At 47.0% G+C, this 102,047-nt stretch overlaps 4 protein-coding genes across 13 annotated transcripts; 3 read left to right on the top strand and 1 right to left on the bottom strand.

Annotated features, from left to right (window-relative positions):
- Positions 1-1,570: 1,570 nt before the first annotated feature.
- LOC125447964 (zinc finger MIZ domain-containing protein 1-like) lies at positions 1,571-14,911 on the top strand. The gene is made up of 5 exons (XM_048522789.2): positions 1,571-1,707; positions 8,961-9,144; positions 10,083-10,196; positions 11,526-11,631; positions 14,778-14,911. The coding sequence occupies exons 2-5, from the start codon at positions 9,076-9,078 to the stop codon at positions 14,909-14,911; spliced, it is 423 nt and encodes a 140-aa protein (XP_048378746.2). The 5' UTR covers positions 1,571-1,707; positions 8,961-9,075.
- Positions 14,912-14,993: 82 nt separating this feature from the next.
- LOC125448156 (zinc finger MIZ domain-containing protein 1-like) lies at positions 14,994-66,647 on the top strand. Its single transcript, XM_048523229.2, has 22 exons — positions 14,994-15,057; positions 15,181-15,290; positions 15,473-15,569; positions 16,484-16,564; positions 19,167-19,305; positions 21,877-21,940; positions 22,576-22,763; positions 24,993-25,176; positions 25,918-26,163; positions 27,206-27,343; positions 28,578-28,658; positions 31,857-32,028; positions 38,375-38,516; positions 40,673-40,883; positions 42,116-42,221; positions 42,507-42,673; positions 44,642-44,709; positions 46,797-46,865; positions 48,685-48,932; positions 53,415-53,575; positions 61,742-61,978; positions 63,775-66,647. The coding sequence occupies exons 1-22, from the start codon at positions 14,994-14,996 to the stop codon at positions 63,880-63,882; spliced, it is 3,081 nt and encodes a 1,026-aa protein (XP_048379186.2). The 3' UTR covers positions 63,883-66,647.
- A 581-nt stretch (positions 66,648-67,228) lies between these two features.
- Positions 67,229-88,107, bottom strand: LOC132206645 (uncharacterized). Of its 9 annotated transcripts, XR_009443075.1 has the most exons (7): positions 86,114-87,325; positions 84,247-84,415; positions 81,304-81,502; positions 77,703-77,764; positions 75,670-75,696; positions 72,335-72,355; positions 67,229-68,197 (listed from the first exon to the last, which is right to left on the bottom strand). XR_009443075.1 is itself a non-coding variant. In XM_059641130.1 (6 exons), the coding sequence occupies exons 1-6, from the start codon at positions 88,054-88,056 to the stop codon at positions 68,123-68,125; spliced, it is 522 nt and encodes a 173-aa protein (XP_059497113.1). In that variant the 5' UTR covers positions 88,057-88,107; the 3' UTR covers positions 67,229-68,122. The 9 variants fall into 9 exon arrangements, 4 of the variants coding, with proteins under 4 accessions (XP_059497113.1, XP_059497116.1, XP_059497114.1 ...); XR_009443074.1 differs by lacking the exon at positions 77,703-77,764; XM_059641130.1 differs by lacking the exons at positions 81,304-81,502; positions 86,114-87,325 and adding an exon at positions 87,889-88,107.
- Positions 87,886-94,716, top strand: LOC125448125 (uncharacterized). Of its 2 annotated transcripts, none has more exons than XM_048523178.1 (6): positions 87,886-87,930; positions 89,549-89,612; positions 91,690-91,778; positions 92,943-93,039; positions 93,531-93,606; positions 94,286-94,716. In XM_048523178.1, the coding sequence occupies exons 1-6, from the start codon at positions 87,901-87,903 to the stop codon at positions 94,419-94,421; spliced, it is 492 nt and encodes a 163-aa protein (XP_048379135.1). In that variant the 5' UTR covers positions 87,886-87,900; the 3' UTR covers positions 94,422-94,716. The 2 variants fall into 2 exon arrangements, with proteins under 2 accessions (XP_048379135.1, XP_048379134.1); XM_048523177.2 differs by lacking the exon at positions 87,886-87,930 and adding an exon at positions 88,489-88,622 and having other exon boundaries at positions 89,582-89,612.
- The last annotated feature ends 7,331 nt before the right edge of the window (positions 94,717-102,047 follow it).

Raw genomic sequence — 102,047 nt, forward strand, 5'->3', positions numbered from 1 at the left:
GTACTATTTCTGTAGAAGGCCAACACTGGGAGAATTCACTCTGTTGTTATCTTTCCCCTAAACTTCCAAACCCCTCCCCTCCTCACGTACTTTGATAATGTTGAATCTCCATGGGTGTGAAGCCTGTTCTAATTGAACAGCAGAGATAATGGGAACTGCAGATGCTGGAGAATTCCAAGATAATAAAATGTGAGGCTGGATGAACACAACAGGCCAAGCAGCATCTCAGGAGCGCAAAAGCTGATGTTTCGGGCCTGGACCCTTCATCCCACAAAAGCTGACGTTTAATTGAACAGCAGGTGTCCAGGAAGCTTCCTGACTCCCGTTCCAGTCTGCCTGGGGACTCCTGTCAGGGGCTTTCCCCAGAGAATAGCCATCTGCCCAGCTGCACTTTGCTGTTTTGGTAACAGAACAGCTGGTGTACCCTAACACAACTCGGGACTGTGTGTTTGTTATTTTGTGTGTGCAGGTTTCTTTGTCTGTGTGTGTTTGCCTGAGTATTTGTGTTTCGCTTTGTGTGTAGTTGAGTATTTTTCCATGTGTATGTGTGCGCATGTTGTTTGTGTTAGAGTGTTTCGGTGTGTACATGTGTGTCTGTGCACGTGTTAGGGTGTTTCTGTGTGTGTGTGTTAGAGTATTTCTCTATGTGTGTGTGCATTAGAGTGTTTGTGTATGTGTGTGTCTGTGCATGTGTTAGGGTGTTTCTGCATGTGTGTGTTAGAGTGTTTCTGTGTGTACATGTGTGTCTGTGTGTGTGTTAGAGTGTTTCTCTGTGTATATGTGTGTCTGTGCGTGTGTTAGGGTGTTTCTGTTTGTGTGTTTGAGTGTTTCTCTGTGTGTGTGTTAGGGTGTTTCTGTGTGTATGTGTGTGTCTGTGCGTGTGTTAGGGTGTTTCTGTTTGTGTGTGTGTGTATGTCTGCGTGTGTTAGGGTGTTTCTGTTTGAGTGTTTCTCTCTGTGTGTGTGTTAGGGTGTTTCTGTGTGTATGTGTGTGTCTATGCGTGTGTTAGGGTGTTTCTTTGTGTGTGTGTTAGAGTGTTTCTCTATGTGTGTTAGGAGTGTGTGTGTCTGTGCGTGTGTTAGGGTGTTTCTGTGTATGTGTGTGTGCATGTGTTAGGATGTATCTCTGTGTTTCTGTGTGTATGTTAGAGTGTTTCTGAATATGTTAGAGTTTTTTTGTGTGTGTGTGTGTTTCTCTGTGCACATGTGAGTGTGTTAGTGTGTTTCTGTGTGTGTTTGTGTGATAGTGTGTTTCTCTCTGAGTGTTAGTGTTTGTGTGTGTGTTAGAGTGTTTCTGTGTGTTTGTGTCTGTGCATGTGTTAGAGTGTTGTGTGTGTGTATATATCTGTGTGTTTCTCTGTGTGTTCATGTGTCTGTGTTTGTATGTCTGATAGAATGTATCTGTGTGTGTTAGAGTGTTTCTGTGTGTATGTGTGTGTGTGTGTGAGAGAGATAGATGTGAGACCCAGTCCGCCCACCTCACCAGCAGTCAGTCTCCACCTCTCTCTTTCTCTGTCCGTCTCTCTCTCTCTCTCTCTCTCTCTCTCTCTCTCTCTCCTGTACACCTCCTCCCCCAAGTCCCTTTCTTGCCTCTCTCTGAGCAGAGACAGGAAAAGCGAGAAGGGGCTGGTGCTGGAGAGGTTGTGAGTGCCCTGCTGAAGGGCAGCTTAGTGCGGGGAACTGAGCACTTTTCTCCTCCATACACAAGGTAGGACATTTATAGATGTCTGACTGTATTTTGGGGCTGGATGGTCGGTTCCTGCTGTCTCCCCACCCCGTGCTTTGTGACGGGGGGAGGGATTTGGAAACGGTGTGACTGCCCACAAACAATGAAGGAGAGGGGTATGGCTCTCACACCAGGACATACAGCAGTTTTCAGTGGCGGGGGAGCATGTCGGTGTTCTGTCAGGGTTTAGGAGACTGTCTTGGTTCATGCAACTATTGCCACACTCCCACCCCAACAGGGAGAGGTGAGGGGTAGTGCTGTCAATCCCAAGAGTTCGACCAATATGGGCTAAGAGCCCTCAACAAGAGCAGGTTCGGAGATGGGTTGTTATGGAAGCTGTGTCTGTGTGTGTATCAGTGTATTGATGTCTATGTGTGTGTGTTGATGTGTGTCTCTAGGTCTGTGGATGTGTCTGCGTGTTTACATGTGTTTGTATGTCAGGGGTGTGTTGATATGTTGGTGTGTGTTGGTGTGCATAAGTGAGAGTGTGTATTTGTGTGTGTGAATCTGTATGTGAGACAGTGTATATGTGTGAATCTGTGTGTGTGTATCTCTGTGTGAGAGTGTGTATGTGAGTATGGTGTGAATCTGAGAGTGTGCATGTGAGTGTGGTGTGAGTCTTTGTGTGTATCTGTGTGTGTGAGTGTGTGTGGTGAGAGAGTGTGTGTGGTGAGAGTGTGCGAGTGTGTACGTATGTGTGTGTATCTCTGTCTCTGTGCGTGTATGCCTGCCTGTTTGTCTGGACGGTGTCTTTCGCCTCTGAAGGTCATTTCATTACCAGTTGTGACCCCACGTGTATGTAGCTGTATATGCTGGAGGCAGCTGAAAGGTAAATGTGCTGAGTGCAGTTTCTTTCTGAATCTGACCAGCTGAACACCTTACAGCTGGGGAAGCAGGCGAAGCAGGATATATAGAGACTGGAACCTCTCTACTCTCTCTGTCTTTACCTGAACCCCCTCCCAGTCCAAACACAGAACCCTGGCATCTCCAAAGTCGATGTGACATTGGAGCAGAACACAACGAAGTTGAAATGATTGCCGGGCTCTTTTGGAGTTCCAGGTAAGGGTGGGAGAGCTAGTGCCTTGCGTATTGACCCTGCACCCTAAAATAAGCAAACAGAAATCATTTAGAAAGTGCCCGTCTCAACCCCCAGCGCCTCCCTACTTTTCTCCAGGGTGTGCGTGAAATCCCTTAGCAGGCCAGAGATGAGCTTTCTGAAATCTAAAATTTCCTGACTGGACTGATTCCACGAGAGGGCATGGACTGACAGATGGGGAGAGACCGGATTGGGTTAGGAGTACATTTGCTAGAGTTATGAAGAATGAGGGGGGAATCTCATAGAAACCTTTCAAATTCTAACAGGGACTAGACAGGGTAAAGGATGCTCCCAGTGTCCCAGCGGGGAGCCCAGAATCAGGGGGTCACAACCTAACATATGGGGTAAGAGTGAGATGAGGAGAGATGTCTTCACCCAGAGAGTATGGAATTTGCTGCCACAGAAAGTGGTTGAGGACAAAACAGTGAATGTTTTCAAGAAAGAGTTGGATGTAGTTCTTAGGGCTAAAGGGATCGAAGAGAGAAAGTTGGGAATAGGGGGCTGAGTTGGACAATCGGCCCCCGGTTGTATTGAACAGCAGAGCAGACCCGAGGAGCAGGGAGGGAAGGCGGTGCGCACAGTGGGGAGGGGTGCAGGTTTTCTCGGTGGAGTTTGACGGCACAGACAAAAGGTCGAGGCAACTCATTCCTGGGATTAACAGGAAGACATTAGGTGCGCTGCAGGCGTGAGGGTGGGCAATACCTGGGCAGGTTGTGGAGCATGCAACTGTTTTGGTAATTCAGGAGGGCGTGTGCAGTCAGGATGTGGGTTTCACTCTAACAACAGATTACTCAGGCCTGATTTTAACTGGCAGAAAAATTTACGGAGGGACGCGCTCGAATAGACTTCCGCCTGTGTGAATCGCAGTTTTGAAAGTGCAGGCCTGGTACTGGGAAGTGCCTGATGAACAATATTGTCTTCACTTGGTATCTCAAGTTGGGGCGGGGGGAGATATCGACACTCAACAGGACACTTTGCAAGAATGCCAGGCTGTTGTGAGCCTTTGGAATTTGGCATTCTTGCGTAGATTTTTTATCGACCTACAATATCTTTCGGCAGTATGCTTAGTAGAGGGGGATAGAGTGCAAGAGTGGGGAGGTGATGTTGACCTGGTACAAGACACCTGTTAGACCCCAGCTGGAGTACTGCACACAGTTCTGGGTGCCACATTACAGGAAGGATGTGAATGCGTTGGAGAGAGGGTGCAGGAGTGATTTACGAGAACGGTTCCCAGGATGAGAAACATCAGCGACGGGGTTAGATTGAAGAGGTTGGGACTGGTCTCGGAGAGAAGACGGGCATCTGATGGAGGTTTTTCAAAATCAGGAGCAGGGCCTGGTCAGAGAAAGGGAGAAGCTGTTCCTGTTTGCAGAAGGTACAAGGCCGAGAGAGGAATAGGTTTAAAGTGACACCAAACAGAGCAAGAATGATGTGAGAAGTTGGTTTCTCGCCCAGAGAGAGGTTATGATGTGGAAGGTGCTGCCTTGCAGTGTGTGGGCGAGGCAGGTTCAATTGGTGAGGGGCATTGGATGATGTGGGGAAGGGGAAATGCAGGATATCAAGCGCTGGAGAGGGGGGCGTAGTGCAGTCACGAATGGCCGAATGTCTCTGTGGAATCTGCCTTCCTCCGAACTGACCCATGAGCTGGCCTTTGGGGTCGGCGTAAATTGAGTACCAGGCCCGCGGCCTTGTCCGTTTTCCCACAGGCCATTGTCAGCACACGGTCGGGGCTGTGAGAGTAGTTCTGAGCGGGTGAGACTGGTCCCTGGCTGCCACAGGCAGTGTGCAGTGGGTGCTTGGCCCAGAGGGTAGTGCCCCTTGGTTTAGGTGGCATGTCTCCAGCTTCCCAGGAACACAGGGACTGCTGACTCTAGAAGGCAGTCTCAGAGTTATATGGCACTGAAACAGGCCTTTCGGCCCAACCAGTCCGTGCCGACCATAATCCCAAACTCAACTAGTCCCCACCTGCCTGCTCCTTACCCATATCCCTCCAAACCTTTCCTATTCATGTACTTATCCAAATGTCTTTTATATGTTGTAACTGTACCCCATCCACCGCTTCCTCTGGAAACTCATTCCACTCACAAACCACCTCCTCTGTGTAAAAGGTTTGCCCTATGTGTCCTTTTTAAATCTCTCTCCTCCCACTTCAAAAACGTATCCCCTGGTCTTGAAACTTACACCTGCCATTCACCTTATCTGTGCCCCTCATGATTTTAAAAACCTCTAGGTTGAGGGCCACCCCTCAACCTTCTACGCTCCAGTGAAAAAAGTCCCAGCCTCTCCTAAGAACTCAAACCCTCCCATTCCTGGCAACATCCCGGTAAATCTCTTATGAACCCTCTCCTGTTTAATGATATCTTTCCTATAACAGGGTGACCAGAACTGGGCACAGTGCTCCAGAAGACACCTCACCAACGCCCCTGTACGACCTCAACATGACGTCCCCAACTCCTGTACTCAAAGGTCTGAGCAATGAAGGCAAGCATGCTAAAGGCCTTCTTAAACCCCCCCGTCTCCACGTGATGCAAACTTCAAAGAATTATGCACTTGAACCCCTGGGTCCCTCTGTTCTACAGCACTACCCAGGGCCCCAACATTAATTGTATAAGCCCTGCTCTTGTTTGTTTCACCAAAGTGCAACACCTTGCATTTATCCAGATTGAACTCCATCTGCCATGTTTCAGCCCATTCACCCATTTGATCGAGATCTCTTTGTAATCTTGGATGACATTCTGCAGTATCCACTTTGCCACCGATTTTGGGGACATCCTCAAACCTACTAACCACAGCTCCTATATTCTCATTCAAATCTTTTATACAAATGACAGACAAAAATGAGAGAGGGAAGAGTGAGAGAAAGACAGCCTGATTGAATCGTTTGTGGATCTTTGCTATAATGTGCTTACCTGCCACATAGGACAGAATTTGTGCTCCAGCTGGAATATTGAAGGCAGTTCTGGTCCCCACGCTATAGGAAGGTCATGATTGTACAGGAGAGGGTGCAAAGGAGATTCACCAGGATGTTGCCTGGAATGGAGCAGTTCAGCGATAAAAAGAGGCTGGATAAGCTCAGGTTGTTTTCGTTGGTACAGATTGGGACTGACAAAAAAATTTGAGAGGTGCTGGCTGAGTGGATAGTGAGAAACCCACCCATTAGAGGATGCACTGACAAAGTCCTACAGATTTAAGGCAAGGGGGCAGGAGGTTTAGAGGGGGAACGTGAGGAAAAATGGTTTGCACGCAGAGGGCTAGTGGGGAACCTGGAACTCACTGCCTGTAAGGGTGGGAGAGGCAGGAACCCCCATCCCATTGAAGACGGATGTAGATGGCCAGGAGACTTGGATTGGAATAGATAGACGCTTGACGACCGGCACAGACATGATGGAACGAATGGCCTCTTCCCGAGCCTTAAGGGACTCCCACAGCTCGGAAACTGTTAAGGCACGGAAGAAGGCTGCTGGGCCCATCGCTGGTCCTATCACCTGAGGGCCCAATCTCTCGCCACCACTCCGCCCGCCATTACTTTCCAAAAACAACACCCTTCCAGTGCCATGTCTCAGTGTTTGATTGGGGGGGAGGGGGTTGAGCAAAATGATTTAAAAAGACCGAGATAACGGGGGAAACAATTCTCCCTCGGAAAGTCTCCAATGTTCCCCCGACAGGGACTGAGGCAAATTGGAACTTTATGAGAAATTGGCTGGATCCATTGGCATGGAAAAGTCAAGAATCTCTTGTTGCGGGGAGGGAAGGTGTGGGTATGGAGGGGGCATAGGGGTGGGTATGGAGGGGGTGCAGGGGAGGGGTGGGTAGGTATGGAGGGGGCGCATTGGAGGGGAGGGTAGTTGTGGAGGGGGTGCATGGGAGGGGTAGGTAGGCATGGCGGTGCACAGGGGAGGGGTGGGTAGGTATGGAGGGAGTGCAGGGGAGGGAGGGATAGGTATGGAGGGAGCGCAGGGGAGGTGTAGGTATTTAGGGGGTGCAGGGATGGGTATGGAAGAGGGGGCACAGGGGAGGGCAGCGTAGGGTATGGAGCAGGAAGCAGGGGCGGAGAGGGTTTAGGTATGGAGGGGTCGCAGGGGAGGGGTAAGTATGGAGGGGGCACAGGGAAGGGGAGGGTATGGAGTAGGAAGCAGGGGAGGAGAGGGGTTGAGTATGGAGGGGTCGCAGGGGACGGGAGGGGTAAGTATGGAGGGGGCACAGGGGAGGGGTGGGGTAGGTATGGTGGGGGCGCAGGGGAGGTTTGGGGTAGGTACGGAGGGGGAGGAGGAGAGGGGTGGGGAAGTCTGCCTCCTTCTCACTGACCCCCGACAGCTTAGTAAGGGGGTTGGGGGGGTGTTGATAAGCTGAACAACGAGGTGGTCATCCCACATTGGGCTCGTTTCAGTTGGGATGGGGAGGGGATGAGGGAAATGAAAACTTCTCGGGCTGCAGAGTGCAGGGGAACCATGCTGTCGATGCTGCAGTGCCGAGAGAGAGAGGTGCATTTGTTCTTTACATTTCACATTATTCAGCTCCAACACAAAAGGGTTTAATGACTGCAGCAGCAGCGTGAACTGCAGAGACCCTGCTCTCCCCTCCCTCTTTATCGTTTCTACAGCAACATGGCTGAGGTACAGTCATCAATCCTGGAGAAGGCATGGAATGGCTCATTCTGCTCGAGTGGAGGTGTTGGGAGGGGACACAGGCTTCCGGGGGGTGGGAGGGGGGAGTGCGGAGGAGGGTACCATGTGTGCTGGTGGTAGCAGCAACAGAGGAGGAAAGAGAGCTAGCCCCTGGGCAAGCACAGTATACCACCTTTTTGTCTCTCAGGCGCTGCAATAATTGTCCAGCTCTCCTGGGCTGTGTTAGCAATGGTGGGTGTGTGTCCGTGCACGTTGTATCCTTCCTGTGTGTGTTTGTCTGCGTACGTGCTGGTGAGTGTGTCTCTGTGCACATATATTGGTGTGGGTTCGTGTGCATGCTGTTTATTTGTTTGTATGTGCCCACGCGTATGCCGCTGGGTGTGCATGTACTTCACAAGTGTGTGTGTTTATGTACTTGGGTTTGTGTGTGAATGTTTGTGTGTTTTCACGTGTGGATGTGGTCAGAAGTATGCCCACGCCCATGTGCCTTCACATATAATCGTGCATGTGTGTGTGTTTGCATGAGAGTCTTTATGTGTGCGTGAGAGCATGTGTGTATGCATGAGTGTGTGTGTGTGTGTGTGAGTGTGTATGTGTGCAAGAGTGTGTGCACGAGTTGCATGTGCGTGAGAGAGTGTATGCGTGAGATTATGTGCATGCGCGCGAGAGTGTGTGTGTGAGAGAGAGAGAGACAAAGAGAGTGTGCGTCTGTGCGCATTCATGTTTGTGTGTGTTGGTGCACACGTGTTCCTGCAGGGCATTTTCTGAATATCTCTGGCCAGAGAGAGAAAAAAACAAGGTAACCAGGCAGCCCAGGCTGAAACAAGACATGAAGAGAACATCTCTGGTCTGGGCTGGAGTTACACTGTAGTTGGTTGTACTGCTGTCCAGTTAATGAATGGGCAAACAAACCCAAAACCTAACATCCCTTCCTCCGTTCAAAAAGGATCCCACTCTTCCACTCCCAAGAGTAAGGTGGGGGGGGGCGATCTCGTAGAAACCTGCCAAATTCCCGCAGGAATCAGACAGGTCAAAGGATGCTCCCAATGACCGTGGTGCAGGTGGGGATGCAGAACCCGGAGGGTAACAGCCTAAAGGAGATGGGGTCGGACTGAGATGAGGGGAGAGCCTGTGGAATTCTCTGCCACAGAAAGCGTTTGGGGACAAAGCATCAAATGGTTTCAAGATGCTGCTTGGCCTGCTGTGTTCATCCAGCTCCACATTTTATTGTCTCGGTTTCAAGAAGGATTTGGATTTGGTTCTTGGCACTAAAGGGAGAATGTGGGGAAAAGGGGATTTTCATGATTGCATTGAATAGCAGGCTCAGGCAACTTTCCAGGTTGTTATAAGTCTCCATTTGAACCTGCTGCACCAGACACTGGGTGTTGACTTTTGAGCTTAATTGAAGTATCAGACGAGACTATGTTCCACAAATGAAGGCTGAGATACTGCGGTAATGACATACAGCTTTGAGTTTGAAAGAAATCTCTTTGTCTCTCTCTGTCTCTGTTTAGGTGAAATGTACTCCATGACAGACTGTGCCTGGGCGGTGCAGGCGGGGAGGGCCCGTGGCAATGAATCCAGCCATTTTGATGACACGAGACCAGAAGTCAGTGATGGTGTGTCAGGATGAACATGCTGGCCTCCGTGCACAGGCATTTCCAACAGACGAGCGATTGTTTGCAATGCATTAGGCAGGTGAAGAGATCTCGCCACAATCCCACACTGTGTGTCGCTGAAGGTGTCGGGGAGCGGGGGGTAGTGCCGGCCTACACATGACTTCACGCCTGCCCAGGTGACTCTTAACTGACCCACCAGAGCGGCTGAGTCGTAGAGCTATATGGCAATGGAAACTTCGGTCTGACCCCTCCATGTTAACCAGGCAATCCAAAATAAATCATGTACGGTTTGCCAGCATTTGTCCCATATCCATGTGAGCCCACATCCCACTTGATGCCGCTGCCTCTCCCCACTTACCGCTTCTTCAGTCTGCTCCGGTCAACATAAAGGATCCCACAAAGCGATGATCTGCTCTGTGCCCTTGAACAGTGTCTACCCCATGAGCCATGTCTGGCCAATCCAGATTCAGTCATGCCCCAGGACAGGAGGAGATAAAACACGTCTGCTGCGCTTTCCGAGGTTATGTCACAGATGCTCCCTTGCGGAAGCCTACGATAGCATAGGGGCTGTGGGAATTCGGTCTTCCACAGCATTTAAGATTGAAATTGGTAGATTCCTGATGATCCGACAGGGGCCGGGGGTGGGGATAAAAGGCTTTCAACTGTGGGATCAGGCCGTGCTGGTAGAGGATGGTGGAACGAGCTGAACGGCCTCTAGCGGGTCCTTCTGTGCCCCGTTTTGGACGCTGAAGGAAGAGGAGGCAAGGCAGAAAAAGGCCAGCCGGTTGGAAAGACAGTCGAGTGGGCTCGAGTCCGACCCGGGGAAGCGAAATAACAGTGGGATAGACGGGGAGAGTGGGGTAGCCGTCGGGAGGGGTGTCTCTTATCCCTTTGCAGCGACTTGGTCAATTTGGATGACGCACCGATGGCTTTCGGATGTTGACAGCGCATGGACGTCCTCCAGAAGCCACGTTCCCTTGGTTGCACTGAAAATGCCTCTTTTTCGTTCTCCTGCAGCATCCACAGATCCCGGAAATCTTCCAGGCGGCTGTCCTGGAGCTGCGTAACCGGTGCACAATCCTCCCGGCGTTCCTGAGAGCCGCCCAGCAGAGTCTTATGGGCCGGTCGACGGTACGTTCCCACATCCACCGGCCAGCTCAGTCACAGGGCCTCCACATTGCGCGCCCTCATGGCCGTTTCGAAGAAACGCAGAAGGGATGCGCCCCCGGCATCCTGCTCACCGTTCGGCCCTCTGCCCTCGGAAACAGGTGCAGCTGATAGGAGCGGGCGCAGGCAGTTTGGCCCCTCCACGCTGCCCCACCCATCCAATTGGACTGTGGTTAATCCAACCCATCCCCATAACCCTGTACGTCACTGGGAAACAGCAATCTACCAATCTGTACCTTAAATCTACTCAAATGCTGAGCCTCTAAAACCCCATTAACCCCCAACCCTGGGCTGAGTTAAGGCTGGAGATGGCAGACAAATTGATGGGCTATTTTACATCAGCCTTTGCCGTCAAGGATACAGGCCACATCCTACAAACAGCGATAAATAAGTCAATGGAAGGGAGGGCAAATTACATTAATGAGAGAGGCACTTCTTTGCAAACTGTTGGATTTATGAGTTGACAAGTCTCCAGGGTCCAGTGGATTTCATCCTCGGCCCTTCAAAGGAGTGGTGGGTGAAATAGTTGATGGATTGGTTTCAATTTTCCCCAGCTCTCTTGATTCAGACATGGTTCCATTAGGTTGAAAGACAGCCAATGTAACTCCTTTTAATTTATTAACTCATGGAATGTAGGCATCACTGGCTGGGTCCAGCATTTATTGCCCCATTCCCCCCTAGTTGCCCCCCCTTGAGAAGGCAGGGTGAGCCACTGCAGTCCTGTATGGAGTAGAGACCCCCACACAATGCCCTCAGGGAAGGAGTCCCAGGATTCTGACCCAGCGACGCTGAAGGAACGGCTGATATGTTTCCCAGGTCGGGGACAGTGGGAGCTCGGAGGGTGAGCTTGCGGGGGGTAGTGTTCCCATGTACCTGCTGCCCCTTGTCCTTCTGGATGGAAGTGGGTGGTGGGTTTGGAAGGTGCTGCCTGAGGGGCCTCGGTGAGTCGCTGCAGTGCATCTTGTAGACAGTACACACTGCTGCGACTGAGCGTCAGTGGTGGGGGTGGGGGAGTGGGATGGTTTTGGATGTGGGGCCAGTCAAGTGGGTGGGGGGAGGTGTTGCTTTGTCTCTGAATGGTGGCAAGCTTCTGGTGTGTCGTTGGAGCTGCCCCCATCCGGGGCAAGTGGGGGGTATTCCATCACCCTCCTGACTTGTCGATGGTGGACTTTAGGGAGTCAGGAGGGGAGTTACGCGCTGCAGGATTCCAGCCTCCGACCTACAGTTGTAGTTGCTGTGGGTATATGGTCAGTGTCCAATTAAATATGAATTTGTTCTGGCTCTTTGTTACAGGTTGTCAATTGTGTATCAACCCAACCAGGGTTCAACTTGGAGCTGGGCTGTCTGCCTTTAGGCGCTTACACTACCCATAAAGAGAAGTTAATTCTGAAATCAGTGGGTAAGCGTGATTACTCATTCCATGGTTCAAGCAAGACCACCAGCGGCTAAGTTCAGTGAGTAACGGGGAAGGCAAAAGCGGAAGTTTCTGGAAAAGCTCGGCAGGTCTGGCAGCACCTGTGAAACGTAAATCGGAGTCACCGTTTCAGGTCTGGGGTCCCTTCCTCAGACCTTGCTGAGCTTTTTCAGCTTGCATTTCCGAGTTACAACTGTTCTTTCGGTTTTCATGAGGCAAACAAAACGTCGGCCTTTATTTCAGAGGGAGTGGAGTGCAAAGTAGGGGAGGTTTCGCTAAAACTGCACAAGGCACCTGTCCGACCGTAGCTTGAAATTTTGTGAATGGTTTCAGGGTCCTGTATCCAAGCAGAGATGGGCTGATCTTAGGTACGGAGGGACTGTCTTACGAGGAGAGTTTGAGTAGGTCAGGACCTGTCCCCATTTAGAGATGACCTTATTGAAACAAACAAGATTATCAGAGGGACTTGACAGGAGGAGATGTGGAGAGGTTGTTTCCCCTTTTAGGAGAAGGTATAATCTCAGAATAAAGGGTCGCTGATTTAAGAGGAATTTCTTCTCTCTGTGGGGAGTGAATCTGTGGATTTCTTTACCATGGAGGGCTACAGAAATATAGTGAGGGGGGGATCGTTTGGGTAAGGATGGAGGAAATATTTCTCCTTAAACGGAGTTGGATCCTGTATGTGGAAGGTGTTGCGTCTTTCGTTCTATGTGGTGCTAGGAGGCAGGACTGTAGTGTCCGTGTTGCAGTCTGTTGTGTTAGGAGCCGCTGTAAGTGATAGCACAGCAGTAGAGAGACAGAACCCTTAGATCTGCGAGAGCTGACCTGCACAGGTGAACAGGATTCTACACCATGGTCCCTCCCTTCGAAAACTCCGACAGGGACACCCCCTCCCCCTCAACACTCCCAATGTGCCAGTTGGTCCCCAGACTCATTGGGCAAGGAGTTGCAACTGTTCAGTCCCAACTGATAGCCTTTCACGGGAGAGCCATCAGCTCCTGTGCCTGCTCTGATCCTTGTTTGGCCTGCCAATCTCCCTTCACTCCATTGCAAACGAGCAGCCCCTTTTTATCTTCGCCTCCACGTGTCCGTTCTGCAAGTATCTCGGCGGAAAACCTTTGACAATCCATCGCTTCTGCTGTGCTGTTGAATTTACGTCACAGAGAACCAGGAGTAGGCCATTCAGCCCCTCAAGCCTGTTCCGGCATTCAGTGCGGCCTAACTCCGTACAATTACCTTTGACCCGAGTTCCACATCATCTTTCACTTCCTGAAAATCTATCCCTCTCGGGATTTCAAACTAACAAACCTCTCCCACCCTTTGGGTTTCGAAGTGCTTCCTAATATCTGTCCTGAACGCTTTGGCCCTGCTTCTTGGACTGTGCCTGTAGTTATAGAATCCCCGATGAGTGGAAATAGTTTATTGCGGAATCACAGAGTTACGCGGCACGGAAACAGACCCTTCGGCCCAGACAGTCCGTGCTGACCATAATCCCAAACCAAATTAGTTCCACCTGCCTGCTCCTGGCCCATATCGCTCTAAACCTTTTCTATTCACGTACTTATCCAAATGTCTTTTATACGTTGTAACTTTGCCCACATCCACCACTTCCTCTGGACATGTATTCCATACACGGACCACTCTCCGTGTTAAATAAAGTGCCCCTGCCCTCGGCTTTATTAATTGGCGCACAGAGTACAAGAGCAGGGAGGCGATGTTGAAATTGTACGAGACACATGTTAGACCTCAGCTGGAGTATTGTGTACAGTTGTGGGTGCCTTTAACAATAAGATGGCTTTAGGAGGTGTATTCTATCCCTTTCTTTTGAAGTGAGGTTCGAAGTTGGGAGTGAAGAGCTGTCTATTGAAAGGCAACAGAGCCTGTGAGGCCTTGGGGATATTTTAAAAAGCTGGAACAATAAAAGCAGACAACAGGTGAGGCCAAGCTTGCAGGGAACCAGGATCTTTAGTTTTATTTTCTTCAGTTGCAGTTGCTGGGGTCTTAAGGCTGGATGTGGAGGCTCTTATTTGTCGCTCTGTTACAGCTTCCTGTTGCTAGCAACGCATGTGAGACAATCTGTTTTACTGAATTTGCCTTTGCCAAGGGTGTGTCTATGAGATGTTACTATATTGGAACAGTTATCGCTCGGAGAAATAATCTATTAATCTGTTAAATTTTCCAATAGAGTTAAGTTAGTTCAATTTCTTTTTTCCTTTTTTGTTGTATTTTAACAATAGTTTATGAATAAAGTGCGTTTTGACTTCAATCTGGTAGGTTGACCAGTAGAATTGTATATGGAATGCTACACCCAGCACTTGTCTTTCTAACAAGAAAACAGTGGTGGTGGGGAGGCTACCATCTTGGTATATTTTGAAGGGGTTTGGCCTGGTTCGTAACAAATGGGGTGCTCTTGAAGAGATCAAATCTCTTGTTCAGGATTGTTGGACTCAAAGGCAGTGAGGTGGTGAGTGTTGCACAGGGTGTGCCTGGGGCTGGAAGAAGTCGCTTCTGGAGTTATGCCCAATGTGAACAAAGCAAAGCTTTTGCAATCGACAACACGCTGCAGTGTGGCGTTTGCTCTGGTCCATAACGTCAGGGGAAAGATGTGAGCGCGTTGGAGAGAGAGACCGCGCGGAAGCGACTTACAAGCATGATTCCCAGGGATGAGAAACTTCAGCGATGAGGATAGATTGAAGAAGCTAGAACTGATCTCCTCGGAGAGAAGGGGGGGTGGTGGATTCTGGTAGAGATTTTTCAAATCCAGGAGCAGGGGCTGGACCGTGTGGAAAGGGAGAAGCTGTTCCTGTTTGTAGAAGACACAAGAGCAAGAGGGGGATAGATTTAAAGTGACGGCAAACGAAGAAAGGGTGACGTCAGAAAATCTGCTTTCACCTGGTGTGGATCACGCAGCCTGGAAATGTGGCGAAGGTAGCAACTGAGGCATTGGAGAGGGGCATCTGAGGGGTGTGTGGAAAGGAATGGTCGGCCGGGGTGTGGGGGAAGAGTCAGGAGCATGGGCACTTGGTATGGGGGAGGGATAGAATCAAGGCGCAGGCATGACGGGCCTGCGCCATAACAGTCGTGCGAACCTGCGTTTTCTGAGCTTCCCGATCCTGTCTTTGCGCCTGCAGCGATTCGGCGCACTGTCTCGGGGCAAATCTCTTCCCCGGGATGGGAGAAGCCTGAAGAAATGACTTGGAAGGGCTGGACGCCTCCCGAACAGTCGAGTGGGAAGCACAGGCAGCGTCAATCAGGACACAGTTAGCCCTGTTCTCTTCGAAGGCCGGGGTTGTCAGATTCCTGGGCATTCACTCTCCTTCAGGACGTCTGAATTATACTGGCACGCAATGGAGATTTCTTTACAACTGAGCCTCTACCACCAAGCTACTGGTAATCGATCAGACAAGGCTGGTATTCCCTGGGGTTGAGAAGAGTGAGAGGCAATCGTAGGAAAAACATTAGAAGCTTGGTGAAGTAGTTTTGGGGTGAGGGGCAGCGTCGTCATCATCACTGATCGCTGACGGTCCCTCACAGACGAAGATGACTCTCAGGATGAGTCTGTTGTTGGCCACATGGATCAATATGGCTACCGCAGGCTCTGTTACACGTTGGGTGGGGGTGCAGAAGGTGGTGATGGGAAAGAGGTGGGCGGGGCTTACACTCCCCCCCCCCCCCCCCCCCCCCGACCCTCCCAAGATGACAAGTCTCCAGGTGCTCAACGCCTTCCCAGATCCTCTACTTTAGAAATTCCTGGCCTAGCGATTTGCGAGTGAGGGTGGGAATGTCTCGTTTCGCCTGGTGAGGGCGTTCCCCTCCCTGACCCCAGCCTGTAGCCATTTCAGAGCTGGGAGGAGAGCGCCCCCCTGGGGAGCCTCGCGTCGGTCACCCGGATGATGGTCCTGGCCCATTGCGGCCGACTGAGGGTTGGCCAGTGATGGGGGCAGTTGGGGAGGGAACGTCGGCCCAGTCGAGGGACGCTAGCGTCGGTGCATCCGTCTTCCCCATGGGACTTGCGAGATCGTGAGCGGGCAATGTCAGTGTTAAGCCCCCTGGTGCCCTAAATAGCCCACACCTCAGAGCCCTGCAGGAGGGTAGGAAGCACCGCAATGCTGTATATCATGAGCCCATCATCAGGTCTGGCATTGCTGTCAAGTAGGGGAAGTGGGGGGACACTGGACAACAAAGCCTTGCCAGCCTTCTCCACCCCAGACATGGAGAACGGCCCAGCAATTGCGAGTCTTCAAAATTCTCTCATCTGGGAACCCCTCCGATGTCAGCAATCCCTGAGCTTTTGTTGTCCAAAAAGGAGGATGTGGAGTTGTATACTCAGATGCATTATTTAAGTGGGAAAGACCATCATGGGGAGCTGAAGAGTTTGCAGTTAAAAAACAGGGAACAAATAAGAAATGAGAAAGAGTTCGTAGTTCAAGTGCAGAGACGGTTAGCAGTTGTATGGAGCTTTTATGCGTGACTAACTAATGTTGTACTTTGTAGAGCATGATAGTAAATAATACAGAACTGCTTTTGAAATAGCAGGGGACACATTGATTGCTTAACAGAATACTGCTGGTGTTTAATCTTTCGACAAGATGTAGAGGAATTTCAAAAGGCGCTCCACAATCTGGCCACATTCTCCACAAACAGTTGTAAAGTGTCCTAACCCTGCCCACCTCTATTTTTGCTTTGAATTCTCCAGGACCCTGCGGTTCCCTGCTGCTTTCTTGACGGCAGCTCCTCAGCCAATTGTCTCTCTGACGGATCTGCTCCCTTTTTCTCCGTGAATTGTCATGATGGTTTGCAATTTGGCACTCTTGCGTACGTGTCCTGATCGCTGCAGGGATGAAAAATCTCCCTTTGCAGAGAGGTTCCACTTCGGGGCCACTGGGGGTGACACCATTCTGCGTTCAGATCTTGCAATGTAAATTAAGATCATTGATCAGCTGGGCCAATGGATTTGAGGAGCAGTCTAATTTAGATAAATGTGAAGTATCACATTTGGTAAGGCTAACCAGGGCAGACCTTAATGTTCGGGGAGTGTTGTCAAACTGAGAGACCTGGAGGTGCAGCTACATAGTTCCTTGAAAGTGGAGTTGCAGGTAGACAGGGCGGTGAGGAAGGTGTTCAGTACGCTCGCCTTTATTGGTCAGTGCATTGAGTAAGGGAGTTGGGAGGGTCATGTTGTGGCTGTACAGGGCATTGGTTAGGGCCACTTTTGGAATACTGCATTGAATTCCAGTCTCCCTGCCATAGGAAGGATGGTGTGAAACTTGAAATGATTCAGAAAAGATTTACAAAGATATAGCCGATGGTTTGAGCTATCAGGAGAGGCCGTATAGGCTATTTTCCCTGGAGTGTCGGAGGCTGAGGGGTGACCTTATAGAGGTTTCTAAAATCATGAGGGGCATGGATAGGGTGAATAGTCAAGCTCATCCCCGCCTCCCTAATCTGTTCTTCCTCTCATCTATCCCCTCCTCCCACCTCAAGCCGCACCCCATCTCCTCCCTACTGACCACATCCCACCCCCTTGACCTGTCTGTCCTCCTCGGACTGACCAAATCTCATCCCAACCTTCCCACCTACACTCACCTTTACTGGCTCCATCCCTGCCTCCTTAACTTGTCTGTCTCCACCTATCTTCTCTTCTGTTCATCTTTGATCCGCCTCCCCCTCTCTCCCTATTTATTTCAGAACCGTCTTCCCCTCCCCCTTTTCTGATGAAGGATCTAGCCTCAAAACATCAAACTTTCCTGCTCATACGACTTATACACTTAATGGTAAGGTCCTGGAGAGTGTTGCTGAATAAAGAGACCTCGGAGGGCAGGTACATAGTTCCTTGAAAGTGGAGTTGCAGGTGGACAGGGCGGTGAGGAAGCTGTTCCGTACGCTTGCCTTTATTGGTCAGTGCGTTGAGTATAGGGAGTTGGGAGGGTCATGTTGCGGCTGTACAGGACATTAGTTAGGGCCACTTTTGGAATACTGCGCTCAATCCCGGTCTCCCTGCTACAGGAAGGATGTTGTTAAACGTGAAAGGGTTCAGAAAAGATTTACAGGGATGTTGCCAGGATTGGAGGGTCTTTTCCCTAGGGTAGGGGAGTCCAAAACCCGAGGGCATAGGTTTAAGATGAGAGGGGAAAGATTTAAAAGGGATCTTAGGGGCAATATTTTCATACAAGAGGGTGGTATGCGTATGGAATGAGCCACCAGAGTAAGTGGTGGAGGCTGGTACAATGACAACATTTAATAAGCATCTGGATGGGGACATGAATAGGAAGAGTTCAGAGGGATAGGGGCCACAAACCAGCAAATGGGACTAAATTAATGGACGAGTTGGACTTTAGACTCTGTTTCCATGCCGTTCAGCTCGATGAGTCTGTAACTGGCTAAAGACCAGAAGAAAAGATATTGATAAATTAAGGGAGTGGGCAAAAGTTGGCAAATGGGAATTTGAGAGGCTGTTCATTTTGGAAGGGAGAGCAAAAGAGCAGCGTATAATTTCAATGGAGAAAGACTGCAGAAAGCTGTAATGCCAAGGGGATGTGACTGAGGGGGTACTTGTACATGAAACACAAAAAGCTCACACACAGGGACAGCAAAGAATCGGGAACAGCCAATGGAATGTTGGGCCTCATTCCAAGGGGGTTTGGAGGATAAGAGTAGGGAATTCTTGCTGCAACTGGACCAGGTGCTGGGGGGGACCACATCTGGAGAACTGTGAGCAGGTTTGGTTCCCCCCCCATATTTAAGGAAAGATATCATTTCACTGGAGGCAGCTTGGGGAGTCACGGGGGGAGAAAGGGGCAGGAAAGCGGGCATGAAGAATGTGGGTTCAGCCATGATCCTATTGAGTGGGGTAGCAGGATATTAGAGTGAGGTCCAGTCCTCGGCTTTAGCACTGACCAATAAAGGCAAGCGTACGGAACAGCTTCCTCACTGCCTGTCCACCTGCAACTCCACTTTCAAGGAACTGGGACGATCCCTGGGGATGGAGGGATTGTCTTGTGGGAAAAGGCTTGACAGGTCGGGACTCTAACTGCCTGGAGTTTAGGAGGATGAGAAGCGATCCCATTGAAACATAGCGACAGGGTCAGTGCTGAGAGGGTCCTCCCCCTCACGGGAGAGTCTAGAACCAGAGGGCACAGCCTCAGAGTAAAGGGGGCACCAACTGAAGACTGAGATGGGGAGGAATTTCTTCTCTCGGGGGGGATTGTGAGACTTTGGGATCCTTGCCACAGAGAGCTGTGTGGGTGGGGGGGAAGAGTCCTTGTATATATTTAAGGCAGAGATCAATAGGTTCTTAATCAGTTGGGGAGTCACAGGGGGAGAAAGGGGCAGGAAAGCGGACATGAAGAATGTGGGATCAGCCATGATCCTATTGAGTGGGGTAGCAGGATATTGGAGCGAGGTCCAGTGCATCGGCTTTAGCGGGGGGAGGGAGGGGGGTGGTGGGAGGGGTTGGGGGGATTTTAGTTTTGAATCTCAGCCTGTGGCCCTGACCGTTTCATTCTCCTTCATCCCCGCAGCCCTTCTGCCATCGCGGCGTGAGGAGCCGGGGAGGCTGCTACTTCCGCGACATCCCACCGCCTGTGCGAGTGACACCGTGGTCGAGGCGCCGCTACCCGTGAGCTTCATGAAGCCTTTGCTCCTGCCCACGCCTGACAGGTACATTGAAAAGCCCCGCGCGGCATGCCGTAGTCACCCGCACTGTAGGAGTCTCCGCGTTGGCGGAGGCTAAAGGTCGCGGCCATACCCCCACCACCACCCACCCAAACCAGGTCACTCGTGTATCTGGTGTACAAACTCCCTCCGGGAAGGGGAAGGCTCATCTCAGCGGTGGGCTATTCAATGGCTCGGTCCCTCGGCAAAACAACACAGGTCGCCCTCCAGCCTAGCACTTTCTGATGACTGGAACATAGGGCATCAGTGATATATCTCAAAGTCAGGTGAAATCCATTTGCCTTCCAAACTTGCCCCCACCTCATTACTCGCAACCCCACCCCCACCCAATTCAATTTACAGAGCCATCTTCCATTATCATTCGCTTTTGAGGCCCCTGACTCCCCAGGAGCTGCAAGAAATCCACCGAAAACAGGGGAGAGAATGGTTGCGTGGTGACGTTTCTGTCAGCCAGGGGTCCACAATTGGACCAGATTAACAGTTCCCAGTCTCGGACTCAGTGTGACCCACTTGGCCAACATCGTCCCACTTGCTGAAATACTTCCGTCTCACTGTTCTCGCCTTCTTTCCCTGCTTCTACCTCCTCCTCCTTCCCCCCCCCATGTCAAAATTCAGCTCCTGCTCGAACAAATCCCTCCCCGGTGATATTGTCGGCCCACACTCCTGCATCTGACACCAGGAAGGTGGTGGGGAAGGTGCGGTTAGTGGGTTAGGCCCAAAGACCAGTTAAATCCCAACGTGATGCACAGCGAAACAGCTAAGGGTCGACTCAGGGCCATAATTAGCCAAGGGGGTCTCGACTGATCGCCAATCCCAAATCCTGAATTTCCGAAGGAATTTGCCTGACACTTCCTGCCACTGACTTGCGTATTGAGGCCTTGCATTTTGCTAAAACAAACGAGGCTAGGACTTATACAATTAATGGTGGGGTAGTGCTGGAGAACAGAGAGACCTAGGGGCTCAGGTACATGATTTTTTGAAGTTTGCATCAGGTGTAGACAGGGGGGTTAAGAAGGTGTTTATCCTTCATTGCTCAGCCCTTTGAGTAGAGGAGTTGGGGATGTCATGTTGAGGTTGTACAGGATGTTACTGAGGCCTCTTTTGGAGCGCTGTGTCCAGTTCTGGTCTCCCTGTTATAGGAAGGATGTTATTAAACTGGAGAGGGTTCAGAAGAGATTTACCGGGATGTTGCCGGGAATGGAGGGTTTGTGTTATAGTGAGAGCTGGGACTTTTTTCACAGGAGCATAGGAGGTTGAGAAGCAACCCGATAGAAGTTTATAAAATAATGAGGCGTATTGATAGGGTTAATGGCAGGTGTCTTTCCCCTAGGGTGGGGGATTTTAAGACAAGGCACATTTTTAAGGTGAGGGGAGAAAGATTTTAAAAAGACATGAAGAGCAACTTTTTTTACACAGGGAGTGGTCCGTGTGTGGAATGAGCTTCCAGAGGAAATGGTGGACGGGTGTACAGTTACAACATATAAAAGACATTTGGATAAGTATGTGAATAGGAAAGGTTTCGGGGGATATGGGCCAGGAGCAGGCAGGTGGGACTAGATTAGTTTTGGATAATGGTTGGCATGGGCTGGTTGGGCCGAAGGGCCTGTTTCCGTGCCATGTGATGCTATGACTCAAAAGGTATCCTCAAGACCTTGAAGGTTCACCTTTGGAATGGAAAGGGAAGTCAATTTTGTCTGAGCTTCCTGTTAGCTCTTCTGGGAAAATGTTTTATGCCTCCCCGATGTGAATTCAAGAATTATTCCATCCCCACGAGTTGTATTTCCTGGAATGGCATGAGCTGACAGATGAGAAGAGACCAGATTGGGTTAGGATTATAGTCACCAGAGTTTAGAAGAATGAGGGGGTTGGGAGCTCACAGAAACTTAGTGAATTCTAACAGGGACTTGACAGGGTAATGGATGTTCCTGGTGACCCAGGGGGTAGCCCAGAACCTTGACGGGGGGGGGGGAGGCGGGGTTGGTCACAGTCTTATGGTAACGGGGATAGGGCTGAGATGGGGACAAATGTTTTCACCCAGAGAGTGGGGGGAGAGCTTGTGGGATTCTCTGCCACAGAAAGTGGCTGGGGGAGCAAAGCATTGAATGTTTTCAGGAAGAAGTTGGGTGTAGTTCTTAGGGATCAAAGGGTGAAAGGGGAGAGCAGGGGACAGAGTTGGATGATCAGCCCATGATCAAGTTGAATGGCGGGTGCAGGCTCGAAGGGCCAAATGGTCTCCCCCCGCCACCCCCCCACCCAACCCTGCTCCGATTTTTGACCTTTCTAAAGTAGCTTTGTTCCCTGAGCATTGCTGCCATTATTTTTGAGGGAAGGATTGTTTCTAGCTGGGCTCTGCTTATTCTGGTCTTGACATCTACTTCAAACTGGTCCGCTCACATTTCAGTTTTGTGAGAGAACAGACATGTTTCTCCTTCTCCGCCCAACTTGGAACTGACTGCTTCCTTCAGCAGCTGTTTTCTCATGTTGTAACCTGGATGTATTTGTCCCGATCAGACAGATTCCCAAATTGTGGATTGTCCTTCTCGCCTTCTGCTGAACTGTGCCCTCCTGTGGGATCGGAATTGCTAACTCTGTGGAGGCCCCCCTGCCCCTCTTCACACTGGTACGGATACTCATCCCTCTGGTCTGGGAGGTAACTCTTCCTCGAGAAAGTCTTACGAATTGGGAACCGGGTGGTTCTCTCTCCCTGTTTCCCCCCAGCATCCTCTGGCCAGCCTTTAAAGGACGGGACTGATACCGGATTAAGGCGTTGCCTATCCTGTTGCTGTTGGCTGGAACCTGCAAATAGCTGCCCATGCTTCCCTGTCACTCTGCTGCTGTAAATCCCAGGCTCAGTCTGTGTGAGTGTCTGCGTGTGCGTACGTCTGTGTGTGTGAGAGTGTCTCTGTCTGTCTGTATGAGCGAGCGTGGGTGTGTGCATGTGTGTCTGTCTGTGTGAACAAGATTTTGTGCATGTGTGAGGGCGATGGAGAGAGTGTGTTTCATTGTGAGCCTGTGCATGTCTGTGTGTTTGCGCAAGTGTGTGCCTGTGTGTGTGTGCGCGAGTGGGTGCTTGCGTGTAAGAGAGTATGTGCCTGTGTGTGTGTGTGTGTGTGTGTGTGTGTGTGTGTGTGTGTGTGTGTGTGTGTGTGTGTGAAACAAGGGTGAGCTGCTATTTTTATGTCATTCCAAAGAACAGTGCCTGCCCCAGCCATGCCTCGCTGACCCCCCCACTGTTCACTCTATCCTTTTCCACAGGTTCTGGGAAGTTCGGCAGTGCCCGGCACGGTCCACGTTTTGTCTGCAGGCGGGGCGGGAATGAATTCTCTGCAGTTCATGGGACAGCAGCTGTTTGCAACCGCAGATACCAGTTCCAGTAAGGGATACATGCAGCCAAGCCTGTACAGACGGCCTGGCCATCCTGGAGGAATGGGCTACTCAGGAAGGTAACAGCAACGTCAGGACAGTCTTCGCATGAGCCGCACCGAGTCTCGGTATCCTCTTGAGCTAGCACACCAACGAAGCTGGTATTTTCCTATCACTTTTACCATTTGGTTGAATCTAGATTTCCCCAAGCTGTGATGACGAGTTGGGACGTCATGTTGGCGTTGTACGGGACGTTGGTGAGGCCTCTCCTGGAGCACTGTGTCCAGTTCTGTTCGCCCTGTTATAGGAAGAATGTTATTAAGCTGGAGAGGGTTCAGAAGAGATTTACCAGGATGAAGCAAGGAATAGACGGTTTGAGTTATAAGGAGAGGCTGGGACTTTTATCACTGGAGCGTAGGAGTTTGAGGGGTGACCTTATAGAGGTTTATAAAATCAAGAAGTGTACAGATAAGATTAATAATATCTTTTCCCTAGGGTGAGGGATTTCAAGACTGGAGGGTGTATTTTTAAGGTGAGAGGAGAGAGATTTTAAAAAGCCTTGAGGGGCAACTTTTTTACACAGAGAGTGGTATGTGTGTGGAATGAACTTCCAGAGAAAGTGATGGATGTGGGTACAGTTAGAATATATAAAAGACATTTGGATACATACCTTATTAGGAAAAGTTATGAGAGATATGGACCAAGTGCAGGCAGGTGGGACTAGTTGAGTTTGGGATTACGGTCAGCATGGACTGGTTGGGCCGAAGGGTCTGTTTCCATGCTGTATGGCTCTATGGCGCGTTCAGTTACAATATCAACACAGTTTCTCTCTGTCCGGGCCGGCATACACCTGCTGAGTTTCTCCGGAACTTCACGGGGATTTTTTTTTCCCAGGACCCTGGCATCTGCTGCCTTTTTGGCTTCTATTGCTGCCCAGATCGGCTCGGCCGTTGACACAGAGAGGAAACTGGAAGCTGCATCTCTGCAACAGAATGTGTGATACAGCGCTAAAACTCTTTCTGAAAAGTTGCTGTACAGCTGACTTACTCTGTTTCCAACAGTCCCCTTGATCAATGAGGCAGGGGAGAGATTGTCTCTGTGCTCAAGTGTAGAAAGTACTGTTTTGAGATTCTTACAAGAGCCCAGTGAGAATCAAAGCAATGATGCAACTATAAATATTTTAAAAAGCCTCAACGTGGTGATGGACCTGGGCAGGACCAGCACAATGAGGGAATACCGGATGAACCCTGGGAAACACCGGGGGTCAAAGGGATCTTGATGTGCATGTGTCCAGGTCCCTTAAGGTAGCGGGACAGGGCGATAGAGTGGTTCAGAAGGATTATGGGATACTTACCTTCATTAACCGAGGTGTAGAGCTTAGGAGCAGGGAGGGTCTGGCTGGGAACTGTACGTAAAATGTTGGTTAGGCCACACAGCGAGAGTATTGTGTACAAGTTCTGGAATCCACATTATAGGAGGGATGTGATAGCACTGGGAGAAGGGGCAAAGGGAGGTTTACCAGGATGTTGCCTTGTGGGCACTGGAGAGTTTCAGTTCTTGAAGAGGGATTGGGACAGACGGCGAGGGGTGTGTTTTCCTTAGAGCAGGAGATTGAGAGGAAGGGGGCGTGATTGAGATGGATAAGATGATGAGGGGTATCAATAGGGTAGACAGGAAGGAACTTTTCCCCTCAGTGGGGGATGAATGCTGGGGGGGCCACAGATTTTAAGGGAAGGGGCAGGAGGTTTAGAGGGGGAACGTGAGGAAAAATCTTTTCCCCCAGAGGCTGCTGAGGGGGAACGAGAGGAAAAATCTTTTCCCCCAGAGGCTGCTGGGGAATCTGGAACTCACTGCCTGTAAAGGTGGGAGAGGCAGGAACCCCCATCCCGTTGAAGAAGGATGTAGATGGGTACTCGCCATGTTGTGGGCCAAGTGCTGGGAGATGGGGATTGGAATAGCGAGGTGGTTGGCACAGGCTGGATGGGCCGAAGGGCCTCATGCTAGGCAGCAAACCTGAATTCCTGGTGAAAGTTGACCAAAAATTGCCTTTGAAAGGCCATGGGCCTGCGAAGGTTGCTTTGACCAGAATGTTAGGGATTGTGTGGATTCTGGGAGAAAAGAGAAGGAAAGATGGCTGACAGGAGGAAACTGGGCAGCCCATGCATGCACAACAAGATCCCGCACGCTGCTGCGTATTGAGGGTACACAGGGTGCGCCTCGGTTGGAAGACACACTTGAAAACATGGCTACGCTTCCCTGTAACGCTCTCATCTCTCTCTCTCTCTCTCCCTCGCCATCCTTGCCCGTAGCTACACGGGTAGCCTGGCACCATCCGAGGGGATGGGCCTTTTGTCGCACTCCAGGCCTCCGGCACACTTTGCCCAGCCCACGGCCGTTGCTGTCGCAGCCGCCACAGCAACCGTCGCTGCCACAGCAACCGTTGCCGCATTGCAGGAAAAGCAGAGCCAGGAGCCCTTGGGACCGTACAGATTGGTAAGAGAGGCGCCTCTATTCCACACCTTCACCCCACAACCCCTAACCCCAACCCCCCCAACCCCAATCCACCCTAACCTGCACATCCCTGGGCACTTTGGGTAATTTAGCACAGCCAATCCACCCTAACCTGCACATCCCTGGGCACTTTGGGTAATTTAGCACAGCCAATCCACCCTAACCTGCACATCCCTGGGCACTATGGGTAATTTAGCACCGCCAATCCACTGTTTATGTCACTGTCGGAGGATGAACGCCTGGGCCTTGCATGTTGATCCTGACCCAGTTACTTTTGGGGGGAGAATTCGGGAATCTCAGTGCTCCCCCCTGCACTTGTCTTTCTTCTGCCCTTTTTAGTCTCCTCTTCATGGCTGAAACAAAGCTCCTCAGAAATTTGCCTTTCACTCTTGATCAGGACACCCACGCAAGAGTGCCAAATCTCAAAGTTTGGGGCGGAGGGTGCATGGACAACAATTTCCACTGCACGAGAGAAAGACAAACCGATTGGTTGGCCAGGGGGCTCGGACTGGTCATGGTATTGTCACAGAAATGGCAACGGCAGGGGAATGATTGGTTGGCGTTTGAGGAAAACTGCATGGCCGTGTTTCCCGTGACTTGGTGAGACCGAAATCCCTGTCACCCTTCAGCCTGTCCGAAAGCCACAAACGGCCCGTCCCTCTACATTCTGTATAACCGAGCAGCGTTTCACCCGTGATCCCTCCGCCTCGTCTTGTTTTGCAGATCAGCGCGGCGCAGCCTTCCAGCAGCCCGTACTTGACCCACTCGGGAGCCAGGGGCCTGGCCCAGACGCCCACAGGAGTGGGCCCCCCCGGGGGTTTGGCAGGAGTGATGGGGCAACCGGGCATCTCTGCGAACCACCCGCGCCCGCCCCCGGTCAACGCCCAAAGCCAGCGCGTGCCGCAGCACGGCTACCTGGGGAGCCAGCAGATGCCCGGCCCAGGGCTGAAGAGGCCGTATGTCAGTGAGGTGAGCCTGTCCGACTGGTTCTCAGCCTTCTTGTCGCCGCATGGGTGCCACCTTTTACCAGCTGCCATGTTGCGGGACACGGATGAGGGCCACTTTTGGGATACTGTGTGCAGTTCTGGTCTCCCTGCCGTAGGAAAGATGTTATTAAACTTGAAAGGGGTTTTGCAAAGGAGTTTGCCAGGGTTGCAGTTATGAGAGAGAGGCTGGATGTGCTGGAGTGTCGGAGGTTGAACTTATAGAGGTTTATAAAATCATCAGGGGCATGGAAAGGGTGAATAGACAAGGCTTCTTGCCCCAGGGTACGGGAGTCCAAAACTAGAGGGGCATAGGCCAAAAAAAAAGTGTCCGGCCAGTTTGTACACCGCAGGCTCTCACCTCGCACCGCAGGCTCCCACCTCGCAGCAAGGACAGGAGAGTGGGGATGGCATGGGGTGCGGAGAGCTGGCATAGTTAGGAGGGGCTGAACGGCCTACTTCCACCTCTGTAAGAGATGGCCCACCCTGGGCCTGTCTATTTATTTTTAATCGCTAAGTAACAAGCGGAAAGCGATTCATTTTCTTTTCCTACAGGATTTTATTCAGTTTTTAGGCTGACTGGGGTGACTGCAGATGTTGCCAGAACGTCCTTCCTCACAGAAGGAGACCCCAAACCTCCCACACACAATATGCCAGGATCCCTTTCAGAATGCTGCAAGCAATTGGTTCTGTTATTAGATTAACAGAGATTTTGATTAATACCCTCAAGGCATGAGCTTGATCCTTGACCCAGCACATCTGGGGGCGAAATTAATTCAGTAATTGTTCTCCTTTTAAACAACTAAACGTGGAATCAAATGTCGGCCTTTATGAACAATCTTCCGGAAGCTCCCCTCTTCATAGCGCCGGTGTGGACATGATGGGCTGAATGGCCCGCTCCCATGCACAGTGTGGGGTGTTGTGTGTTTCTCAGGGTGTGTGCTGGGGCCTAGTGCAGGCTTGCTGAGTAGGGACCCTTCCGACATTGCTAACTGGCACCTCCGTCCTCTCCCCATCCCCTGATGCAGGGCTACTTGGGCGAAAACTACCCTCCTGTCAACCCCCAGCAATCACTCCCTTCTCCCAGCTACCCTGCCAGGATGCCAAGCCAGCAGAATGCCGGGCGGTACCCCATGCCCCCCAGCGCCATGGGGCAGTATTTTAAGGTAAGAGCGCATTGTGGTGGGGGGGGGGTGGCTGCGGCCGACGTCCCTGGGATTGCCTTTGCATCCTCCGCGAGTTACCCCTGAAGGCAAACAGCAGCAATGGCATGGTGCCACCTGCACAGAAGTGTGCCAGTTGGATGAGCGAGGAGTTGGCAAAAGAGCGTAACCTGACCAAGCTTTTGTTGACTTTGTAGGCAGGTATCTGTACTCAGCTCGCTTATAATCACATCCAAATGTTTCACTGCGGTTTGGCAGATTGACTCACTCTGGAAGTGCATCTGCCCTCCAGCACGTTTGCCTTTCTATCAAAAGCGAGCCCTGAGTGTGAATTTGATTAATCTGCTTGCGGGGTTATCTCAGAGGCATTGCCTCCTTCTGTAGCAACTGGCTACTGACTTGAAATAGCATGAGGCAATTATTGGAAAATTAACTCCAGTTCCCAAAAGCGTTCAGTTTCACTTGAATGCGGCTTCCCCTCAAGGATGTGAAAGAGCAGCAAATTAATCCGTTGCCATCCTTCACCTGATAGGAGGGGATCGCTGGTGCTCAACGCATGTTGCGCAAGTGGCCTCTCGCCATTTCTGATGAAGGGTCTAGGCCCGAAACGCCAGCCTTCCTGCTCCTCTGATGCTGCTTGGCCTGCTGTGTTCATCCAGCTCTACACCTTGTTGTCTCTCGCTCCAAGCTGAGTGCTGTGGCTATCCACTCGGTAAGGAGAGATGTGGTTGCGTTTCTCGTGGTTGCTGGGCGACCCACACCTTTGCGCCCTTTTTGCAAACTGCCCGGTGACCGGCACCTGGCACCGGACCGAACGGCCCTGCCTGGTTGTCCCAGGGCCCGGCTCAGAGTGCGCTCTATCGCAGTTGATGGGACTGGAGTCACGTGGAGTGGGGGCGGAGGATTTCCTTCCCGCCCTTCCCCCCGGAAGCACGTCAGTGGGCCTGAAGGACCCTCACCATGTTCGATGCCAACCGCTGTGGCACACCCATCCCTCGCCCCCCCACTCTCCATACTGAGCTCCAGACTTCCGACCAATCGAATTCCCATTCCGCGATGGGGTTGGAAGCCCCGCGGCATGGGGACCGGCCTTGGCTGGGGGTGGCTGTTGAGAGGAAGGGGGCGACAAGATGGCGGCCTCTCCTCCCCAACTGCCCCAGTGATAAATGACCCCCCGCTTCTCCCCGCCATGCTGTTCGGATCTGTCGATGGGTGACCCCGCTTTCTTCTCCCACAGCCCTCGGAGCAGTACAGTGGACAGAGCAACAGCTTTGCGGTTGGGAGTTACAGTAACTACACTCAGGCCAACATGAATGGGGTATGTATAGATACTGCACCCCACCTCTGGTCTGGGTAGTGAAGGTGGCAAGGGACGGCACGAGGTGGATAGGGGGTTAGGGTGGTGGTGGTTGGGTAGAGGGATATAAAGTGCAGGGTGCTCTTAACTCGGTGGGGGGGCGGGCCTCCCACTTTCCATCAGGGACCTGGGCTATAGGTGGGTGGATCTAACACCTTTTTCCCACGGTTAATCAGATATCTATCAATCTCTACCTTCAATGTGCTCAAAGACTGAACTTCCACAGCCCTGTACTGTAGAGAATTCCAACTCTCGCAGCGAACAATTTTCCAACCTCCGATTGAAGCACCCCCTTTATTTTGAAACTTTGCCCCTGATTTTCGTCCCCCCCTCCCGATTGTGTCGGGTGGCAGTGGGGAGATCTGCATCGCTCCCTAGAAGCATTTGGTAAATTTCCACAAGATCACCTCTCATTCCTTGAAACTTTAGAGAAACATGGCCCCCGGTCTGGCCCATCTCTCTTCATAGGACAGTCTCATCAGCCCAGGAACACATCTGGTGAATCTATGGTACAGCTTTGGTCTCCTTCCTTGAGAAAGGACGCACTGGCACTGGAGGGGGTGCAGAGGAGAGTCGCTGGGTCGATTCCGCAGTTGAGAGAGTTGGTTTATGAGGAGAGAGTGAGTTGTCTGGGACGACATTTGTTAGAATTTAGAAGAATGAGAGGGATGAATCTTATAGAAACTTATAAAATGGTGAAGGGAATAGATTAGATAGAAGCAGGGAGATTTTTTCCACTGGTGGGTGAAACTAGAACAAGGGGGCTTGGCCTTAGAATAACGGGGAGCAGATCTAGGACTGAGCTCAGGAGGAATGTCTTCCCCAAAGGGGTTGTGAATCTGTGGAATTCCCTGCCCAGTGAAGCAGGTGAGGCTGCCTCCTTGAGTGCTTTTAAGGCAATGACAAATTTTCGAACAGCGGAGGGATTGCGGGTTATGGTGAGAGGGCCAGAGCTGAGTCCATGAAAAGATCAACCATGATCTTATTGAATGGCAGAGCAGACATGAGGGGCCGAATGGCCTTCTCCCGCTGCAGTTTCTCACATTGTACTCCGTCAGTGGCAGTAATGTCCTTCCTGAGTCAAGGATATCAAATCTGCACACTGTACTCCAGGTGAGGCCTAACCAAGCTCCTATACAATTGAAACCAAACTTCCTGACTCCTGTACTGCTGTACCAGTGAAAGCCAACGTTGCATGAGCCTTCCTAATAACTTGCTGCACCTGCATATTAGCATTCAGTGACCTGTTGAGGAGGATGCCTAACTCCCTTTGTACCTCCTCACTTTGCCACTATTTTAGGAGCACTCTTGCGAGTCCCCAGTCCTCACTTTCATCTGCCCTCTTCCGGCCCCAACCACCGACTCTGTCCGAATCCCTCTCGCTTCGTGTTGTATCATTTGCAGATTTGGAAATACTCAAATCCTGGATCTGCGCTGTGGACGAGCAGTGACCCTTGCAGTACCCAGGCTAGCCTGCCAGACTGATTAATTCCTGCTTTCCATTTTGTGTCTGTTAATTCACGCTAGTACATTATCTTGTATCCCATGTACTTTGAGTTAGAACAAAGAACATTACAGCACGGGAACAGGCCCTTCGGCCCTCCAAGCCTGTACAGACATGCTGTCTGTCACAACTAAAACCCCGCTACCCTTCCGGGAACCCTCTTCCCATCCTATTTGTAAAAATACCTTTTAAAAGTCACTTTAGTATCTGCTCCCACTACCTCCCCTGGCACCCACAACCCTCTGCATAAAAAACCTGCCTCGTACATCACCTTTAAACATTGCCCCTCGCGCCTTCACCCTGTGCCCCCGAGTATCTAACACTTCTGACTGTCCACTCTGCTCATGCCATCCATAATCTTATAGACCTCTATCGGGTCGCCCCTCTCAACCTCCATTGTCCCAGTGAGAACAACCCAAGTTTCTCCAACCTCTCCTCATAGCTAATGCTCTCCATACCAGGTAATGTCCTGGGGAATCTTTTCTGTACCCCTACCAAAGCCACCACATCCTTCTGGTAGTGCGGTAACCAGAATTGAACACAATATTCCAAATGCAGCCTAACTAAGATTCTATAAAGCTGCAGCATTACCTGGCAATGTTTAAACGCAATGGCCCAGCTGATGAAGACAAGCATGCCATACACCTTGTCGACCTCATGTTGTAAATTGATCGCCTGTGGGCTCCTTACCAAAAGCCATCTGAAAACCCCAAGTACGCTACACCCATCGAATCATGGTCTACAGCGCAGCCCATCCAGTCTGCACTGGTCAAAAACACCCACCTCAGGTTTATTATCCAGAATGAGGCCCTTCAGCCCATCTGGTCTGTGCTGGTCAGAAACAAACGGCTTCACTATTCCAATCCCTGTCTCCCAGCACTTGGCCCACAGCCTTGGCATGGTGATTGCCCATCTAAATCCTTCTTCAATGGGATGGGGGTTCCTGCCTCTCCCACCCTTAGATGAGATTAGATTCCCTACAGTGTGGAAACAGGGCCTTTTGCCCAACAAGTCCACACCACCCCTTGAAGCATCCCACCCAGATCCATTCCCCTATAATTCACACACCCCTGAACACTATAGGCAATTTAGCATGGCCAATCCACCTAGCCTGCACATCTTTGGACTGTGGGAGGAAACCGGAGCACCCGGAGGAAACCCATGCAGACACGGGGAGAATGTGCAAACTCCACACAGACAGTCGCCCGAGGTTAGAATTGAACCCAGCTGCCTGGCGCTGTGAGGCTGCAGTGCTAAGCACTGAGCCCACCGTGCTGCCCCCATACAGGCAGTGAGTTCCAGAATCCTCACGAGCCCACTGCGTGCAAACCATTTCTCCTCACGTTCCCCCACTAATCCTCCTGCCCCTTCCCTTAAATCTATGCCCCCTCCCCCGGGTCATTGATTCCCTAAACTTACAACCCATTTTCATATGCCCCTTAAATCTCTGAGCAGTCCTGGTATGCCCTTGTTTGGCTCTATGCTGCATAACAATGTGAAGTCTATTGGTGTGGCATGGACAGGTTAAACCTGACACAACACAGCGCTGCCCCAACTGACACTGACCTCTTTGTCCCTTCCTAAATGCCCCCGGGGGTGGGGTCCGCGAGCGAGATTCAAAACGGGAGTTAATTGACCAGTGCTTCATTCTACAGCTTGCGAGGTCGTTGGCCGGTTACTCCAACTCTCCGATCATGGGAAATCCCACGCTCCCGCTGACTCTGGGAAACAGTAGCCCCCCGTACCTGTCTCCGAGCCAGGAAGTCACGTCAGCCTTCCACCCGGACATAAAGCCCAGCCTGAATAATCTCCCCCCACCCACCTCAGGTAGGTTCCTCGTGGGGAGGTGGGGGTTGTGATTGAGTCAACGAGATGAGTTAGCGATCATTGTGGGGGTGCGAGGGGAAGAAAGAGAGCTGGAGGAGAGAAGGAGGAGGTCCCTGTAACATGGGGGTGAGGGAGCAGGCTTGGAAATGGGGGCTTCATGAGCAGCTCAGTTTTGATGTTACACCACTGGCCTCGTCCTTGCATTAATATATCTCTGTCAGTCACCTCGTTATCTCTCTTCCCCATCATCTCCTTTCCATCCCTTTCTCAATTATCTCTCTCTTTTCCTCCTATCGTGTCTCTCCCATCCCTCCCTCAGTCGCCTCCCACTCTCTGTCTCCCGTCATCTCTCTTCTATCCCTCTCTCCGAACTCTCTCTCTCGCTGGCTTCAAAGCTCACTCACTCCTTCTCGATGATCCTGTTCCCGTCCTTGCCTGTATTCTCATTTTTCAGCAAATAGATGTGCTCTCCCCGTCAGCTTGTTCAATGGCAAAACATTCACATAAATAGTTTAAATGGATAATTCTGTTCTGGATGAGAACTGATTATACTTTGGAAATCCTTCAGGAATGGACTGTAGATAAACGATATTTCAACTCTGTCCCATCAAAGAAAACCTAGCAGATGCTAACTCAAGTTTGTATGTTAGTTCCAATGCGCGAATCTGGTTTTGTTCGTTGTTGCTCTGCTGAGAATGAGCAATTCCCAACAGGGCATCTCACCCGTCGGCCCAGGTAGTCGGCTGGGAGTGTGAGTCTGAAAAGAATAAAAGAGTGATGTTAGTGTTGTAACAGAGAATGCCGAGCAGGAGAAAGAATAATGTGCGATGGGTGGAAGAGAGATGATGGTGCAGGAGAAGGAGAGAGAGAGATGACTGAGAGAGGAATGGAAGGGAGATGACCGGGGGGCGGGGGAGAGAGAGAGAGAGAGATGACTGAGAGAGAAATGGAAGGGAGATGACGGGGGGGGAGAGAGAGAGAGAGATGACTGAGAGAGGAATGGAAGGGAGATGACGGGGGGAGAGAGAGAGGAATGGAAGGGAGATGACGGGGGGAGAGAGAGAGAGAGATGACTGAGAGAGGCATGGAAGGGAGATGACGGGGGGAGAAAGAGAGATGACTGAGAGAGGAATGGAAGGGAGATGACGGAGGGAGAGAGAGATGACTGAGAGAGGAATGGAAGGGAGATGACCGGGGGGCGGGGGAGAGAGAGAGAGAGAGATGACTGAGAGAGAAATGGAAGGGAGATGACGGGGGGGGAGAGAGAGAGAGAGATGACTGAGAGAGGAATGGAAGGGAGATGACGGGGGGAGAGAGAGAGGAATGGAAGGGAGATGACGGGGGGAGAGAGAGAGAGAGATGACTGAGAGAGGCATGGAAGGGAGATGACGGGGGGAGAAAGAGAGATGACTGAGAGAGGAATGGAAGGGAGATGACGGAGGGAGAGAGAGATGACTGAGAAAGGAATGGAAGGGAGATGACCGGGGGTGGGGGGGGGGCGGTGGTGGAGCGAGAGAGAGATGACTGAGAGAGGAATGGAAGGGAGTTTACGGGGGGAGAAAGAGAGATGACTGAGAGAGGAATGGAAGGGAGATGATGGGGCGGCGCGACAGAGAGATGAGTGAGAGAGGAATGGAAGGGAGGTGATGGGGGTGCAGAGAGGGAGAGATGACTGAGAGAGGAATGGATGGAAGATGTCCGGCGGGGTGGGGGGAAGAGAGAGGGATGAGTGAGAGAGGAATGGAAGGGAGATGATGGGGGTGCAGGGAGAAAGAGATGACAGAGGAATGGAAGGGAGATGACGGGGGGAGCGAGAGAGAGAGATGACAGAGAGGAATGGATGGGAGATGTCCGGGGGGGTGGGGGGAAGAGAGAGAGATGACTGAGAGAGGAATGGAAGCGAGGTGATGGGGGTGCAGAGAGAGAGAGATGACTGAGAGAGAAATGGATTGGAGATGACGGGGTGGGGGGAAGAGAGAGAGATGACAGAGAGGAATGGATGGGAGATGACGGGTTGGGGGGGCAAGAGAGAGAGATGACTGAGAGAGAAATGGATGGGAGATGTCCGGGGGGGTGGGGGGAAGAGAGAGAGATGACTGAGAGAGGAATGGAAGGGAGATGATGGGGGGGCAGAGAGAGAGAGAGATGACTGAGAGAAGAATGGAAGGGAGATGATGGGCAGAGCGAGAGAGATGACTGAGAGAGGAATGGAAGGGAGGTGATGGGGGTGCAGAGAGAGAGAGAGATGACTGAGAGAAGAATGGAAGGGAGATGATGGGCAGAGCGAGAGAGATGACTGAGAGAGGAATGGAAGGGAGATGATGGGCAGAGCGAGAGAGATGACTGAGAGAGGAATTGAAGGGAGATGATGGGCAGAGCGAGAGAGATGACTGAGAGAGGAATGGAAGGGAGTTGATGGGGGTGCAAAGAGAGAGATGACTGAGAGAGGAATGTATGGGAGATGATGGGGGTGCAGAGAGAAAGATGTAACTGAGAGAGGAATGGATGGGAGATGACGGGGACAGCGAGAGAGAGAGAGATGACTAAGAGGAATGGAAGGCAGATGATGGGGGGAGCGAGAGAGAGATGACTGAAAGAGGAATGGAAGGGAGATGATGGGGGGAGCGAGAGAGAGATGACTGAGAGAGGAATGGATGGGAGATGACAGCGGGGTGGGGGGGATGAGAGAGAGATGACTGAGAGTGGAATGGAAGGGAGGTGATGGGGATGCAGAGAGAGAGATGACTGAGAGAGGAATGGATGGAAGATGACGGTGGGGGGGGGGAAGAGAGAGAGATGACGAGAGAGGAACGGATGGGAGATGATGGGGGGGGTGGGGGGAAGACAGAGAGATGACTGAGAGGAATGGAGGGGAGATGTCCGTGGGGGAAAGAGAGAGAGATGACTGAGAGAAGAATGGAAGGGAGATGATGGGGGAGAGAGAGATAACAGAGAGGAATGGAAGGGAGATGACAGGGGGAGAGAGAGAGATGATTGAGAGAGGAATGGAAGGAGATGACTGGGAGAGAGAGATGAATGGAAGGGAGATGGGGGGGGGATCGAGAGAGAGAGATGACTGAGAGAAGAATGGAAAGGAGATGATGGGAGGGAGCGAGAGAGAGATGACTGAGAGAGGAATGGAAGGGAGATGATGGGGGGAGCGAGAGAGAGATGACTGAGAGAGGAATGGATGGGAGATGACGGCGGGGTGGGGGGGAAGAGAGAGAGATGACTGAGAAGAATGGAAGGGAGATGATGGGGGAGAGAGAGATAACAGAGAGGAATGGAAGGGAGATGACGGGGGGAGAGAGAGAGATGATTGAGAGAGGAATGGAAGGAGATGACGGGGAGAGAGAGATGAATGGAAGGGAGATGGGGGGGATCGAGAGAGAGATGACTGAGAGAGGAATGGAAGGGAGATGATGGGGGGAGCGAGAGAGAGATGACTGAGAGAGGAATGAAAGGGAGGTGATGCGGGTGCAGAGAGAGAGAGATGACTGAGAGAGGAATGGATGGAAGATGACGGGGAGAGAGAGATGATTGAGAGAGGAATGGAAGGGAGATGATGGGGGAGAGAGAGATGACTGAGAGAGGAATGGAAGGGAGATGACCTGGTGGGGCGTGGGGAGAGAGAGAGATGACAGAGAGGAATGGACGGGAGTTGACGGGGGGAGAAAGAGAGATGACTGAGAGAGGAATGGAAGGGAGATGATGGGGCGGAGCGAAAGAGAGATGAGTGAGAGAGGAATGGAAGGCAGGTGATGGGGCTGCAGAGAGAGAGAGATGACTGAGAGAGGAATGGATGGGAGATGACGGGGAGGGTGGGGGTAAGAGAGAGAGATGATAGAGAGAGAGATAATAGAGAGGAATGGAAAAGAGATGACGGTGGGAGAGAGAGAGATGACTGGGAGAGGAATGGAAGGGAGATGACGGGGGAGAGAGAGAGGAATGGAAGGGAGATGGGTGGGGGACGAGAGAGAGATGACTGAGAGAGGAATGGAAGGGAGATGACGGCGGGGTGGGGGTAAGGGAGAGAAATGACTGAGAGAGGAATGGAGGGGAGATGACAGGGGGGTGGGGGGGAAGAGAGAGAGATGACTGAGAGAGGAATGGAGGTGAGATGACAGGGGGGTGGGGGGGACGAGAGAGAGATGACTGAGAGAGGAATGGAAGGGAGATGATGGGGGGAGAGAGAGAGATGACTGAGAGTGGAATGGATGGGAGATGACGGATGGAGCAAGAGAGAGTGATGACTGAGAGAGGAATGGAAGGGAGATGATGGGGGGAGAGAGAGAGATGACTGAGAGTGGAATGGATGGGAGATGACAGTGGGGGTGGGGGGGAAGAGAGAGAGATAACTGAGAGAGGAATGGATGGGCGATGTCCATGGGATGTCGGGGGAAGAGAGAGAGATGACTGAGAGAGGAATGGAAGGGAGATGACGGGGGGAGTGAGAGAGATGACTGAGAAGGAATGGAAGGGAGATGACGGATGGAGCAAGAGAGAGTGATGACTGAGAGAGGAATGGAAGGGAGTTGATGGAGGAGCGAGAGAGAGATGACTGAGAGAGGAATGGAAGGGAGATGATGGGGGGAGAGAGAGAGATGACAGAGAGGAATGGAAGGGAGATGATGGGGGGAGCAAGAGAGAGATGACTGAGAGAGGAATGGAAGGGAGATGATGGGGGGAGCAAGAGAGAGATGACTGAGAGAGGAATGGAAGGGAGATGATGGGGGTGCAGAGAGAGAGAGAGATGACTGAGAGAGGAATGGAAGGGAGTTGTTGGGGGTGCAGAGAGAGAGAGAGATGACTGAGAGAGAAATGGAAGGGAGATGATGGGGGGAGCGAGAGAGAGATGACTGAGAGAGGAATGGAAGGGAGAAGATGGGGGAGAGAGAGAGAGATGACTGAGAGAGGAATGGAAGGGAGTTGTTGGGGGTGCAGAGAGAGAGATGTGACTGAGAGAGGAATGGATGGGAGATGATGGGGGTGCAGAGAGAAAGATGTGACTGAGAGAGGAATGGAAGGGAGATGATGGGGGGAGCGAGGGAGAGATGACTGAGAGAGGAATGGAAGGGAGATGTCAGGGGGAGAGAGAGGAATGGAAGGGAGATGGGGGGGATCGAGAGAGAGATGACAGAGAGGAATGGAAGGGAGAAGATGGGGGGAGCGAGAGAGTGATGACTAAGAGGAATGGAAGGGAGATGATGGGGGGAGCGAGAGAGAGGAATGGAAGGGAGAAGATGGGGGGGGAGAGAGAGATGAGTGAGAGAGGAATGGAAGGGACTTGATGGGGGTGCAGAGAGAGAGATGTGACTGAGAGAGGAATGGATGGGAGATGATGGGGGTGCAGAGAGAAAGATGTGACTGAGAGAGGAATGGAAGGGAGATGATGGGGGGAGCGAGAGAGAGATGACTGAGAGAGGAATGGAAGGGAGAAGATGGGGGGGAGAGAGAGATGAGTGAGAGAGGAATGGAAGGGACTTGATGGGGGTGCAGAGAGAGATGTGACTGAGAGAGGAATGGATGGGAGATGATGGGGGTGCAGAGAGAAAGATGTGACTGAGAGAGGAATGGAAGGGAGATGATGGTGGGAGCGAGGGAGAGATGACTGAGAGAGGAATGGAAGGGAGATGATGGGGGGAGAGAGAGAGGAATGGAAGGGAGATGGGGGGGTTCGAGAGAGAGATGACAGAGAGGAATGGAAGGGAGAAGATGGGGGGAGCGAGAAAGAGTGAGAGATGACTGAGAGAGGAATGGAAGGGAGATGATGGGGGTGCAGAGAGAGAGATGACAGAGGAATGGATGGGAGATGACAGGGGGAGCGAGAGAGAGAGATGACTGAGAGAGGAATGGAAGGGAGATGACAGGGGGAGCGAAAGAGAGATGACTGAGAGAGGAATTGAAGGGAGTTGACAGGGGGAGCGAGAGAGAGAGATGACTGAGAGAGGATTGGAAGGGAGATGACGTGGGTAGCGAAAGAGAGAGAGATGACTGAGAGAGGAATGGAAGGGAGATGACGGGGGGAGTGAGAGAGAGAGATGACTGAGAGGAATGGAAGAGAGATGATGGGGGGAGCAAGAGAGAGATGACTGAGAGAGGAATGGAAGGGAGATGATGTGGGGAGCGAGAGAGATGACGAGAGGAATGGAAGTGAGATGATGGGGGGAGCGAGAGAGACGGAGAAATGACTGAGAGAGGAATGGACCGGAGATGACGGCGGGGGGAGAGAGAGAGGTGCCTGAGAGAAGAATGGAAGGGAGATGACGGGGGGAGCGAGAGAGAGAGAGATGACTGAGAGAGGCGAAGAGCAGACTCTGATGCCCCTACCTTCCCTGAATTGTAGCAAACCCCGTGGACGAACTCCGCTTGACATTTCCCGTGCGTGATGGCGTCGTCCTGGAGCCGTTTCGGTTGGAGCACAACCTCGCCGTCAGCAACCATGTCTTCCACCTTCGTCATTCTGTTCACCAGACGCTGATGTGGAGGTGAGCGGGGGCGGAGAGTGGGCAGTCAAGAAACCGGTCTGTATCAGAGAGAGAGAGAGGGCAGTGAGCACCCTTTCCCCTCTCCACCACCTCCTAAAGGGGGCGATTAGGGCAATAAATATTGGGCCCAGCAAGCGACACCCACGTGCCCTGAACAAATAGAGCCCAAAACTGGCGTCTCTTTGCACACGCCTTTTCCTGACTGAAATCCACTTACGTTTGGAGTGCCATATTCAGCAGGCAGTGAGTCAGTACACTACATTACTGCTTTCTTTTTATCCCTCCTGTTACACGTGTCCCCACACGTTTGCTGCATTTTGCAGCCCTGGTATCGGGCGTGATCACAGAATGCAGCAGCTACTTAGAGCTAACTAGAGGTGACCGAGAGATGCGTGCATGTATCCGTACACCGTAACATACTCGCTCTGAGGTGCGCGTCACGCTATTACTAACAAGGAAGGAGTCGAATTTTGTTGAAACTGGAGAATCGCAATTGCGAATCCCACACTGATTCACCTGCAAAGGGATTTTGCAACAGCCTGCAGACGGTGTGTTCTCGACCTGTCCCAATCTCTCCTCTGCTGCCCACGGTTTCGCTCCCAGAAGCCTCGACCAACATAGGGGTGGGTTTTCGTGGAGTTTGCAAGCACAACCAAGTTGGGAGCACAGAGTTCTTTTTATTAGTTATACGGGAACTCTCGTTTTTCAATTCTTCGCTTCTCTCTCCCATGTGGAAGCGCACACCCATCTATCCCAAAGCCAACTGGGAACGTGACGCCGGGATCGTGTGCTGTCTGTGGTGGGTAGTTGGCACTCTGTTAAATTGGTGAAATATTGGCCCTCTCTCTCTCCATCTTAAATAGGCAGCTCATATTTTTAAACCATTGGCTCCAGTTCTAGACTCTTTCATACCAGCCTACAGGCCATCGAGGGTATAAAAGAAGGGGGGCATTTGAAAATCGGCTTGAAGTCAAACTGCAATCTGAAGAGAATCTCTCTGGCTCTCACAGAAATCTCTAAGCTCTCAGAGTAAGCATCCTCCAAACAAAGAGACTATGGCGCTCTTAGCTAATATTCCTGACACAAGAATTCCGTGGAGAAAGGCATTCCTGAATGGAAAACAGTGGAGAAGGCAAAGAACATTCTGGAAGACTTTTCCTGGCCGTAATTTTGAGAGACTAAGTTTTCATTTTTTTATTCTTATTACTTTGGCTTATATAAGTGGAACTTGTTTCTAATGAAACAGCATACCATTAGAACTTTGTTTTATTCGGGAACAGTCAGTAGTTAGGGGGAAATTGTTTGTTTTTTTGGTCATTCAAATTTGTTCACTGTCCGAGTGGGATAAATAAATAGTTACTCGTCGCTTACAGAGCGAGTATCAGGGATTTCGTTCATTTCTGATAGATTAGGAGTGAGAGGCAAATTGTTCTACGTTTCACACTTCCTTTTGACAGATTAGGAGGCAAGGCGAGCTTCTCTGGACGTTTCAGTTTTAATTATCAGAGAGGCGTCGACCATCCCCTCCAAAGCAATTGAAAATATTTGGCCATTCAGCCTTTCCAACCTGTTCTGCCATTCGATCATCGGATCAGCCCTGACCCTCCATCTCACATTCCACACCCTTTTAATATCTTCCTAAAAAAAGCTTTGTCAGATATATTCAGTGACTTGGCCACCACAGCCTTCTTGTGGGAGAGAATTCCACAGGTTCACTGCCCCCCCCCCACCCCAAACTCTGAGTTAAGAAATGTTTCTTCATTTCAGACCTACCCCGTATCCTGAGACTGGGTTGCCCTGGCTCTAGATGTTCCCTCCCCCGACAGCCAGCAGAAACTAACCTATCGAGCCTGTTGGAATTGTATACATTTTAATCAGATCCCACTCTCATTCCTGCAAACTCCAGTGAAAGCAGGCCCGATCTCTCCCTTTGGAACAGTCTGGCTATCCCTCGTATTGACCTAGTGAGTCTCTGTGCGCTCCCTCCATGGACAAATATATCCTTCCTTGGCTAGGGAGAGCAAAACTGGCAAAAATCCTCACTATTAAGAGAGAAGGGAGTGCGATTCTGTTACCCTCTCTCTGATTTAAGAGACACACATCAGAGGTGGATTTGCTGTTCACGTGTACACTGTTCTGCCTTGCATCTCTTTCAGGCCAGACTTGGAGCTCCAGTTCAAGTGTTACCATCACGAAGACATGCAGATGAACACAAACTGGCCAGCTTCAGTTCAGGTCAGCGTCAACGCTAACCCCCTGACAATAGAGCGAGGCAACAATAAAACCTCACACAAACCTCTCTACCTGAAGCACATGTGTCAGCCTGGGAGGAACACCATTCAAATCACAGTGACAGCCTGCTGCTGTGTGAGTACCACTGCTCTCTGCCGTTCTACCTATGGAGCTTTAAGAGCTCATTTTATCCTTTTTTGTTTTCCCCAAGAAAGGAGAAGATTTAAGGCAGAGGAATCGAGCTGTCTATTTGGAAAGGCGGTAAATGGTTTGTGGAGGCTTGGGGGTATTTTTTTAGAAAGTTGGAACAGCCTGAATGGGTGTGGCCAGCTCTCACAGACCAGGGATTCTAGTTTTTGTTTTTGGCTTTTAAGTTCAGCAGAAGCTGCCACAGTATTGGAGAGTTAGAAGCCATCTTTTCCCTCTCTGGAATTGGTAATAATTACTGCATTTATTATTCTGTTAAGCTTTCCAATAGAGGTAAGAGATCCTCCTTTCTTTGAGTGCATTTTAAGCATAGTGTTTGAATAAATGGTGTTTCGCTTAACATCAAGTGGTTTGACCATTCTGGACCATTTTGCATCTGGAACACAGCACCTCACATTTGTCTTTAAAATGAGGAAACATTAGGGTCTAGGCTACCTTGTTAATATATTTTGAGGGGGTCTGGTCTGGCCCACAACACACCGCTCGCAGTCATATCTGTGCTGAGCTCAGGCACTCTCCCTCCCGCAACATGCACCTATCCAATTCTAACAGGGACTAGGCAGGATAAAGGATGTTCCCGATGACCTGCTGGGGGGTGGGGGCCAGAGCCAGAGGGTCACGGTCTAAGGATACAGGGATAGGACTGAGACGAGGAGAAATGTTTTCACCCAGAGAGTGGGGGGAGCCTGTGGAATTCTCTGCCACAGAAAGCGGTCGGGGGGTGCAAAACACTGAATGTTTTCAAGAAGGAGCTGGATATAGTTCTTAGGGATAAAGGGATGGAAAGGTGAAAGCCGGGAACAGAGTGGGATGATCATATTCAATGGGAGAGAAGGGCTGAATGGCCTCCTGCTCCAATTCGCTCTGCCTTTATGAAGACTGTGACATGTTTGAAGGGAAAGAATGCCTTTCGATAGCGCTGGAGGCACTCGAACAAAACCTCTCTGCGCTCGTTTATAGTTAGTCCGTCGGAGGAGTTTAAACCGGCTCAGTTGACGAAATCTGCAGCCCCCTGTCACTGCGAGGGGTTGGCCTGTGTCTCGTCAGGCAAGGTAACCCCAGGGAAGCAGGCTAGGCCCGGAGGAGAGAGCAGGTAGCTCCCCTGCTGTCAAAGTGACTGACATTCTGTTGTCTTCTCCCCCCTCCAACCCTCCTTGTAGTCCCACCTGTTTGTGCTACAGTTAGTACACAGACCCTCAGTCCGATCAGTGTTGCAAGGCCTCCTGAGAAAGAGATTACTACCTGCGGAACACTGCATCGCAAAAGGTGAGTACTGCACTGCCTCCTGGACAAGGACACTGTTACCAACTTTGTACTTGGCCATTTTCACTAAATACATCCAACAATCTCTGTCTCTGTTTCTCCACGAGCTCGTCATTGCTTGTCCCTTGTGTGATAGCTGCCAGTTTTAAGCCTCTAATTTCTCAGATTTGGTGACAAACACGCAGTTTCCTGGTGCGAGGTGTGTTTCTGTCATCGGGGCAAGCTCAGTCGTTTAAGCACAGTAAACCCTTCTCGATCTTTCTCTCTCTGTCTTTCTGCTGACCGCAGTCAAACACAACTTCAGCAGCAGTGCTTCTGCCATTTCGTCTGGGAACCCCGGGCTGAGCGGGGAGGATGGCTTGGAGCAGACGGCGATGAAAGTGTCACTGAAGTGCCCGATCACCTACAGGCAGATCCAGCTGCCAGCGCGAGGGCATGACTGCAAGCACATACAGGTCAGTACACTGCTTCAACAGGGGCTAAGTGCAGTATTTATTACCCCATTCCCCCCTAATTGTCCCGCCTTGAGAAGGTGGGGGTGAGCCGCTGCAGTCCCGTGTGGTGTAGGGACCCCCACACGGTGCCCTCAGGGAGGGAGTCCCAGGATTCTGACCCAGCGATGCTGAAGGAACGGCTGATATATTTCCCAAGTCGGGGACGGTGAGGGGCTCGGCCGGTGAGCTTGCAGCGGGGTGGGGGGGAGGTGGGAGGGAGTGTGAGTGTTCCCATGTACCTGCTGCCCCTTGCCCTTTTGGCTGGAAGTGGGTGGTGGGTTTGGAAGGTGCTGCCTGAGGGGCCTCGTTGAGTCGCTGCAGAGCATCTTGTAGACGGTACACACTGCTGTGACTGAGGTTCGGTGGTGGAGGGAGGGTGAAGTGGGATGTTTGTGGACGTGGGGCCAATTGAGCTGGGGGGGGGCGCTGCTTGGTTGGTGTCGAGCTTCTGGAGTGTTGTTGGAGCTGCCCCTGTCCGGGGCAAGTGGGGAGTATTCCATCACCCTCCTGACTTGTACCTTGTCGATGGTGGGACAGGCGTTGGAGTGGGGGCGGGGAGGGGTGGGGGGGGTACGGTCAGGAGGGGAGTTACTCGCTGCAGGATTCCCAGCCTCTGACCTGCTCTTATTGCTGCAGTTGGTATCCCTCCAGGTTGGTACATCGAGAATATTGTATAGTTCCGCACAGAGGGCCTGCTGGCCAAACGCAGATATGTATGTTGCTGTGTATTTGTGTGAGTATTTGTTCATGTTGTCACAATTTGAGTGTCTGTATTGGGAAGCAAGAGACTAACAAAATCGGTTTAACCATTGGAGACAAGGTGTGGACACTTGAGATCCGTTACCGGAGCAAGGGAAGAGGAAATTGTCAAATATAAGGGAGCAAAGTAGTCAAGAGAATAGTTCAGGGTGTGACTGAGGTATCAGTGTGCCTTTGGATACCGGGTTGAACCAGTCTGTGAACATTTCAGGTTTTTGTGAAGATCTGTAGCTCAGGTTATGGGGGAGATTATTGATTTGCTCGCTGAGCTGGCTTGTTTTCAATCAGACGTTTGATCACCACACTCAGTGGCAACATCAGCAGAGCCTCCGATGAAGTGATGTTATTCTACTCCACTTGGAATTTACACTGTCTGATCCATTTGGTGAGCAGTGTCGTTTCCAGTTTCGATCTGTATGCGTTTGTATATGGGGTCCAACTCTATGTTTGTTGATTGATTGCGGGTGGAAAACCATGCCTCTAGGAATTCCCATGCATGTCTATGCTCGACTTGGGCCACTGTGGATACCTTGTCCCAGTTAAACTGATGGCCTTCACTCTCTGAGTGTGCCGATATGAAGGAGAGTTCGTTATGCCGTTTTGCTGCTAGCTGGTGTTCATGTGTTCATAAATACGTAGGCAACATACAAACCCATACTGATCAAAACCGGAAATGACAAAGCGGATTAGAGAGTATAAATCCCAAGCGGAGTAGAATAACATCGCTTCATCAGAGGCCTCACTGATGGGTGTTACCTGGCATGGTGATGAAGCCAGCTCAGCGAGCAAGTCCACTATCTCAGTCTGTCAACAGCCGCTCCTCATCAGTTATAGCTGGGCGTGCAATGGGAAGAAAGCCAGCATTAACCGGGATAAACAATCAGACTTTAAGGTTCATTCTGCCCGACTTCCGGTTACTGTCTTCCTTCCGTTCAAAATAAACACAATTGGGTCAAGTCAAACATCGGAAGTGGGGAAGAATGTTTCTGTTCGGACACCAAAGCATTTTGCCTGAGCGTTGGCTGCGTTATCGCTGGAGTGGTTTGAGTCTGCAATGCCCTTTAATTTTTCGGATGATTGACAACAGCATTTCCACTGCCAGACAGACTCTGAAGTGGGTAAGGGTGGTCTGGGAGAAATCAGTCTTATGCTTTTCTCTGTCCTTATTAGTGTTTCGACCTTGAGTCCTACCTACAGTTGAACTGTGACCGAGGAACCTGGCGATGTCCAGTATGCACGTAAGTTCATTGTCAATCATAGAAATAGCTTCTTTTTACAGTAACAGAGTCCCTCACTTGTCTCCCTACAGTTCTATGGCCGCAGCAGACCGACTGATCCCTGGTAGGCATGTGCTGCAAAGAGCCTCTTGGGCCTTTTGGGGTTTACAGTGTAAAAGCTCCGCGGCCTTTTCAGCAAATAAATTTCTCCTCCAGCATGACTGCCCTCCTGCACGAGACACCCACTTAGTTTGAGACTCGCAGGTCCCTCTGCCCAAGACCCTGAAGAATGAATTTTGACCCCGTCCAGTGGTCCTAAACACTAGGGAATATTGGTCAAGTTGATTCAATCTCCCCCCGCCACCAATTCCCGGGAATCGTCTGCTGAGTTTTCATTACAGTCGACTTGGAGGGAGTGTAAGGGGCCCCAACACTACATGAAGTACTGTAGTTTGTAAAATTGTGACGGTTTACCCAGCTCCCCCCACGCAGCCATTGCTCAGAGTCTATAACGGGGTCAAGTCTTGGAAAACCGTATTCTGCAGTCTGTGACTTCGCTCCTTACCGGAGGCCTTTTGGCAGTCCAGACAAATGAAATATCTCACATCAGGCCATTCAGCCCCTCCATCCACTTGGTCAGACCAGGGGGCAGATCCACATTTCCGCCCAATAACGTTCCAGCCTGCCTGTCCCTCTCAGCAAGAAGCTGTCCAACGGCGCTACAAAGGCTGTACTTCCATCGACTTTCGACAACAAGACTTCTCCTTGCCCATGCCTCCAGGAGAGCGACCTTTGTCCTTATCTCTGTCCGGACACGAGTGCTGTGGAAACAACTCGACCATTCTAGATCCTACCCCCAAGACGAAACGTCGAGGAGGCTGGAGAGAAAGCGGGAAATGTGGCGCTGAGGTGTAGGATCGTTCATGATCCTCCTGCGAATGGCAGAAAATTTCTATCCTCACCTCTGCCAAGACTCCTCAGGATCATATATGTCTCAGATATCTCTGCTACTCTCTCTCTCTGTTACCTCCTGTACAAGTGCAGTGCACTGCGTTAGGCTGAAGGTTTCCTTTCAAGGACCACACACAGCCGTCTGTTCCATATCCCTCCAAAGCTCTTTGACTCCCCCCGTTTCATCAGGATTTGCTTATTTGATCTCTGGCCAACGTCAAAAACATCGATGATGAGACAGAATACAGGAAAGAGAGAGTGCTTGGTGGCACATTGTGAAGATAACAGTCTTTCCTTCAACGTCAGAATGAAAGAGCTGCTCATAGGTTCAGGAAGCAAGGAGGGGGCCCATCCCTGTCTACATTAACGGTGCTGAGGTGGAGAAGTTCAGGAGCAGCAAGCTATTAGGAGGAATGACCACCAGCGACCTGTCCTGGTCCACCCACTTTGATGAGACAGTCATAAAGATGCAACAACGCCTCAGGAAGTTAAGGGAATGCAGCACATCCCATACTGCCTCTTAGCAATTTTTATGGGTGCGCCATAGACAGCATTCTGTCTGGATGTATCGCGGCTTGGTACAGCAATGGCTCTGCCCAGGGCTGTGAGAAACTGCAGAGCATTGTGAACACAGCCCAGTCTTCACCTTCCATCCATTGAATCCAGCTACACTTCCCACTGCCTCAGGAAGGCAGCCAACATCATCAAACAACCCTCCTGCCCTGCCTTGGTTATAATCTCATCCAAACTTTTCCATTGGGCAGAGGACACAAAAACATAAACATGCACCATCAGATTCATGAACAGCTTCTTCCCCGCTGTTGTGAGACTTCTGCATGGACCTCTCAGATTTTGAATTTAGTGTTGATCTCGCTCCCTGTGCACACTCTCTGCACCCATAATATTGTATTTCTCACTCTGCCATCCTAAACGCACTCTGTATGATATGGTCTGCCTGTACTACATGCAAAACAAAACTTTTCACTATAGCTAAGTACGTGACATTAGATCAATTTTTTTTAAAAAATGACCCAATTGAGGATGTATGCTGAGAATTAGAAAAATCAATGCTGTATCAGTTTGGGGTTTGTAATCCTGCGGTGTATTTTTAAAAATAAAAAGAGCCTTCCATAATGATCTTTTTCCACTTTTCACAGTAAGACAGCCATGCTGGAAGGGCTGGAAATCGACCAGTACATGTGGGGCATCTTAGCGGCCATTCAGAAGTAAGTGAATGTCAAGCAGCTTCTGTTCTCCATGAATAATGAGGCAGTAGCCCAGAGCTCCAAGTGTGATGACCCTCAGTGAAGGGACATTTCTCCTGTCTCTCCATCCCGACGCTGTCAGACCAGTCTGTACAATCTTGGATGACGTGAAGCCCCAAAACAGCACCGCACCCCCATCACCGTTCCCCTTCCCAACTTGGACTTGTGAGCTGACTGCGTGGTCATAAGATGAAGAAGCAGTGTCAGGCCATTCAGCCGATCGAGACTGCTCCGCCATTCAGTCATGGCCGATGTGTTGCTCAACCCTGTTCTGGCCTCTCCCCGTATCCCCTTGACACCCCCCCTCCTCATGACCCTATCTCTGTCTTGAAGACACTCAGTGACTTCCCCCCAACAGCCCCCTACAGTAATGATTCCCACAGATTCATCTCCCTCTGGCTGAAGAAATTCCTCCCCATCTCAGTTCTAAAGGGCCGTCCCTTCACCCTGAGGCTGTGCCCTCAGGTCCGAGTCTCTCCACTGAGCGGGAACATCTTCTCCCCGTCCGCTCTATCCAGGCCTCTCAGTGTTCTGTACGTTTCAGTCAGATTCCCCCCCTCATCCTTCTAAACCCCATCGAACACAGACCCAGAGTCCTCACCCGCTCCTCATACGACAAGCCCCTCACCCCTGGGATCATTCTTGTAAACCCCCTCTGGATCTCCCCCCCCGCCACCACCTTCAAGGCCAGCTCACCCTTCCTTAGATACGGGGCCCAAAACCGCTCTCAATATTCTGAACGCGGCCTTATATAGCCTCAGCAGTGTGTCCCTGCTCCTGTATTCTAGCCCTCAACATGAATGCGAACATTGCGTTTGCCTGCCTAACTGGCAACTGAACCTGTATGTTAACCTGAAGAGAATCCTGAACTCGGACTCCCAGACCCTTTGTGTTTCAGATCTCTGAGGCCTCTCCACGTTTACAAAACAGTTGGCACCTCTGTTCTTGCTACCAAAGCGCATATCCTCAAACTTTCCCTCGTTGCTTTACTCCTCAGACCCCGAGTCCTCAACCGCTACTCTTCAGGCAAGCCCTTTATCCCCGGGATCATTCTTATAAACCTCCTCATGACACGCCCCATGCAAGGCCAGCACATCCTTCCTTGGATCCGGGGCCCAAAACAGCTCACAATATTCCAGATGCCAGCTGCAAGTTAGCTCAGAAGCTGGAGGCAGCCTGGAAGTGAACGTAAAGAGATAATGAGCGAAGTGAAGTGCAGCCTGAGGCCATGGTTCTCCTGCCATTGTTTTTGTATCTGTGGATCACAGTCCCCATCAGCCAATCCCCCGGCCGAATTGAGAAATACCCATCCAACCCTTCAAGCTGCCAGCCCAGCGCCACATTTGCAAAATTGGGAAATGCCTGTGCAGAAACGGATGTAACTTTGGCATCCTGATCGGAAAGGGCAAGGGGGAGTCTGGGGAAAAACAAACAGGACCCGTTTGCGAGTTCTGGCGCAGTGGGCTGAATGCACTGGCCCCAAAGCTTGTGCAGAACCTGGAATTTGGATGTGGGGAACTGGGAGCAGGGGCAGGCCATTCGGCCCTCCGAGCCTGTTCTGGCATCCCGTTTGATCCCTCAGAACAGCATCGAAGTCCTTCTGGAATTTGGTTGTTTGGCCCTTTATGGTCTTCTGCGGCAGGGAATTCCACAGGCTCATCACTGCCCCCCTGTGGTGATGGGTCACTGGTTAATAAAATGGGCCTTGACTGATGGGTGCATTGAAAGGCTACCTTTACACAGTGCATCCCTCCGATTTTTTTTTTTACCCGCACTGCAGCACGGACTTTGAGGAGGTGACAATCGACTCAACATGTAGCTGGAGGCCGGTGCCTGTGAAGTCGGAGCTTCACGTCAAAGACGACCCTGATGGCCCCCTAGCCAAGAGGTGCAAGACCATGAGCCCCAGCCAAACGATCATGCCCAACATCATGGAGATGATAGCGGCCCTGGGATCCGGGACATCTCCCTACCTGTCGCTGGCGCTGCCACCAGGGGGCGTCAGCCACACCGACTATGCCCATCAGAGTAAGTACCTCAACAAGGCGACGGCCCGAGTGGCCTTACCTTCATTGCATTAATCTAAAGACCCAGGTTCGAATCCCACCAGGGCAGCTGGTGGAATTTGAATTCAGTAAAAACCTGGAATTAAGAGTCTAGTGATGGCAGTGGATCCATTGTCAATTGTGTCTGTCCAATTGCAGCCAGGCATCCTCATCCCGTGTGCTTAAATTGACATGCTTGTCTCTTACATGGGACCTTATTACTGCCATCTTAAAGTCTATCTTAAAGTAAACCTCATCCAGAGGCCCTAGGCTTTTCATTCCATCAATTTCTCCAAAATCATTTCCTTAGCTTATTTACTTGCTAATACTGGTTGCCCTAAGTTCCTCTCTCTCTCTGTCTCTCTCCCTCATAACAACACAAGACGGATTAAATGCAGGAAGGGTGTTCCCTATGACTATCCGGGAGCGGGGGGCGGTGGCGTCACAGTCTCAGGGTAGGACTGAAATGTGGAGAACTGTCTTCACCCAGACAGTGGTGAACCTTTGGAATTCACCACCACAGGAAGTGGTTGAGGTCAAAACATTGCGTGGTTTTACAAAGGAAGTAGGTACAGCTCTTATGGCCTAATAGCTCAAGGGATACAGTAATGGACAGGCAAGATCAGCTAAGATCTTATTGGATGACCTAAACCTAACTTTCTGTATGTTCCCCAACATTTCTGGCACGTCTTTTTGAGTCTTCCTTTATGAAGACAGAGCCAAATTACAAAGTATTTAGTTCCATCTCTGTTCCCCATTGTGACTTCCCCTGTTTTCTGACCTTAAGGTCTTGCCCTCACTAATCTTTTCGTCCCAACAAATCAATCAGTTCACATGTTCCACACAAACATATTCTTGTACTCTATTTTTCCCCTCTTAATCAATCGTTTTGTCCTCCTTTGTTGAAATCTGAACTGCTCCCAAGTCTCAGGTCTGCTGCTTCATTTGGCCAATCCTTCCTTGGATCTGATACTGTCCTCAATTTCCTGTGTAATCCATGGCCTGACCACCTTTCCTGTTTTACTTCTGTCCCAGGGAGCAATGAACAATTGTTACAGTTCCTCCACACTCTCTTTGTGCCATCCCTTTAAGTGACATTACTACAGCCAGTCGGAAACTCTGATTTGCTGGCCAGTGCTTAGACAAAGTGTGGCAGACGGTTTTGCTCCTCTCGGCCCACAAGCAGTGCCAAAAAAGACACTTACCCTCATCCTGCTGATGTCCTTTATCTCCCCTTCAGCCGCCAGGTTTCCTTGGGACTGCAAAACACACCCAGCGACATCAAATCTGAGACACACAGCCTCAATGAAATATTGGGAACTGTCTGTCGTAATTCCATCAAAGTCAGAAGCAGGTAGGTTGGGCTCAGGTTTGAGATTTCCAGTTTTCTCACCACCCACCCTGGTACGTGTCCTGGTCCCTGACTGTCTGTTCTATCCCAAATCTGCATTTTTGCCTCCTTTCTGACTGAGCAGAACCCCTCTTTGTCCCAGTCGATGTGGAGACCATGTCCCTCAACAAAGCTTCTGCCTGTGACGTTTTGGACCTGGAATAAATGGCCATCAACCTCTTTATTTTCGAGGCTCTTGGCCCTTTGTATTTGAGAAAAGGGACCGTCTTTCATTCGTCCTTCACTGTAGTCAGAAGCACGGATGCACCCACCTGCCCATCCTGGAGCATCCGATGAATTGTGCATTTGTAGATCTTATTTGACAGAGTGAGGCAAAGGTGCGGGATGAGCCTTTTTGTAGGCCTGACAGTAACGTGGTTGGGGAAGGAGGGGGCGAAATATACATCAGGGACACGTGCCAGTTGCGCAGAGGCTGTTAGTCAGTTCTGCCGTGAGTGGGCTGCAGAGATGACTCACTTCTCCAATTCACTGTAAGTGGTAAGAATAGTCCCATTAATTTACGGGTAGCTGATGTTCATGAAACACCAGATCTTGGTTTTCAGCCTGGACACCCACCAACCTATCTAGACACACAAATCTGATAATGTCATGGCAAACAGCATGTGAACATTTTTAAAAAAATGCACATGGCAATGAGCTGCGTGAATGTAAGAACATGGCAGCAGGAGTGGGCCATTCAGCCCCTCCCCCTATCATTCAATAAAATCGCAGCTGATCTCCCCCAGGCCTCCACTTCTCTGTCATGCCAGCTTTTCATCACTCGATATTACTCCTCTGTACAGATTTTAATTGGCCTAGCTGCCACAACTCTCTCGGGTAGAGAATTCTAAACGTTCATTGCCCTCTGGGGATGAAATTCCTTTGCATCTCAGTTTAAAATGTATGTTCCGTTATTCAGTAACTGTGTACCCCAGTTCGACAAGTGGAGATGCCTTCTCAACATCGACCCTATCAGACCCCTCTGATAAGATTGCTGCCAGGGGTGGCAGTGGAGGCAGATACGATAGGGGCGTTTAAGGGGCCTTTAGATAAGCACATGAATACGTAAGGAATGGAGGGATACAGACCACGGGAAGGCAGAAGGGATTAATTGAATTTGGCGTCATGTTTGGCACAACACTGAGCCAAAGGGCCTGTTCCTGTGCTGTGCTGTTCAATGTTCTATAACCTCCGGCCCACTGTCTTTAAATTATAAAGAATAAAAGCTAACCATTCTCGATAAATTTTGGTGAACCGCTTCAGCCCAAGAAACAGCCTGATGAATCCCTTTTGAACCGCCTCCAATACCAGTCCATTCTTTCCTAAATACAGAACTATACATCGTACTCCAATTATGGCCTGACCAACACCCTCTACTGATGTAACAAGGGTCCCGTTTCTAAACTCCACCCCATAACAATAAAGCCAAAATTCCATTTACCTTAATTGTCTGCTGCAACTAAAAGCTATTGTTTTCTATTTTGTGCAGTAGTTTTGGAGCCTGCATTTTGAGAATTGGGCATCCAGGCTGAGGAATGCCTCCATTTACAATGGGCTTTTGTCAATTTCAATAGACTTTAGTTCCGGAATGGTAGAAAATTACAGCAATTTTCATCTGCTTGCTTTATTCATTTATTACATTTGTAGATTATTTTAAGAATATTGCAAACAAACTGTAACAAAATTTATCAAACACAACCTTGTCATTCACTTTAGAAATTCGAAGTAGAAAGTTAAAATTGCACACTGAAAATGAAAGTTCCTCTTTTTTTTATTTTGTGTTTTTCTGGTGGTGTTGCCCAAGGCAAGCGTGAGTTTATATTCAGGGTATGTTCCTGAAAAGGCTGCAGACCTTTTGTCACTGAAAGGACTGAATTTACCAGTTTCGACATATTTTCCTTTTCGCAAAGCTCCTTCAATTAGAAGCAAAATGGCACTTAGTTTGGGGCCATGTAAAAACCCACCTCTTTGTGATAACATCCAACATCTCAGCTTAACAGTTACCCCTAGGCTGTGAATATTGTAATCAAGGACTGAAGGTTCACTTATTGGATTATTGCAGCATTTGGTGCAGACTAACACAAGGGTGAGAAATAGTTGTCTTCTTACCTTGGACTATGAGAAGCACTGGGTGTAATAAAAGGTTCACAGCAGCACCACCAAATGGGCTCATATCAAATCAGCAGCTGATCTTTCACTGTTTTTCACCACCATTCACCGAACCACTAGCTCACATTCTGTCCTGGCAACTGATTCCTCACCCTGCTGTCGCTTTTGCTCATCTTGACATTAAGAACCTTGGTGTTGTGTCGCAGTTTAACAGAAAATGCAAAGTGGTAGGGGGCAACATCAGCTGCCAATTGGGACTGGAGGGTTTGAGTTATACAGAGAGCCTGGATAGGCTGGGAATATTTTCCCCGGAGGGTCAGAGGCCGAGGGGCAATCTTATAGAAGTTTATCCAAACCCCTCATGATTTTATAAGGTGAATAGCTGAGGTCTATTCCCAAAGGTAGGGGTGTCCAAAGCCAGAGGGCATAGGTTTAAGACGAGAGGGGAAAGATTTAAAAGGGACCTGAGGGGCAACTTTTTCACACAGAGGGTGGTGAGTGTATGGAACGAGCTGCCGGAGGAAATGGTGGGGGCTGGTACAATTATAGTATTTAAAACGGTGTCTGGATTGATATATGAATAGGAAGCGTTTAGAGGGATATGGGCCACATGCTGACAAATGGGACTAGTTAAGTTTAGGATATCTGGTTGGCATGGACGAGTTGGACCAAAGGGTCTGTTTCTGTGCTGTATGACTCTATGGTTAATCAGGGACCATTCCCCACTGCTTCACTCCCTTCCCCCAACTCCTTGCCACTCCCAGAGTTTTGTTGGCTGTTTGGAACTTGTTTGGTGTTAAACAATGCAAAATACTAAGTAGCAGGCTGAAGCAGGCCCAACAACTGGGGCAGCAACAGTTTGAAGAGGATAATGTACAGGAGCATTTGGCTAAGTGTGATTTTTCTCTATGTTGCCTCTTTACGATACACCAATCCTGTGACAGTGCTGCTTTCTATACTCAACAGATTCTGTCTATGGTGGGCAGGGGAGTTTTGCAGATTTTCCCCATGGCGCTCCTGACAACACATCCATTAATGAGTTTACGCATGGACCACCCATGCCCTACCCAGCGGACATCCCAAATATGGCTCCTGACAAATCCCTCGGGCACTCCATGCTGGATCAGGTAAGAGTTTGCGGTTTGGAATGAGTCTTCCATCAGTTGCTCAGCAGGTCTGGTCACATAGCTGGTGACAGAAGTGAAGATGAGTAGAAACATTAGCTCTGTTTCTCCCTCTCTCTTGCTCGGTCTCCACGGATGTTCTCCAGCAGTCTTGGAGCTTGTTTACAATTTAAGCACTTTGCTCTGCACTCTTGTAGATGTGTGTGGCTCCCAACAGACATTCATGGGGGGCCCTCCTGTAGTCGCTGAGCGCTGTTTGGCCTGTAGGTTGAGGTCAGTGACCAGGAGTGTCATCACTTCTGAACAGCTAGACATGTATCCCCTAGCTGATTCAGAATTCCGGAAACCTGCTGTCCTGCAACCAATTCCCACTGGGGTCAGTGAAAAGACACAGATAGGGCTGACTGGGGTTCTGGCTCTAGGTGGACAATGTTCCACTGGTGTGTTCTCAACCATCAATGTGCTCACCTCACCTGATTTTGAGAGCTTGGCTTCACTTCGAGCAATCAGCAGAACAGGGCTATCAGATACCCTGCCTGTGTATGCCATTGCTTAAGGCCGTTAGGTGTCTGGGATTGGGACATGAACGTTCTTGGACTCTATTTTAAGCAGCAGGTGATCTAGAATGCACTGAGTGTGGTGGAGGCAGCTTCGATCATGTCTTTCAAAAGGAATTATCAGGAGCAAAAGAAAATTGCAGGGCAACAGGGGAATGGAGGCTAAACGGCACTCGATGATTTGATCTTACAGATAGTCAGCACTGACATGATGGGCCAAATAGCCTCCTTCAGTGCTGTAACCGTTTTCTGATTCTCTTCAAAGACTTTGCTGCCATTGTTTGGCCATGATCAATCACGAAATATATCCTACAACTCGAATGTGTTCCCCAGCAAATGATAGCTTCAATCTCTTTGGCTAGTAAGATTGTAGATGACACCAAAATGAGGTAGTGCAGTGGACAGTGAAGAAGGGGAAGGAGCGGCCAGGAATCTCAGGCATGAGCAACATGGATCTTGTAGCCGTTCCTGAGATTGCTGGCTCACTCACAGATTTATTATTGTTTTACTGTGGTCATTATACTTCGCTCATATAAGATTTGTTTTCCTAGGAGCGCAGGAGTTTGAGGGGTGACATTATAGATGTTTATAAAATCACGAGGGGGACATTGATTAGGCAGGTGTGTTGCAAAATTGGGTGGGCTACTTAAAAACTAGATAGCAGAAAGTTAGAATTTGTTGCTAAAAATAATTGTGGGGGATAAAGCAGTCCCTTTTTAAAAAAAAGAATTGTGCTTGGAAGTTGCATGTACAACAACGAGAGCCCCCAAAAGTGAAACCAGTATATCAAAATGCTGTACAGGTTACAGGCAAAACAGAAGTCTTGCTTTGATGTTTTGACAACAAGATTGAATTTGGCCAAGTAATATGAACCAAGAACTGAGCCATTCAAACCCAGTTGAATTTAAAAACTAATGGTGTTGACAACCTGAAACCAATCATGTTATAAGAATTTGAAGTGTGACAAGGGAATATATTAAAAAAGTTTATTTGAGGATCGAGGGGATCAGCAGCGAAAGCAAGTCTGCCATCTGACAGACAAACTTTCCTTTCACACAAAACCGTTGAGATCTCTGAAAGTCATCAAAAGTACCACAGCAGTCTTAGCTCAAAGTCCTCACCAATGAAATTACAGAAAAAAAACATTCCTGACAGCAGAATAATAGGAAGAAAGGTCTTTGTGGCACAATGGAGAAGGCAGAGTTCCAGAAGACGTAGTCTGTGCGAATTTGGAGAGATTTAAGTTTTAATGTAATGTTTTCTAATTAATTGGGTTTATATAAATTGGACTTGTGTTTGGTTGAACAGTGTTCCAGTAGCATTTAGTTCAATTAGGAATAGTCAGTACTTAGGCGGAAATTGTTCAGTTTGTTAGTATCTGTTTTAATTTGTTCATTGTTAGGGTTCAATAAATAAATGGTTTACTTGTTACTTATAAAGTGGAGATCAGTGATTTTCTTTCCTTTAACAAATCTTTTAACAGATTATGAAGGGCGAGGCAAGCTTCTCTGAGTGTTTTGGATTTAATTATGAGAAGGCGACTTCTTCCTTCATAACAGATGGGGCTTGTGTGTTGATTCAATTATCAGAGGAATTTGATCTTCACTGCCTTCCTAACAGGTGTCTTTTCCCTAAGGTGGGAAATTTCAAGACTAGGAGGCATATTTTTAAGGCAAGCAATTTTAAAAATGACATGAGAGGCAACTTTTTTTACACAGAGAGTAGTCCGTGTGTGGAATGAGCTTCCAGAGGAAGTGATGGGGGCGGGTACAGTTACAACATTGAAAAGATATTTGGATAAGTACATGGATAGGAAAGGTTTGGAGGGATACGGGCCAGGAGCGGGCAGGTGGGACTAGTTTAGTTTGGGACTGTGTTTGACATGGACTGGTTGGACCGAAAGGTCTGTTACTATCCTAGGGGTTACTATCTACAACAAAAGACAATCTAACCGCCGCCCCCTTGACAATCAATAGCATTATACTGACTGAATCCCCCCCACTATCAACATCCTGGGGGTGACCATTGACGCTTGAAGTTCAACACCATCCAGGGACAAAGCAGCCCCCCGCTCGATTGGCACCACATCCACAAACGCCCCATTCCCTCCACCACCAATGCTCAGTAACAGTAATGTGCACTGCAGAAACTCACCGAAGACTCCTCAGGCAGCACCTTCCAAACCCATGACCCACTTCCAACTAGAAGGACAAAGGACAGCAGGTTCACGGGAATACGACCCTCCTGCAAGTTCACCCTCCGAGCCCCTCACCGTCCCCGACTTGTGAAATATATCGGCCGTTCCTTTAGTGTCGCTGGGTCATAAATCCTGGGACTCCCTCCCTGAGGGCACCATGTTGGGGTCCCTACACCACACAGACTGCAGCGGCTCACCCCAACCTTTTCAAGTGGGGGCAACGGGGCAAGAAATGCTGAGCCTGGCCAGTGATGCCCACCGGCCATGAAAAATTCTTTTTAAATTTCAAAGAATGCTAAACTTGCAACAGTTGCTTCACATTATTGCTTTCCACCTTGTCTGTTGCAGCTGTATTTGACATGTCCTCATTCTGCAGAATTCGCTGTTGGCACTTTGACAGAGGGTCAACGTGAGAACAGTGGCCAGTTTTCTATGATTAGATACAGTGTAAACTGACCTTGAAGCTTTATGAGAGGCTTTGTTGCTTTACACATGCTGGGGCTGGGCTGAATCTTACAGACCCTGTCAGGTACCACTGGGGGTCATACTCGTGGCTCCTGCCCACCCACACAAGTATTGTAACCAGGCAAGTGAGCTATGGCTTGTACCCCACCCCTTGACCGATGGGCCTCTTAAGTCAATTCATAGGCACTGTATGTGTGGTGGAGGCCCACCTTCTTTACAGAAACAGAGTCACACAGCATGGAAACAGACCCTTCAGTCCAACCAGTCCATTCTGACCATTATCCAAAACTAAAGTAGTCCCACCTGCCTGCTTCTGGCCCATATCCCTCCAAACAGTTTCTATTCATGCTTTTAAGCAAAAGATGTCTTTTAAGTGTTGTAACTGTACCCACATCCATCAAGTCCTCTGGGAATTCATTCCACATGCGACATCAGTATAAAAAAGTTGCCTTCACATCCTTTTTAAATCTTTCTCCCCTCACCTTAAAAATAAGCCCCCTCGTCTTGAAATTCCCCACCCTAGGGAAAAGACATCTGCCACTCACCTCATCTGTACCCCTCCTGATTTTAAAAATCTCTGTATGGTCACCCCTCATCATCCTACCCTCGAGGGATGGAATGTTCCAGTCTATCCAACCTCTCCTCATAACTCATTCCTGGTAAATCTCTTCTGAACCCTCTCCAGCTGAATAGTAACCTTCTCTATAACAGGGCGACCAGAACTGGACACAGCGCTCCAGAAGAGGCCTCACCAACATCCCTGTACAACCTCAACATGACGTCCCCAACTCCCTCACTCAGAGGCCTGAGCAATGAAGGCAAGCATGATCAATGCCCTCTTTACCACCCTGTCTACCTGTGACGCAAACTGCAAAGAACTCAGTCTTACCATTTCCATGTTTCTTCTTACCCACTAGGCCACTGGAACCCTCCCCCCCTGCCAAACCAAGGCATGCCAGCTTACTGCTGACAAGACTCATTTGGTGCCAGACTCCCAGCAGTGACCCCCCCCCAACCAAAGGATGAGAGTACTGCCAGGCACTTGAGTAGCCAACAGCTCGCAGAGATGAGTTTCTGTCTCACAAGGTGGCAAACGGCCCATGAAATAAAACATTCAGCAGCTGTTAGTTGATACCATGTTGCGCTACCACCCCGTCCCCCGTCAAAACGAATAGAGGTTGAGTGAGTTCAAATCTTGCTCACTGTCACATTTAATGCTGAATTTGTTACTCCCGACCAAATGCATAATGTTTCCAATTCGATTCATAATAATGTCTCCAATGCAGTGACTCGATAAAATCCAAGCTTGATTCCTGTCTCTAGCTGATTTACATATCACGTGATGTTCTATGAGGTTTGGAAACCCTCAAGATTGGCTGCAGTTAATTGTTAGAACCCAAACTGCCAGAGATTTCAATTGCAGCTCGGTCAGGGTTCTGGCGTCTGGCTTGGAAGCTCTCCAACTATTTACTATGGTCCACTGCAATCTGACTTGACATTTAATTTCCAATTTGAGTGAGTGCTCTGCCCCTAGCTTGCTGAGAGAACTGACTGGGCTGTATCATTTTTCTAAACTGATTGAAGTGCATGGGGATGATACAGGACTTGATGATGGGAGCTTTCCGACTTCACACAACACTCAGTGTCCAAAGTCCTCAGTATAGAACAGCTCAGAAATAGTTTCGAAATTCCTCAGCTCCAACTGTGGAAGAAAGACACCATCCTGACATTGAAATATCTTCTGGTGTTCACAAAACAAGCTACAAGACTTTTTTCTCCCCTCTGTGCATCCGTATCAACTAGGAACTTCCCATAAGGTCTGTGTGAAGGTCTACATTTAATTCTATCTTTTACTGCTGCGTTTGATTTTAGTCCTTGGTCGTGAAAGTTTTGTCTAATCCATTGTACGATTTATTTCCTCCAAATCAGCATCTTTCATGGGACTGATGTTCTTTGCATTTTGTAAATATATAAAAAAGTGAGTTCTTACATGAAAATAATTGCAACATGACCTCAAATTATCAGAAAGCCATTGCGATCCCGAATCAGGAGCTCCTTACAAGCATTTGAGTTTGCATGGAACACCGTGTGGGAATATTGTGGGCCCCCAGTCCCTGATTTTTCAGATTATTTAATAATTGGACAATCATAGGTTGGAGGCCGGTGACTGCTTAGCAGCTGTTCCTTGTGTAATCTCTTTTTGTTTTAGGACTGAGGCCTCTGATTATCTGAATAAATCATCCCCAGAGAAAGCAGACCGAAGTGAGCCAGAGGACACGTGAAGTGTCGATTAGTTAATGAGAAGTTCGCTTTAAGAGTATTTTTTTTTCCCTGTATGATTTTATCCTACTGAAAGAATTGAACTAAGTACGCCTTTACAATATCTTACCCATCTCAGATATCTCCCAGTGTATTAGCCTAGTACAACCCTGGAGATTGCCACAGTGGGTTTGAATCATCACAGTCTGATGTCATCCATCTTCTATGACAAACAGGAACTTGGATTGATCATTTTCTCTTTAATAATACATTCGTTTGCTTGCTGTGTAGGGATTAAGACAGAGACCAGACTATTTGGCTACAATTTCAAGCACCTCCCCACTCATTCAGGTCATAGCTCATTCGATTATGGTCTCGACTTTCCTGTCTGTAACCTCTGACTCCCTCATGAATCAGAGGTCTATCTTTCCTCAGCCTTGAACAATTCCAATGACCAATGTTTTCTTAGGAAGAAATTTCACAGACTGTCATTCCTCTTGAAAGGGAGGTGCCTTGCTTTAAAACTATGTCCCCTGTTTCTAGTCTTGTCCTACTAGGCATACATCCTCTCAGAAACAACCAGGACAAGTCCTGTCAGGACCTAGTACGTTGCAATGGGATGACCTCTTGTTCTTCTAAGCTCCAATGGATAAAGCTGCAACCTGTTCAACTCTCCTCACTGGAGAAATTATTTATGCCGGGAATGAATCAAGTGGACCTTCTTGGACTGCTTCCAATGCATTTCTGTCATTTTTTCACATTAGAGACCAAGACAGTACATAGTACTCTCAAAACTGCAGTAAAATGTGCCTACTTTTTCATTCTGTTCCACTTACAACAAACGTCTTGAGTTCCATTTGCCTTCATAATCACTTTCTATACAAGCATGCTCACATTTTATAATTAATTCATTCAGACATCCTGAACACACTGCACCATAATGTTCTGCAGTCTCTCTCCATTTAAGTTCAACAGGTCGGATATCTTTTAACTGAACATCCAAAAACTGAAAAGACTTAAAGACTGAAGGATCCAAACAGACTTGTACAGGTTGAGTTTGGGCCATCTGTGAAAGAAAAAACTTTGCTTGGCCCAAACAGACCTGAAAGTGAATGATCAATGTCTGTACCACTTAACGGACTCCAGGATGCATGTCATCAGGTTCCGGGAACTTATTGCACTTTTAATTATCATAGTTTTCCCAGTATTTGTTCCCTGGTGATACACTCATTCTAAATATCCCTCTTCCTTTTGCTATTTGATTTTCAGAAATCTTTGGTTCTTCTATAGTGAAGGCAGGCACAAAATACCTATTCTCACTTCTGCCGTTTTCCATTATTAATTGTCCAAAGGACAATGCTCACTTTAGTTAACCTCTTCCTTTTAAAATACTTGTAGGAAGTCTTTTTTTAAAACATATTTCTAGTTAGCTTTCCTCTCATGACTAATCTCTCCCTTTTGATTAACTTTTTAGTCATATTTTGCTGGTTCTTAAAATTTTCTAATATTTACAGGGTTACCTTTATTGTTCTTCCACTTTTTTGCCATGTGCTAGTTATCATTGAGAAATTGTTACATTGTTCTATTCTCTTTTTGTTTCTCTTTCATTTACCACATCTTCCGTCTTTATCCCTTCTCTACACCATTCAGTTTAAAATCCTTTCCAATAACCGAGTTATAGGGCTGACCAAAACACTGGTCCCAACACGTACGGCATTTGAAGACATCCCCATGACAAAGCACCCACATTGCCCAAAGCCAAATCCCCATGAATGGAAACTCATTTCTCCTGCGTCGATCCTTCAGCCACACATTCATCTCTCTCATCTTAGTTGCTTAGGGCTCGGGTATTAATCCAGCAATATTACCTGGAGTAGTGTGTGTGCTTTGATCTCCTTATCTGAGGAAGACTGATTTCTGGGATGGCATGGGCTGATGCAGGAAGAGAGTCTGGATCAGTTAGGACTACAATCATGTGCATTTGGAAGGTTGAGGAGGGGCTTCAATAGAAACCTATCAAATTCTATCAGGACTAGACAGCGTTAATGTAGGCAGGATGTCCCTGATGATCGAGGAGTCCACAACTGGGTGTCAGAGTATAAGGATATGGGTAGGACATTTTAGGACTGAGTTGAGGAGAAATGTCTTCAACCAGAGAGTGGGTGAGCCTGTGGAATTCTCTACCACAGAAAGCGGCTGATGCGAAATCATTGAATGTTTTCAAGGAGTTTGATATAGTATTTAGGTCTAAAGAGATCAAAGGTTATTGGAGGGTGGTGGGCGGAACAGGGAACTGAACTGGATGATCAGCCCATGATTGTACTAAATTGCAGAACAGGCTCAAAGGGCTGAACAGCCTACTCCTGCTCAAATTTTCTGTGTTTCTCTGAAATGTTTGCCAAAATTTTTGAATTTGTACTTCCACCTCCTGTTTGTAATGTTTGAAAGCATTTTCTAAAATATGTAAACGGCAGTTCCCATGCTAATGGTTCTTGAAGGTAAGCCAACCCAGAATCAATAGCCATGAGAGTTGTCATCCCTTGGGTCTAGAATGCTTGATGGAATTGTGAACTGTGCTGAAGATTGGAATATACATGATAGTGTTTGTGCGTGGCCTGGAAAAATAGAAATCATTGAATGTCTAGGGTTGTTCCATTGTTTAACATTATTGTTTTCATCTTCTGTTCCCAGATTCCTCATTCTGGAACAATAGACCAATCCGACACGACTCTGCAGCATGGAGTCCATGCACATCACCTCAGCGGTCAGTTGCTGCAGCATCGCAGCCCATCCCGACACCTGCGGCAGCTCCAGCAGACAAGCATTGGAGTCCATTCACGTAGCGAACTGACCTTCAACCCATCTGCAGTAATGGAAGGTCAGGCAAGGGGCCAAGGGGCAGCTGATGTTCCCGAGTCTTCTCTAGAAGTAAATATGGCACTTCCTTTCTCCTCTCGTGATCATCTTGTGTGCTCTCAGCTTCAACAGGACTATTGAGATGACAGAAATACTGACTGGTTTTATCTTTGCTCTGACTGAATGCTCATGAACGGTTACTTAATGCACTGAAACTATCTGACTCAAGACTTGATCTTGAAAAAATGCACTGTTTCCAATCTTCCCAGCTTGGACATGTCTGTAGTTCCCTAAAGTGTTACTTCGAGCTGCACAGTTCTTTCACCTGAAAAATCTTAAAACCAAAATGCTTGTGTAAAATTAGCAGGGAAGTCGATTTTTCCCCAATTGCAATTCCACTTGATGTAGCCATGTAACTCCCCAGGAGCACACCTGCAACCCACAACCCTCCCAATGTACTGCCCCATGCGCTGCATGACGAGAATGTTAACAGGCGAGAAAGGGCCAGCGGCGGCTTTTAAGTTGCAAGTCAGGAAAAGCAAACTTATTTCACAAGGACACAATTATCAGGAGTAATGTAGGGAACCACTTGTGATGTTTCAGCAAAAATCCCTGGCTCTCCGCTAATGTAACTGTTACTGGCTTCAGCCCCCAAGAATCAAGCTTGTGCTTGGATTTTGGTCTGGGGACAGCAGGCCAGTCTGTGATGTCTACCAGTATTGAACAAGCTACCAATCCTGTCTGTAATTGAAAGAATGTCCACTTTGGGATGCTGAAAGGTACTGCAGCAAGATGTGAGCATTGTTAAGGGGAGCTTTGTTGCACAAGTACGTTGGCTGCAGATGGGTGAGTTTTCACGTAAATGAAGAAGGGAGAAGTAAAGCAACACAAATCCCAGAGTTAGCACATTTACTGATCATGCGAACATTATTTTCTTGAACAAAAATGAGAATAAAGGCAATTGCATGTACCCTATTGACATAGGTAGATAATTGATTAGGAAGTTGGAGACAGAAGAGACAATGAGTCTGCAGTCAAATTTAAGTAGACTCCCTTAGGGATTCATGCTTGCACCTCAGCTTTTCACTATAATTTATATGTGATTTAGACTTGGACAAATCCCAAGCAATACACCTATTGATCAGTGTTTGCAGTATTTTCTTGTTTCTCCCCATTTTTGTTGAACGCTAAAACCCTATGATGCAATTGCATAACCACACCCTCCTATCCTTGGCAATGCTTATCCATTTTAACTAGGAGGGCAAAAAACTGTTGGTCATTCTGGTGCAAAACACAGACGTAAAATTGATTCCAAATCCCCTCAGTGATCACTCTCTGTGTCGAAAACATTTCATCGCCCATCATGGTTTCATATCAGCAATGATCCTTCTGAATGGCGGAGCAGACCCAAGGGCCTGAATGCTTTACCCCTAATTTGTAATTTATATCTGTCACTCTTTCACATTTCTGGGTATGGAGCCCAGGGCACCAAGTCATGTTAGCACCTTGTCCAATGGCCATTAACTATATGTGATCACTGATGGTAAGGTGACTTGACCAGTGAACATCATCGTCAGAGAAAACAATTTACCTGCACCTTGGTTGTAGAGTAGGACATGACATAAAAAGGAAGAGTTTAAACAATATATTTGAGAATATAAGAGGAAAGAGATTAAAATCAACTCCTTTTGCTTTGCATTCTGATCTGACCATTAATATTCTTCAGTGTCTACAAAGCTGCATTCCAAGGCTGGAAATTATTTAATATTTTTCCAGCTTTTAAGTAGTTTCCAGCCTATCGTCTAATTCATGTCATTTGTCTTGAGCTAACGATATCCAATCTGATCTTGATTTCTCTTGTTTCCTAGCTTCTTCCAGAGATCACGAACCCAGATGAACTCCTGTCATACCTAGGACCTCCAGACATGCCAAACAACAGCAATGATGATCTTCTCTCCTTGTTTGAGAATAACTGAGATTCTTCCCCTCTCCCAGTGGGCTAACAACACTACAGTAACCTTTGCTCCGTCTCCACTGAAGTTCAGCTGATACTGTGTACTGCCTTGCGTTGTTGGTAGTGCGAAGGTGATGACGGATGTCTTTGTGGACTTGACTGGAAGGAGATCCTTCCAGGCCCATTGTAAAATGCCATCTCACGTCTTCAGGGTTAGAAATACCTTAGGAACACTAGGATACGGACCAGGTTAGAAAGTCTGGCCAGCTGGAAGAAAGCAGTTTCTGTAACTACCACCAATGGTTGTCAAGGAATCAGCAGGATAATCTTTCGCTATGAATGCAAATCTTGTCTGGAGTTCAAGTCATTGGAAAGCAAACGATGAGTTCAAAGTGGCAGTTAGCCCCAGGCCACTAATTGCAGAAATTTTATTTTTTCCAGCTGAGGAATTTTGTGGACTATTCTCCACATTCACTTTTGAAGTGAGGTCTGTGACATCCTGGGAAGCAAATGCTATGTACAGAAACAAAAATATAACAGAACTTGAGAAAACTCAAAGTACAGCGGCTTTCCTGGATCCCTGCACTTTCGTTCGTGTAAGAGAGATAGATGAACGTTGAAACTGACTTCTGAATTATTCAACAGAATGCAAAAAAGAAGACCAATTACTAAATTTTTAAAAAAGCACAAGAAATTATAAGTATGTAATGTAGGAATACAGCGACACAGAAGGGAAAAATCTCTCTTCTTGTAATGGAACAGTATCACTGCCTACATTTCACAACTTGTGAGTAAAGATATTGGACGTCATATCATTTTAATATAAATGCAGTACACGTGATTAAATGACAGAGTACTATGTTATTATTCCATTTTGATGTCCCCACACCTTTTGACCATTTTTGTTCTTTTGTATATTTGGGGGGGAAACATTCCCTAATGTTAGTGGAGACTTATCTGAATACAGCAGTATTGTTCGACACATTGCAGTTCTTTGCACCAAATCCACATGGCACTGAAATCTAGTTTTCTTCCTTTTTAAAATACCTTTTAAAGTATCCTTTGGCAAAACAACTGACAACAGTACACCACCACTGCCATGCATTTTAACGCTGCAAAGTGAAAGGCAACTTTTTATGCACCTTGCAATGAGGGAGGTGGTTCAAAACAGTACAATTATTGTGTAAGAAAAATTTCCATTTTTACTTTCTGTATATGCAGATTGCTTTTTTTGGGGCGGGTGAGGGTGTGTAATATTAAATTTATATTTAATCAGTTTATTGGGCTACTGCAGTTCAAGATATTCATGAAATATTTAAAGGTGGCTCAGATAAATAAGTCAATTTTGTATGTGTAAATCTGGGTTTTAGATTTGGAAGAAAGGAGCAGCCACATTTAGGGTATTACCCTTCTTCAGAACTCCCAAAATGTTGACTTCTCCTTTCCTCCGGATGCTGCCTGGATTGCTGTTCTTCCAGCCTCCTGTTTGTTTACCTTGGATTCCTGCACCTGCAGTTTTTTTTTGTTTCTAACTGGGTTTTAAGTTTATTGAATCCATTTCCTTTATTCAGATTTTCCAGGGATGTACTGAAATCTGAGAGACAATAAATGCTAATTGTTCTTTGTTTAATTTTGAAAATGTTTTTAAAACTACTGCTTTGATAGAGGAAGACATTTTAATACAACAATCTATCTATTCATTGAAACCCTGTTTCCACATCAGTTCCAGTATATGAAGAGCTGAATTGCTGAATTTTAAGTATATTAAATTAGACTTGAAACAAATAAATAGGATGCAACTGAATATCTGAGAAGAGAAAGACAGACTGCCAGACTCTTCAACAAAACTGACACCCTCTAAAGCTCTGAGTAAAATAATGAGATGATATTATTTGGTACAAACAGGAAATTTTCATAAAGGGGTAACAAATGAGTTCAATAGCAAGGGAGACAGAGGGCATTCATAAATTGTGTGTAAGGGTCAGGCTTATAGAATGGAAAAAGTAGAATTGAACATCTCTGATCAGCACAGAGTAATATCATGTGAATAAATGCTAACAAGCCAGGGGAGTAGGACAGTAGATGCCAGCTGAAATAAGAAACTGTTCTTATTGCTGCTTAAGGAATGATCTGTTGTGCTGAAGGGGAAGATGAGATGCTGTCCAGAAGGGTAGTGACTAAGAGACCACATTGTTTTAATTGTCAGGTTTTGCTTTTCTTAATTTTCCCATGTTTTCTTTTAATTAACTGTGCACCATTTCCCGAGCAAAGATTTTAGCAGGCAACTGGGTTGTCAAGAAATGCTGATCTCTTATTTTGCGATCCTCAGTTTCTGTACACTTCCAGCTGAGTTTATGATTTGGCCTGTGGAAATGACCAGCTGTTTACCAATGTAATTACCTGGCGATTTTTAGTTATTGAATAAAACAGGGAAGGTTGCAGATTTCCACTACCAATTATGTGAAGAACCAGCTCCTCAAAATTAATATTTTGACCCTACCAGATGAAAGAAGAGTGAAATCATCAGATTCTTCAAACATTTGAAACACTTCAATTAGATCACATCTAAACCTTCTACACTCAGGGAAAACTTGGTGGCGTACGCAACCTGTCAACCCTTTAGCTCCTGTGACGTTCTGGTGAATTTACACGGCCCTTGGGCTGCATAGGTAGAATCAGTCTTATCAGACCCATGGGAGGAGGAGAGGTTGGGGAAGAGGTGGGGAGAGAGAGAATGAGTGCAGGAAAGGGAGGGGTGTGAGAGACAGTGCAGAAGGAAGGAATGAAAGAGAGTGTGAGCAAGCGCAGGGGTGGGGGAAGAGGAGTGAGTGAGTGTGGGGTGGGGGTGAGAGGGAGAGTGAGTGCAGGGTAGAGAAAGGGGTGGGGGGAGTGAGTGCAGGTTGAAGAGGGGGAGAGAAAGAGAGTGGGTGGATGGAAGGGAGGGTTTGGAGATGGAAGGAGAGGGAGGGGTGAGAGTGAGAGAAAGGTAGTTGGGGGGGGGACAGAGGTGGGAGGGGGAGAGAGAGGGGGTATAAGAATGGGGGAGAAGAGTTTAAGTGGGTGAAGACGAGGGGAGGGAGAGGGGGTTTGGGTGGGGAAGTTGGTGAGGGGTATGGAGGGAAGGGATGAGTGGGGAGAGGCTGGGGAGGAAGAGAAAGAGAGGGGAAACAGGAGGGAGAAGGTATAGAGGGGAGGAGTTGGGTAGGAAGGGGATGGAGGGTGGAGGGGCAAGAGGGTGTGCGAGAAAGCTGCCCAATTTAATGTTCACCAGCACCGTGGTTCTGACACTGGATTTATGTAGTGGAATGTGGTGTGGTGTGGTGGAAAACACAGGAGGCAAATACTTCAGAGACAAAGAAAACTCTGATTTTATTGAAAAACAAGCAGATTGAATATATTTACAGGAGAACAAGAAAGTGAATATCAAACCCGTCTATTATTGACTGAGACTTGTCTCCCAGTTAACTTGACCCCCAGTTAAGCCTTACAGCCAAGGTTTAATGCAGGGGGTAAAGAGGCAACAGCCACCCACTGTATCTATGCTAACGGAGAGAGAGAGAGAGCTAGGGATGCCCTGCACCATTAGTTCCTGAACCACACCTTCCCCCGTCTAAGACTAGCCAAGCTGGGTTAGAGGGTCTCAATGGCCTTATGCTCATCCCGAGAATGAAAATATGATTTCAACAGGCTCTTGTCCATAATCTCTTGCTGTAACTGGGACTCCGAGAAGGGCCACAAGTGCTACAAACAGTCATCTGGTGGTGTCTCCTGATGTGGTTGGGCACATTGGACCCAACGGGTGAGTACCTTGGGTTCCTTTTCCTTCTTGGTGGTCCTTGCGAGCAGGTTGTTGTCTCGGATTATGGTGGATGTTGCTGGTGTTGCCCTGGTCAGTGTCGGGTATCTTTGGACACTCTTGGTCGCCTTCAGCTATCAAGTGGAGGTTTGTGGTCAAGTGATAGCGTTCAGTGGTTGCGAGGGTCGCTCTTGGTGTAGAGGGTTCGCAGAGTCCTTCACTCCTTCACTGCAGGAGTGTTTCTCTCAGTCAGTAAATCTGACTGATCTTCTTTCCCTTTCTTATGGTCTTGGCTCAAGGACTCCTTTGTGTGTGGGGCCTACTTTTTGTTTGCATCCTTGAATTCCTCTCATGAACCACTCACACTGGACACACACAGAGCCCACCTCAGAGCACACACATCTAGTTGGTATCACAGTGCAGTGCTGGGCTTGGGGTCTCCAGTTGTACCCAACTGGAGGCCCCCTTATCTCCTGCCAAATCTGGATTCGGCTGCCAAGCTATTGTTCCTCCTCTCGAGGCTGAAGTAGCTTCCTGAACACTGGAGAACAAGGGAAGAGGTTGAGAAGCTGAATCCTTCATAGTAACTTCAGCCTGGAACTGAAACAGAGACTTTGAATAGGAAGATCAGATTCCTTGTCCAAATTACCTCATTATATTGTGATTAAAATATCTGGGATTGCACTTAACCCAAACAATTCGGGGTATATCATGTAGCACCATTGTGAAGGCCAACTTTATCTGTATCAGCTTGAGTACTCTGCACTGGAGGGCAGTGGTATGAGGCTTGTTACTTCCCAAACCAGCAAGCATCAGTGTTGGTGTAGTGGTAATGTCACTGGACTAGTAATCTAGAGGCCCCAGCTAATGAGTCCCAATCCCACCATAAAAGCTGTTGGAATTTTACTTCAGTTATAACATCTGGAGTTGATCTTATTGTCAGTAGTGGCAACCACAAAACTATAATTAATTGTCTTAAAGACACATCTGGTTCACTAGGGTACTTTAGGGAAGGATATCAGCTGTTCTTACCCAGTCTAGCTACATGTGGTTCCAGATCCATAGCCATTTGGCCAATCCCTAAATGTCCTCTAAAAAGGCCTAGCAAGCCAGTCAGTTCAAAGGCAATTAGGATAGGGCAACAAATGTAGTCTTGCCAGCAATGTCCACATCACAAGAAAGAAGTGACAGAAGCTGAACCTAACTTGCAAATGGGTCCATCAAATAATTCTCAATAATTTCCATTTCATACAAACCGAACAAGAGCTAGGAAATCTGGCATTTCAGCATCACTTTTTATTTCCCCATATGTGCTCTTGTCCATATGTCTGCTTCTGTGTGCATGTTTGTCCCCTTGTTGCATGTATCCCTCCTATATGTGTACTTGGTAAATTTAGCAGTAGTGGCATGACTCATGAATGGAATCCTTTGTGCAGGGTTATTAACTGGGATGTGTGTGTGTTTAATTCTTTTTATTGAGGTCATGCAAGTTCGTCTGCTACATAGAATAAGGGCACACAAGCACACATGCGCTGCATGTATATGCCCTGTTATAAAGGAGAAGTTGAGGTCCTCTGATAATTAGAATCAAAACAAGCCCCCAATCTGTTACAGCGGGAGTAGAGGTTCCCTTCTAATAATTAAACCCAACACATCCAGAAAAGCTTGCCTCGCCTCATCTAATCTGTTAAAAAGGAGTGGTTAAATGAAAGAAAATATATAATACTCACATTATAAGCAGTCATTCAAATGACCCAAGATAACAAAGTGTGAAGCTGGATGAACACAACAGGCCAAGCAGCATCTCAGGAGCACAAAAGCTGACGTTTCGGGCCTAGACCCTTCATCAGAGAGGGGGATGGGGAGAGGGTTCTGGAATAAATAAGGAGAGAGGGGGAGGCGGACCGAAGATGGAGAGAAAAGAAGATAGGTGGGGAGGGAGGAGAGGATAGGTCAGTCCAGGGTCAGTGGAGGGAGGGTTAGACTCCCAGTTAAAGAGGTAAGCGTGGAGGCGAAGGCGGCGGAAAAACTGCTCAATGTCCAAAAATGACTGGTATTCGTTGATGTGTGGGTGGAGGAGGACAAAGGTCAGCCCCTTGCTTAGGACTGACCGTTCGTCCTCAGTCAGTGGGAGTTCTGGGGGGATGGTGAAGATTAGTCCATTGGGGATGATCCGGTTCCATAGGCTGGTGCTGAGGAAGGTGATGTGACTGTGGTACCTGGTTTGCTTCAGGACATGGTCGAGCAGTTTCAGGGCCGAAGAGATTACAAGAGAGTTGCAGTGGGACAGAGATTCCCTGAGGTTGGTCCGGAGGGAGGAGGGTAACTTCTTCAGGTTAGGCATCCTGGAAGAGGCTTCGCAGTGAGGTTAAAATTGTGATCAGAGATAATGAGAACTGCAGATGTTGGAGAATCCAAGATAACGAAGTGTGAAGCTGGATAAACACAGCAGGACAAGCATCTTCAGTCTGTCTCCCCATTTATTCCAGAACCCTCTCCCCATCCCCCTCTCTTATGAAGGGTCTAGGCTCGAAACGTCAGCTTTTGTGCTCCTGAGATGCTGCTTGGCCTGCTGTGTTCATCCAGCTCCACACTTTGTTATCTTGGATTCTCCAGCATCTGCAGTTCCCATTATCTCTGATTCAAATGACCCAACAGTTTCCTTATGATTCTGGCTTTGTGTGCCTTTCACAACAATCCATCAGCACCCTGCCTAGTTACATCTGTGAGAAGCACAACAGGCTTAGCATTTCAGCTCAGAGTCATCACAACTGCAAAACCAGAGTTTTAAGCAACAGAGTAAAGAGGGGCAGATGAGAACATACTCTACCTGTCTGCTGTCTTTCAGTCACATTGCAATGCAGTCGAATGATCTGCCACCTAAACAATGACTACTTCTGAATCTGTTTTTTCTTATTAGATTTCCTACAGTGTGGAAACAGGCCCTTTGGCCCAACAAGTCCACACCGCCCCTTGCAGCATCCCACCCAGACCCACCCCCCTATAACCCACACACCCCTGAACACTACGGGCAATTTAACATGGCCAATCCATCTAGCCCGCACATCTTCGGACTGTGGGAGGAAACCGGAGCACCCGGAGGAAACCCATGTAGACGTGGGGAGAATGTGCAAACTCCACACAGTCAGTTGCCCGAGACTGGAATCGAACCCGGTCCCTTGTGCTATGAGGCTGCAGTGCTAACCACTGAGCCACCGTGCCACCCCACTACTTCTGAATCAGTTTGTTCCATGTTACATGTCACATTCTCAAATACCTTCCTCAAATGGAGATAAATAGCATCTACTGCCCTTGCTGTTGCCCATTAGAACTACAGCTTCCCACAAAAATCAGGACATTTGTCCTTCAATTAACTTCCAAGTCAAAAGATTGGGCTTCCTTTATAAGGGTTTAAATTGGAATGGTATAATTGGACTGGAGGGCTTATCTTATGAAGAGAGGTTGACTGAGCTTGGTCTCTTTTCATTGGAGAAAAGGAGGAGGAGAGGGGACCTAATTGAGGTATACAAGATAATGAGAGGCATAGATAGAGTTGATAGCCAGAGACTATTTCCCAGGGCAGAAATGGCTAGCACGAGGGGTCATAGTTTTAAGCTGGTTGGTGGAAAGTATAGAGGGGATGTCAGAGGCGGGTTCTTTGCGCAGAGAGTTGTGAGAGCATGGAATGCGTTGCCAGCAGCAGTTGTGGAAGCAAGGTCATTGGGGTCATTTAAGAGACTGCTGGACATGTATATGGTCACAGAAATTTGAGGGTGCATACATGAGGATCAATGGTCGGCACAACATTGTGGGCTGAAGGGCCTGTTCTGTGCTGTACTGTTCTATGTTCTATGTTCTAATTGAAGGTTAGTTTTGGAATCAGCTATTATTAATTCTTACCACAAAGACTAACAGTTTAATTTGATGCTTTATGATAACTGGCAGAATTCTTAATGAACTTCAAATGCGTATCCCTGTACAAAGCAGGAGCTTTAAGCACAATCTCCTGGTTTCAAATAATTTCAATTATCCTGGCTTGTTCTTTGCACAGATATTCTCAATTTGAGTCGGAAGCATAGACTGACTTCCAATGCATTGCTTGGCATTGGGAATAACTCCAGCTGGGGAGTGGGGAGGGGTTAGCCAGATCTAGCACTGTTCACTAGTAAACGGTTATAATTTACATGTATTGCTCATACAGAAAGCACTTGAGGCCAAGGCAGAAAATGTTTTCAACAAGGAGCTAAAGCTCCTATGGCTAAAGGGGTCACAGGTTATGGAGAGAAAGTAGGAACAGGGCACTAATCAGCCACAATTGTATTGAATGCCAGAGCATGCTCAAAGGGCCTATTCCTATTCCTCCCTATGGGAAAGGAATGGCCTAGTAATTACTGGACTGTTAATCCAGAGGCATACATAATGTTCAGTGCACCTGAGTTCAAAATGCAAAGGTAGATGGTGGAATTTCAATTCAATAAAAAAAAACAAATTCAGAGTCTAATTATAACCATGAACCCACTGCCGATTGTCAGAAAACCCATCTGGTTCATTAATGCCCTTTAAGGGAAGGAAACTGCCACTTTATCTCATCTGGCCTCCATCTGACTCCAGACCCACAGCAATGTGGTTGACTCTTAACTGCCCTCTGGGTAATTAGCGATGGGCAATAAATGCTTACCTGGCAAGAGATGTCCTTATCCTATGAATGAATAAAGAAAAATAATCATGTTTCTATCTGAATATGAGCAAGGCAGAAATAAACAAACAGTCTAGGGACAAAGGCTGGAACCTGAAATGGTGTGATGTGGGTGTAGCCCATTAGCATGTTACTCTGTTGCGCCACCAGACCCTCCAGATCTTTACCTCAAAATTTCCTATCACCAGTTACAGAGGCCAAGTTTGGAGGCAGCTATAGAGAGTTGAAGAATCAGGTAGAAGCCTAGCCTTCTTAATTTCATACATCTATTATTAGTAGTTCTGAAATGTTGACAAATTTGGGGACCAGTTTGCTCACCCTCTAGCTCCAGAATGATGTGTGGTATTATGGATCTCTCATCTGGAATGGGCCACTATCTCAACTAATGAACCAGAAGTTAAAACATACCCTTGCAGCTTATCTTTCCCATTCTCACCAAGTGTGCAATATTTAAAAATGGAAAGTATTACTTACAAAGGAGACAGTAAGAGAAAAATACTACTTCTACTTAACAACATTGCTGTTAAAATTAATTTGCTATGCTGTCTCTTATAACTGATTCTTTCCTGATACCACACAATTGGAAATCTTCACCTCCCTTGGTCTTCCATTCTAAAAATCTCCAAGATTTCTCCCAGTTGCTTTCATATATTTTGCTATCCTGTGGCCCTTAGCTCTTCCACCCCCTTTGTTTAATAAAAGGTTCAAAATTTTGTTTTGACAGCAATTTTTAAAAAGTTATAAACATTGTTCCCGATCTCAGAATAACGTTAATGGTTCTTTTAGTTAAACACAGACATTGTAAGTATACAGATAAATTCTTCCATATTTATTCCATTTACTTTTGATACAAGGTCAATTGGGTAATGGCCAAAATTGGCTACAGCCTCTCTAACGTGGCTAGCAATTTCTCACTAAGAGTTTAGAAGGATATCAAATAGTGTTGAAGATATTGTCTCCTAATTAATATGGCTCAATGACTAGTGATGAGATTGAGAAATTAAAATTTAGTCATTTCATTTACATGTAATTTCATTAATATTTTAATCTTACTTCAGATACCGATACCTTGTGTGTTGACACTGTACCATTGCACTAAAATATGAGCTGCACTGAATTATTGTACTGTACTGTTGTTTTCATGGTTTTTGTGAAACTATATTGACAGAACTAGATATTTTGATTAAACTTTAACTACAGATAATTAGGGCATTCCAACAGACGTTATTCTGATAACTGAGTCAAGACTTGAATAGCTGGATTTCCCTTAAGACTTACATAAAAGCTGCAACATTCAAACAAACAACGTAACCCTAGCAGTCAAACAGTCACCCTTATTCCAGCATACCTGCCTGTTCCCATATCCTCGTATTCCCATTCTCCTTCAATCACCTACCCATCTAACGTATTTATAGATCTGCTTCATTCATTAGCTCCAGTGGTACATTCCACTGTCGCACAATCATCAGTGGAAACGGGTCCTTGGAACAGGAACCTGCTTCTGTCTGCCTTCATTTTTTGCTCATTCTATCTTCTAGTAGCACTCTTTGGCCCTCAGATTTAATTCCCTTTGCCTCCCATCTCTCTGCAGATTTGGGCATCATGTAAGCTCTGGGCCTTTACCCAAACATCCATATACAAAGTGAACAAAAATAGACCCAGAACAAAATCAACGTACTGTGCTATCTCCTACCACCTAAAGTTGAACTATCTTTCTTTATTTCTCTAAAGGAAATATATATTATTTCCCCATCAGATCTTGGAGTTTGTCCTCCTGAATGTTCCTCCTGTTTTCTCAATAATGTGGGCTCTGTTCTGTTCAGCTGACTTCCAAGCTGCTTAATTTCTCCATTCACAATCAGTTTTCTGTCTTAAGGTGAGTTGAAAATGATGTTGCTAATGTTATCATCAATATACTAAGTGAATTCAACAGCAATACCAATACAACACATCCCCATTCATGATTCTGCATCTGATAATTGTAAATTAAACAGAAAATTGTTTCCATAAATCAGTCTACCATTGCATATATCGCTGTGTAATTTCTTCATAATGTAACTGTAATCTAAAAAAAAATGCCACCATAATTCTTGTTGGAGAGTGACTATAAAGAACAGTGCTAGACATAGTTTACAAGATGTGGCTTGCTGCAGAACACATACCAAATGCTGCAGATAAAGCTGTTTAGTATTTTCATAGAACAATGCTTTGGAAGAAAATAATTTCTTTACAAGTGCCAGTAAACCTTCTGATTTTGGGAAAAAAAATTTTTATACATACATATGAATATTCCTCTTTTATTATACTGCTCATATTGCTTTTGGAGAAGTGCTTTCAAATATAAGACTACATTGTCTGGAAAATTTGAAACAATTCTTTAAGTACCAAAGCAATCCTGCTTTATTTGCATGTTCCTGATTCACACTGTATATAGTGATTTGTGTTAGTCCCTGTTCTAATGTACTGTTGCTGTTTAATTACATGCTCCAAATGCTTCAGCATCAAAAGAAAAGGGCTGGAAAAGTCATCTTTATGTTATAGATTAATTCCAAAGGCTTTGTTCAATTCAAATAGTTTTTTAAAAATATATTTTAGTGTTTGCCTTTCCTTTCTTGATAACTGGACTTCATCTAGGGTACAGTTCGAGTATCGACTGCCCTCAATTACTCTTATGAGGTGACCATTCTTGTCACATGAATCTTCACAGAAAGTCTCAAACTTTTCGACCAATGCTGTCAAACTTCACACTAACTTCAGGCAGTTATCACAAACACGTGCTTTTCTATCAAGAAGTACCAAACAGTAAAGAGCAGTGGGAATTTTGGCTCATTTCTTTCTTCCTTCCCTTGCTGTCAGATCTTTAATACTGTAATGACCCAGTTCTTATACTCATTGACTACTAACCATTTAAGAGCAGGAATTAGATCTGGAACACTCTGGTCTTGTATGGCTTGGTTGTACATCATTCAGCAATAGGGAGAACAAAATTCCTTTCTATTAAACCTCGGAAGGAGCCTATTCTGGATTCAAATTTCTTTGGAAGCCTTCCCTGGCGTTTCTATCAAGTTTGAATCTGAGTTTGATAGTATGTGTGCTGAATGTCAGAATATTTGGAGTCTGTGAAACGTTCACACCATGTACCAAAAGTTCAAAAGTGTAGACCTAAAGTGGAATAATTACAAGTGACTTTTGTTTTCAGAATAAAGATGGTACATTTCTTGTCTGTATGTCCTTGCGTTAATAAATTGATATTTGTTCTGGATATTGTGCATTTCTAGGTTCTTTTACAATATATTAAAATATCTATTTTGCCTTACCTCCTTGGTTCTGCCATTCTGCGAAACCTATGAAAGAATAAACATGGCACACCATTAGACTCAGTTATAATTTTAGATTACTTGGTGATGTATGAAGCATTGCTAGGGTGGATATGGTGTTAAATTACATCTACTGTATCCTTTATTCAGAATCTGAATCATAGCCTCCTCCGCACTGCAGTATTTCTATGACATCCATTGTGCCCACGCTGGCTCTGTTGCTAGTAATGATCTTCTCCCTTTATCCTATATCCCCGCACATCATTACTACCCAAAAACCTTTCTATGCCGTTTTGAATGCCCCATTTAACCTGATACTATAATATATCAACAAGACATGCTTCAGCCTGAAATTCAGAACAGTGACATTTTCTCTTTCCCAGATAAGTCTCTTGTAGACACAAAGTTGAGATTCCTAGTTTAGTGGTGCTGAATTTGACAGTTTTCTGCCTTAGAACTGTGGTCACTGGTATTGAGACTTTCCAAATTCATTTCATGTATGATCTGTAATCACCACCATGAAAAGCAAACTTGGATGCACACATAGGTTGTGCAAATGAAGATTCATATCCAATCTACAATACCCACACCTTTCAAATACTCCACAGCTTTTAAATAATGTCATGTAACACAGCTGTATGACAACAAGCTACACAAGGCCAACCCCAACTCATTCAAGCCTGACCCAATTTATTTGCAGTCAAATGTCTTGAAAAGTGAAGGAAGAGGTGTGAGGTGAAGTGAAACAGTCAAATAAATATATCATTACTTTCATTAATGTTGTGGGAATCAAGATTATGATGTTTAAAGTAGATCATGGCCCCTCTAGAATTAAACAGGATGATAACCTATACAATTGATTTTGGTGTTGGTGAACCAGCAACCTAGTGATTCCATACATTGTGGAAACAGGCCATTCAGCCCAACAAGTCCACACCAACTCTCTGAAGAGCATCCCACCCAACCCTGTAACCCTGCATTTCCCATACGCTAACTTGCGCATCCCTGAACACCCTGGGTAATTTAGCATGGACAATCCCCCCCTAACTTGTACATCTCTGGTCTGTGCGAGGAAACCAGAGCATCCAGAGGAAACCTACATAGATGCGGGAGAGAACATACAAACGCCACAAAGTTGCTCAAGGGTTGAATTGAACGCAGGTCCCCAGCACTGTGAGGCAGCAGTGCTAACCACTGAGCCACCATGCCATCCAGTGGTCACAAGCTCTGCTCTAGTGAAGGATCTAGTACGCATACTGAGCTGCACCTGATTCTTAGTACATTTAGGAAAAACAGGAATAGGCAGTAAATATTGTCAAGTGTTGCCCACTTCTCAAAAACAAATGGTGGTGAAAGGCAGGCTTTCTTTTTACAGTAACAATACAATACAAAAGATTTGCAAGTAATGAAATTGGTGACTCAGAACTTCTTGAAGTTAACATGGGTCAAGGTTGCAATTATATTTTAGTGGGTGCAAAGACAAAGTGATGCAAGAATTTGACTGGTCTCACATTTCTTCACAAGTATGTTTTGTGCCACTGTATGTAAGTTTACACTGATGCCACCTAGTTTGTATTAATGCAAAGCCAGAAAGGTTTTTCACCTGCACATTCCAACCCATGAGAAAATACATCTGAAGACTCAGAGTATATCCTTATCTTATATACAAACATCCATAATTATGACAATATTTTAATGCTCTATTTCAGTCATTAGTATCTTTTTAAATAAAAAGTTGCTTTTCTCTTCTCTGATTACTGCATTGCTAAACACATCACAAACTAAGCCATATAGACCTGTAGGTCCTATACTCAATTCAATGTCTCTGTTAATTCAAAGGTGCTAAGGAAGGCAAACTGGTCAAGGTGAGGACAAGATTTCTGGATAACTAAAGTATTCCTCACAGACAAATAACATTCCTTGCTCAATGTCAAAGTACATGCACAACGGCCACTGAGGTGAAGCACCAGAGGGTAAACATGACCTGCTTGTTCAGGTAAACAGAGTTAAAAACTGGGTCAAGAAAAAAATACCTTTTGCTGCATTTTTGAACACACGATAAACAGCAACTGGACATGATGGGCTGTTTGGTTTTCTAAAGGTTAAAGTGAGAGCTCTTATTAACTTTCATTATTTTCAGACAAAACTTCACTGCTACTCCATAAATTGCCATCAAAAATGATATTCTGTGAAGTTGCAGCTGAACATTTATGTACTAGAAAATTCTCCAAAAGCAGTTGATTTCTTGATTTTTATTTATTGTTTAAACCAGACTCCAAATCACAGTGACCCTGTAATACAACTTCAGCAAGCAGAAAGCCAACAGAGATATGTACTCAGCCATCAAAAGGGATCACCCAAGATATTCTCATTTTAGTAAATGATGTAACCAATTGCTGATGGGCTAGTGGCAGCTTGCTAAGAGCTGCAGTAACTCGATGCAGATCAGCTTATTCACAAATTTCAAGTCAGGTTTGCAGTTCCATCAGCATCCATCTACTCATTTTACCCATCAACCGCCAATAAGTGCTTTCCAGACACTTCCTACAATCCTCAATCTCTATTTACTTCCTGATGCATATGATTGACAGACAGAAGTTTATGTAACTGGCTGTATAAATCTGATTAATATTAAATTAGGGTTGAATTAGAAGCTGCACCACATTGATATGACATTTAGACTCTGACGATCTGAAAAAAAAACCTTAAAAAAGAGGCAAGTATTCAAACTTCATGTTTTTTGGAATCCTCATTATTTACCAATGGGGTCAGCATAAATCAAAATAAAAAAAACTTTAAAAATGAAATGATACCACAGGCCAAGTCAAAAGCAATGGCTTTTGAATAAATGACACGTGTCACCTCGGGAAAATCGCACACTATGGCGAAATGTTTTCATTTTAAAAAAAGAGCATATATACCTGTCTGAAGGCAACATCATTTAAATGATGTAATTACATTTCTGCTGGAGGCAATTATAAGTAATCTACAAATTGAGAAAACTGAGATATTTTAATGAATATTACAGTTTTATATCATATTTTCTTCTTTCTTTTTGTGTATTTTTTAAACGTAGATATTATTTTTGCCAAGGGATTTGTACATACATAAAATAAATGTGCACATACTTGTGTACAGGTATGTGTAATTTGGCATAAGGTATCCATATTCTGGTAAGGTATGGTACCTAGCTGCTGTCTTAACTTTAACGCAACCAAGACAATGGCACAGAAAACCAGCAACTGCTCTTCAGAAATGAAAGATGTAGCAGGTCCATTTAATAAATTAATTCACGAATAACCAACTATGTCATTCTAAGGTGCTACGACATGCAAAGTAAATTGGGTTGGAAAGAGAGGGTAAAGTAATTTTTTACAAAATGTTGTTCTTTTTAACATTTCTGTACAGTAAACGAAACAGGAAAAAACCTTGTCTGCATGTAACTGCTGAATGTTGTACAGGTCCGTACACTGTTTCCTGTTTCTTACCTCTATACTTGATGCTGAAGGAAACTGATTGTGTTTTTTGATACAAAGTCCAGCGGAAATTGTATTCAGCTCTAATAAATGTGCATTCGTATAACACTGCTATGTATTTTCTCACTTTCATTAAAACTACTGTCAGAACGTACATCTTCTTGCTTCAATTTTTTAAAATAAATTCTCAGGCATAGTTTCCTTATTGTTTGTAACTAAAACTATTTGATGTATTTTGCCCACACCCTAGTGAGGTACAAACTCAATTTTCACCTATCCTTCTCCGGTAGGCAAGTCTTCTCCTGGTGGGGTTCCAGTTCCAGAGGATCAGACCAGTCATAAAACAGCCTGTACTTTCCAATGGAGGGAAATGGTAGGAATGATTCTCTCCTGTGCTTGCTGCTGTTCTGCTTACAAGCAAGGCTAAGGCAGGAGAGAAGAAGCCTGTGACACGATTGGCAACCATCAGCTACGGAAGTCAGGGAATCATCATGGGAGTATTTTGCCAGGAACCACAGCCAGCAGTTGGCAGGGGAGAGTCAAGGTCAAACAGCTGAAGTGCAGGAGCAGGGGTCTGGGTGCTGATGGAGGTGCCAAGAACCACTAGGATGAGGAATCTTTTGCACAGACTGGAATGGCCTTCTAACAGGTCTGGGAGTTTTAACTGTGTGCTCTGAGGTGGTGGTGTCAACCTGAGGGAGTCAGAAGTGGGGTTGAAGAGGGATGCAGGAGGGTTTAGGGAGGGAGAAGGAGGTTTGGGGCAGGGAGGGAATAGGAAAACGAAGCTGCAAAAAGAGAGACCAAATTTAAACTTTCAGTAACGGAATTCCAAGCAAATTGGTGCAAGAAAATTATGAAATAACTGAGACAACGAATTTCTTGCGAACGAATGTAGAATCTCTAAATTTATGGCTGCATAACGTCAACAGCTACCATATACAAAAAAATATGGTGAATTCCACTAAATACACAGTATCAATTTTTAAATTTAATTCTGAGATTCAGATTGAGATGCAATAAATACAGTTATAACTGCTTGGTTAAAAAATTTAAAATTTGTGCATATACTATAGAAACACATTAGCTGTGACCTCTGTAGTCTGCAGATGTTTAAACTGCTGGCTTTTATAGTGTAAAGTGGTTGTCAGTTTTTTTGAAAATGAAGCTCTTGTTAACTTGTTGCCTTGTACAAATTCAGATAGTGTGCTGTCTAATAAATGCCTTCACAATGTGTTGTGTGTTTAAGATTAATGGAGAGGTGATCATTACTGAGGACACGGTGGAATTATTTTAATTCTGCTTCTGAGAGAATCCAAACACCGTGCGTGTCAACACAGTGATAGTGTTATTACTACATGAAAAAGGTTTGTTTATGAGTGGTCCAGGCAGATCACCTCTCCATTGCTGAGAAATTAAATTGCAGCGAGTTAATGAGAATGGAACTATGGCCTCTGAAAATTAAAATATTGCCCCTGAAAAAATTTGAGGAGGGCCTCAAAGACAAAAAAGTATTTGAACCCTTTCCAACTAAATTATGGCAATCAACACATTGTTCAATTCATTTTTGGAATAAATACATAATTTGTTCAAGCATGTAGCCCTTTTAAACTTTTTCAGCAGAAAAGTGGTCATTTAAAGGGCTCAACTTATGCACAGCTGACAAGGTTGCTACACACCTTTACAATTTGGAGGAAACCAGGGCAGCCACAATATGTTTCCTTTTTACTCTATGTCTATTTTATCCCCTGTCTTTTCTTTACTCCTTACTGGGTTAGTGGGTATCAGCCTGCTTCTGGGGCTCTCTCAGTTGATTACACCACAGTACTCCTCTTCCGCCTCTTTTTCCTGTTGTCGTGCAGAAATGAGGACTGCTTTGCATTATGATTTTAACAATCGTAGGACTTTTCTTGAGTTACATATTACGTTCCTATGCTGCTACTTTAGTGTTGCCTTTTTTAAAGAGAGTTTTTTTAAAAAATGCACTTCTAGAACTATTTTCCAATGCAACTTCCTGTGAACAGGTGAAAATTAATGTGACTACAGACAGCAATAAAAGAGCACTAAAGCATCATGACAACATTCAGTACATAATTAATGAAGTTCAAGTACTAGAGATCAACTGGTAAAATATCAAATAAAAACTTAAAACAATACTTACAAAATACTTTGTAAAAATATTTCATGCAGTCACCAGTCCATTACTTCATCTAAGCTATTCCATATCATGGACTTTGGCCAGGAAGCAGCAGATGTGCAGGCTGAGGGCTGTTTGGAGTCCAGATCATTCTGTACAGCCAAGGGGGTGACTTTAGCTCAGCATTGGAGGCATCACAGCATGGTTCATGGTTTGTTGAAGGCTGAATGAAGAACATGGGTGCTTTTAAATGGAACATGTGACAATTGCTAGCCACTGAGTTACTGCTAATAGAAGACTCAGGCAGCAGGAGTCCATGGCCAAGAGAAGGACAGCAAGGGATACAATCTGGGACTGTTTTTTCAGTGGAGCGTAGGAGGTTAAGGGGTGACGTTATAGAGGTTTTTAAGATCATGCTGGATATAGACAAGGCAAATGGCCAAAGTCTTTTCCCAGTGGTGGGGTATTTGAAGACTGCAGGCATATATTTAAGGTGACAGGAGAAAGATTTAAGGATGCGAGAGGCAACTTTTTTTTAACAGTGAGATTGGTTCATGCGTGGAATGAACTTCCAGAGGAAGTGGTGGATGCAGGTACAGTTACAACTTTTAAAAGACATTTAGATAAGTACATGAATAGGAAAGGTTTGGAGGGATACGGGCCAAGCACAGGCAGGTGGGACTAGTTTAGGATTATCGTTGGCATAGACTGGTTGGCTGAAGGGTCTGTTTCTTGAATGACTCTGAATCATAGAATTGTCACAATGCAGAATGAACCTTTTTGGTCCATCATCCATGGACCTGTTTTATTCACTAGTATTAATATCCTGCCCAAGCAGGCAATGCCAGGGTTGGAAGCCACCTGGATCTTGGCAAAATGCTCGGTTTCAAGGAGGGTAAGCTTGCATTTCATATTTTAGTGACCCAACTGATGTCACAATCCAGTGACTCTTCCTCAAAAATGTTAAGTTTGATTTTTTCTTCACATGCTGCCAGACCTGCTGAGCTTTTCCAGCAACTTTGTTTTTATTCCAGATTTACAGCAGTTCTTTTGGTTTTTATTTGGACTCGGGAACAACTGTCAGTAACTTGCTGAGAAATTAAATTGCAGCGGAGCCCGCAGTGATCAATTATGAGGTCTGAGCAACATTTTCAAGCCTCAGGGGCAGTTCCTGAATTGACAATCATGGCAGGTCACATTGGCAGCAGGCCCACTAATACGAGATGCTTTTATATATTAATGCTGGCATTTCAGCTTTAAACCAGTCCAAGCAAGTGATTTCCTGAGATTAGATGTTAGGCTAACTGGTCTACAACTCCCCAGTTTTCCCCTCTCAGCTTTCTTAAATATCCTCACGCAGAGTTTTCCAATCAACTAAGAGAACTTGAGAAGATCACAAATGAAATAATTGCACCTACTTCCTCTAACTTTAGGGGGTTAGAACCATCTGGACTCTAATCTCTCGTTACTGTCTTTTTTCCTCAAGGTAACTGTTGTTACTTTGATTTATTGTCACATGTACCGAATTACAGTGAAAAAGCTTTGTTTAAGAGTGGTCCAGGCAGATCACAGCAAAGGATGTACAGATCAAAAAGACTTAGAGGCATACAAGTTACTTTGCAGCCTTATTTGAGGCTAAAGTCCATTCATCAGTTTGATAGTAGCTGGAAAGACGCTGTTCCTGAACCTGTTCATGCATGTGCTCGGTGTTCAAGCTCCTGTATCTTCTGTCTGACAGAAGATGCTTTAGGAGATCATTACCAGAGTATGAAGGGTCTCCAAAGACATTAGCTGCCCTTCCGTAGCAGCGAGCCATGTAGATAGAGTCAACGGATGGAAGGTTGACATCCATGAATTTTGTCAGTCCCTGTTCCTGATTCAACATTCATTTCGTTAGGATTTCCTGTGTACTAACTGAGTCAACACTCTGCCATTGTCTTATTCTCACCCACAACATCATGGCTGCCAGTATGAAGAGGTAACACTGCTCCTGATCCCTCATTCTAAAATTAGAAAATATTTGTTGTGTTTCACTATCACTTGAAAGTTCCTTTTCATGCTTTTGTTTTGGGAGCTCTTCATCTGTTTTGTCTCCCCTTGTTGGTTCTTGTGTCTATCCCAACTGTCAGGAAATGTGTTACTTTTTGTATGTTTGCATGCTTTATCTTTTAGTTTTTTGTGGCAACTTCAGTTGTCCATAGCTGCTGCTGTTTTTTGTCATTCAGCTTGCCATCGCCTCATGTCACTTCCCTGCCTTATGGGCAAAGCCTTTCCTTTTCAGATAATAATCCACTTCCATTTTGAAAACCACACTCATCTGTCTCAACCACAATCACAGGCAATACTTTCCAGATCTGAACCACTCATTGCTTAAAAAGGACTCCCCCATCCAGAGATTGCCACGAAGACTGTCCCTGTCAGTGGTCTATATTAATGACTTAGATGGTCATGTACTGGGCACAATTTCAATATTTGTGGATGATATCAAATTTGGAAGCATTGTAAACCATGAGGAAGATGGCACAGGACTCAAAAGGCCACAGGCCAGTTAGTGAAATGGGTAGAAAATTTAACACAGTGAAGTGTGAAGAGTCATTCTGGTGGGAAGGACATAGACAACATGAAACAAAAGGTACAGTTCTAAAGGTGCAAGAGGAGAGGGACCTGAGTGTATATGTACATAGGTTGCTGAAGGCAGGAATGTGGAGAGAGCAGTTAATAAGACATTTTGTATCCTAGGCTTTCAGTCGGAACATAGGACATACAACAGCAAGGAGGTCTGATAAATCTGTAAACACAGGGTGAGTGCTCAGCTAACGGGCATAAAGGTGAGCAGGCACGAGGGTTTCCAAATTTTGTCCTGTCCCCAGAACACTTCCCAGAGCAGGATGAGGGGTTTGTCATAGCTTACCTGCCGCAAAGTGGCAGGTAGCCAATTAAACTTATTAAACCATCCTGATGACTTACTTAAGGAGTCAATAGGAAACAGACGGAGGCAGCATCCAACCATCAGGCAAAGACACAGGGAATGTATGTGAAAGTGCCCCAGACAGATGTAGAAGGCTTTTTCTTTAAAGATTTCGGCATGCTGGAGCTCCTGACTCAGAAACAGGAACAGAACAACATCACTGGGCCTCTGAAACAGAAAAATAATAAAATTTAATTGAAAATTGACATACTAGATTTCCATTTTGACACACAGAAGGTAGGTCAGACCATTGTATCTCGTCCGATCCTGAAGAAGGTTCATGGGACTCAAAATGTTAACTGTGCTTTCTCTGCACAGATGCTGCCAAAACTACCAAGTTTCTCCAGCAATTTCTGCTTTTGTTTCAGATTCCCAGATGGTGGAATGTGAATTCAATAAAAATCCAAACTTAAGTGACTAACGATGACTATGAAACTGTCCTTGATTGTGAGAAAAATCCATCTGGTTCACTAACATCCTTTAGGGAAGGAAACACCCGTCCTTCCCTAGTCTGGCTTATATGTGACTCCAGACCCACAGCAATACGGTTGACTCTTAACTGCCCTCTGGGCAATTAAGGATGGGTAATTGCTGAACTAGACAGCAATGTCCACATCCCATGAACTTTCAAAAAAAAGCTGCATTTTTATTGTAGTAATTAAAGGTTAATTGTTCTGTACCTTAAACAGTTTCAAACGATTACTTTTCACTGGTAATAGCTGTACCTTGGCTTTAGTTTAGGAAATGGATTTTAAGGCTGCAATTATTATCATTTCTAATGCAGCTGAGATAATAAAATCATTCTGATCGCACTATTCAAATATAATTACGAGAATCAATAGCTGAAAAAAATTGTCTTAATTCTACTAATTTCTAGCTATCTTTACATTCACTGCCAAAATGGTAGCTTAAAAATTCAACATAATACAATAATTCAAAGTTAGGGCTGCTTTGATTTTCTATTCATACTAAATTGAAAATATGTCTTCTATCTAGTAAACACACACACCAGGCATGAGATACTTGACAATTTGCGAGGTATTTGGAAAGAAATGCTAAATTTTTCCATCTTGCTGTGCCCAATTTTATTTTATTTTCAGCATTTTCTCTAAACAGCTCTTCAGGCAATTGAAGAAGTCCTTTAGCTCCGTGGATTGTCTTTACATTTGTTTTTAGGCTGCAGTTATGCCCATGTCAGTTTCCCTGACAGACAGAAGTGAAGTATTGGTTGAAATTTGCTGCTATTACCATCAAGTTTAACATGTGTCCTTCTCCTATCCTAACGTTTTTCTTTTGTCACTGTTGAGCCTGATTCGCTCCGATAAATATCATCAGACTGGCAAGGCTATGGGTCAGGAACAAAAGAGATCATCTCTAAGAATTTGATTGTTGATGGCATTCACTTAAATGCCTGAAGCAAAGAGAATTTTTTGCTACAAAAATAGAAAGTACTGGAGAAATTCGACACAACTGGAGAAGATGGTTCTTAAGAAGGGTCACTGGATTCGAAAAGTTAACTGTTTTCCCTATACAGATGCTCCTTGACTTGCTGAATTTCTCCAGCAATGTGTTTTAGTTTCAAGAATTCCAACATTCACAGTTCTTTGCTTTATTTTCAAATCCCTGCTGCATCTCATTTATTTGCACATTTCCTTGATAGGGAAACATCACCGTTCCGACTGACCACACCCCAAATGTCAAAGCAATACTCCAGAAAGGGAAAAATACAGTAACACTTGTGAATTACATATACAGACAGTGGGAGGTTGATTAATTCAGTTGGTTGGACAGCCGGTTTGCGATGCAGAGTGACACCAACAGTGTGGGTTCATTTCCCAGTGGCTGAAGTTATCACAAATGACTCACCTTCCCAATCTCTCCCCTTGTCTGAAGCGTGGTGACCCTCAGATTAAACGACCACCATACAACTCTCTCTCTAACGAGACAGTGGCAATATTACAGCTACCACGGCCTTCGTATTCTTCACCGGCAATGCTCCAGTACGACCAGTACATTCATTTCCCACTAATACTGGTTGTTTTTAAACTGTTTTGCCCTTCTGGCATACTTTTAAGTATGACAACTTGACCAAAATAAGAAAGTGCAAGAGGAATTTACTGGGCTAACACAACCACATCATGAGGTTTGCCGCGTACACAAAAATAAGACCAAAAAGGGGATTCACAATTTCAGTTAGTGCGAGATAAATTTACGAGCTGACGCAAGCACCTAACTAGGCTCACTGCACAGACACACTGCACTTTTAAAAATGAGCAAATAAAAGAGGAAATTGCAATTTCGATGAATGTAAAAACAAATTACTGGTCTGACAAAAGCATCTCACTAGGTTTGCTACACATACACACAGAAAAGGTAATTTGAGCAAATATGGGATTCACAATTTTGCTGAATCCCAAGAGAAATTTACTGGGCACCCCTCAGTAGATTTGCTGCACACAAAAACAAAAGGAGCAAAAACGGGTTCACAATTTTGATGGATGTTAAGTGAAATTTACCAATCTGTCACAAGCACGTTTGGTGCGCTCACACAGGGAAAAAAAATAATCAGCAAAATAGAGGATTTCTGATTCTGACCACCGCAGCTGAAATTTACGGGGCTGACATCGAGCACTCATTAGTTTGCTGCAACACAGAAAAGAAAAGCAAAACAAAACAAAACAAAACGGGAGATTTACAGTTTCGATGGATGCGAGGGAAATTGACTGAGTTGACACCGGCGGCCTTGGCCAGGTTTTGCTGCACACAGAATTTGGGGCAAATAAAAATGCATCCATCGAAATTGTGAATGTAAGAGAAATTCACTGAGCGAACACACAGAATCGGGGGGGGGGGTGGAAACAATAAAAAAATTATATTCACAATTTCAATGGATGCAAGAGAAATTCACTGAGCTGACACCAGTAGCTTTGCCAGGCTTGTTTCACACGGGGCGGGGGCGGAGAGAAGAGAAATAAAAGCAAAAACGTGCATTCACAATTTCGATGAGCGACAGAGAAATTTACTGAGCCCCAAACCCTCATGAAGGTGCGCTGCAGGCAAAACAAAATTGAAAAAGTAAAGGGGGGGGGGGGGGGGGGGGGGTAAAGAAGAAAAATAAAGGAGCTCTGAATTCGCAATTTCGCTCGATGCAAATCCCTGCAAATTGCTGAAGAGTGACTTAATTGTGGGAATGTGATGTGGTTTGCTATAGCCCGCCCATTGCCGCTGCAGCTTGACCACACAGAACATTCTGGAAGCTGCGGGAAGGAGTTGGGGGATGACCATCTTGAGACTACAAAGCGGACTGTCCTCTTCGACCAACAAAAGGGTTGTTCCGCCCTCCCCCAAATCCAACAAACTCCCAACTGAATTAATACTAGACTCTTATTTATAATTCACTTCTTTGCGATTAAAGCAAAAGTCAAGAGCGAAGCTCCGTGCGGAGGGAAATAAAAAAAATGGGCCGGAAACATCTTCCGTCATTCTCTCTCCCCTCCCACCATCCGCCTTTTTCACTGAAATTAAACCAGGTCACCCACACTAACGCAAACTTAAGTCAGTATTTTTTCCCTCCTACATCTGTCATAACGATTTCTTTTGCATATTTAAAATAAGGGGACTCTACACCTGTCAGTCTTTACCGTTATCAATGCATGGAATTTGTACCGTTTCGCCGACTTAAGGTGAGGGCGTAATGCTCTTTCCTTCCGCCATCCTGTCCTTGTGAGTTTATATATTTTCTTTAAAATATTAAAGTTTGGGGAAGAAATGTGGAAATAATAATAATAAAACACCCTTTTTTTAAACATTCACGAACAAGTGTTCCCGTGGGAATCTTCGTTCGGTCGAGGCCGGCGGTTGGCGGCTCTCTCTTCCCATTGGCCCTTCCGCCCGTCCATCAAGCAGCCGCCGCCATGTGATTTGTCCCGCCGCCGCCAATTTTACCGCCGATGCCCGCCCTCCAGGCGCGCCGGCTGGTGAGATGGCTGCCCATCAACGAGGTTGCCGGTTGCCAATTGGTAGGCTGGGCCGTCCGTCAACCTGCCGGGATCGCTTTTCCGGCTGATGGTTGGCGGTAGCGGCCATCTATCAACCTGAGTGGGTGTGTCTATAGCCGATTGGAGAGATCGGCCGTCAATCGCCGGGGAACCCGGTCGTCGATTGGTCGACATGGGTATCAATCAGATGGTCGCGGAGAGGCGGGTCATGCCGCGCAGCGTAGTCTATAAAGGAAGGGGGCGGATGAGTAGCGGGTGGAACGAGGTGGTTTTCTTTCTGAGTTGGTAACTGGTGAAGGCGAGAAGCAATGGCTAACCCCAAAGTCTTCTTCGACATCTCGATCGGCAACCAGCCTGCGGGACGCATCGTTTTTGAGGTCGGGCGGGTTCAGCTGTTATTTTGTGCGCTGTTAGCTGATCTCAGTGTTTTGGGGGGGGGGGGGGGTCGTTACCTGGGGCTAAGAGGGAGGGAGGGAGGGAGGGAGGAAATGGCCATCACCGCCATTTTGTCTCTTTCGCTTCCCCTTCTGATAGCTCTCGATGGGATGTGGTGGGTGCTGATGGATGGGGAAAAGGGGCCTTCGTCGCCTGTCTCTCTGTATTAATGAAGTCTGGGGTTGTTGGACTGGAGTAGTCTCTTACTAATGCACAATCGGTTACTATCTGATCGATTTCCCCCCCCATAGTTTTTTGGGCTTTTCCTTATTAATATAAACTCATTCTTTTAACTGAGCTGGGAGAAGGAAATGTGTTCCTTCAATCCTTTTACACTCTCTTCCTTTTTTTTCCTCACTTCCCGTTATAAAGATGTGTGCCTTTCATACCTGTGCTGTGAAACGTCCTTTTTTTATTTCTCCCCTCTTTTTTTCTCTCTCTCCTTCTCTCCTCTCCCCCTCGCGCGCGCCTTCTGTCTTTCCATTTCCCACACCTCTTTACATTGAGTTTCCCAAATGGATGACAGACCTCCTGCTAGGCTCTTGAGGGCTGTCAGCTGCTGGCCTGTGACCATGTGCCTGTGCCTCTCTTCGTCATGTCCAGTTACAAAGGAGGGTCACTGGACTTGCAGTGTTAACTTGCTGTCTCCCTGTGAGTTATCTAATGATTTGTTTCATCACCCTTCCTACTTTGGTGTGCCCCTTGTGGCAGCACGTGTCTTGCTAAAATGGGATTGCTTTCCATCTGATCCCTTGTAAGTTCTGAAAATTAAATCAAGAACACTGTATACCCCTTTGTCAGAATGATTATTGCCCATGCTGGCTCATTGTGCCATTGAGACTGCATGTGTCTATTTTGTTTTTAAAAGTCTTATCTTTTGTGCTCTCTTCCTATCCACCAGCTAAGGAAGGATGTTGTTCCAAAGACTGCAGGTGAGCAAATGAATACTACTTTCTCCCATTCTCCATTTGAGATTTCTCATTTGTATCATTTAAGACCAGGTTTACAGCCAATGTGAATTGTGGAGAACAAACAACTTGCAACTTAAGCAATTTTAGGATATTGATAAAATTACTCAGGCAGTATAATAGCTTGAGAGATAATGGGAACTGCAGATGCTGGAGAATTCCAAGATAATCAAATGTGAGGCTGGATGAACACAGCAGGCCAAGCAGCATCTCAGGAGCACAAAAGTTGATGTTTCGGGCCTAGACCCTTCATCAGAGAGAGGGATGGGGAGAGGGAGCTGGAATAAATAGGGAGAGAGGGGGAGGCGGACCGAAGATGGAGAGTAAAGAAGATAGGTGGAGAGAGTATAGGTAGGGAGGGGACAGGTCAAGGAGGTGGGATGAGGTTAGTAGGTAGCTGGGGGTGCGGCTTGGTGTGGGAGGAAGGGATGGGTGAGAGGAAGAACCGGTTAGGGAGGCAGAGACAGGTTGGACTGGTTTTGTGATGCAGTGGGTGGGGGGCAACTCATATTCTGCCTGGGCCACCCGAAGGTTGCAGGAACAGCAACTCATATTCCGCCTGGGAACCCTGCAGCCATATGGTATCAATGTGGACTTCACCAGTTTCAAAATCTCCCCTTCCCCCTACTGCATCCCTAAACCAGCCTAGTTCGTCCCCTCCCCCCACTGCACCACACAACCAGCCCAGCTCTTCCCCACCCCCCCAACCACCCCCTGCGTCCCAAAACCAGTCCAACCTGTCTCTGCCTCCCTAACCGGTTCTTCCTCTCACCCATCCCTTCCTCCCACACCAAGCCGCACCCCCAGCTACCTACTAACCTCATCCCACCTCCTTGACCTGTCCGTCTTCCCTGGACTGACCTATCCCCTCCCTACCTCTCCACCTATCTTCTTTACTCTCCATCTTCGGTCCGCCTCCCCCTCTCTCCCTATTTATTCCAGTTCCCTACCCCCATCCCCCTCTCTGATGAAGGGTCTAGGCCCGAAACGTCAGCTTTTGTGCTCCTGAGATGCTGCTTGGCCTGCTGTGTTCATCCAGCCTCACATTTGATTAAACCCTATTTTCTGTTTATTTTCACCCATAGCCCTAAGGGTTATTGATCAGTGGATATCTAAATACTGCTTTTAAATGTTGAAGTCTTGCCCCCCCCCCCCCCCCCCCCCCCCTTTCAGTGAGTTAGAGTCTCAATCTTATTTGAAATCCCTTCTCCTTACCATGGCTCTTCATAGTCCATCCCTGTCCCTGACTATTGAACCCCTCTGAAGTGGAAAAAACCTTTCAATCTTGTGCTCAGAACCACAAGGCTGAGGAGATCTAACGAAGATCTACTCAATTTTTCCACTTGTACAGAACTTCAACCCAGGTAACATCAGGCAAATCTTCTCTGCAGGCCATCTAGTACAATCTCTCTCTATTCCTATGGTTGACAAGAATTGTGCACAATACTCCAACATAAAGCTTCCTGGTCTTTTATTTTGTGCCTTGAGTAATAAAGGTAACTAGAGGTCCTGTGGCACTGGCAGTGTTCCTACCCTTGGGCCAGAAAGTTTAGGTTTGAGTCCCACCTGCCTTGGGTGTCTAATGCATATTAATGTGCTACTTTTCAAAAAAAGTCCCATACACTACCTTGACTGCCTTCCCTGCTATATTCTGATCTGTTATTATGGACATGTACTTCCTTTATTTAGGGTTATACCTTCCCCTTAAGTTTTTTTTAAAAAACGTTGAACCTGCATCTTTCGGGCTGAATGGTGAGGAAGGAAGGAATGGTGAGTCTGTCAATGATGTAAAATTTCCTAGGATGGCTAGTTTGCCACTTTCTATTTGGAGTAGACCAAAGTTGACTTTGATCCCAAATACTGTTTGAATTGATAGACATTATGGAGCACTTCTGAATGCTGGCTATAATTTGAATATAATGTGATAGCAAGCTTTTAGGAGGCATGGTTGACAGAAGGCAGTTGAGATGCAGTGACTGCATTTCACCTATTCACTTCCATTAGAAGGTTGGAGTTTTGCTCAAATCTTTCCTTTAAACAGAGAACTTCCGTCAACTGTGCTTAAAGGAACAAGGTTCTGGCTACAGAGGATCAGTTTTCCATCGAATAATTCCTGGCTTTATGTGCCAGGTAAGTCTCCTTTAAGAACTGGATATACTTTGTAACTATATATAAACATTTTTGTTCAGTCTAAGTGAATTGAAATACCATACTGGTATTAACTCCTGCTACAATTTGTCTCCAAATGAGTAGCTTAGACAAGTTGGACCAAGTAAATTACTTGTTGGTTGCCTTCAGGCAAATGTTTCAAGTTGCTTCCAGCTGTAATAGTAAATCACCTGATATGCAGTCTTGTTGCATCACCTTGGATTTCAAACCAGAAACATCTAGGCAATAACTCTTCAAGACTGGTTCTTGGCTCAGCTCTGAAGCAGTCCTCTGCACAATATCTCTGGCCCACTAGTCAGTTGCAGCCTTGCTCCACATGTAGCAAATGTGGATTTGGTGAAAGCAAGCTTTCCAGTTTTCATCTGGATCTTTTGTAATTGATTTCAGTTTAAAATTTGGATCTGAATATTTTGGTGAAGCATTCTGTTCTGAAAGATTAAATGTTTTAATTGTGTATGGGGAGGCCATACAATGAGGAAGAGAATTGTTGGATTTTGAGATGCAACAAATACAGGAGCTGATTTCAGGTGTTGGAAATACCTGGTCATTGGCAGGTAGCAATGCAAAATCAACAATCTGAAAGCTGCATGCTAAAACTCAGCAGCAACAGCAGAATGACAGTCTTTTTAAAAAATCCTCCAAGTTACTAATGCTTTCCACAGCTAGAAAGATTTTTTGCTCAGACTTGAGACTGAAATTTCAGACTCATCTTTGCTATTTGGAGATTGTTCAGGACTAGAAGCTCTTGAGCAAGATGTTCCATGATGTTTTTAAAGTTAGGGCTTTTTTTAAGAAGCCAGTAAGAGCTCAACCAATTTGTATGCAGCAATGTGGTGATGACCAGAATTTTTAAGATCGTGAATAGACAGGATACTATTGACAATGTGATATTCTTTACAAACCATAAATATTGCCTGTCTGAAAAATGGCATGTTGCAGTATTGACTCTTCCACTGGAATGGTGGTTGCATGTGCAACTTGTACAACTGAATAATAGTAACAATCTTCAGAATGTGCTGAAATGGTACAGCAGTTAGGTGCTAGATGTTTGCCAATGAAATTGAGCAGAGGTTGCATTTATTATTGTGGGTCTGACTAATCTGAATGTCTGTCTGCATTCCACAGGGTGGAGACTTCACAGCTGGCAATGGCACTGGTGGCAGGTCCATCTATGGTCTCAAGTTTGAGGATGAGAACTTTAAACTCCTTCATGAAAGCTGTGGTAAATGAAATTTATTGTGTGTAACATCCAACCTGTCTGGATTTGTGTAAAATGAAAAGATCTTACTTTTGTGGATGCTTGTTGTGGTTTCTCCTTTCATTTGATCATTGTGATCTACATGTGAGGTGTTGTAGTTTAGTGAGCAGCATTTCTGTCTGAGCCACAAAGCACTGCATTGAAGGCCTCTGGCCTAATGGTGGCTGTGGGGTGGGTATTTGAAAGACAGCCCTGCAAACCACAAGCCTTCAAGGCATGAAGGTACACAAATTTCTAAATTTGTGGTGAGCAAGTTACTGGGCAGCAGTCAGAATGTAGTTGGGGCTCTAAATGTGCCTTACCTGATGCCTATTTGAACTTGAGCCTGTCAGTGTAGTCCAGCACTACTTTGGTCTGTATTACATCAGTTGGGAGGTTTTGGGAAAATTCTGTAGTGTGTATTACTGTTTTGGACTTCTGGTCTTTTGTTGGTAACTTGATTGTTTTAATTACAGGTGTATTGTCAATGGCCAATGCTGGGCCGAATACAAACGGATCGCAGTTCTTCATCTGTACTACAAAAACTGATTGGTAAGGATTCTTGTCTGTAGCTAGTCAGTCAGGTAGCCTGCTATTGTGTTGCACCTACTTTTGATTCCAGAGACTGCATAATACACGTTCTAGCAAATGGATCATATCATGACCCATTGCTGAGGGTGGAGTTGGGTCATACAGACTTAAGATAAAATATGAAGAAACAAATGTAAAGTTCACTTAGTTGGGTTTGCAGTATTTTGCTGGCTAATATCCCAAGTTTTATTTTAAGGCTATTTTGGTGCAGCATTGTTTTCTTCAATGTAATCTGGGACTTTGTTTCACTGTCTTGTCACTAATTTTTTAAATTGTTGTGATAAAAGTTCACTCATTACAGTTTTGAGGGATAGTGATTCACAAGCCTGACTAGGGTGGAAATATTTTCCCATTGCTAAGATGACTAAAAGGCTTTGTGTGTTCTACCACTGGAATGTGTTGGCCTGAAGGTGGCTCATTCTTGTGACTTTACAATTTTAAAAACAAATCTTGGTCACTGACCTAGTGACTTGGTTAAACCAAGTCTCCTCCTTTCCCTCAACTCTGCCAATTCAGTTTCTTTACAAGTTCTGTGGTGATCATGATAAAACTGAGCATCATGCCCAAACTGAGATCTCATTTGATATAATGATGTAAGATTGAGTTTCTGAAACTTGAGCTGTCTTTTTAATTTTTTCAGGTTAAATGGAAAACATGTTGTGTTTGGAAGAGTTATAGAAGGCATGAATGTTGTGAAGGCGATGGAAGCAGTAGGATCGAGAAGTGGGGCTACAAGTTCTCCTGTTGTCGTCACTGACTGTGGCGAGTTGCAATGAAAGCATTCCAACAACAGCTACTGCATGTAGCCCACCTAACTGATCAGAATCTTTCCTTCTCATTGTCAAGAAAAGTGAAATTCAAAGATCATCCCTTGTTTGTCATGATTAGTCACTCATGCTATGGTGTAGTTGGGCAAGTACAATACTTGTACTAGTGATATGGCAATGCTTTGTTTCATTCAGCTACTGGACCAATGCTTGTTTTATAATGGGAACAACCATCCAGATGTAATTATTTACTGTTGCCTTATACTGAATCACTACATTCAAATAAAAGAAAACTTGTCACCTGGTTCTCTGTCCTTTTTTAATTTCAGTTCTAAAGGTACCCTAATGACAAATGATGAAACCAGATAAACAAGGATAGCATTGGCTGTTGGGAATCAAGCTCATGTTAAATGACTAACATCAGTAGGTGTACATAATGGAAGAAAGATCAGCCTGTGGTGTCTTCTGAACAGTTTTGGTCTACTTGCGGAGAAATGTAATTGCGAGACAGACAGTTCAAGAAGTTCTCTGGTTTTTCTACAAGTAACAGGCTTCTGTTTGACCAGTTTAGGCCATACTTTTAAATTTGGAAGAAGAGATCTAATTTGAGGACACCAAAGTAGATGCTGGATCCTTGTGGGGCAATGTAGAACAAGGGTCAGTTTTAAAGGTAGACATTTAAACATGGGAAATTCAACCATTCAGTCTATAGCTAGTGCTGCCAACTGAACCAGTTAAGTGGATTCTGAACTAGGAATGAAGTGCCACTTTTGTGGCTAAGATTTGGTAAGCCTAGATCTGGAATTCACTGCAGTGGGTGCCAGGACATGACTTGGTAGATTTTTTTGCATTAAAGGGTTACAGGAAACAGGCAGGAATGCTCAATCAACCATAAACTGTAGTTCAGCTGCTGTAGCTGAATAGTCTACAGCCTCTAGTTACGTTCAACCTGAAACCAGTTTGTAAATGAGGGGTCAGCTTTTTGTGCTCCGAAGATGCTGCATGGTCTGCTGTGTTCCTCCAGCTCAACACTGTTATCCTAGTTTGTAAATGGTTGTGTAAGTGTTCATGGATTAAGGAATACAAACACACTCCTTTTTGAAGCAGATTTGTTGTAAGGAAATGGTTGGGACATTACTCCAGCTCTGGAAATTGAGGTTGTGGTGTTATTTTTGGATAAAAATAATTAGAAATTTGGCCCTTTTGTCACTTAGTCCAGCTGGGCAACCTAAGTTTAAAGGGAAGTCAAATTGTGAAGGCTCTGCCCACTCTGCAAAAGTTCTAGAGATGGGATGGTAGGGAACTGGAGAATTAGATGTTACTGCACCCATGTTTTAATAAGCACTGACTACAGTTTGGTAACTTACCTGGCAGTAAAAATAGTCCACATTTAGAAAAGGCTTAAGTGAAAGTCACCTTGGATTGATGGGGCAGATGGAAGCAAAGTTGAAACCAAGCCAGTCTGAGTGGAAGCCCAAGGTTATCTGATCTACTTACTGCTTCTAGGTGTTTCAAGTGAATTGCTACTAGTTTAATGGTTTTTTGCAGGATGTGTCGATGCTTTGTGATTAGGTGACGTGAGGGGTTTTGAGATGTCTACCTCTTTTTTCAGGTGTCTGCAGGCTTGAAGTTTCAAGGTTGAGCAGATTTAAGAATGGCAGTTCTTGCCTGAAGGCTGTTAGCATTAATTATTCTAATTTAATGTACAGTTAACTTGGGATTTGAGCTTATTATAGAATGGATTACTAGTCTACGAACAGTAGTCATTTTTTAATATGTACCTGATGTGTGTTAGAATGTTTTGAAACGCGCTTTGCAAAGTACAACACAAGCTCCAAAATTTAAAGCCTACTGATTTAACAATGAAATCCAGACAAAATGGGTTAAGGGACAAAGGTAAGTGGAGGTGAACCCAGAGAGAATTAACAAGCTTAGTATGAGAATATTGTTCTTCCTGCTCAGCACGGCACAATTTAAAAGGTTTTAGATGAACTTGTGGTAAATACTGAGGATAGTGACAGACTTCCAAGGCAATACAGAAGTTAAAATAGGTCTTAGTAGATGGAATTCAACATGGAGAACTGGAAGTGATTTTTTTTCCTAATCCTGACAGTAGGAATGGAGAAAGGCAATATAAATAGTGCTGCAATTGTGAAGTGAACACTGATCAGGAGGTGTACACATCTGAAGGTGGTAGGCCAAGTCAAGAAAGCTTTTTATTTTGGTCCCAAAAAGCATGTGGTAGCTTTGGCCTTGAGTGTGAAAGGCTGGATGCTGGACATCTGAAATCCAAATTACTTTGAAATTTCCAGCAGTGACTTCAAAGGAATTTTAAGGTTGTTTGCATTTCAGATTGATCACCTGTCAGCTGGAAAGATTTAGGTGTTATGTATGTTGAGAGCAAATAATGGTCACTGAGTTGCAAGAGTGATTCAGATGATAAAAGGGGTAATAATGTAAGGTATTAGGAGAAGTGAAATAAATGTCTACAGGTGTAAATGGAAAATAATCCTTACTGACAGCTGCAAAAATATATGGGGACAGGCTATAATCTAAAGATCTCCGAGCTCTTGTGATGCAGTGGTAGTGTCCTTAGCTCTGGGCCTGGAGACAAAGGTTCAAGTCACATCTGTCCTAGAGGGTCAGACAGGAGGTTTGAAGAACACAGCAGGCCAGCCTCCATCTGAAGGAACAGGGCAGAAAGGTAATACCTGAAACGTTGACATTCTTTCTTCTAGATGCTGCCTAGCCTACTGTGTTCCTCCAGCCTCCTGTTGTCTACTTGAGATTCCAGCATCTGCAGGTTTTTTTTTGTCACGAACCTAAAAAGCTGTATTTGACCTGCATAAGAAGAAGTCTTTGAGTTGAGCGTTTAAACAATCGGTGGCAGTTCTGTCATCTCGGCTTCATTTGAGCAGTTCCCATGGGAAGGTCAGAACAGAAACATAAGATGCAGAAGAAGCCTCTGAACACAGAGTTAGAGTCAATATCACTAAATCTACACTCGTCCCATTTTCCGACAGCAGCAGGTCTTATAGCTTTGGATGTTATAGTGCAAAATTAGAAATGCCAGGAGATTAGAAGCTTGAGTTCATGTCTAGATTGGACAGAGGTGTTCGGCAATGTGACAGTCACACACTATGATGTGGACTGCTGGTTTTAGACTGGGATGGACATCACGCGATACCAGGCTATAGTCCAGCAAGTTTATTTGAAAATGCAAGCTTTCAGACTCTTGCGTGATTCAGATGTCAGTGGGAGAGATGGCATTGGACACACCTTATAAGCAAAAGATCAAAGGGTCATTGAACTGATGCAAATGTATTGAACACATCTCAAATGGCTGTTAAATTTTTCATTAGTTAGAAAAGATTAATATGCAAATCCCAGAATTTCTTTCAGGTCACTGCCCTGCAATAACTGAAGGTTTCATCAGTATACCAGAGATGGCAGGTCAGACAATGTATTTGAGGTGTGAGGTCTTGTTTAGAATCTGTCTGTGTATTAGATTACGTTCCCTACAGTGTGGAAACAGGCCCTTCAGCCCACCAAGTCCACACCGCCCCTGAGAGCATCCCACCCAGGCTCCATACCCCTACAACCCACACACACCCCTGAACACTACGGGCAATTTAGCATGGCCAGTCCACCTAGCCTGCACATCTTTGGACTGTGGGAGGAAACCGGAGCACCCGGAGGAAACCCACGCAGACACAGGGAGAATGTGCAAACTCCGCGCATACAGTTACTCGAGGCTGGAATCAAACCTGGGTCCCTGGTGCTGTGAGGCTGCAGTGCTAACCACTGAGCCACTGTGCCGCCCAGTTAACTTGGAGTCAGACTGGTTTTATTTCCAAAGTAGGAATTTATAAAATGCCACATGAACTGTCAACAAAATTCAATGTATCTGCAAACACATGTTCACACCAGAGATTTAGGTATGTCATTGTGTGGGGGGGTGATTTTGTGTGTGTGGGAGAGAACATAAGTGTGTGTGACAGAGAGCATGTAGGGGGGGTGAGTGTGTGTCGGGGGGGAGAGTGTGTGTATGTGTTGGGGGGGGAGAGGGCATGTGGGGGGGTGAGAGTGTGTGGGGACGAGAGAGTATGCTTGTGTTGGGGGAGAGAAAGAGTGTGTGGGAGGGGGCGGAGAGTGTGTGTGTGTGGGGGAGGGAGAGTGTGTGTGTGTGTGTGTGTGTGTGTGTGTGTGTGTGTGTGTGTGTGGGGGGGAGCGCATGTGTGTGTGTGGGGGCAAGAATATGTGTTGGGGAGGAGTGTGTGTGTGGGGGGGGAACTGTGTGTGTGTTCAGGGGGAGAGTGTGTGTGTGGTGGGGGAGAGTGTGTGTGGGGGGAGACTGTGTGAGTGGGGGGGGAAGAGTGTGTGTGTGTCTGGGGAGAGAGTGTGTGTGTGTCGGGTGGTGGTGTGTGTGTGTGTGTGTGTGTGTGTGTGTGTGGGTGGGTGGTGGGGGTGAAGAGTGTGTGTGTGGAGTGGGAGAGTGTGTGTGGGGGGGGGAGAGACTGTGTGTGTGGTGCGGGGAAGAAAGACAGAGTGCGTTGGGAGGGAGAGAAAATGTGTGTTGAGGGGGAGAGAGTGTGTGGGTGTGTGTGTGTGTGGCGGGGGGGCGGGAGAGTGGGTGTGTGTGTGGGGGAGCGCATGAGTGTGTGTGTGTGTGTGTGTGTGTGTGTGTGGGGTGGGTGGGGGAGCGTGTGAGTGTGTGTGTGGGGGAGAGGACATAAGTGTGTGTGAGAGAGGGGGAGAGGGCATGTGGGGGGTGAGAGTGTGTCTGTTTGTGGGGGAGAGAGTGTGCATGTGTTGGGGGAGAGAAAGAGTGTGTAGGGGGGTCGGAGAGTGTGTGTGGGAGGGGCGGAGAGTGAGTGTGTGTGTGTGTGTGTGTGTGTGTGTGTTTGGCGGGGTAGAGAGTGTGTGCGTGTGAGTGAGGGGGTACAGAGTGTGCGTGTGAGGTGGGGAGGGCGAGAGTGTGTGTGTGGGGGGGGAAGAGTGTGTGTGTGTGAGGGTGGAAGAGTGTGTGTGTCAGGGGGGAGAGAGTGTGTGTGTGTTGGGGGGAGAGGACATGTGGGGGGGGTGAGAGTGTGTGGGGGCGAGAGAGTATGCGTGTGTTGGGGGAGAGAAAGAGTGAGTGGGGGGGGTCGGAGAGTGTGTGTGGGGGAGCGGAGAGTGTGTGTGTGTGGGGGGTAGAGAGTGTGTGTGCGCGTGTGTGTGGGGGGGGTGAGAGTATGTGTTGGGGAGGAGTGTGTGTGTGGGGGGTAGAGAGTGTGAGTGTGGGGAGAGAGTGAGTGTATGGGGGGAAGTGTGTGTGTGGGGGGGGGGGTTGCGAAAGTATGTGTTGGGGAGGAGTGTGTGTGGGGGGGGGCGACAGTATGTGTTCGGGGGCAGAGAGTGTGTGTGTGTGAGTGTGTGTGTGTGTGTGTGTGGGGGGGGTGGCGGGAGAGTGTGTGTGTGGGGGGGTGGGGGAGCATGTGAGTGTGTGTGGGGGAGGATATAAGTGTGTGTGAGAGAGGGGGAGAGGGCATGTGGGGGGGGTGAGAGTGTGTGTGTGTGTTGGGGGGAGAGAGAGTGCGTGTGTGGGGTGGGGAGCGAGAGTATGTGTTGGGGAGGAGTGTGTGTGGTCGGCAGACTGTGTGTGCGTGTGTGTATGTTCGGGGGTGAGAGCGTGAGTGTGTGTGTGTGTATGTGTGTGTGTGTGTGTATGGGGAGTGTGTGTGTGTGTGTGTGTGGGGGGGGGTGAGAGTGTGTGTGTGGGGGAGAGTGTGTGTGTGTCAGGGAGGGAGAGTGTGTGTGTGGGGTGGGAAGAGTGTGTGTGTGAGGTGGAGTGTGTGTGTTTCGGGGGGGGATGTGTGTGTGTGTGGAGGTGAAGGAGTGTGTGTGTTGGGGGAAGAGTGGGTTTGTGTCGGGGGGGAGAGTGTGTGTGTGTGTGTGTGTGTGTGTGTGTGTGTCTGTGTGTGTGTGTGTGTGTGTGTGCGCGTGTGTGTGTGTGTGTGTCGGGGAGGAGAGAGTGTGTGTGTGTGTCGGGGGGGAAAGAGAGAGAGAGTCTGTGTGTGTGTGTGTGTGTGTGTGTGTGTGTGTGTGTGTGTGTGTCGGGGGTGAGAGTGTGTGTGGAGGGGGTCGAGAGTGTGTGTGGGGGGGAGTGAGTGTGTGTGTGGGGGGGAAAGTGTGTTTGTGTGGGGGGGGAAGAGTGTGTGTGTGTTGGGGGAGAGTGTGTGTGGTGGGGGGTGTGTGTGTGTGGGGGGGAGACTATGTGTGTGGGGGAGGAGAAACTGTGTTTTTGGGGGGGTAGAGACTGTGTGTGTGGTGTGGGGGAGAAAGAGGGAGTGCGTGTGCGTTGACAGGGAGAGAAAATGTGTGTGGGGGGGAGAGAGTGTGTGTTGGGGAGGAGAGTGTGTGTGTGTGTGTGTGTGTGTGTGTGTGTGTGTGTGGGGGAGAGTGTGTGTGTGTGTGTGTGTGTGTGTGTGTGTGGGGGGGGGCGTGAGTGTGTGTGGGGGGGAGTGTGTGTGTGTGTGTGTGTGGGGTGGGAAGAGTGTGTGTGTGAGGTGGACAGTGTGTGTGTTTCATGGGGGGTATGTGTGTGTGTGTGGAGGTGGAGGAGTGTGTGTGTTGGGGGAAGAGTGGGTGTGTGTCGGGGGACGAGTGTGTGTGTGTGTGTGTGTCGGGGGGGAGAGAGTGTGTGTGTGTGTGTGTCGGGGGAGAGAGAGAGAGTTTGTGTGTGTGTGTGGCGGGGGGAGAGAGAGTGTGTGTGGGGGGGGGAAGAATGTGTTTGTGTGGGGTGGAGACTATGTGTGTGGGGGAGGAGAGACTGTGTTTTTGGGGGGGTAGAGACTGTGTGTGTGGTGTGGGGGAGAAAGAGGGAGTGCGTGTGCGTTGACGGGGAGAGAAAATGTGTGTTAAGGGGGAGAGAGTGTGTGTTGGGGAGGAGAGTGTGTGTGTGTGGTGGGGAGAGAGAGTGTGTCTGTGTGTGAGGGGAAGAGAGAGAGTGTGTCTGTGTGTGAGTGGTGGGGTAGAGAGTGTGGGGTGGGGGGGAGCGTGTGTGCGCTGGGGGTGAGTGTGTGTATAGGGGGAGAGTGTGTGTGTGAGTCGGGGGGGGCGAGAATATGTGTTGGAGAGAAGTGTGTGTGTGGGGGGGGAGACTATGTGTGTGTGTGTTCGGGGGGAGAGAGTATGTGTGTGTGGGGGTGTGTGTGTGTGGCGGGGGGAGACAGCGTGTGTGTGGCGGGGGAGAGAGCGCATGTGTGTGGCGGGGGGAGAGAGAGCATGTGTGTGGTGAATTTGCATTTGCAGACTTGTAATTGCAGATAAATTCAATTTTGTTCAACCATTTGTAGACAATCAGTGTGGCATTTTCTAAATTCCTACTTTGGAAATGAAACTAGTCTGACTCCAAATTAATACACAGCCAGATTCTAAACAAGGCCTCACAACTAAAATGCATCGCCTGACCTGAGGTAGGGTGATAAAACATTTTGTTATCTGAGGTCAGTGACTTGAAAGAAATTCTGGCTGTTTGCATTTTAATCCTTTCTAACTGATTAAAGATTTAACAGCTGCCTTAAGTTTATTCAATTCATTTGCATCAGTTCCATAGCCCTTTGATCTTTTGCTTATAAATTATGTCTGATTAGA

Source organism: Stegostoma tigrinum, chromosome 40, assembly GCF_030684315.1.
Source record: "Stegostoma tigrinum isolate sSteTig4 chromosome 40, sSteTig4.hap1, whole genome shotgun sequence".
In the NCBI taxonomy this organism is placed as follows: Eukaryota; Metazoa; Chordata; class Chondrichthyes; order Orectolobiformes; family Stegostomatidae; genus Stegostoma; species Stegostoma tigrinum.

Bases quoted from the DNA above. Each gene is read 5' to 3' on its own strand.
- LOC125447964 (XM_048522789.2), top strand. From the start codon at position 9,076: ATGAACATGCTGGCCTCCGTGCACAGGCATTTCCAACAGACGAGCGAT. The intron at 9,145-10,082 runs GTGAAGAGATCT...GTTCTCCTGCAG, and splicing joins GTTTGCAATGCATTAGGCAG to CATCCACAGATCCCGGAAAT. The intron at 11,632-14,777 runs GTAAGCGTGATT...TTGCGCCTGCAG, and splicing joins GTTAATTCTGAAATCAGTGG to CGATTCGGCGCACTGTCTCG.
- LOC125448156 (XM_048523229.2), top strand. From the start codon at position 14,994: ATGGAGATTTCTTTACAACTGAGCCTCTACCACCAAGCTACTGGTAAT. The intron at 27,344-28,577 runs GTAAGAGCGCAT...CTTCTCCCACAG, and splicing joins CCATGGGGCAGTATTTTAAG to CCCTCGGAGCAGTACAGTGG. The intron at 42,674-44,641 runs GTCAGTACACTG...TGTCCTTATTAG, and splicing joins ATGACTGCAAGCACATACAG to TGTTTCGACCTTGAGTCCTA.
- LOC132206645 (XM_059641130.1), bottom strand. From the start codon at position 88,056: ATGTTTAAAAAAAGGGTGTTTTATTATTATTATTTCCACATTTCTTCC. The intron at 77,765-84,246 runs GTAAGTCATCAG...TTTAACCTTTAG, and splicing joins GTTTCCTATTGACTCCTTAA to AAAACCAAACAGCCCATCAT. The intron at 68,198-72,334 runs GTAAGCATTTAT...CTTGTTCTCCAG, and splicing joins ATAAGGACATCTCTTGCCAG to TGTTCAGGAAGCTACTTCAG.
- LOC125448125 (XM_048523177.2), top strand. From the start codon at position 88,554: ATGGCTAACCCCAAAGTCTTCTTCGACATCTCGATCGGCAACCAGCCT. The intron at 89,613-91,689 runs GTGAGCAAATGA...TCCTTTAAACAG, and splicing joins TGTTGTTCCAAAGACTGCAG to AGAACTTCCGTCAACTGTGC. The intron at 93,607-94,285 runs GTAAGGATTCTT...TAATTTTTTCAG, and splicing joins TGTACTACAAAAACTGATTG to GTTAAATGGAAAACATGTTG.